Source organism: Mus musculus, chromosome 10 (assembly GCF_000001635.26).
Source record: "Mus musculus strain C57BL/6J chromosome 10, GRCm38.p6 C57BL/6J".
Classification (NCBI taxonomy): Eukaryota; Metazoa; Chordata; class Mammalia; order Rodentia; family Muridae; genus Mus; species Mus musculus.
Window position 1 is genome coordinate 117,989,296 of NC_000076.6, and position 144,179 is coordinate 118,133,474.

The 144,179-nt window shown below is 45.4% G+C and overlaps 1 long non-coding RNA gene across 4 annotated transcripts; it reads left to right on the plus strand.

Annotated features, from left to right (window-relative positions):
- The first annotated feature begins 23,837 nt into the window (after window positions 1–23,837).
- Gm32663 lies at window positions 23,838–81,375 on the plus strand. Of its 4 annotated transcripts, none has more exons than XR_003948954.1 (7): window positions 23,838–23,902; window positions 24,581–24,673; window positions 63,230–63,331; window positions 77,420–77,611; window positions 78,985–79,152; window positions 79,641–79,828; window positions 81,343–81,375. It is a non-coding gene; the product is annotated as a predicted gene, 32663 (long non-coding RNA). The 4 variants fall into 4 exon arrangements; XR_003948953.1 differs by having other exon boundaries at window positions 77,420–77,539; XR_003948955.1 differs by lacking the exon at window positions 24,581–24,673 and having other exon boundaries at window positions 77,420–77,539.
- Window positions 81,376–144,179: the final 62,804 nt, after the last annotated feature.

Consider the following 144,179-nt stretch of genomic DNA (forward strand, 5'->3'; position numbering starts at 1 on the left):
CTTTTCTCATTAAGTGAGCTAGACGGTAGCTGCCGTCCCTCTCTCCCTTAGTTATTGGCTCATTCAGTACATGTTTGCTGATGAACACTAAGGTTCCAGCCTGGAGACGGTGTAGAACGAAGATCTTCATCTTTGATGGTCTTGTTAGCTGCTTTTCTCATTGCTGCGAGAAAACTCTGGGAAAAGCAACTGAAGTAAGAAAGAGAACATTTTGGCTCATGATTCAAGGGTTCCATCGATCACGGTGTGGAAGTATTGTGGGGGACCAGGAAATGGCTGGCTATGTCACATCCATGGCCAGGAAGCAAAGACGGATGAGTGCTGGCACCCCACTTGCTCTTTCCCTTTTGTTTAGTTCAGGACCTTTAGCTTCTCCCACTGTAAGGAGTCGCCCACATTTATGTACACACCCAGAGAAATTTCCATCTACACGGGAATGCACACTTCTCAACACCTATACAAGATCTCCTGAACCCTCTTCTCTTCTCTTGGGGTCTTACTTGGGTAAGGATGTTAACTCTGCTTTCCTACCAAGAGTCTCCCATTTCCTTTACCTTACTTAGTAGGGTGTGAGGGAGTGGCCTTGTTGGAGTAGGTGTGGCCTTGTTGGAGGAAGTGTATCATTGTGGGCGTGGGCTTTAAGACCCTCTTCCTAGCTGCCTGGAAGTGAGTATTCTGCTAGTGGCCTTCAGATGAAGATGGAGAACTCCCAGGTCCTCCTGCACCATGCCTGCCTGGATGCTGCCATGCTCCTGCCTTGATGATAATGGACTGAACCTCTGAACCTGTAAGACAGCCCCATTTGAATGTTGTCCTTATAAGAGTTGCCTTGGTCATGTTGTCTGTTCACAGCAGTAAAACCCTAACTAAGACAGAGATAGGACCAGGACTTGAAGCAAATCTGCCCATCTGACTTCTGAATATCACTGGGCTTTAAGTTCTTAGCTCTTTCCTTCAGGGTGAAGGAGAAAGTTGTTCTGTGAGTCTTGAGCATGCCCGACTCGCCAGCAAGAACGACGCTGCAACAGGATCCTTCTGCACACGTTTATTGGGAGAGCTTGATTGCAGAGGCAAAGAGACCCCAAGGCCAGAACTGGTGCTGTTTATATAGGCCTAGGAGAGGCGTGTCTCACACCCGGATTGGTTATGCTAACCACCTCATTTGCATGCCTCACATCTGATTGGTTAACTTGTCTCTCATCTGATTGGTTAACTTGTCTCTCATCTGATTGGTTAACTTGTCTCTCATCTGATTGGTTAACTTGTCTCTCATCTGATTGGTTAACTTGTCTCTCATCTGATTGGTTAATTCTCAAAACCTCATCTTGCCAAAAAAAAAACTTTACTGCCTATGTATGCGTGGTGGCCAGTGGTAGCCAGCACCACCCTGCAATGGCACATGTGGCTTCCCACATGTGAGGTGATCTGTGATGGCTTTACCATGTGTCTACTTGGTTAGGCTGAACAGCAGCCTCTAGGATTCTCTTTCTGAGGGCAATTTCCTGCTGGAGTGGTTCACAGGGAGAGCTCTCAATTATATAATAAAACACATTGTTAGGTGCTGCTTTGAAAGGGTTCTTGAGGGTATAATGTCCCTGGTCAGATAAATTTAAAGTTAAAAAGACTTAGTATTCTGGCTGGGGATATAGCCCAGTTGGTCCAGTACTTGGTAATACACATAAAGCCCTGGCTTCTGTCCCCAGCGCCACAGATGCCATAGATGGTGATATAAGCCTGTGATCCCAGCATTCAGGAAGTGAAGAAAAATAGCTTCTATTTTTAGCTGGGTTATAGTCATCTAAAATAACCCCTCCCCTTGTTTTTAAATTTTATTTATTTATTTAACTAATTATTTAATTAGTTAGATATAGCATGCTTTTTTTTTTTAATTAAGATAAGATATCTTGTATCTCCAGGGGGCCTCTAACTCACTTTGTAGCTCAGGATAACTTTTGAATTTATGATCATAGGTAGTCTGCAATGTCAGGGTGATCATTAACATTCACAGAATTTGTTAGTTTTTAACTTTGTTCATTAATGGATCTAGATTTTGTAACAGGGAAGCAGATTGTTACACAGTGCTGAGGAGGAGGGTAAGGTTGGCTCTGGGTGGTTAGAAGGAGTGACTGGGAGATGGTGCATATGCTAAGGGGTCAAAAGAAAGACAGGACTGCAGGTAAAGGGGAGAGTCTGGCACGTGAAAGACATTAAAGCTCTCCTGTGGGGTGTTTTGTCTGAGGGTTTTACTGCTGTGAGCAGACACCATGACCAAGGCAACCCTTATAAGGACAACATTTAATTGGGGCTGGTTTACAGGTTCAGAGGTTCAGTCCATTATCATCAAGGTGGGAGCATGGCAGTGGCTAAGCAGGCATGGTGCAGGAGGATCTGAGAGTTCTACATCTTCACCCAAAGGCAGAGAGCAGAAGACTGGCTTCTCATGTAGCTCAGAGGAAGATCTTAAAGCCCACCCAAACAGTGACACACCCACTCCAACAAGGCCATGCCTCTTAATAGTGTCACTCCCTGGGCCAAGCATATTCAAACCACCACAGGATACTCTTGGTGGCGGTTGGGGTGAGAGGGCTTGGGAGAGAAACCCTGTGGGCCCTGGAAGTCAAGGTAAAGATAGATACTTTGTTTTTTTTTTTTAAAAAAACCTTTGGACCCATGTATGTGTATATATTAGAGTGTCCCAATTTGTTTGCATTTTGAGCCTTTAAAGGTCCTGGAGCATCTGTGGCTGAGTTTCGGTGGTTGCTCATATTTCTTCTCAGCTCTCTCTTGCAGCCCTCCTGGGTGCCGTGAACTCTGTATTAAGTGAGCACCAGTTAGCTACTGCCATACTATTCTTAACTCATCCTCTGGCTGTATGCTTGGAGTTCTTACCTGTTGAGAGAAAACAGAACCTGTGCCCTTCACATTAATTTGCCTGACAGTTTCCTGGTCTCAACATTTATTTTTGGTCCTATTAAGATCTGCTGAGAAGGCTTTGGGTTGCTGGGAGGTTCCATAGCCTCATTATTCCTGGCCCTCTGTCACCACCTGAGTTGTGGGAACTCAACCCTTCCTCAGGCTATTAACCCTTCCTGACTGCTCGGCTCCCTGATGCTCTCAGAATTAATTCTTAATTAAGAAAAGGCACCACGTGAGACAGAGGATGCCATCAGTTCTGTGGGCAAGAGAGACAGGAAATGATGGCGGCTGTGGCGGATGTGGAAGACGGAAGAGTTAAGCACGAGACAAAAGCAATGGAGTATAAATTCAGTCTGCATCCTCCTTTGCTTTTTATCCTTTCAAGATCTACCAGTCAGTCCCGTGTAGGTGTTTTGGGGGAAAGCAGACAGCTATAGAGATGGAACTAAATTTGGAAAGCCAAGCTGACTTGGTCGTTGGGAGCGGGACTCTACTATTTATTTGTGGGTAAGATGGGGATGACATTGCCTACCTGTGAGATAATAAGCAGAGCAGCTGGCTTGGTGTGGCAGATGAACTGTGATAAATTTGGGGTACTAAGCCTTGTGATCTTGAGTAAGGTGACTTTTTTTTTTTTTTTTTTTTTTTTTTGCAGCGATTTCCAACCTGTGGGTCTCAGACCCCTTTGGCAAGCATCTATCTCCAAAAGTATTTACATATGATTTATAACAGTAGCAAAACTACAGTTATGAAGTAGCAATGAAAGTAGCTTTATGGTTGGGAGTCACCATAACACGACGAGCTGTATTAAAGGGTCACAGCATTGGGAAGGGTTGAGAACCGACATTGTAGAGGCAGTGTGTGTGTGTGTGTGTGTGTGTGTGTGTGTGTGTGTGTGCGTGTGTGTAACTGTCACTTCTTGGACCCCTCCTCCTTCCATTTTTTCATTCACTGGGTGATAGAAGTATGTATCGGTTGCTGTAAGAACCATAATTCATCTTTTAAGGTACACACACACACATAAAGTCATGATGGTTGTGTCCATGTGCAGCAGTAGTTGGACAGTGTGTTACAAAAAAACCCAAACAAAACAAAACCAAAAACCACACAAATAAACATAAATTCGGAGGCAGATATGGGTGGAAAAATGGGGAGTCAACATGACCATGTTGTGAAAATCTGAAAAAAAAAAAAGAAATAATATATGTTAAAACTCCTTTAGAGCCATGATGATGGGTTGTAAATATTTTTAGCACTTACCCAGACTCATTTAAAAGTAGGAGGGACGCCGAGCAGTGGTGGCACACACCTTTAACCCCCAGCACTTAGAAGGCAGAGGCAGGCGGATTTCTGAGTTCGAGGCCAGCCTGGTCTACAGAGTGAGTTCCAGGATAACCAGAGCTACACAGAGAAACCCTGTCTCATGCCCTCCCCACTAAAAAAAAAGTGGGAGGGAGAATATTTTAGCCACAGACAGTCACATAGGTCATGCATTGTCTTTGAACCATGTGCTGTGTATATTTCCCACAGTAAAGAAACAGCGAGCAGAGAGAGTATGGCCTATTTGGTAACCCTTCCCTGATCCTGAATGTAGGCTGGTCAGTAATAGTGTGACCCACTTAAGAGCTGGGGGGACTCTCACTGTGGATTCCAGAAGATAGGTTAGACATGTCAGGCACCTGTGTCTAACCTTCTTACTTGACAGACCAAGGGTTGGAGACCCTGAGACTTGCTAAGTTACATCATACATGCAAAGAGACAGCAGCCATAGCCCTGTGCCACACTGATGACTAAGGTCTCTGACGCAATCGTGGCTGCCTGAATGCTGAATGGTACTTGGCTTATTTTCTAAGGGTCTAGGTACTCGGTGTTCTCAATCCACACAGGCAGGACCAAGTCACTGGTGCAGACAGTAATGACTCCAGAAAGGACCACAGCCACCTCTGTCCTGTTGTCTAAACTGCACTGCCTACCCTTATTCTGGACATGATGACTGTCATGGTAAGGACCACACCCAGGCTGCCCCTCTGGCTTTATCCCCTTTCCACTTTGATGGTTCCCGGTCATCTCTTGAGGTTTCACATGAAATTTCTCTTTATTCAGAAAGCGCTTCTGTGCTCCCAGCCAGTGGGGGGGATGCTGCTTGGTAACCCGTACTTCCTGTAAGTCTCACATTTGGAAGCACTTGTAACCTCTCTGTGTTCGGTGACAGGGTGTGCCCTGTCTTCTACTTTACTGCTCCTCAAGAACTTGACATCAGAGGAAAGAATACATTAATCTGGTCCTCTCACAAGGTGAGGATGGAGATAATAAACCTCTATTTGTGGTAACAAGCAGGAAAGGCTGGTGGAAGCAGGGCAGACATTGGACTCCATCGACTGACCCAGGCACCGGCTAGAGTTCAGATGAGATGTACAGGTGAGCTATGGCTGTGGAGGTGGAGATGGCGGTGGCAGGGACAACTCCCCACATTTGCTTGGTATGCACGTGAGAGTAAACTGTTAGTCAGCAGCAGTGGGGATAGAGTTTTGGCACACAGGATGCTTTCTGATATGATATTAAAGTTAAACGTTAAAAATGGGTCGGATAACAGAGCATGGTTGTGGAAAGCTTCCCTAGGGGGTATTAAAAAGAGGCCAGAGTTCCATTTCAGCAGGTTATTTTAGGCTTACCCCAGGCAGCGGGGCAGACAAGACATCCTCTTAGGGTCCGATTGTTCCCTTCCTCTGACCCATAATAAATGAAGCCGCACTCCTGTTGCCAAGAAGCAGTCAAGCATGCTCACAAATGCGCACACACACTGTTGGCCAGTCCCGTCCTGTGGCTGTACGTGCCGCTACCAAAGGTTCTGAAGTCACCTTTTGTCTAGAAAATGACTTCTATGGCTTAGCATGGCAAATCTTTTTCTATAAGGGGCTTGTTCTACATCTCAAAGTGAACAGGCAAACCTACCAGGTTATGTCCAGTGTCAACACCCTCTTAACGGAAGGAAGCGGAGAACCCAAGGTGAGGAGGCAAGAGGATTAAGATAATAGGCTGCTGTTCCAATTCTCCATGAACAAACCCAGCCACCTGGACACAGTTGTGTCTCCTAATCCCTTCCAGGCTGAGACACATTCTCTCTAAAAAAAAAAAAAAAGAAGAAGAAGAAGAAAGAAAGGAAAGAAAGAAAGGTCTTGGATATGCAAATGAATCTAACTCAATTAACTTTTATGACCACAGCTTCTTTGAGATAAACATGAGGCCCAATTAGATTCCATTAAAATTCAGTCGTTTCCCTAAGCTTCATGAGAGACCCCTGTTTCCTCCAAAAAATAACCAAATGGGAATGTAAAAGGAGCCAATCAGAAAACAAAGAGTTAGGCTGTTTGTAGCATGATGCCCCAGAAACTGCTTACAGAGTGACTGTTCCAGTTTGTCACCTGAGTCCCCTGGAGCTAGCAACGTGGCAGCGGTGGCCGCAGCAGCAGCAGCAGCAGCAGCAGCAGCAGCAAAACCAAATTGGTCTAGATCAGAATATAACATCTGACCCAGACTTACCATAGGTCCTGGGCATGAAAGATAAAGGCGGGGGTGTTTCAGGTTTTTGAGCAGAAACAGACCTCGGAGGAGGGGGTTCCCTGGGCCTGGGGTCAGGGGTGGGGATGGGGCCAGAGGAACTCAGGCCTCTTATTCTTAGCTGTCCATTTCACAGTTTATGTCCCCTTTTCACCAATCACAAATGTAATGGCTATTTACTATAAAAAGGGAAACAAAGACAAACCACAAAACAACAGCAACAAAATGCCACAACGTGATTGAAAGATATTAACTGTTTCTAGAACGCTCTTCTAGTTTGCTTCCTTCTTTTTTTTCCCTCCCTGACCAAAATTTTAAGGACTTCTCGGATAGTGGTGGTGGGAGTTTTGTATGAGCCTGCGTGGATGCGCACGCATGCTTGCGTGCGTGCACGGATTTGGGCACACAGCTCCGAGACCCAGGAGCATATTACCTTGCTGTCAACCATCATCATTACCCAGCACGATCCATCTTCCCCATTGAAACTCTATTCCCACCAAATACTGACAATGCCCAGCCTTGGCAGCCGCCTGCGTACGTACGTCTATCTGTATCATCTCAACTATTGTAGATACCCCAGTTAAGTGAGGTTAACCCTTCCCTTCCTTTTAAGCCTGAATACTATTCCATAGTGCATTTAGCTCATGTTTGCTGACTCGTTCATTCTTTGGTGGCTGCTACAGCCTATTGCGACTCATACTGTGAGGGTCCATGATTCTCCGAAGAATGATATCCCGGACTCAAATAGTATATAAACACACAGAGTGCTTTATTTCACAGAGGTCTAGCTAGCATGTTCGGGTCTACCATCTACAAAGAAGGAGAGGCTCCAAAGTGAGCTCGCAGACTTGATTTAAAGCACATTAGGGGAATTTCAGGGTAGGTGACCTCTATTTTAATCTGTTGGGTCCATCTCTAGGGACATTCCAGAACCGTTCCTGAGGTGTGGGGACTGGAAACTGTTGATGGGAAAGTCTGGAAACTATTGCTGAGGAAGTCTGGAAACTGCTGCTGACCCTTTGTCCTTGCCTCAGGCCAGGCGGTGGGGCAGTCTCTGAAGCCTGGGGGGTTTTGTTTGTTTGTTTTGTTTTGTTTTGTTTTGTTTTGTTTTGTTTTTCAGTAACTGACTTGCCTGGACCTGGCCAGTTCTTGGAAACAGAGATTTAGGCCTAGTCTCTTGAACTGCCAGTTTGAAGCCTGTCATGGAGTCAGCCTGTCTTACTCTTACTATGAACAAGGCAGTACAAGAATCTCTCCTAGGCACTGTTTCCCATTCTTTTAAGCAGGCACCTAGAACCTTCCTTTTCTGTCTTTTAAAGACCTCTGGCTAAGCTGGGCAGTGGTGGCACACGCTTTTAAACCCAGCACTTGGGAGGCAGAGGCAGTCGGATTTCTGAGTTCGAGGCCAGCCTCATCTAGAGTGAGTTCCAGGACAGCCAGGACTACACAGAGAAACCCTGTCTCGAAAAACAAAAACAAAAAACAAAAACAAAAAAAAACCCCAAAACCTCTGTCTACCACAATTTGTCTCCTGTCCTAACACCATGCAACTCCACAACTGTCAGAGCTTTTGCATCCTGGGCCCTGCGTTGCTGTCTTTGGTTAGGGGCATGTGGGACAGCCTTACTTGTTATCTGATCCACATAGACCATTCAGCAAGGAGTAAAAAAGTGTTGGGTTTCTGTGTTGCCCCTTAGTTATGGGAACATCTAGTACACATGGCTACAATGCTGTGATTAATTTTATTATAACTGTAGGCAGTAATTCTTCTTCACGCTGCTGAACTGTATCTAAAGCAGGCATGCTGGGAAGAGCAGGGTCCAGTGGTCAGCCCCGGTGATCTGGCCCTGCACAGACTGCTCGCTGGGAGGAGGATCACAGCAGGTGGAGCTCTAAGTGAGTAGGTTTAAAAGCAAGTTTTTATTCTTACGGTGAGAATTTTAAAATGATATAATGTGCAATTGAAAACCAATTTTAACCAGGGAAACAGACTTTTGTAATTGTGCAAAAGAGAAGGAATAAACATAATAATAAAAAGCAATGCCAAATCCCAGCATTTTATTGAAGCAGAAGTTTCATCTTCTTTTCAGGCCCTTTAGCTTAACTGGGTCTTTATTCTTCTGCTGTGTTCATGATGAAGCACTTGTGCCTGGATTATGGGAACTTCAACAGCTATCCACACTCCTCCACGCCAGGCTCCAGCAGCTGAAACAATGTTTCCATCATCGGCTCAAACAATCAACGCGAGTGTGCACTTAGCTTTTCTCCAGCTTTGCTTAGCAGAACTCAACTTTCACTCGTGTCAAGATGGTAACACTTCTCCAGCCTCCATGGCTGCTCATGTGGCTTCTATCACAGACAGACAGTTTTTATTCTTCTCCATAACATGAGGTAAACATAGTGTAAAACACCCAACTGGGGAGTGGAGAAGTGGATCAGAAGTTAAGCGTATTGTGCATTGCTCTTGCAAAGGACCCGAGTTTGATTCCCAGCTCACAATTGCCTGTATCTCCAGTTCTAGGAGAACCTATGTACATAGATAGACATACATGTAAAAATTTCAATAAAAAAATCTTAAACAAAACACTCCCTCTCATTTGTCTCTATTTCCTTCTGCCCCTCTAGACACACATGTGAGGGCTGGAGTTGTAGCAACTATCTTGGAAACATGAGGCAAGGAGCCAATATAGAAAAGTAATGCTGAAAGGCAGAAGGAACCTGGGGCCCCAAGGTATCTTTGAGCAACTGACATGCCCCCAGATGCCATGTTTTTCAGTCATGAGGGAAAGCGAAGCTATTTAAGACATTGCTAGATAGAAATTAAGATTTTTTCAGCTAAAAATTTCACCAATCACATTTTTCAGATAAGGGATCTGAAACAGCAGATAAGTTGTCAAATTTCTATACTTCTTCAGGGTGCTCTGGGAATTTGGCCTTTCACAGTCTGACCCAGAATCAACAGCCTTCTCTCTCGGACATGCTAGATTTCTCTCTTGGACATGCTAGATTTCAGTCTAGTCAACTCTCTTTCCCTCTGTTCCAGTCTTGTTTCTGATTACTCTGATAAAATACAATAAAAATAACTTAAGGAGGAAGGGTTTTGGGGGGCTGCCGGAGACCAGGCTACCTTTCATGGTCCACTGCACCAAAGAGTTCATTTTAGCACGCAATTCCAGGATGCTATCAATTATAGCAAGAAAGTTAAGGCAGAGGTCCTAGAAGCAGTCAGTCACCGTACACCTGTAGTGAAGAGCAGACAGAACGAATACATGAATTTTTATTGCTTAGCTCATTTTGGTACTAACCCAAGCCCAAGGATTGGTGCTGCCCATAGTGGGACAGGTTTTCCCACATCAATTGAAGTAATCAAATCAATCCTCACCCCCCCCCCCCCAGACATACCGATAGACCAACTGGAACTAGACAAACCCTTATTGAGGCTCTAGATCTGTGGTTCTCAACATTTCTAATGCTGTGACCCTTTAATACAGTTCAGGAGAGGTGACCTCCAACCATGAAATTATTTTTGTTGCTGCTTCTTAACATGTTTACTATTGTTATGAATCATAATGTAAGTATCTGTGTTTTCCAATGGTCTTAAGAAACCCCTGTGAATGACTCCCCCCACCCCCCGCCCCCGCAAAGTGGTCAGGCTCCACAGGTTGACAACCATTGCTCTACATTGTTTTAGATTTTCAATTAAAAGTAACCCACCACTCCTTCCCACAAATGTCAGTTTGATATGTCAAGAACCAGATCTGAGCTCACATGTCACTTCCTTTCATAAAACCTTCAGTATTCTCCACCCCACATACACACAGGGCATGAAAGTAGGAGGTTGACTTTTTGGGGAGGTGAAGGGAATCTGTGGGGGCAGATAGGGGTTAAGAGGGGATGACATGAGGTACACATGATAGAAATATATATATATATATACTCCCAGAAATAAGACTCAGATTAAGGGGCTGGAGAGATGGCTCAGCGGTTAAGAACACTGACTGCTCTTCCAGAGGTCCCGAGTTCAACTCCCAGCAACCACATGGTGGCTCTCAACCATCTGTAATGGGATCTGATGCCCTCTTCTGGTGTATCTGAAAACAGCAATAGTATAGTCATATACATCAAATAAATAAATACATCTTCACACACACAAAAAAAGACTCAGATTCAAAATATATTTACAAATACCGTGATCATATAGCTATGCTCTCTTTGAATAGGTCATAATTTTCAACAACCCATATATTCCAGTTTATATCCTGTGCGCAGGTACCATGCATCTGTCTCATCACATCCTCCCAGGCAAAATTTCTGCGCCTGGCTCCATCCCAGAATCCTTTCTGCCTCCTGGATGTCTCACCTTCTACTCTAGCCTTTCTCATAGGCATACAGATACATGTGCTTCTGACTCCAGTCTGTGTTGCTGTCTGGGTGATGCTTTTGGTAGTTGTCATGGAGAGCCCAAACTTCGCAAGGGACATGGTCATTTAGTGATGGCCTTCCACAGACAAAGCAGGGGAGAGCAGAGATAGGCACTCCAGTTTGAGAGTGTTCGTGGCGATGGAATCTACTCTCCAGAGTAAGTTTACCTGTTTATATCCCTCTCCCTCTACTCCTCTCTGTCTCTGTCTCCATCTCCCTCTTCCCACCCAGTACCCTTGTGTGCATGTGTATAAATATGGGTGTGCACATACCTCAACAGGCACGAGGAAGTCAGAGAAAAATTTTGGAAGTTGGTTTCTCTTCCATCGTGAGCTGTGGCGATTGACTGGAAGGACGGCTTTTACCTGTTGAGCATCTTGTCGTTCCCAGAACCAGATACTCTCGGAGTGAAGAGGTTGGTATAGGAACAACATTGAGGACATATTGACCAAAAGTTGGGAGAGACTCAGGTGAGCCCCGGAGTCAGGTCTCTATCCACAGAGCTCTCAGGGGCTCCTGCACCCCCTCTTGCCATCTGTTGCTATTCACTCTTTAGCCTCAAAGCTCACACACTCCCACACCCTGATGCCCACATGCCTGCTGTCCCCTGTGTGTCTTGTCTCATTTTATCTCTTTCTCTCTTTCTTCCCGGGCTTCAAGTGCCAGTGTGAGAGTCACTCTCTGCTCTCTTCTCCTCATCTTCTTCCCTCCCCTCCACACTGACAGTCCAACTGCTTCCCCACTTTATACACACCTGTGTGTTGTGTATATATATGTGTGTGTGTGTGTGTGTGTGTAGTGTGTGTGTATGTGTGTGTATGTGTGTTTGGTGTGTGTGTGTATTGTGTGTGTGTATATGTGTGTGTGTATGTGTGTGTGTGTATTGTGTGTGTGTATGTGTGTGTGCATACACATCCTTAATCCAGCATTTGTCTAGCAACCCACAAGCAGGGCTCTCTCTTACTCTCTATGGCCCCCAGTTACTCTCTCTGTCTGTCACAAAACAGGTGCTTGAAGGATCATTTATTGAAATTTTATTTTGAATATTACCTTTTTTCTTTTCCTCTAATAACCCCCTTTGGAAGGTGACAGCCAAGAGTGTAAATACTAGGCAGCCAACAAGGGGGGAAACTCGGGAGCAGGAAGAGGCCTTAAGCTGGATAATCGGTTCTTGAGTAGTGGACCACTGACCTACATAGGGGTCACAGTAATTCAAAACCATTCTCTTCCTTTTCACTTCAAGTGAACAGAGCCTTTCTGTTAAGAATGGGCTTGTGTAGTGATAGAGCGACTATCGCCTCTCCGGCAGAGACTGAGGGTCTGGCAGAGACTGCATGTGGTAGGAGAGACATCACCCTCAGAAGCTCATAACCAACCAGCAAAAGACAATCCTAGGTGTGGTGGATTTGGCCTAAAGCTTGCATAATGTTATTTGGGTTCCCAAAGTTGCATGAGAATCCCTCATGTAAGGCCCCAGTTAGTTCTGATTGGTAAATTAAGTTGCCAGCAGCCAATTGGCTGGTCAAAGAGACAGAGGCGGGACTTTAGGATTTGCAGGCAAGGGGAAGGAGAGAAGGAGGATTTAGAATCGCCAAGTCAGGAAAGGAATGAGATGCAGGCTTGCGACCTTGAGAGCTGCAGAAGGCAGAGTGGTCTAGGGTAACAAGAATGGAATATAGATTTTAGTAATAACTCAGGGGTATCGGAGGGGAGGTGTTAGCAACGTGGAAGTTTGGGAGTGGCTCAACCATTGAGCCGATTAAGGCATATTAAATATAAGGCTGTGTGTGTGTGTGTGTGTGTGTGTGTGTGTGTGTCTTTCATTTGGGAATCCACAACGCTGGGTGAGTAGTGAGGAACTCGCACTGCTGCCCGCCGGGTGACTTGGGTGGCTTTAATCTCCTCCTGCAACACCAATCAGCAGAAGTTACTCCCAGGCACAGACAGGATGTGTAGGAAGGTGCACCCTCTCACTGAGCCCTTCTAATACTTTATGCACTTCCGGGGGAAAGATGGGGACTGCTTGATAACCACGCCCTCAATGAATGCTCAGAAAGGTAACGAAGCTATTGGGCTGACAAGAGGGCTTCAGTGGACCAAGCAACTGCAGCCCAAGCCTTTGCAGGACTCACATAAAGTGGAAGGGGGAAAAAAAAAACTGACTTTAGAAAGCTGAGCAATCACAAGACAGCTGACTTCAGAGAGCTCTCTTGTGACCTTCATACGTACATGATGGCCAATGCGCACTTCTTCCCATCCTACGCATAACGAATCGCAGAAGGATTTGAGCTTAGCCATGCCTCCCTTGATCCATCAAGGAGGATCAGAGAAAGAGCTGAGCAAGAACTGGGTGCAGGTTTTCAAATCTAGGAGCCCACAGGAAAAACACATCAACCAAAAGGCATGATCATTCTCTGCTCTACACTACCTGTTTGATGTTTGTATTAAAATGAATAGTAATTCAGGGGCTGGGAGATAGATGGCTCAGTTGGTACGGTGCTTACATGAGGGGACACAGTTTGACCCGAATTTATGAAGGAGCCATGTGTGGCATGTGCACCTGTAACCATGGTAACCACGGTGTGTGGAGGCAGAGACGGGAGGGTCCCTGGAGCTCAAATCCTTCTGCAAATTGAACTTAGTCTCTCTCTCTCTCTCTCTCTCTCTCTCTCTCTCTCTCTCTCTCTCTCCCTCTCTCCCTCCTTCCCTCCTTTCCTCCCTCTTAGCTTGAGCCATCTCTCAGTTTAAGTTAGCTAACAGTCAGGCATAGTAACACACAGGGAAAAACTCACATAAAGTGGAAGGGAAAAACTCCTCAGGAGGAGTGAGGCAGAAGGAGGATCATGAGCCCAAGGCAAATATTGGTAACTTCCGTAGGAGTTCGTCTCAAAAGTGCTGAGGGGTGCTGCGAAGACCTAGCCCACAAAGTTAGACGACATCTGTGAAAGACTGTGTGGACAGAATGAAGTCTCCAAATAGTAGTTAGGGCTGTTATTGGGACGGTTTTTCAGGCAGGGTGAAGGAGAGAGAGTGAATAGGAGGGAGGAACAGAGAACCTTGTTAACCCACCCCCTCACGCCCCAGTCGTCTTCTGGCTGAAACCCTAGTTTATCCTGTGAACGCAAAGCTAATAATACTATCCAATAAACACGTGTGCTTAGAAATTAGTCTGGGGTAAGGTTGGATCTGCTTGGGAGGTTGGTACTGACATCACACGCTTCCAGCCGGAGGCTGGCAGTCAACTTGATGCTCTATTGTTGCCTGCTTTGGAAAGAGCGGGTCTAAATCTGAGCTTTTCCCTGTTTAAACTACTTCTGCTGAGCCCTGTAGCGTTGATTATAGGCCTCACATTCTCCAACCGATTGTGTCATCCCTGATGCACCTCCAGACACATAAATAGCTCATACAAAACACAGACATTTCAAAAGTCGCCCATGTCTAACCCTGCACCTTCCTGGGTCCTGGTAAGTAGCTGGGGTATTTCCATATCTTTCCTGCTACATGGTCCCCAAACCATCATAAAACCCCTTTAGAGTCTTCCTGAAAAGAGGCAAGCACATTTGGAAGAGCTTCTGTGGGTGACCTTAGCTGTTCTCTGCCGACAGACGACAGAACAAAGGATAATAATAACTGCTCCGGAGGCTGCTGGAGCCAGAGCAGACTCACCAACGAACACCTGGTATGTGGCAAGTAGCCAAGAGGCATAATTGCTCTTAGTGTTTTTTTTTTTTTTTTATTAATAACAACACAAGAAGCACTCGGGGCAAAATGACATTTGAAACAAGTCCTGGAAAGATCTGTTTATACTTAACAGTCAAGAGGCTGCTCATTTGCGTTACCCACGTGTTGATTCAGAAGACGACCTCTGTCTTGGTGGCAGAGGCAAACGTTAGCACTCGACAAGGGCTGATGTATTAGACGGGGGTACTGCTCAGTCAATCAGAAGCTACTGAAGAAGATGACCCGAGCCGAGCTGTGTCTGTGCAGCTGTTAGCATTGCAGTTTAATTGAGCAGATGTTCCGACTGTCACTCCACCCGACAGGGACTGGAAGACTCAGGAGCCATTAAGGATGGACCTCTGCCTCACAGAAGACTCCGGGTTTCACCTCCTAATTCTCTGCTAACCTTAAAAGGGAAAACATCACAAATGTTCCCCTACCCCTGCCCCTTCCCCTAAGCCTCCTGAGTGAAACAAAGCAAAATAGAGCAACAACAAAACCCACTGCCTAGAATGGAGATACCCCATTCTCTTCTGCTCCCAAGAGTAGATCCTGACATGCAATTGTCTCCTCCTGTAAGAGTTAGCCCAGCTGGGCCTGGCAATCACCCGGAGGGAGACCACGCCTCCGGAAATCTGATAGACCTGAAGGAGTGTGAAGGGGACAGGAGGAATAATTATCCCCTTAATGAGATCACGCACTTATACCTCCCAGAAGCCCCTCCCTCAGGGTAGCAGTTTTGTAGATCTTCCCTGCTGAGTCCGCTCCATTTTTGAGTTCTAAATTCAAAGCACGTGCTATTCCTCCTGTTTCTGAATCTTTTCAGTAGCCCTACTGTGTGCTCTCCTGGCCTAGGGCCCTACTGTGTGCTCTCCTGGCCTAGGTCACACCTTCCCTAACACTCTGGGCTTTGACACCTCCTCCCGTCCTGCAGCTGGCCTCCATCACCGAGCATCCTGGTTTTCTTGAGCCCTGTCTCTAAAGGAATACCATTCCCATTTCCATACCTCCCCTTCTTACAGCTTGCCCCCACTGCTGTTTTTCTTTCAAGAGCTAATAAAACGGTCCTTGAGCTCCCTTCTGGGTCTGTTTTTAAAGCCTTTTATTAATGAGACTAAGAACCCCAAAGGGAACGCAATGTTCCCGGTAGCAACGTTGAAAACAGCACTGCCTTATATTGTATCATGGAGCTAATGTTAGGCAAGATACCCTCTGCAGCTTCCGGCTCCGTGTGGCACCTGGGTCCTGGACCGGAAGGCTGCAAATCAGTGGTCAGGAGCTCTTCGGGCTGGTCCATGTATCCTGTCAGTCACAAGGCCTGGAGACCTATTCTTAGACTCTCAGTTCTTATAGACCTTATTAAAATGGTAATATCCTTGCTGGCATCAATCACTGACAAATTATGCACGGGAAACTTGGGCTCCGGTTTGCAGAACAAGCTTTTCTGGAGGGGATGGTTCACAGGGAAGTGCTGGGAAGTGGTAGCCATTCCTCAGGGAGTGAAAGGAATATGTAGAGTTTGAGGGGTGAGCAGGGCAGCCATTCCAAAAGGCTCCAGGAGAGGAAGCTGATGGGACCACGCTTTGTCTCTGTTGCCTGCTCCTCTGCTAGTAGGCGATGGTTGAAACTATCCGAGGTAGAACAGAGACTTGATCCCATATTCTACAGTCACGATATTAAACATTGGAGATAGTTTATGTGAAATATATCACTAAGCAAGCTTGTGTCTGTGAGAATATATGTCATACATCTAGATGGCATGGTCCACTATATCCCTAGGCGTGTGTGTGTGTATGCATGTGTTTGTATGTTGTGTATATGTATGTGTGTGTATGTATGCATGTATGTGTGTGTATATGTATGTGTATGTATGTATGTATATGTGTGTATGTATGTATGTGTGTATGTATGTATGTATGTATGTGTATATGTGTATATGTGTGCGTATATATGTGTACACACTTGTGTATATGTGTATGCATGTGTGTGTGCATGTGTGTATGTGATATTGCCTATTGCCACGGTGGGGGAAAATAGCATGAGATTAAATCAAACACACACACACACACACACACACACACACACACACACACACACACCACACTCAAGAATGACTTGGATCTCAGGCTGGTCTCAAACTTGTTCTGTAGCTGAGGTTGTCATTGAACTCCTGATCTTCCTGCTTCTGCCTCCCAAGTGCTTGGACACCAGGCATGTACTAGCATGCCCAGTGAGTCCTTTATTGATATTATCGAGTATAGTCTGTACATAGCTGTATGTGCTTTGTTTTTATACTAATAGCAGTTCAGTGAGTTTGCTTGGCCAACTTCATCATGGACATGTGTATTCTATGAAGGCCATGATGCTAAACCCCTGAAAATGTTCATCTCTATTATAATCTGTCCCACCCTGACAGAAGTATTACATGGCTGGTGCCTTGTTTGTACTAGAAACTAGAAAGAACAGGTGTTAGATGTACTAGCAAGAAAAGGAGTGTTCATTAGTGGTGAGGAAGGGAGTGCCAGGCTATTTGTAAAGCTTTGTATTTTAAAGTTGTAAATTATTTATAGGACTTTAAATATGTTGATAGAACAAATACCAATCTAATACTTTAATAGGCTATGGTGAGTAATATAGGTTCTTTTAGTGGGAGAAATTAGAATACTGTGTTAAATCATTCTTTATGGAGACACATGACTTTTACCACATTGAGGAAAAAACCCAACCTTATTGTCTTAACAGTAGCTGAAATCGAGAGTTCGTAGATGTTATAAGTGGTTCACGGAGCTGTAATGTGAGATGAGAGTAGATTTATCACTGCCTCTGATCATTGAATTTATTTCTTCTATTTATTTGGTACTTATTGTTGGTCTTCCTCGCTTATTATATTCAGATCTTAAATATTCCTCAGAGGGGCTTTCGTTAAAGGCTTGGCTGCCAGTCATACTGCTTTGGGAATATTGTTGTTATTCGTGGTCGTGGTGGTGGGACCTTTAAGAGGTGGGGACTAGCGGAAGGAAGGTATGTAGTTGGTGGTTTCTCCTTGAAGAGACTGCTGGGCCTCCAGCCTCTTCCTTTTACTCTGCTTCCTGGGCACAGGAGGCAGCAGCTGTACTCCCTGACACGGCGTCTGTCTCACTACGGTGATAGGAGAGTAGACAGTGAGGTCAACACTGGCAGAAATGTGGACCAGAAATCTTGCCTCACAGCAGACGCTATGCAAAGGACTCAGAAAGGTCCCAGCTGTGGGCAGGACACAGGCAGTGCTGGGTCTCTCACTTTCCACAGGGCAGATATTGGAGTCCTGGCAGATAGGTACCAGACTCAATTATTCACTGATCAAACTATAATCCAGAGACCATGAGTCAGCCCCTCCAAACCATGAACACACTAAGTCTTTTGTCTCTATAGGTTGATGTATTTCAGGTGTTTTATCACCAGGAAGGATCTGACGGAAGCAAGCCTGTGGTGAAGGGCGGGCCTGTTTCTCCATCCTCTACTGTCTTTCTGACGTCCCTGCACGGTGCCCAGTAAGATTGGCCTGTATTCATGGAATGAAGATTTATAATCCAGTCTCACCCATTGGCTCGAAATTACTGCCTTCCTAAATTTAACTACTAAAACGAGGTGTCTGGAAATCTTTAAAACAAAGACGAAGGCTTGATCTTGGCATGGTATTCATCATGAGTACATGTGCTGCTGGACAGTGGCTAGTGTAGCTTCATGTTTCCACATCTGTTATTTTAAAATAAATTATTCAGTGCTGCTAGATTACCTCTAAATGGTATCAATCAATTACAACTGGGGTGCTTGAGTCTTGAAGGAATAGACTTTTTTCTTTTTTTTTCTTTCACTTTTGTTTTCTTTCTTTCCATCCTTTCTTTCTGTCTCTGTCTCTCTGTCTCTCTGTCTCTCTGTCTCTTTTTCTTTCGATTAGATTGACTAAGTTCTTATCTCTTCTCCCCCAGGAAATATTAAAACGACTTGGCCTCTTGCCAGACTCTTTCCCTCCCACCTCTATAGAAGATTTAATTAGTGTGCACATTATTTGGGTTGCTCATTCCATTACTGCTGGGCAGGGGGCAGAGGAAGGCCCTTGAATAAGGAAAGTGAGGTAAAGCCCCACCCCCATCCTCAGAGAAGTGAAGTCTCCTGTCCCAGCTTTTCCTGGCAGTGAATAAAGGCTCCTAGGGGATGCTGAAGGCTTGCGTTTCTGTAGAAGTCCCTGCCAGGGCTTTCCATACCGAAATGAACCATTGTTGCCTGTGTCAGGTTTGCTCTTCATTTGCGTGGTGTATTTCTTCTGCGTCGGGGGTGTTACGGAAGCCCTAACCTACTGTGTTCATTGTCACAGATTTAAACGTTGGGTTTTCTGCAAGGCCACAAAAAAATGCTGTTTAAAGACATTAATGGGTAATTAGCATCTTGGGTTGCTGCAACATTTGGTTCTAGGACACATCTTAAAGATTATTAAGAGAAAAAGATTTGCTTTTAAAACTGGATTTGAGCCGGGCATGGTGGTGCACACCTTTAATCTCAGCACTTGGGAGTCAGAGGCAGGCGGATTTCTGAGTTCGAGACCAGCCTGGTCTACAAAGTGAGTTCCAGGACAGCCAGGGCTATACAGAGAAACCCTGTCTCAAAAAACCAAACAAACAAAAAACCAAAACAACAACAAAAAAATGGATTTGATCAGTGCATGCATAGAAATATCACACCAGACATCCATCCATCCATACATCCATACATCCATACATACATAAACAATTAGTACATGATAGTAAAAAACCAGAAACAAATACCATCTTGATATGCCAATAAAGTGCCTGGGATAGGATGACTAGCTTGCTACTAGTTAGCTAGTGACCTTGCAGTTTTAAAGGGGACAGTCCCGTATCTTGGGACCCTTGTCCGTCTGGATAAATAGAGAACCTTGGTCACCCTAATTGTCTCATGTTGCTGAGAGACCTTCTCGGTATCTCTTGATTTTGAGTATCAGTATCAGTTGATTTTGAGTCCAGCGTTGTGTTTTCAAGGGTAAAAAAAATCACAACCACAGCCAAGGAACCGCAGTCAATAGGTAGCTCAAGCAGCAAAGGAGCTGCTTCACGCAGAGTTCTTTGAAGCAGTGTCGTTTGGAAGCAGTTTAGGATTTAGATGTTTGTAAGTTGCTTCTTTTTGGCCCAAGAGACTCAGAATCAAGCTCAGAAGCATTTGGAAGCCAGAGAACTCTGAAGAATTCCAACAGGCTTAGCACAGCTCATATTTCAAGATTGAGTCCAGAGTAGCTGATGATCATACTGTTGGTATCAATTGTTCCAGTGAGGGGCTGGAGTGATGACTCAGTGGTCAGGAGCACTGGCTGCTCTTCCAGAGGACCAGAGTTCAATTCCCAGTACTCCCAACTGGCCATTAATCTAGTTCTGGGGATCCAATGCCCTCTTCTGGCCTCCACAGGCACTGCATGCACGTGGTACACAGATACACACGCAGGCAAAACACCAGTCCAAACAAAACAAAACAAAACAAAACAAAACAAAACAAAACAAAACAAAACAAAACGTTTTTTAAAAAGACACCAGTAAAACCTTTCACAGAGTGGAAGAATCGCTGCTACACAACAGTTCCATAGATGAGAACCAAGTTTCCACTCCACAGAGATCGGACACTAAAAAAAAACATTCCTCCCACCATGCTAGAGACACGAATGCAGAGGGATGGAAGTCAGCCATGCTTGCAACAGTTGACTCCATGTTTTAGGCACCCTCTTCTCTATCGCTGACCCCTTGAATATTTGCTCAGGGACTCTCTCAACTGGTCTGACCCTCTACCCACTTTTGTGACAATGCTTTACATTTTATGTGCTGTGTCCATCAGTGGGACCCACAGGAGTGACCCAGAGAGGCTCAGGGAAATGGCGTGCTATCAGTAAGATGGGTTAGATGGCAGTGTGGGGGCAGAAATGTGGTGTGAGAAGCCGCCAGAACACCACCAGAAGTTCTTTGGTGAGTTTCTCTCTATGGCATCACCACAGCAAAGCTCAGCAATGCAATGTAAGGCGAACCAATACACACATGCTGTTAGCAAAGAATGGCGAGGTGGAGCAAAGCAAACCAATGCTCTATCTCTGTCTGTGGGTCATATCCATATTCCTTCTGAACATCATGTGTCCTTTCACATGTTTGCTATAGTAAAACATCCTCTCACCTGTGTCTGCTTCAGCAAAACATTTGACATACTGGCTTCTCAAAGGAACCAGAAGTTTCCACTTCAGTAGGATATTTGATGTTTGATATTTGATCTGAGAGCCACTGGTATAACGGAATGAGCAAGGGTTTACCATCAGATGGAGTCCTGGCTCTGCCCAGTACTAATACAAGACACAGGTGAATCTCAACTTCTTTAGGAGTCAGCTCTTCATGGTTGTGGTTAGAACAAGCAAGACAATACATGTACAAAGTTCTTAGGAATATTAAAAAGGAAAAACAAACCCACTTGTATGTATGGACCATCTTTGGACACCTACATATTAAAGGTGGTCATAGTTGCTGGTAAGTATTGGCATAAATTAGGAATCAAAGACAATGGTAAACTTTCTTGATGCCATCCATACCTGCAAAGGATCTTTGATCTACACAGGGCTGAATCATAAGACTTGTATCGGATGGTTCCTAGATTCCTTTATCTTAAAAATTCCATGAATCCATTAAATGTGATATGAAAATCTGAGATGTGCCCATGTCTTAGTTAGGGTTTTACTGCTGTGAACAGATACCATGGCCAAGACAACTCTTATAAGGACATTTAATTGGGGGTGGCTTACAGGTTCAGATGTTCAGTCCATTATTTTCAAGGTGGGACCATGGCAACATCTAGGCAGGCATGTTACAGGAAGAGCTGAGAGTTCTACATCTTCATTTGAAGGCTACTAGCAGAATACTGGCTTTCAGGCAGCTAGGATAAGGGATGAGGGTCTGATAGCCCATACCCACAGTGACACACCTACTCTGACAGGGCCACACATACTCCAACAAGGCCACACCCACTCCAACAAGGCCACACCTTCTAGTAGTGCCACTCCCTGGACAGAGCATACACAAACCATCACAGACTGTATTCAAAATCAACTATTGGGCCACTTATCCCGCTATATTCTCCCAAAGCTACCATCTTGTGTAGACTGACTCCTGCATCCCTGTGCCCCTTTGATATAACTTAGGACATCTTTTCCATAGTCCTCAGACATAGCTGGTTGATCGAGGGATAGAATCCCATGTGATAGACTTGCTATATTCTCTTGATGGATAATTTGGGGTTAGAAAATGAAAAATGTCATGAATATGCAGTGATGCTGTACCTGGGAGGTCATGAAGTGGGTGTTTAGAGACTGAGAGTACCAATTTGTGTAAGCCATGATGGATCACTTGAAAGCAGGGTAAAGGAAGGCCCTCCAAGAGAGGGAGAGGAACAAACAAACAAACAAATAGGTAATGATGGAGAAAGTAATCTCTGGTTATTCTGTGCTTCATCTGGCTGCTTTCTACAGCTGAGTTGTGTTCTCTTTAACCTCTGTACCCTGGGGTAGCTTCTTTCTTCCCGGTGTCACCCTAAGGCCCATAGGAGCATAAAATGAGAATCAGTAGGGATTTTATCTAGTTTTATTTTTGGAACAAGAGCATGGCTCAGCATTCTACATCAAGAAAAATACTCAATGACTTTTTATGGACTGCCATGAAAGCCACTTACTTGCATATGCCTGGCGTCACTGATGGCTTTCGTCTAAAAAGGACTAGTTATAATGGATGGTCCATTTCAAGAAGCAATTCCCCGGGTGTACCCATCATCTACAAATAAATCTGAGGGCTATCTTGGCTGTATTTCTAGGTCCAGCACAGAATCTAGTTCGCCACAGGCTTTGACTGAGAATGTATGCTGAACTGAATGGCCCACGATTGCTGCACATACTGTGGGGCTATAAAAAGCAATATGAATTATGGTTGCTCTACATAAGCAGCTCGTAGTGCACTTGAGAAGATTCAGGCAAAAAAAAAAAAAAAAAAAAAAAAAAGAATCCAAGAAGGCACATGGTGATTTGCAGGAAGTTTCAAATAGCCGAGGAACAAAGGGCCAGCGAGGCTTTATTTAGAAAAGCTTCCTGGAGGAACAGGAAGTTGAAGGACAGAGGGTTGGGTGGGACTTGGCAAGGCAGAGAGAAGGAGAGGAAGGAGAAAAAGCATAAGCAGAGGTTTCAGTCAGAAAATGAGTTTGGTAGTGAATGTGAATTACAGTTCAGTGATTTCACATGATGATTCACGGAGCACATGATACAAGGTGCACAGGATACACAGTGCACATGATCCACAGTGTACACGATACATAGTGCATCTCAGTTACAGTTCAGTGATTACACGACACACAGTGCACATGAATTACAGTTCAATGATTATACACAATCCACAGTGCACATGATCCACAGTGCACATGATCCACAGTGTACATGATACACAGTGCACATGATACATAGTGCACATGATACACAGTGCACATGATCCACAGTGCACATGATACACAGTGCACATGATCTACAGTGTACATGATACACAGTGTACATGACACATGGAGCACATGGTACACTGTTCAGTGATTACACATGATACACATTGTACATAAATTATATTTCAGTGATTACACATGATACACAGTGCACATAAGTCGATAACACGATACACAGTGCACATAAATTATATTTCAGTGATTACACATGATATACATTGTATATAAATTATATTTCATTGATTACACATGATAAACAGTGCACATGATTTAGCGCAGGAAGACAGAATGATGGGGAATGGGAAGCCAGAGAGGGCTGGCTCTGGAGTTACATTTTCAGGATTCCAACCCTAGTGCCCCTCACACCTACCCAGTTTCCTCATTAGCTTTGTACTATTGACAGCTTAAGTGTGTTGTAAGAATTAGAAGGTTTTTTTTAAATTAAGTCTTTTAGATCAGCATCTGTAACTTTTGGAGCATACTAACTGTTAACTGTTGTCATGGAAATCTAGTGATACGATCCAATTAAAAGGGCCATACTACTAATTTTGAATTGCCGCATTGGAAGGAACATCTCTTGGTTGTTAAGGATGCCTGTTGCTGTTTGAGTCGCTGCTGAGTTTGTGGAGTTCTGGAAGGGACTGGCTCATAATAGGAAAGAACACTGAGTATGTGGGGCCCAGAGCAAGGTTCCAGTGATGGAGAGGAGCCAGGACTGGGGATCAACTGTCAGGTACTGCCGTGCTTCTTTTCTGTCAAGGGATGATGGGATGAGCCTGAGGGCAAGAGACATGGTCCAGCAAGAAAGGACCTATTGCAATAACCCAGGGTTATGAAAGCCAACGTCAGGACTACAGCTTCCATAGGGGAATGCCATGGGGAGTCTTTGAGAACCTCCAAAGAAAAGGTATCCATACTGGTCCAGGCTGGCATTACCCCAGGCTTTGGTGATCTCCTCCTGGCTTCTTGGCTTTGCTGCTGTTCTTATCTTAACATGGTCATGCCTTGGTCCACACAGGCACAGTCTAATGACAGCTCTTACCTAACTCTGGTCACAAGCTTGTCCTTGCTGGACCCATAAGGCCACTGGAAGACCACTGGCTTCCTTTCCTACTACACACCCACCTGTCCTTGTCATTATACAAGGCTGTGGCTCAGACACATCAGACCTATGTCTGGAATGCCCTGTGTCCATTCCTCCTGTTTAAAAAGAAATATGTGCCTAGGCAATTCCTTCATCTCCTTTGGGGCTCTGTTCAAGTGCCATGTTACTAATGGTCTCTTTTTCAAACACCTTTAAAAAATTCCAGCAACTTCTCTGCACGTTGGCCCCCTGTCCCATCACCCCGCTTTCTTTTGCCCCATGGCCCTTAGTACATCCCAACATATGACCTATTTGTTCATTGTCTAGTGTTTCTACAAGATTGTGAGCCTCAGAAGTACAGATATTTTCTCTTGCTTTGCTCATGACATGTCTCGAGGACACAGAAGAGTCCCTGGTATCGTAAGTGACTGGATGACTATGTGACCAGAATAATCAGGATTATTGTGTCAAACACAGTGCGGTCTCCCTTGCTGTTTAATTTGCTCTTTCCAGTGGCCCTGTCATGTGCTCATTGTTTTATGAACTGTGCCACAGAAACAAAGTGGAGGAGGACACAGAGATGGTGACTGTCAATCCCTCCCAGTTTGTCTGACCGTAGCTCTCATATGGATAGGATGAAGTCAGGGAGAAGGAGAGAGTGAGATGTGAAGGCCTCCAGCCTCTGAGAATTGAAGAACAGCACAAGCTGACAAGGAATGGGGACACTGACAAAGAGTGGGGACACTGACAAGGATTGGGGAACACTGACAAGGATTGAGGACACTGACAGGAGTGGGGACACTGATAGGAGTGGGGACACTGACAAGGCCTGGGGACACTGACAGGAGTGGGGACACTGACAAGGAGTGGGGACACTGACAAGGATTGGGGACACTGACAAGGAGTGGGGACACTGACAAGGATTGGGGACACTGACAAGGATTGGGGACACCGACAGGAGTGGGGACACTGACAAGGATTGGGGACACTGACAGGAGTGGGGACACTGACAAGGATTGGGGACACTGACAAGGATTGGAGACACTGACAAGGCCTGGGGACACTGACAGGAGTGGGGACACTGACAAGGATTGGGGACACTGACAAGGATTGGGGACACTGACAAGGAGTGGGGACACTGACAAGGAGTGGGGACACTGACAGGAGTGGGGACACTGACAAGGAGTGGGGACACTGACAAGGAGTGGGGACTCTGACAAGGAGTGGGGACACTGACAGGAGTGGGGACACTGACAGGAGTGGGGACACTGACAGGAGTGGGGACACTGACAAGGATTGGGGACACTGACAAGGATTGGGGACTCTGACAAAGAGTGGGGACACTGACAGGAGTGGGGACACTGACAAGGACTGGGGACACTGACAAGGAGTGAGGACACTGACAGGAGTGGGGACACTGAGAGGGAGTGGGGACACTGACAAGGAGTGGGGACACTGACAGGGATTGGGGACACTGACAGGGATTGGGGACACTGACAAGGATTGGGGACACTGACAGGAGTGGGGACACTGACAAGGATTGGGGAACACTGACAAGGATTGGGGACACTGACAGGAGTGGGGACACTGACAGGAGTGGGGACACTGGCAAGGAGTGGGGACACTGACAAGGATTGGGGACACTGACAAGGAGTGGGGACACTGACAAGGATTGGGGACACTGACAGGAGTGGGGACACTGACAAGGAGTGGGGACACTGACAAGGATTGGGGACACTGACAAGGAGTGGGGACACTGACAAAGAGTGGGGACACTGACAGGAGTGGGGACACTGACAAGGAGTGGGGACACTGACAAGGATTGGGGACACTGACAAGGATTGGGGACACTGACAGGGAGTGGGGACACTGACAGGAGTGGGGACACTGACAAGGATTGGGGAACACTGACAAGGATTGGGGACACTAACAAGGAGTGGGGACACTGACAGGAGTGGGGACACTGACAGGAGTGGGGACACTGGCAAGGATTGGGGACACTGACAAGGATTGGGGACACTGACAAGGAGTGGGGACACTGACAGGAGTGGGGACACTGACAAGGATTGGGGAAAACTGACAAGGATTGGGGACACTGACAAGGAGTGGGGACACTGACAAGGAGTGGGGACACTGACAGGAGTGGGGACACTGGCAAGGAGTGGGGACACTGGCAAGGAGTGGGGACACTGACAAGGATTGGGGACACTGACAAGGAGTGGGGACACTGACAAGGAGTGGGGACACTGACAGGAGTGGGGACACTGACAAGGAGTGGGGACACTGACAAGGAGTGGGGACACTGACAAGGATTGGGGACACTGACAAGGAGTGGGGACACTGACAAGGATTGGGGACACTGACAAGGATTGGGGACACTGACAGGAGTGGGGACACTGACAAGAATTGGGGACACTGACAAGGAGTGGGGACACTGACAAGGAGTGGGGACACTGACAGGACTGGGGACACTGACAGGAGTGGGGACACTGACAAGGAGTGGGGACACTGACAAGGAATGGGGACTCTGGAGTGGGGACACTGACAGGAGTGGGGACACTGACAGGAGTGGGGACACTGACAGGAGTGGGGACACTGACAAGGAGTGGGGACTCTGACAAGGAGTGGGGACACTGACAGGAGTGGGGACACTGACAAGGAGTGGGGACACTGACAAGGAGTGGTGACACTGACAGGAGTGGGGACACTGAAAAGGAGTGGGGACAATGACAAGGATTGGGGAACACTGACAAGGATTGGGGACACTGACAAGGATTGGGGACACTGACAAGGAGTGGGAACACTGACAAGGCATGGGGACACTGACAGGAGTGGGGACACTGACAAGGATTGGGGACACTGACAAGGAGTGGGGACACTGACAGGAGTGGGGACACTGACAAGGATTGGGGACACTGACAAGGATTGGGGACTCTGACAAGGAGTGGGGACACTGACAGGAGTGGGGACACTGACAAGGAGTGGGGACAGTGACAAGGATTGGGGAACACTGACAAGGATTGGGGACACTGACAAGGAGTGGGGACACTGACAAGGAGTGGGGACACTGACAGGAGTGGGGACACTGACAAGGATTGGGGACACTGACAAGGAGTGGGGACACTGACAAGGATTGGGGAACACTGAAAAGGATTGGGGACACTGGCAAGGAGTGGGGACACTGACAGAGTAGGGGCACTGACAGGAGTGGGGACACTGACAGGAGTGGGGACACTGACAGGAGTGGGGACACTGACAAGGAGTAAGGACACCGAGAAAGCCGGGGTTTCAGAGAAAAAATTCCAGCCAGGAAATAGGCATGTTGAGGGCATTGACAGCTCTTAGGATAACACCATCTGAGACTGCCTTAGAGTGGGGTTGGACACTGTTCCTAAAGAAGCTGGAGCTACAAGGGTATGGGGCAGCAGCTGCCCCAGCAGAAGGAGGCAGGCTGAGTGGTTTCTGGATGTAAGAGTTGATAAAAAGCCCTGGCTGGAGATTAGCATGATTTCTTTCTAGACAGGCGCTGGGGAGCCCTGAGGATGAGCCAGCCCGTGGTCAGGAGAAGGATGAAGAAGGCTGACCTTGAGTCTGCAAAGATGACAGGAAGAGCTGCCAATGGCAGAGGAGACAGGGTGACAAGAAGCACAGGGGTCAGGAGAGTGGTAGACCTTGGGGAGGCCACATTTTACCCAGAAACTTAGAAGTAGACCACAGGAAGCTGGTGAGAGGGGCCAGGGAGACACTTGGTTTTCCATTTTCGTAAAGAAACTCATTTATCTCAACAAAGTGCTAAAAGGGATTTAATTAGAGGATATTAGAATTAAATCTGAGAATATTTTCTTCTGCTCTCCCCTTGCTAATATCTTGACACTCTTTGGGGAGCTCCCCAAGGCTGAATCAAGAATTCAGGTTTGGTGTCCTGGTCTGAGGTTTCTGTTTCCCTCCATATGGCCCAAGGCATTGAGAGGTCCTACATCGAGCATCATTGGCACAGATAGAATCTGGGCCCTCATCAGAATATAGAAAGCAAAGGGGAGTTAAAGGTGATTTCTTTGGGGTTGAGGAGATTAAAATGTGAGTTTCTGGGCCAACACAGGTAGCAGTGATTGAAGTGAGACTTAAGGGGTGTATTAGTCAGGGTTCTCTAGAGTCACAGAACTTATGGATAGTCTCTAGATAGTAAAGGAATTTATTGATGACTTACAGTCCGCAGCCCAATTCCTTACATTGTTCAGTCGCAGCTGTGAATGGAAGTCCAAGGATCTAGCAGTTACTCAGTCTCACACAGCAAGCAGGCGAAGGAGCAAGAGCAAGAGCTAGACTCCCTTCTTCCAATGTCCTTATATTGTCTCCAGCAGAAGGTGTAGCCCAGATTAAAGGTGTGTTCCGCCACACCTTTAATCCCAGATGAAAGGCGTATCCCAGATTAAAGGTGTGTTCCTTAAACTCGGAGATTCAATCTTCTGGAATCCATAGCCACTATGGCTCAAGATCTTCAAACCAAGATCCAGATAAGGATCTCCAAGCCTCCAGATGAGGGTCACTGGTGAGCCTTCCAATTCCGGATTGTAGTTCATTTCAAATATTTTCAAGTTGACAACCAGGAATAGCCACTACAATCCACCCCTTGTCAACTTGACATAAATAATATCTCATGTTCACATGAAACAATAACAAGGTTGTAAATATGCCTAACATGATATAACTATCCCTCGTACAATCGCAAACGCATTAGTAAATTTACAATGGGCATTCATATTACTTTATAATCCTCGTTTCTGCAACTGGTTACGTGGCCTTAATTGGTATTTATAACTACCTTCCTCTACTACCCATTCTGTATTTCCTTCACCTTCAGCCAGCACCTCAGCAGGTCTTGGCTCTTTTCCTGGAGGATTGACCCATACCTTCATTCTTGATGGGTCTGCATCCTTGGTCATCCTGCTTGGATTAGGCTGTTGTAGTTTCCCATTGACTTTAATCACAGGACATGGTAGTACTAAGAGACGCCCTAAGGGATCTCCTACACTCCAGACATAATCTTGCTTACCACCATTGTGAAGAGGTAATCCAATTTCCCCATGGTAATCTGGATCTATCACCCCTCCTAACACTGTTATTCCTTTTTTAGCCTGTTGGTTTAAGGGCATTAGAAGCCCAAAATGACCAGGGGGAAGTCTGAGCTTCCAGTTCAATGGAATGTTTGTTGTAGCTCCTGGTAGGAGCACTCCCCTCTCTGGAGCCAAAACTTCTAGGCCAGCAGAACCTAGAGTTATGGGGACAGGAAGCAAAAATTTTCCTAGAGGGTCACTAGGAGTGATAGTAAGTGGAACTATTCCTTTTTCCACCCCTTGATTCCTGGACCCATGAATCCTGGCTATGGGTGAAACTGTACCATATATCGAGCGCTGATTCAAAGCATATACTGCCTTCTGAAGAACTCTGCCCCAGCCTTCCAAGCTGTTACCACCTAATTGGCGCTGTAACTGCGTCTTCAAAAGGCCATTCCATCTTTCTATCAGACCAGCTGCTTCAGGATGATGGGGAATGTGGTAAGACCAGTGAATTCCATGATCGTGGGCCCACTGTCGTACTTCTCTGGCTGTGAATGAGTTCCTTGATCAGAAGCAATACTGTGTGGAATACCATGACGATAGATAAGGCATTCTGTCAATCCGTGAATGGTGGTTTTAGCAGAGGCATTACGTGCGGGAAAGGCAAATCCATAACCAGAATAAGTATCTACTCCAGTAAGAACAAAACGCTGTCCTTTCCATGAAGGAAGTGGTCCAATGTAGTCAACCTGCCACCAGGTTGCTGGCTGGTCACCTCGAGGAATGGTGCCATATCTGGGGCTCAGTGTTGGTTTCTGCTGTTGGCAGATCTGGCAATCAGCAGCAGCTGTAGCCAGGTCAGCTTTGGTGAGTGGAAGCCCGTGTTGCTGAGCCCAAGCATAACCTCCATCTCGACCACCATGGCCACTTTGTTCATGTGCCCATTGAGCAATGACAGGGATGGCTGGGGAGAGAGGCTGACTGTCCACAGAACGGGTCATCTTATCCACTTGATTATTGAACTCCTCCTCGGCTGAAGTCACCTTTTGGTGAGCATTTACATGGGACACAAATATCTTCACATCCATTGCCCATTTGGAGAGATCTATCCACATACTTCTTCCCCAGACGTCTTTCTCACCAATTTTCCAATTGTGATCTTTCCAAGTCCCTGACCATCCAGCCAATCCATTGGCTACAGCCCATGAGTCAGTAAATAATCGTACATCTGGCCATTTCTTCTTGCAAACAAACTGTAATACCATGTGTACTGCCCGAAGTTCTGCCCACTGTGAAGATTTCCCTTCACCTGTGTCTTTCAGGGTTGTCCCAGAAAGGGGTTGTAATGCTGCAGCTGTCCACTTCTGGGTGGTGCCTGCATAACGTGCAGAGCCATCAGTAAACCAGGCTCTAGTCTTCTCCTCTTCGGTCAGTTGATCATAGGGAACACCCCATGAGGCTATGGGCACATGTTTGGCAGCAGATGGCATTGTAACAGGAGTAGAAACCATAGGCATTTGAGCAACTTCTTCATGTAACTTGCTTGTGCCTTCAGGACCTGCTCTGGCCCGATCACGTATATACCACTTCCATTTGATAATAGACTGCTGCTGTGCACGTCCCACTTTATGACTTGCAGGGTCTGATAGTACCCAGCTCATGATGGGTAGTTCAGGTCGCATAGTAACTTGGTGTCCTATTGTCAAACGTTCAGTTTCCACTAAGGCCCAATAGCAGGCCAAGAGCTGTTTTTCAAAGGGAGAATAGTTGTCTGCAGATGATGGTAGAGCTTTGTTCCAAAATCCCAAAGGTCTTTTCTGTGATTCACCTACAGGGGCCTGCCAGAGGCTCCAAACAGCATCTCTATCAGCCACAGACACCTCAAGTACCATCGGGTCTGCTGGGTCATATGGTCCAAGTGGTAGAGCAGCCTGCACAGCAGCCTGGACCTGTTGAAGGGCCTTCTCCTGTTCCAGGCCCCACACAAAGCTAGCAGCTTTCCGAGTCACTTGGTAAATAGGCCTAAGTAACACACCCAAGTGAGGGATGTGTTGTCTCCAGAATCCAAATAGACCCACTAAACGTTGTGCTTCTTTCTTGGTTGTAGGAGGGGCCAGGTGCAATAACTTATCTTTCACCTTAGAAGGAATATCTCTGCATGCCCCACACCACTGGACTCCTAAGAATTTCACTGAGGTAGATGGTCCTTGAATTTTGGTTGGGTTTATTTCCCATCCTCTGATACGCATATGTGTTACCAATGAGCCCAAAGTGGTTGCTACTTCCTGCTCACTTGGTCCAATCAGCATAATGTCATCAATATAATGCACCAATGTGATATTTTGTGGAAGATCCAAACAATCAAGATCCCTTCTAACTAAATTATGACACAGGGCAGGAGAGTTAATATATCCTTGAGGCAAAACTGTGAAGGTATACTGTTGGCCTTGCCAACTGAAAGCAAATTGCTTCTGGTGGTCCTTATGGACAGGTACTGAGAAGAAGGCATTTGCCAGATCAATAGCCGCATACCAGGTTCCAGGAGATGTGTTAATTTGCTCAAGTAACGAAACTACATCTGGTACAGCAGCTGCAATTGGAGTTACTACCTGATTTAGTTTTCGATAATCGACTGTCATTCTCCATGATCCATCTGTTTTCTGCACTGGCCAGATAGGAGAGTTAAACGGAGATGTGGTGGGAACCACCACCCCTGCATCTTTCAAGTCCTTGATAGTGGCAGTAATTTCTGCAGTGCCTCCAGGAATACGATACTGTTTTTGATTCACTATTTTCTTTGGCAGAGGCAACTCTAAAGGCTTCCATTTGGCCTTTCCAACCATAATAGCCCTCACTCTACAGTTCAGGGAACCAATATGAGAATTCTGCCAATTTCTGAGTATATCTATCCCAATTATACATTCTGGAACTGGGGAAATCACCACAGGATGTGTCCGGGGACCTACTGGACCTACTGTGAGTCGGACATCAGTCAAAACTCCATTAATCACCTGCCCTCCATAAGCCCCTACTTTAACTGGAGGGCCACAATGTTTCTTGGGATCCCCTGGGATCAGTGTCAACTCAGAACCAGTATCCAGCAGACCCCGAAAAGTCTGATTATTTCCTTTTCCCCAGTGTACAGTTACCCTTGTAAAAGGCCGTAGGTCCCTCTGGGGAAGAACTGGAGAAAGGGTAACAGCAAAACCTTTGAGTGTCTTATCAAGATCCTTCCTCAGTGGAACCTGGCCACCCCTTCATTCAAGGGGTTCTGGATCTGCAAACTGTCTCAAGTCTGGAAATTGATTCACTGGCCGAGATTGCTGTTTACCACGATCTAATGTAGCCTTTCTTTCATTTGGCTGTTTACCACGATCTAATGTAGCCTTTCTTTCATTTGTTTGAGAATTTTTCTGCTTATACAGATCAAACAAATATGCAGTAGGCTTCCTATGTATTTCATTCCTGGAAACACCATGATTGGTTAGCCAGTACCAAAGGTCCAACCGAGTCATGCCATTATAAATTTCACCTCTCCTGTGCTGACCATTACTGGGTATGTTATTATAAACATTCTTTTGTCTACGCTGTCCATTATAATAACTAGAATCACCTTGTCTCCGACGATTCAATGCTGCCACCTGGCCCTTGTTACCTCGGAATCCAACTAAACCCAGTGAATTTAATTCATCTAATTGAGCAGAAGCATCTCCAATGCTAAGATCTGGCACAAGGAAAAGGGAAAGAACAAAACCCTTCAAATGTGCTGGTGCCCCTCTCACCAATTTGCGTCTTATAGAGCTGGTGAAAGGCATATCTTCTGGACCTTCCCATTGTGGACAATTATGCTTTACACAATATATCCACACTAGCATTGCAATTTCCCTAAGTCTTAAAATCCCTTCATCAACACTAAGCCACGGAATATCAGGCATCTCCAAGTCATTTCCAGTAGGCCATCTTTTGATAAACACCTCAGCCAACCATTCAAACAAACTTTTGACACCTTTTTAAACTATGCGAGCTTCTGTATTAAACCTAGAATCTCTACTCAGAGGACCCATGTCAATAAACTCAGCCTGCTCTAGTCTTATGTTCCTTCCACCCTTATCCCACACCCTTAAAATCCATTCCCACACATATTCACCAGGTTTCTGCTTGAATGAATTAGCAAACTCGTTAAGCTCCTTAGTAGTGTAGCGAATTTCCTCATGGACTACACTTTCTACCTCTCCTCTTGGAGCCTGTTTTGCTTTGAGTCTGGTTACAGGTCTAGAAGAAACTATTGGTGGGCCTTGAGAAACATCAGTAGTGAAAGTCATTGCTGGTCTATCAGACTCTGCAAAATTAATTTCCTCATGTGGGGAAGGCATTATTTCAAGGGGTGGGGCTGAGGGTACTACTTCCTCAGGTGGGGCAAACCCTTGAGAATCTGAAGATTCAAAATTCTCAGTTTCAACATGGTCTTCCCACACATCCCCGTCCCATGTTGTAGGATCCCATTCTTTGCCAATTAGAGCCCTTACTTTAACTGTCGACACACTCTGAGGCTGAGACTTGAATTTTTGCTGTAGTTCAGCCAACCTTACAATGAGAGTTTCTGTTTGATTTTCTGCAACTTGAGCTCTATTGCTACAAGAGAGAAGATTCTCCTCAAGGACACACTTAGCAACTTTTAGATCATTTACTTGTGTCTGGAGCCTTTCGATTTTATCACACAACTCCTTCCTTTCATTCATCATTTTTTCCACAGATACTAAGAGCAGCCAGCCAGTAAAATCATTTTCCGATTTTTTCCCCATCTTGTAGAAAGCTTTGTGCACTGAATCACCTAATTCATTAAGAAAATCAAGGTCATTAGCTTCTTTAAGTTCGGAATATAGTTTCAACCATGGGTCTTCAAAATTCTCTGAGCTCCCAGGAGGGAGAGAATCTGGAGAGGTTTCAATAGTTGAAAGTGCTGGTGGATCAACAAGCCAATTCCAGTATTTTAAAAGATTCATCCTTGTACTTCTGTTACTCTAGAACCACTCCTGGTACCAACTTCTGTATTAGTCAGGGTTCTCTAGAGTCACAGAACTTATGGATAGTCTCTAGATAGTAAAGGAATTTATTGATGACTTACAGTCGGCAGCCCAATTCCTTACAATTGTTCAGTCGCAGCTGTGAATGGAAGTCCAAGGATCTAGCAGTTACTCAGTCTCACACGGCAAGCAGGCGAAGGAGCAAGAGCAAGAGCTAGACTCCCTTCTTCCAATGTCCTTATATTGTCTCCAGCAGAAGGTGTAGCCCAGATTAAAGGTGTGTTCCGCCACACCTTTAATCCCAGATGAAAGGCGTATCCCAGATTAAAGGTGTGTTCCTTAAACTCGGAGATTCAATCTTCTGGAATCCATAGCCACTATGGCTCAAGATCTTCAAACTAAGATCCAGATAAGGATCTCCAAGCCTCCAGATGAGGGTCACTGGTGAGCCTTCCAATTCCGGATTGTAGTTCATTTCAAATATTGTCAAGTTGACAACCAGGAATAGCCACTACAAGGGGTCTTGGGATAGTCAGGAGTGTTGGATGGTGTTTTGCTGGGGCTGACACGTGAAGGAGTGTTTCTTGAAGTGCACACAGATGAAAGGCTAAGGCTGACTCGTGAAGGGACATTCCATCAAAGCAGACACAGGAGAAAGGGCGTCCTGCTAAAGCAAGTACGTGAAAAGACACGTGATGAAGGGTTCTCTGCTAAAGACGCAGGTATTGGTCCGCCTTGCATTGTGTAGTTGAGCTGCACTTGTTGGGATTCCATAGAGAGAAACTCACCAAAAACCTTCTGGCGCTGTGCTGCAGTTTGCAGTTTCTTGTTGCTTCTGAGGATTCAGACTGATTGGCTGAGTGATGTCAGCTGAGACAGACGCACAAGCTGAGGCAAGACGCATGGAGGATACGTGATGTTTGGAGGCTGAACTAGGCTTGCTTATAGAGCTGGCTGTGCAATGCTTGCTGGTCTCGAGTCTTTGCTGATATTCGCTTCCCTGAGAGAGGCATGGCTGAGAACTTCCCCTGGCATTCCTCCTGGTTCTTCCTGCTGACTCGAGCTGAGGCTGAGGCCTGGCTGTCTCTGCTAGGTAGTACCACCACTGCTGATTTGTGTCTCCTATCCCAACTCTATAGAACTGGACTGCTGGTGCATCTGTGAAGTGTTTGCCAGTGGAGTGAGCTGCAGCTGCCTGCTTTACCTGTGAACTGAACTGATTTCCAGATGACACAGTTGCTCCAAAGAACCTTTCTAAGGGGGCCCACTTCCCCCTTATCCTTTCTTTTCCACTACCTCTGATGGCTGATGGGCTACAAGGGTAGTTAAAGTGTTTAAGAACCATCATTAAAAATAGGCTCCAGGAGACCAGTGGAATCCAAGGATGCAGGAACCCAGCCTGACCAGTGGCACCGGTTCCTTCCAGTCTGGGCCAGAGCCCTGAGAAGACATTGGGCATGAACTCAACAGCCAGTCCCACAACACCCAGAGGAAGCTCTACTCCCAGGTACTCTAAAACGCCCAGGATTACAAGATCCCAGGGGCTTGGCCACACCAGAATCTCAGGGTCCCAGAGACAGCTTTACTCCCAGGAGCTCTGGCGTACCTCGGATCTCAGGATCCCAGGATCCCAGGATCACAGAGACAGCTGGACTCTGAGGAGTTCTGACACAACCAGGATCACAGGAAGGACAGGCTCCAGTCAGATATAGCAAGGACAGGTATCACTAGCAAGAACCAGATGGTGGGAGGCAAGCGTAAGAACATAAGCAACAGAAACCAAGGTTACTGGGCATCATCAGAACCCAATTCTCCTACCATACCAAGTCCTGGATATCCCAACACACCAGAAAGGCAAGATTCTGATCTAAAATCACTTCTCACGATGATGATAGAGGACTTTAAGAAGGATATAAATAACTCCCTTAAAGAAATACAGGAGAACACAGGTAAACAGCTAGAAGCCCTTAAAGAGAAAACACAAAAATCCCTTAAAGAATTACAAGAAATCACAATCAAACAGGTGAAGGAAATGAACAAAATCATCCAAGGTCTAAAAATGGAAATAGAAACAATAAAGAAATCACAAAGGGAGACAACCCTGGAGTTAGAAAACCTAGGAAAGAGATCAGGAGTCATAGATGCAAGCATCACCAACAGATACAAGAGATAGAAGAGAGAATCTCAAGTGCAGAAGATTCCATAGAAAACATTGACACAACAGTGAAAGAAAATGCAAAAAGCAAAAAACTCCTAACCCAAAACATCCAGGAAATCCAGGACACAATGAGAAGACCAAACCTAAGGATAATAGGTATAGAAGAGAGTGAAGATTCCCAACTTAATGGGACAAAAAAATATCATCAACAAAATTACAGAAGAAAACTTCCCTAACCTAAAGAAAGAGATGCCCATGAACATACAAGAAGCCTACAGAACTCCAGAAAAGAAATTCCTCCCAACACATAATAATCAGAACAACAAATGCACTAAATAAAGATAGAATATTAAAAGCAGTAAGGGGAAAAGGTCAAGTAACATATAAAGGAAGGCCTATCAGAATTACACCAGACTTCTCACCAGAGACTATGAAAGCCAGAAGAGCCTGGACAGATGTCATACAGGCCCTAAGAGAACATGAATGCCAGCCCAGGCTACTATATCCAGCAAAACTCTCAATCATCATAGACAGAGAAAACAAGATATTCTATGGCAAAACCAAATTTACACAGTATCTTCCCACAAATCCAGCCCTACAAAGGATAATAGATGGAAAACACCAGCACAAGGAGGGAAACTACACTCTAGAAAAAGCAAGAAAGTAGTCTTTCAACAAACCCGAAAGGGGATAGCCACACAAACATAATTTTACCTCTAACAACAAAAATAACAGGAAGTAACAGTCACTTTTCCTTAATATCTCTTAACATCAATGGACTCAACTCCCCAGTAAAAAGACAGAGACTAACAGACTGGATACATAAACAGGACCCAGCATTTTGCTGCATACAGGAAATGCACTTCAGTGACAAAGAAAGACACCATTTCAGAGTAAAAGGTAGGAAAACAATTTTCCAAACAAATGGTCTCAAGAAACAGGCTGGAGTAGCCATTCTAATATGGAACAAAATCGACTCAATAGAAATAGATGTATAAAAGTTGGTGTCATAGGCAGAGGCACTTAGCATTTAAAATGAGTAGAATGCATAGAAACAAACACTTATCTAGGACTAATTGGCTATTCTGGGTACATATCAGATTGTGGATTTTCTTTCTGTTTATGTGAAGAATGAGATGAAGATGTTGATTGTGATTTCATTGAATCAGTAAATTGTTTTGGTGGGAAGGTCTTTCACAATGTTAATTCCACCAAGCTATAATATGCTTGATAGGTCTTCAAATTCGAGTATGTTTCTTAATCTCTTTCTTCACACATTTAAAGTTTTCATTGTAGAGGATTTTTTTTACTTCCTTTGTTATGTATATTCTAAATATTTTATTTTACCCGAGAAGCTGAGAAGAGGAGCCTGTCCATGATCTCTTTCTCAGCATGCTTGTGACTCATACATATTAAGACTGGTAAATTTTGTAAGTCAATTATGTATCATAACACTTTGCTGAAATTATTGATAATTTCTACAAGTTTTTCTAGTTAAATTTTGGGAACATTGGGTATAAGATAATATAATCTTCAATTGAAAATAATTTGACTTAATATTTTCCCATTCGTATCCCTTCTCTTGCCTTATTGCTCCAGCTAATGCTTCAATCACATTATGGATGAGCAGTAGAGACAGTGGGCACTCCTCTCCCATTCCTGACTTTAATGGGGCTTATTAATGGTTTTCTTCATTTAGGATGATACTGACCATGAGTTTGTCATACGTAAACTTTATTATGTTGGAATATGTTTTTACAGACCTACTTGTTCTAGGGCTTTTATTAAGAATGCACGTTGAATCTTATCAAAGACTTTTTCTTTCTTTTTTTTTCTGCTTCCATTGAGATGATCATATGATTCTTGTATTTTTTTTTGTCCATATATTTGGTTTATTACATTTATTTCTTATATATGTTTTAAAAACTAAAAATAAAATCAACAAAACAAACAAAGCAAAACAAAACAAAAAAACCCCAAACCATTATCTGGCATGAACAGGTGGTGGACTTGACCTTAAAGTATACTTCCTTATGGTAGCTCAATTTAAAATCAGGAATTAGATATGAAAAACCTTTCTAAAATTATCCGTTTTGCAATAAATAAAATGTACTGTGGCTTGAAAAACATTAAATTTACAAGTGCTAGCAATTGGTTTTCCCTGGTGAAGCAACGATTTTAGTGATATAGTCAATACAAGCAGCCATATTCCTGTTATGGCCTCTTAGCTCAATGAGGAAGGTGGTGTGTGGGAAAGGAAGGTGAGCAGGCTGTTCTTCAAAACAAAACGGAAATGTAAGGTTTTTTTTTGTGATGTCCATCTCACAAAGGACTTCTTTATGGTTTTATGTTCTTGGCTTGCTAGGCAAAAAAGCAGTGGTTCTCAACCTTCCTGTTGCTGCAGCCCTTTTTTGTTTGTCTATTTTTCTTTGTTTTGTTTTGTTTTTCAAGACAGGGTTTTTCGGTGTAGCCCTGGCTGTCCTGGAACTCACTTTGTAGACCAGGCTGGCCTCAAACTCAGAAATCCGCCTGTCTCTGCCTCCTGAGTGCTGGGACTAAAGGCGTGCGCCACAACGCCCGGCACTGTGACCCTTTAATACAGTTCCTCATGTTGTGGTGACCCCCCCCCCCCCATCCATAACATTATTTTTTATTGCTACTTCATAACTATAATTTTGCTACAATTATGAATCATAGTGTAAATATCTGATGTACAGGATATCTGATACGTGACCCCTGTTCGACCCCCAAAGGAATCTCGCGACCCCACAGGTTGAGAACGGCTGCTATCAAGTGTCATGACCAGAGCCCTGGAGGTGGAATCTCCCTTATGTTCCCTGACCGCAGCGTCTGGCAGAGCGCAAGTTGCGGACCTTCTGGTGTGTTCTGTCCCAGCAGAAACTTTACTGGGCTGAAGTTACATTCATGCAACAGACTTCTGGAAGTCAAAAGGACTAAAGTCTCATAGAGACTCAAAACTCGGAATTACTGATGAGTTTTTAAATTTTACTGATGAGTTTTAAAATTTTTAAATTCCTTTACTTGAAGTTCTTTCGGGATGATTACCTGACTACAGACCTAACCCTGGAAAAAGCCAGTGCTTCAGGTTGATCTTCCGGCGGCTTCTATCGCAGCCTCTTCGAGACTCTAGACTGCCCCTGCCCCGCTGCTCCTCAAGGCCTGGGTGCCACAGAGGAGGCCCTGTGAAGCTGGTTCCCAGCCTCTAGGACGAAGCTGTGTCCTGAGTCACCAAGGCTGACCTTGAGAAGGAGGAGGAAGCTTGAGTTTGTGTTGGCACAGATACCCCTCTGCCTTTCACAACTGTTCCCCAAACAGATTTCTTAAAACAGTCTTCCCGAAGGTTCCAGACTGGGAATGAGAGCCCTCAGCGTTGTCAGAACTCCCTTCCTTTCTTGCTTGTTCTTCCCTCCTCTTCTTTTGTTCCCATTGATCTATTCCTACGGATTTCTCCCGCCCCCACTTTTTTTTTCTTGACTGTTCTTTCTTTCCTGACATACAAAATAAGGGTCAGGGGAGGAAGGGAAAGGGGGGCAGAGCCAGAGAGGGAGGGAGGGAGAGGAAAAAGGGGGGGGGAAGAGGGGGGAGGGGGAGAGGTGGAGGAAGAGGGAGAGAGGAGAGAGGGGAGAGGGAGGGGAGGGGGAGAGGGGAGAGGGAGGGGAGGAGGAGAGGGAGGGGAGAGGGAGAAGGAGAGAGGGGAGAGGGGGAGGGGGAGAGAGAGAGGGGAGAGGGAAGGGAGGGGGAGGGGGTGAGAGAGAGAGGGGAGGGGGAGAGGGAGGGGGAGAGGGAGAGGGAGAGGGGAAGACAGGGAAGTGTCCATCTCTGTCTTCTGTGGGTTGTTAATCTATACTCCTGGTATTTTCAGGTTTTGTTGTACTGTTGATGTTTCTGCATCTTGTGGAGTAAGGATCACATGTGGAGTATTTATCTCAGTGCCTGGCTCCCAGTGAGGGATCAGGACATACTAGTTACCTATCAGGACTGAAGAGTTTGTCCTGCGAATGAGCAACTTTAAATTTAGACTATTTCCGTTAAGTGATTCCCCCCCACTCCTATCTTTTTTTTTTTAATTCCTTTACTTGAAGTTCTTTCGGGGTGATTACCTGACTACAGACCTAACCCTGGGAAAAGCCAGTGCTTCAGGTTGATCTAGGGGAGCAGAAAACGTTGATGCAGCTGTCACCGCTCCCCCCCCATCAATATGAAATGAAAGTAAATTTTCAATAAACACTGCTTGCCTTCAAGACTTGTAATTTGTGTTGTGTTCTACTCTTTTTTTAATTAAAAAAAAAGGTGCTGATGTCACACACTTAATTAATCCATGACCTAAAAAATGGATTTGCTGTTGTTAAAAAGTATATGGAACTTGGTCAGACTTTTCTTCCAACTTGAGTCTGCTCCTTGTCCTTCTGTCTCAAACCCTGACACATTTGCCGTGGTCTCAGCTCTTCCAGTTCCCCCTAAGGAAAAAGCAGAGTTCAGCCACATCTTTTCTTCCTTTCTCCATATTTTCTCTTATTGAAAAGAATTTTATATATTTTGATCATGCTGTTCTCCCTCCTCAATTCCTTCCAGGACCCCACCCTGTGGGGAGCGGGTGTGGCGGCAGTCCCAAAGGCACCAGGGACTGCAGCTAAGTCGTATGATTTGCACCTGACTTCCTCATATAAGACACAAACATCTTGAGTGCTGCGCAGGTGTACCAGGATACAGGTGAATCCAATTTGGTGGAGATTTGCCCCTGCTGCCCTGATTAGCTGAAGCTGCGTGCCTGGTGAGGTGGCATGGCCTGCTGTGCGTGGATGGGAACTGAGAGTATAAAAGAGTGAGAGGCCCAGGGTTCGGGGGAGATATAAAAACAGGGGAGATATAAACAGGGGAGATATAAACAAGGGAGATATAAACAAGAGACTATGTCAAAAGAAGAAACAGGACTGAATAAACGTGTGCAGAAGGATCCTGTAGCAGCGTCGTTCTTCCTGGCCTGTTGAGCGCGCGCAACAAGTGGTGCCGAAACCCGGGAAAAGAAACATCTTCAGGCATGAGCGAAGACCCCCTGCTACAGGGAGGATTCAGAACTGCATCACAGGGAAGAAGGGGTTAATAAAGTGTTCCCGTGAAACAGACTGTTGAGAAGGATCCGGCGTGGATTCAGAACTCTTCAGCTGGGGAACGGTACTGATGAAGAGAAAGAAGAAAGATGAAGACTGAATAAACTGCTGTTAGAAGGACTGGTGGTCGCGTCGTTCTTGCTGGTCGAGAGCAGGCGCGACAATTGGTGGCCCGTACGGGGAACCGACTCCCCCACCGAGTTCAGAACTTTCAGCAGTCAGTGGTTGCCAGCAGGGTAAGTTCACGGTGAGTGAAACTTGCGACCCCAGGAGTTTAGGAAGGACCTCGGATAAAATAGAGGTGAGCATAAAGTTGCCAGGAAGTAGGCACAAAGTAACCCAGGAGTTTGGGAAGGACCTCGGATAAAATAGAGGTGAACATAAAGTTGCCAGGAAGCAGGCACAAGGTAACGAAAGGTTCATGGCTTTGGGACAAGTTAAGGTTCACGGTTTCAGGATAGATTAAGGAAGTATGATAACCTCAGTGTAGTGATCAAGAGATCCTCGCTGTGTAGTTATGCTTTTTTCTCCCATTGACCCTTTGTGGGTAGGTCTGATAGTTTTGGTATTGCTTGTTCTGATATATGGACTCTGTTACTGTTTGAAACTGTGTGTAGAGGCAGTCAAGACAGGTCAGAAAATCCTTACAGAGCAACAAGAAAGTATGTCGGAAGAGGAGAAGGGCTTAAAAAGAAAAAGGAAAAAGAAAGGAGACACAGTGTTATCAGGTGGACAGAAAGGACAAAACAAAAGAGCCAAGGCGGAGGAGGAAGGCGAATTAGCTTCTGCGCCTCCTCCCTATGCCTCCTCAGCAGTGAAAACTTGACTCTCGTATTGACTCCCCAGATGGACACACAGGTGATTGACGTTATGGTCTCATCACCACGAGGTATTGTGTCCATCCCCCCTGGGGATCGACCAGATCCAGTGTTGACGTGGGCGAGAGGGTCTGTTTGTGTGTTTCCACAGGACCAAACAGAACCTCTTTGGGTGCCGGAGAGGTTGGTGAGACGCTGCAAGAATGAGGCTCCTGATCCAGTTCCCCCTGTGGATGTGGTGGATGATCCCACAAGCACAAAGGATGGAGCCGAGATGAGAGATCCTTTCGGTATTCCAGAAGCCGATACCAGCTCGACATGATATTCTTTCCACGCTTTTTGATCCCTGAATTCCCCTTAAAGAGATAGCCCCGCTGGCCATCTATCCCTTGCTTCAGGGAAGATGAGCGGGGATGAGAGCCCTGGGATGTGTGCTTGTTATAGTGTGTGTGTGTTTTGTGTTTGGCACATGTGTTAGGTGCAGAGTGTGCGGCCCGCACTTTCGCCATGGTAGCATAGGCTTTTGCTGCAGTGGAGGCGGGACAATCTCCTCAGATTCGGTTTGCCGCTCTAAAAGAAATTATGCTGCATTATGCCGTGGGGTGCAAGGCTAAGCACTGCACAGAGGATAGCTTGCTGTTGGCATCCTGTGGAAGGCACGTCTGATTGCATGAAGGTTCAGTGTCCTAGTTCCCTTCCCCCAGGAAAAATGACACGGGAGCTGGCCAAGACCTCTCTGGGTGATGAGCCTAAGGGATGGTTTTGTGTAGGGCCCCTATGCTTGCACACTGGGGATCAGACCTCTACCTTCACCCATGAGGCTTGCTTGCAGCAATTAAGATCTGGCCATAGATTATCAACATCCTGGCCTTTTGATGCACCTGCCACAAGCAAAACACAATCTCCCCAGGTGTGGCTTGGCATGATAGAGAGGTAGTCAGTGATAAGACTCCCTGGGCATGTCACCAACCTAAGACAGGGATCAAACCAATGCTGTTTGTCACCCAAGGACGGGTAAGGGGCATGGCTGCGGGGGGCTATCTACAGACATTCTCTCTGCCAAAAAAGAAAAAAGGGGGAATTGTGGGGAGCGGGTGTGGCGGCAGTCCCAAAGGCACCAGGGACTGCAGCTAAGTCGTATGATTTGCACCTGACTTCCTCATATAAGACACAAACATCTTGAGTGCTGCGCAGGTGTACCAGGATACAGGTGAATCCAATTTGGTGGAGATTTGCCCCTGCTGCCCTGATTAGCTGAAGCTGCGTGCCTGGTGAGGTGGCGTGGCCTGCTGTGCGTGGATGGGAACTGAGAGTATAAAAGAGTGAGAGGCCCAGGGTTCGGGGGAGATATAAAAACAAGGGAGATATAAACAGGGGAGATATAAACAGGGGAGATATAAACAAGAGACTATGTCAAAAGAAGAAACAGGACTGAATAAACGTGTGCAGAAGGATCCTGTAGCAGCGTCGTTCTTCCTGGCCTGTTGAGCGCGCGCAACACCACCCCACCCCACCCCCAACCTTAATTTTTTTTTTTTATTACTTTTCTTTTTTGTATATGGGTGCTTTGTCTGCGTGTATGTCTCTGCACAGTGTGCATTGCTGGTGCCTGTGTAGTCAGAAGAGGGCATCAGATCCCTTGGGGATGAGTTACTGATGTTGGTGAGCTACCATGTAGGTGCACGGAGTGGATTCTGGGATCTAGTGCACGGAGTGGATTCTGGGATCTCTGGAAAAACAACAAATGCACTAACCACCGAGCAGCTCTCTAGCCCCGTCCATTTTTCTCTATTCTTTCGCCCTCTCTCTTCCATAAGCAAGACCTGATCTCCCTTAAATGCTGCTTCCCATGTAGTAAGAAAGAGACCGGTAATAATGGCTAGCACCTCTGGTGTCCTGAATGAATAGGGAGAAGCATTCTTGGAGGCGTGGCCTTGCTGGAGAAAGTGTGTGCTGGAGGTGAGATGGAGTGGGCCTTGAGAGTTCAGATGCTCAAGCCAGGCCTAGTGGCTGACTCTCTCTTCCTGTTGCTGCAGACCCGATGTAGAACTCTCAGTTCCTTTTCCAGCACCATGCCTACCTGCAATGCTGCCATGCTTCCCACCAAGATGACAATGGACTAAACCTCTGAACTGTGAGCCAGCCCCAATTTAATGCTTTTCTTTATGAGTTGCCACGGCAGTCATGAGGACTCTTCACAGCAATAGAAACCCTAACTAAGACACACCCATTTTGTGTCTCCCCTGTGCCAAGCATCTATGGTGCTTAGAAAGTTTAGTTCCCTCACTTCTCAGAGCCACTCCCACAACAGGATCTCCTGACAGTACTCCGCAGGTAGCATTGCCTGCTCCTTATTCATCTAGCCAATAGATTCTGGCCTAAACACGTAAGCAGAAATGATAATATCCTGGAACAATCTATTACCAATCCTGTTGTGGAAACGAGACCTTGATAGTGACCAACCTAGACTCAATACACCTGAGACTTTGCATATGCTGTAGTTAGCATGCAGGCAGAAGAACTCTAATTGGAGAATATAAAAGTCTTGTCGCGAGTTAACATCTGCCCAGACACAATTCCTGGAGCATTTGTTGTTTTGATCCTTATTCGAATGCCGTGTTCAGTTAATTCACTTCAAAATATTTAACGAGAAGCATTCGGCTTGTTTTCTGATCGTGAAGCGATGGCATATTCGTTGTTAAAAGTTCTGGAACCCAGAGGCAAATATAAAAGTGAAGTTCAGAATGAGCCTAAACCTGCGGCAGCTATTCACATTTGGTGCGGTTCGGCGTGTTTAGTACTTCATACTGTTCTCTTCTGCCAACAGCCTCTCCTGGAAGCATGCTAGGAGCTGAGCATGCTGGGAGGTAACAGCTGTTGGGCTGCGCAGCAGCTGCTTCGCCCTGGCAAGGCAGGGCGTGGCGGGGGCGTGGCCAGGGCAGGGCAGGGCAGGGCAGGGCGGGGCCGGCAGGGCAGAGTGGGACAGGGCAGGGCGGGGTGGGGCGGATCAGGTGTATTACTGCCGCCTCAGCCCTCCTCTCCACCCTTCTACACTTTTCAACTTTACTTTGTTCCTATTCTCAAGTCCAGGCGGGTGACTGAGTTTTCGCTCTGCAATTAACACACAATTCTTCATCGAACACTTCAGAGGCTAGTCTATTCTTTTTGGGAAGTGATGACAATGGTTACAGTCCCTCTGACTCCTCGGCGTAGAGCTAGAGTCGAAGAACTCAGCTCTTCATTCCTGCCATCTGTTTTTCCTTCCTAGGTGATCTAAAATTTCAACAAGCTCTGCATCTTGAAGATGTATTTCTTTAAGCACACCCCAAACCTACCCTGTACATTACTTATTCAATTGTGGGCAGGTTTCTACGAAACAGTAAAACTGAGTTTACTAAGAAAAGATTTCCTAGGGGCTGGAGAGAAGGCTCAGCTGTTAAAGGTGCGCGCTGCTCATTCTGAAGACTGCAATTCTGTTCCCAAAAAAACGATGTCTGATGGCTTTCAACTGCCGGTCATTTGAGCTACGGGGATCTAGTGCCCTCTTCTGGCCTCTGTGGGTACTTACACACGCACGCACGCGCGCGCACACACACGCACATACAAACATACACATTCACATATACACAAGTGTGTGTATGGACACACATAAAGAAAAGAAAAAAAGAAAAGAAGATAACTCTCCTATGTTGTCAACTGTTTCACAGTGAAGAAAGCCTTTCTCATCCCAGATGACATTTTCTAGATCCCTTGGCTTTTTGTCTTTTATTTTGTTTTTTCTTTTTGTTTTCTTTTGGACTAGGATTCTATATTTGGCACAACCATAACTGCATTATAAATACTTCCCCATGAAAACTGAGCCAAGGTCAATGTTAGTGGCTACTCAGTGTTTCATGACTACAAAGGCTCTCAGTTGTCTGATTTTTCTCACAGGGGAAGGTTCACTGAGAAGTGTCGCGCCCAACAGGAGGACAAGTTGTTGAGATCATCTTCTCGGGTGCTGCGTGAAAGTTGCCTTTCTATTATTTCAAATGTTGATTTCTGTACCAGCAGAGTGCCGAGTGCCATCTGGACTTTGGTTTTGTTAACCCTGGGAAAGACTCAGGTGCAGGAGATTCACCAGCGGAACACAGAGGAAGAAACAGGTTCTGGGACTCAAGGAGAGGTAGCGGGCCACGTGGATGAACTGAGATTAGAACAAATGGATTAACAAAGTTATATGAGCTAGTTGGGAAACAGCCTAAACAGCTATAAGCTTTCATAAATAAATGTAAGTCTCTATGTCATTACTCAGGAGCTGGCAGGTCAGAGACAGTCCGGAGGTAACAAGCCAGTGAACGGATGGAGGGAAGACAAGGAGGGGTAGATACAGGGTACCAATAAGAAGATTCTAGAAGTGGTTATTTGAAAAGGCAGAAGTCTAACGAAACATTCCACATAGTGATACAATGTTATAAAAATCTCTCTCACATTCTAAGAGACTGGAGCTTTTGCCGGGCCTCACAGCCAAGTTAAAATTACACCTTGAGGCCAATGAAGACTTAACCTACTATCCTGCTATGCGTCTATTTAAATTCAACCTGACTTGAAGAGAAGAATGTAACCTTGCTTGACTTGGATTTCCTACCCAACCAGCTCTTATAACCTAAACTAAATGTATATCTATAAGCTCTTCCGTGCCCTTGACCCAGAATGGTGTATGTGTGTACGCTGTGGTGATCACTGGCTGAAAGTATACTTCTATCAGTATACAACAAATGTCCACCGTAAACGTTGACCGCCATCTGTGGCTCTTCCGTGCTTGGGGATCCCAGGGTCAGTAAAGTTTCTTCCCTTGTAAAACTGTGAAAAAATTTCATAAAGATCCCTTATCCCTTTCCTGTGCCATGTTTTCTGTACTATTTGATAAAGAGCAAAGCCCTTTGTTGGGGGCAGACAGACATAGGGATAGTTAGACATAAGACATCATTCAAGCAGGCTCAGAGACATACAATAGACAGGTAAGACAGAAACCACGCACTGCAGACAGACGGAACACACAGGGAGAAAAGTGCAGGATTCAAACTGGGCTCACACTTGGTCAAACTACACCCGAGATTTCACTGCTTAATGCGACACAAACACATTGGTGACTCTGAAGTCACCTTTAATGTGTTTGCTGAAGCGGCTCCCAAACTACAGTTCTATAATCAGTGGTTTAGGCAAAAGTGGAGACTGAGATACTTGGTCAGGGATCTCCCAGGTTTGATAGCAAGAAGCAAGCAGAGAAGTGGAACTTGTGGCTAGGGACCGTAGACCCATTGCTATCCTTGTGTGTGTGTTCCTGGGAACAGAATCCAGTATCTCCTGTATGCTAACAAGTGCTCCTTCATTGGCCACACCCCAGCCTCCATCAGAGCTTCTGATCATGGATGTGGTTTCTTTTTAAGTGAGATTTCCATTCTTACTTGGCAAGTTTAAAGCTAGTGGAGACTGTACGATATTTATCCATTCCCTTAAAACAGAACACTTAGGTCTTTCTATCTTCCTACTTTCAAAAATAAAGCCAGGATGTGAATCTTTATACCAGAAGGTGTGCAAAGATGGAAGTATTCAGTATGTCTTTTGAAAGTTATTGAGATGGATTGGCAAATTGTCTCTATAAAGGCTGTTCACACACTTTCTTTAGCGCATTCCTGTGTTCTGCTTCCGCACCTTCCAGTTCACATGGCCCACCCACAATGATCTTATTTTGTTATTTTAACTTATTTTGTTTTTATGTATATGAACATTTTGCCCACATGCTTTTCTGTGCATCACATGCATGCCAGAAAAAGACACCGAATCCCCTGGGACTGGAGTTCCAGACATTTGTGAGCACCATGTGTTTGTTGAGAATTGTGCCTGAATCCTTTGCCAGGGCAGTCAGTGCTCTTAACTGCTGAGCCATCCCACCAGCCCCTCACACTAATCTCTCAATGAAAATCTTTCAACTGTCTGGAAGTTTTCTGAGCCATGGGCGTGTTTGTTTGTTTTTGTTTTGGCTGTCACTTCAACGACAAAAATGTTTTACGAAACAATTCAACCTATGTCTGTTTACTGTTGACACCAAGTTCCCACAACAAATCACTCCACCATTCTCCATGTGCTAATCCCAGCAAGTCCGTTCTCTGTTAATATAGTTCCTACAATAAGCTGACCATGACACACTACACTGATGTAATAACTCTGTTTTAAAAACTCCATTCCCGGACAAGTTCTGATCTCCAACCTGACTCCAAGGTCTTTCATTTCTCTCTTCTCCTGTCTTAAGCTCCAGAATCTCCCCCTGTTTTGGTCAGTTAACTCGATGTCCTGTTTAAGATTTGCTTGTGTGCATTTCTCCCATTGCCATCCTACATGACTTCAAGGCCCACCTTCAAGTGGGCATCCAGACCCTGCAGGACCCCATCCGGCTCCTGGCCTAACATGGTCAATCCACAGTTCCCACCTGACAGGGACGGGAGATTTCACACAGCATGAAAATTGTCCTCATGTTCCATCAGCACTGAAGACTAGCATTTAAAAAGGAAGACCTTGCTTTAAGCCGTGGTTCTCATCCTATGGGTTGTGACCCCTTGGTGGGGAGGGTCACATGTCAGATATCCTGCATATCAGATATTTATATTGTGATTCATAACAGTAGCAAAATTACAGCTATGAAATAGCAACGAAAATAATTTTATGGTTGGGGGTCACCACTACACAAGGAACTGCGTTAAATGGTCACAGCGTTAAGAAGGCCGAGAACCACTGCTCTAAGCATAACCGGGTAAAGCAGCCATAGTTGACGCCTTCGCTTCCCCCAGTCTCTGCTCTCCTTTCCACTCTCAAGAAGAGAAAGTCTCTGCCTTCCCCAGTGATTGCACCTCAGATAGAACTGTGGTGTCCATGCTCTGGTTTAACGTTTCTTATCTCTTACTGGGGATCTCATCTGCTTTGCTTGACGTTATAGAACATAAAAGCCGGGGGTGATTTAGAGATCAGATATGGTGTAATGTTTTCATTTTATAGGGAGAAAATTCATGCCAAGGAGACAATTAAATATTCTACGATGACCTACATCATCTGTAACAAAGCTGGACTGGAAACCAGATCCACACACTTGACCATTCCTCTTGGTTTATGGTACCTTTCTCATCTATATCTTATGATAAAGCTCCCCCGGAGGACCTTTGTGTTATGATGATGTTTTGTGACTAGCTCCAGTGAAGTGATTATCTTAGCTAGGGTTCTATTGTTACAAAGAAATGCCATGACCACAGTGACTCATACAAAGGAAAACATTAAATTGGGGCTGGCTTACAGGTCAGAGGTTTAGTCCATTATCGTAATATCAAAGAGGCATAGTGGCATACAGGCAGATATGGTGCTGGAGAGTTCTACATCTAGATCCACAAGTATCATGAAGGGAGAGTGGCTCTGGGCCTGGCTTCTGAAACCTCAAAGTCCATGCCCTGTGACTCACTTCCTCCAACAACGCCACACCTACGCCAATAAAGCCACACCCACTCCAACAAAGCCACACCTCCAAGAATGCCTAAGCCTACGAGGCCATTTTCATTCAAACCATCACACTCTTGGAGATAGTCTGAAGAGGATGAGGAAGCTCAGACTGTTACAGGGCTTGGGAGACTCCTTTCCAAAGTTGTAATAACAGTAAACATTTGCTAGGAGTGAGGAGAGTTTTGGCATAGCCTCCTGCAAAGATGGTCCAGGATCTCCAGGGATGCAACTTTGGGCATCCTCATGAGTGTTCTGTGGTCTTTGGATGAAGCAGCAACCTGCAATCATCCATGATCCTGGACACAATCCTTCAGTCCTGTAAGAAACCTCAGTAAGGCCCAGTGTGGTGGCAAATACCTTTAATCTTAACACTAATGAGGCAGAGGCAGAGGCAGAGGCAGAAAGATCTCTGTGAGTTTAAGTCCAGCCTGATCTACAGAGTGAGTTCCAGGTCAGTCAAGAATCCATAGTGAAAATTTGTCTCACTAAAAATAAAATAAAATTAAAAACAACAACAATAAAAAACAAAGATAAATAAATAAATAAATAAATAATCCCCCCTCCCCCCACCCCCCCCCAAAAAAAAACCCAAAACCTCCTTGGTTGACAAACACTGACTTAGATGAACAGTTTTTTTGGTCTGCTATTGGGACCCTAACTGGGGTAAAGAGGCATTTGTTCATGTCTCCCATAGGAAAAGTCACAATTGGTGCCTGAAAAGGGACAGAACCAAAGATGTGTGAGGGGCAGCTACATGGCCCTGAGATGGCGATAAAGAGTTAAAATAAGGCTGATACATCTGAGGGCGAGCACACCCAGGGGCATATCCAATGTGGCTACCTCTCTCTGTTCCATATGGGATTGGATGCCTCTTTGCAGCAGTAGCAGTTGTGTGCACCCTGATGTTGTTGATCAATCATGTGATCAAGGTTGAGTCATCTTAGGGTTGAGCTGTAAGACTCTGACGAACTTTAGCTACCGGGGACCCCCTCCCCCTCCCCACCCCCGATGAGCCGGGAATCGATGCAAAAGCAAGAGGAATGTATTATTCCAGTGCGCTGGGGTCGGAGAGGCAGCGACCCTGGGCAGTACATCCATTCGGCCAGTTTTTATACAGTTTTCAGGAGTGGAATAGAGCAATAGCCACTAGGAACAGTGTGATTGGCAGAACAGTGAGACTTTAAAACTGATTAGTCCTTAGGGAATGAGGTAGCCAGGGGTTCCTTTATCTGCGGGTGGCCAACAGTTGTTCCGCCCTGTGTCTACATGCTCCCCTCATCGGCAGGTGGCCGATGGTTGGTCCACCCTGTGCTCTTTCTGAGGAATGTAATTAGCTTCTCCCTTCTGGAGGGGAGGAGTACCTACAGACTCCATGACCTCTCTCTTCCAGGAGGGGAGGGGTCTGGTGGAATTTTCCAAAGGTCCTGAGCTGACCTCTTCCGAGAATCTTCATGGTAATACCAGGGTGGGCATTTTCCTCTATGTGGCACATGACAGCATGTACCCTTGATGAACGTGGTCTAGTGTTTGAGCATGGAGATGCACCCGGGGACTGATGGACTCCAGGATGTACTACATTTGTTGAAAGTAGTCTCATCTAGAACGGAGTCAGAAGTAGCTGTGGTCACAGTTGTGTGGCCTTCGCTGTGGGTAGCAAGGCCATATCCAAGAACATAGAACCGAGGCTCGGCTCGGCTCGGCTGTCTGCTCAGAAAGAACTCACTCTTGTAAGTTGTAGTAAAAGGAAGTACAAGGGAAAGATGGACGGGTGGCAGCCTTTGGCTCATCATTTTGCTTGACAGGAAAAAGCAGCAACAAGAGGATGAGGTAAAGGCACAGGTGGCTTTCCTTGGAGCGTGTAGCACGTTCAAGAGAAAGAGAACCCAAGCTGAGTGTATGCTAAAAGCCCTTCTGGGGACCTCCCCCAAACTTGGATTCTATGAGAAGGATCAGGCAGCAAGGAGGAAAACAGAGAGAGGCAGAAATAATAGCGGATACCCACAGGCCTGACATTTACCACAGAGGAAGAGAAAACTGAGACTCAGCAGGCAGGTAGGAGGTTTGCTAGTGATTCAGAACAGGAAACTTGATAATCAGGGCCTGTTTTGTTGTTGTTGTTGTTGTTTTTTGTTTTCTGGGCCTGACTCTTTAGTCTTCTTTGAGGGTTCTGAGCCCTCCCAAATCCTTCTAGTAAATTTCTTTTTCATCAACTTAGTCAATGTAGACTTGCAACCTTATATTTTCTTCTCCTGCTGCGTGATAAAACCCCCTGACCAGAGCAGCTGAGGGAAAGAGAGGGTGTAATTATGTTCACAGTTCTGGGAGAAGCATTTCACAGTAGTGAAGAAACCTAAGGTTGAATGGTCACATTGTATCTGCAGACAGGAAGCAGAGAGCTACAAAAGTTCCTGCTCAACTCTTTTTATGCCATCTGGGATCCCGGACATGAGTGGTGCCACCCACATTCAAGGAGGATCTTCTTAGTTCAATTAACCCAGTTTCAGTAATGCTTCACGAACTTGCTCAGGGGCCACCCTGATCCAGATGGCCTCTCATAGGCATGCCCAGAGACTTGTGTCCTAGATAGTCTAGGACTTGTCGAATCGATAATATTAATCACCAACCTTAATTGACATGATGGGCAGTCTTACCTGGGAGTTTCAATCAATAATTTTCATAAAGACTATAACAAGGATCACACCAGTAAATATTCATTCATCAGTGCCAGGCGCGATGGAGGCAGAGATGGGCAGTTTGAGGCCAGCCTGGCCTACAGAGTGACCAGGACAGCCAGGGCTATACAGAAAAACCCTATCTTGAAAAACCAATATGAATCAATATATATTCATATATACACATATACATCATATATATATGTATACACACATATATATACACAACATATGCAACATATACAACATATATTACATATACATGTACATATTCATATACATATATCATACACATATTCATATACATATATATCTTATACATATATATCATATACATCTTCATATACATCATTTACATAATATACATATACATCATATATATATACATGCTAATATATATTCACATATATATGTGAATAAATAAACTCATCACAGGGTACCAAGTAAGATACCAGGGACTGTCCTGCAGGCTATTGACTCTTCACACCTATACAAGTAGAGATGGACAGCTGATTTATTTTGGATTGAAACACCAGGCACTTCAGTCTTTCCAGGCATCTATAACAGCATGCCACAGATATCAGAAAGTCACTCCTTACCCTCTGAAGCCTAGAAGTTCCAAGATGAAGGACTTCACGGACCCTGATCTGCTGCAGCCCTAGTCTCTGGCCGCCGTCTGCTTCAGCTCTCCAGGGTTGTGTTTCTCAGGTACTAATACATTCAAGGTGTCCCTGCTCTCAGGAACTGTTTCTGCTTCTGAACTGCCTGGACCAGGAAAGGCTTTAAATAAGTGGCGGAGTCCCTTATAGTCTAGCTCATTAGGGTGTGGAATGTGAGGAAGTGGAGGAGAGGGGTCCCAGTGTTGGAGAAGTAGAGATGTTGAGTAATATAAGTACTCGCCCATGCTCAAGACAAGGGCGGCACAAAGCGAGGTGACATGAGGGAACAAGTTATGTGCATACTGGCTCATATGAGCCACTGGCTCAGGTCCCTGTGCATATCAGTGACTAGAAGACAACAGAGCAGTGGTTCTTAACCTTCCTGATGCCGCAACCCTTTAATACAGTTCCTCTTACTTCATAACTGAGACTTTGCTACTGTTATGAACCGTAATGTAAATATCTGTGATTTCTGATGGTTTTAGGCGACCCCTATGAAAAATCAACAAGGGGTCGCGACCCACAGATTGAGAAGTACCGCGATAATAATGGCTGGTATTCCTGGGAGCATCGGGAGTTTAAAGGCAAGTGTTTGAGACCCAGTAAACCAGGCCTGACAGATAGGACTTGGTTCACAGGAAAGTTAAAAAGCTGGGCCCTTAGATATGGCATAGGGGTTTGCAGAGCACTGTGGGATGTGATCTTTATGAAGTCGGGGGGTCTGGATGATCTGGGTGATGTAGACCGCCTATAAGTCATGCTCATAAGGGGGGGGCACCAAGATGGAAAAAGCAGACAAAGGGGCCTATCTGGGTCACTCAAAAGCGAATGGGACAAGATTTGTATGGGACCCAAGAATCCAGGTTGGAAAAAAAAAAAGGACATAAAATCAGTCAGTGCTTGTGAGACTCTGGAGAGCAACAGTTCACCAAAGCGGTGAAACAAAGAGCGAACGACGGAGAAAGATGCAGAGGACTAAGTTTGGCTCACAGGTGTGCAATGATCCCTAGAGGATGCTATGTTCATGATCTACCTGGGAGCAGAGACTGTTCATGCAGAAGAGGAAGGCCCTTTGGGCAGCCGGGTGTGGCCAATGAAAATTTAGCAGCTTAGCCAGCCTCAGAGCTGCTGGGATCGAAGCCCACGCCTCCTTAGTCCCAGGCCTGTCCTGCGTCTACCTGCCGAGAACTGAAACTGCAGGCACGCGCAGTGCGTTTAAAGCTTTCCGCACATACTTTCATCTCTCAAACCTTTCCTCGATGCCAAAATACAAAAAGCACGGGGTGTTTAGTGGAAAATTTTGTTGTGATTTTTGGCAGTCCTCTATCTGTTCAGTATCTTTTGGCAGCGACAGGAATATTTATTTTCCTTTGGGGGAATTGCTTGCCACTCTGTTCCATTCTAGCCGGGCGGGTAACAGAGAGGCCTCGCTCACCCCAGCCACACTGCAGGCCAAATTGAATACAGGACTCACCGAAATGGGTGCCACCCTGGAACTTGATCTCACTTGGCTACACAGAGACTAAAGAGAGCTCACTTATTCCAGTAATAAAGCCAGAGACTGTGACACTTCTGGTGACACAGGCCTTCTAGGGATCATGGTTGTTTTGGTTTGTTTGTTCGTTCTCAGGAACTTGTCACCTTCCAGAGACCCCCACTTTCAAACACCACCACACACTGGGCAGCCTTCGACTGGTAAGGTCTGGCATCAGAGACATTCTGCCTATTGTGCTAAGGGTAGGTAAATTGACCAACTTCATACAGTTTGTAGTTGGCAGAACTAGGAATTGAATCCACTGAAAATTTCAGTATGTCTGGTAGTTCCCCCCCCCTGCAACCCCCCCTGCAACCCCCCCCCCCCGCTGTAATATTTTTGTTGGGAATCTAAAGGTATTGAATAAAGCTAAACATGTTCTTTAGATAACAAATTATCTTTCGCTCAGATTTAGGGTATGTACATATCATATATGTAAATATCATATATATGATATTTATTTACATATGTTATATGTATTTATATGCATTTACATATAATATATATTTAGGATATTTTCAGTCAGTATCATAGGAAGTATATCTGATCCATTATAGAGTCCCAAAAGATTTATGGAGTTAGAGTGCTTGGTAACTATAGATATTAATCAATTCAGCTTTCTAGTCTTACTGACAAGAAAATGCAGTCCAACAGATGTCTATATTGCCAAGCCATACTGAAGTTCCTATGTGTGGATAATGAGGTTTAGATGCAAACCAATTTAGCTTAGTCACAAGACAGGTGGGACTGGTAAATTTACATAGCTCAATTAAGATCTTCCAGCCAAAGGGAGCCTCCAGGTTTTATATAACAATGTATCCATTTGCCTCTGGCTGGGACAGGGAGGGGGGCTGAGAGTCTCAGTACACCTCAGTCTTTTTTCTTTACAGCCCACAGAGAAGGTTTTTCAATCACTTCCTTTGTGAAGCACTGAGCATCACTCTCACTTCAACCTAATGACACTTTTACATGCAAATGCCGAACACTTTAGATGCCCGGTTTAAAAACTAATCTATTCTATTTAAAGGCAAATTGTTATTTGGAAATCAGAAGCCACCTTCCAAGCAAGCTGAAACATTGCAGGGTGATTGAAGTGGTTGTATTATATGACCCCGGGTATGTTTTCATAGTTAGAAATAATGCAAGCCCCAGGCTTCCAAAAAGAATACATTGTGTGAAAGATGGCTGAGTGACTGAATGTCTTCTTTAACTAGGAGGGGAATGGCTGGGGGCCTGGTGGGGGACTTTCTGAAACAGTGAGAGCTTGTTAGGTTCAGCTTGGGGATCTTCCACAGAGGAGCTCAATACAGCATATTTTTATTTATTTGTCTGTTTGTTTATTTATTTATGTGGACAGTGCTTCTCTGTGTAGCTCTGTCTTGGAACTTGCTCTAAAGACCAGAGGCTGTCCTGGAACTCACAGAGCTCTGCCTGCCTCTGTCTGCCCCTGCCTGCCTCTGACTGCCTCTGCCTGCCCCTGCCTGCCCCTGCTTGCCTCTGCCTGCCCCTGCCTGCCTCTGCCTGCCTCTGCCTCTGTCTGCCTCTGCGTGCCTCTGCCTGCCCCTGCCTCTGTCTGCCTCTGCCTCTGCCTGCCTCTGCGTGCCTCTGCCTTAAGCATGCTGGGATTAAAGGTGTGGACCACCCCACCTGCTAACACAGCAAATATTTATTGGATGTTTCTTGTATGTGACCTTTGAACTAAGATCTTGGAGAATGAAGCTGCCTTCGGCATTTGTAAGGAATAGTCCCAGGACTCCTTATGATCTTCCAAACCTATGCATGCTCAAAACTCTTATATAAACCGATGTTTCCGTATAGTGCCTGCACATTCTCATGTATAGTTTAAATCGTCCCCTAATTAAGTATAATAGGGAGCACACTGTAAATTGTTGTTATGCAGATAGTTTGGGGGAGTGATATAAAGGAAAAAATTATGCTGAACCTGGTCAGTATAATTTCTTTCAAATATTTCCATTCCACGGTTGTTTGTATCTTATAAGCATCCTAGGCCAAAATGTTTGAGCTGTGTGTTTTCCTCCATTTACCCTTATCAACACATTGGTGTCTGTCTTGGTTTAGCCCTGGATGCTGTAGACTTTCCCTATCAACTATGGTCTTGTGTGTGTGTGTGTGTGTGTGTGTGTGTGTGTGTGTGTGTGTGTATGTGTGTGTGTAGGGGGTTTGCCCAGGGTAGAGGAGTGGTATGGTGTCTAGGCTCCACTGCCTTACACTCTCCCTATGTGCACGCTAGGCAATGGCTGCTGTGTTACTTTTAGATTGGGGATTCACTGTGGGGATCTCTTTCAAAACTACAACTCCCATAGAGCTTTATTCATCAGCTCAGTCCTGAGGACAGGGACGCAGACAGCCCCCATGGGTGTTACTCCCTATGCCCGCCCACACATCTGGAAAACAGCCTCTTCATTTAACTTCCTTCTATTAAACTCTTTCAATGGGCTATATGCTTTCACTCAGGGCTCCTGACAAACTCAGCCTGAGTCTAATCAGGCTTGTCTTTTAACCGCACACTCAAACTAGAAAAACAGGTTAAATGATGCCTTGGGGTAAAAACCAAATGGTCCAGAATTGAGGATTTCTTTTTACTGGTGTGTTGTTTTCAAAGATTGTCATGATTAAAAATAAATAAATAAATAAATAAATAAATAAATAAATAAATAAATAAAATGTCAGAAAATTCTTCTAGATTAAAATAAGCTAAGAGGACCACATTGTCACTTGAGGGGGTGTACAGTCACCTTGGAAACACATGAAGGTGTTTTCAGGAAGTTTTAACAGAGTAAGGAAGACTTGCCCCAAATGTGGATGTCACTGTCCCATAGGCTGGGGTCCCAGACTGAGGGAAAGAAGGACCACTGGGTGTCAGCCCCCACCTCTCTGACTTCTGACTGAAGACCCAGTGTGACCAGTGGCCTCAGCCACCGCTGTGACCTCCTTCCCACAATGCACTCTACCCTCAAACTATGAGCCAAAGTAAACCCATCCTTCCTTAAGTTGATTTTGGCAAGGATTTTATTACATCTAGCAGAAAACTAAGCAATACAAATTTATATAAAGCTTGTGTAAAAAAAACCCAGATAAATATTATAGAAATTGAAATATATACATTTGCATGTACATATTAATATATTATATAATACATATATGTTATATATATATGTGCATATATAATATATACCAAACTATATATATATACTATATATCAAACTATATATATATACACACTATATATCTACTATATATATGTATATACAACACATATATACTATATATATACAACATATATAGTTATATACACACACATTTTATATATATACAACACACACACACACATATATATATATGTGGAATAATAGACAATTTTGAGCTGCTATGTGGATGCTGGGAATTGAATCAGGACCTCTGGAAGAGCAGTCAGTGCTCTTAACCACTGAGCCATCTCTCCAGCCCCAAAGGTTTGTTTTTGTTAATCGAAGAGAGAAGCTTAGGAAACTAGATGGGGCTCAGAGAAGGGCCATTTAGATGCCATGTTGACATGATCAGAGCTGTCTTCAGGTTCCTTCTTACAAGCAAGCTGGTGTAGACAGCCGCACAGGGACGGACAAGTCACCATATCCTGATAACTTTGCAACCTCAGTTCAGAGTGCAGAGCAGTGCCTCCGGAAAAACCCGAGATGCATTTTAGCTCACAGGCTGCATCCTTGCTGGAGAGAGGAGCAGGTTAAGCCTGGCTGGAGAATACTAATTCTGATCCAACTGCTTCATTGTTTATGGAAGTCCAGGCTTCCATATAAAGAAAAGAGCAGTTCTCTTCCTAGATAACATTTGATCCATTATGATTTATCATTTGATGAATGGTGAGAAAAAAATCTGTATGCATTTCATAGAGATTACTTCTTTGGAATATTTTTAAATTTACATTTTTGGGGCTAATTTTCATACTTGGATACCATATTATGCCATTTTCCCCCTTCCTTGCTCTCTACCTCTAACGCTGTTTCTCTTGTCTTTTATTCTTTAGGTACAGTCACAGTCACGTTACAAATGAGCTCAGTGGCATAGCCTACTCAGTTCAGAAACACACTGAATCCTCCAGAGAGGTCCAAGCAGAAAGACTAGTGTCTTAGTCAGGGTTTCTGTTCCTGCACAAACATCACAACCAAGAAGCAAGTTGGGGAGGAAAGGGTTTATTTGGCTTACACTTCCATACTGCTGTTCATCACCAAAGGAAGTCAGGACTGGAACTCAAGCAGGTCAGAAAGCAGGAACTGATGCAGAGACCATGGAGGGATGTTACTTACTGGCTTGCTTCCTCTGGCTTGCTCAGCTTGCTTTCTTATAGAACCCAAGACTATCATCCTGGGGATGGCACCACCCACAATGGACGCTCCCCCCCCCCCCCTTGATCACCAACTGAGAAAATGCCTTACAGCTGGATCTCATGAAGGCATTTCCTCTTTTCTCTGTGATAATGCCAGCTTGTGTCAAGCTGACACACAAAACCAGCCAGTACAGCTATCTCCCACCTAAAAGAACACACAACAAACAGTGAGGCAGCAGTTGTTCATGTTCTTCAGGGGACCTGTCATTCTATCCATTTGGCAGTCTTGGCTAGAACATTAACACCGGGACACAACCAGGACAAGATGGCAGGGGGATGTGGTGGGCTGTGATGCTTCTAGAAAAATCTCAATCTCTCTCTCTCTCTCTCTCTCTCTCTCTCTCTCTCTCTCTCTCTCTCTCTCTCTCTCTCTCTCTCTCTCCAAAACAGACGTTCCAAGAAATGTCTTTCTGTCTCTAGATATTATACTGCCAGGATGCTAGTCAAAATTCCCTCACACCATGAGTAGCTCAGCAGCTGGCTGGCCAGTATCTCCTAGTGGATGAATCGATTGTTCCTAGGGTGCCGGGGAGACTTTCCCAACCCAATCAGGTCCGCTGCTATGCAGCTCTCTGAAAAGTAGGCAGCACATTTAGCAGAGCCAAGAGAGAAGTCTCAGATCCTTCATGACAACCGCGGGCTGCAGGATTAATCAAACCTGGAGTTTTTGGACCTCCGATTTTCTTGTTTTTAATAAACACACTTACGGTTGAAAGTGGGTGGAGTTGGTGTGTGATGAATCGGGACTTGATTTTGCTGACACAGGTATCTGTGAGTTCCCACGTAGGAGAGGGAGGGAGATCTATACTAGGACCGGATGGAACAATGGCAAATGGAAATATTCAGTTGGTGCTCAGGAAGAGAAGAGTGACCATAGAGGAGCCTGGAGTACCATCCGGGTTGGAAAAGAACTCTGTCCTGTCTCCGAGAGGAACAGGATGCTGGCAGGGCTGCTGGTGCCCTTGCCAAGGAGGCTGAAGTTCAGGGCAGTGTTCCAGGAGGAACAGGCGCCCGAACGTGGGTCAGGAAGCCAAGGCATGGGGAAGATTGCTCTGCCAGGTTTTGGGACTGCGCTGCCAGGGTCCAGCGCAAAAGTTATATATAGAGAGGCCAGTCGGAGAAAAAGGAAGCACACAGAGAGCCGATAGACTGTAGAGGACTGGACTAGGTGGTGAACAAGGGTAAGGCTCCCAGGATCCTACAAGGCAGGAGCAGAATTGGTTCAGATGAGACAGAATGCTGGTGGCTTTCCGAAACCGCCACAGATCGGGCTGAGAAATGCAGGAAACATTCTTTTTGCAAACAGTCTTGGCCCATTTTCTTGGTATTGTTATAGAACTGCTTAGTTTTCTTCCTAAACCCTTAAAAGAAGTATCGTGGGGCTGGAGAGATGGCTCAGCAGTTAAGAGCACTAACTACTCTTCCAAAGGTCCTGAGTTCAAATCCCAGCAACCACGTGGTGGCTCACAACCATCCGTAATGAGATCTGACGCCCTCTTCTGGTGCGTCTGAAGACAGCTACAGTGTACTTACATGTAATAATAAACAAATGTTAACAACAACAACAACAACAATAACAACAGAAGTATCATCCCTCCCACCACTGCCTCTGTATTGCGTTTGATATGTGATCCTCTGAAAAGGGCTCCCTCCTCCCTCATTCGAGAAAGGTTCCAAGGTTACTTGCTTATCTGCTGCCGGCAATTTGGGTCCTGTGTGGCACACCCCTTGCTTGCAGTGTGATTTCCATTAGTCATTTCCCCCCTTCTTTCTTTTCTTTGCTCATTCAGTTACCAAGTCATCTGCAGGCTGATTCTTTGGACTCTTATAATTGGATGGTCTGAGGAGGTAGCTTCAGAATAAGGAAATCTGTTGTGGTCACTGCATTCTTTGGAGACCTCAGAGCATCAATTTCTCTCTGATTCAGCCAGGAAGTCTGTCTTCCTTTGGACTGTGGTGGCTGATGTCATGAGAGATGATTTTTGTCTAGTCAGCGGGCTGAGCTCTGTGGCAGCATTAGTACCAGAACGTAGTGATGGTGTCGAATGAAAGAAGAAACCATGAAGGGTGTGGTTCCTCCTTGGCTGTGCCCCATTCCTCATTTCTAATAAGGTTCAGCTTCTTTCACCTCAATTCAGTGTGATGCTTCAGAAAGTGAGCAGAGGATACGGTTTCCTGCAATGCAGGAAGCTACATAGGGGCTGGAGAGATGGCTCAGCAGTTCAGTATTTGCCTGCTCTTGCAGAGGTCCAGCATCCACATCAGTGGGCTTACAACCTCCTGTACTTCAATTGCAGGGGATCTGACAACCTCTTCTGGCTTCTGTGGACACTTGCAGGCATCCACATAAACATACCAACACACACACACACACACACACACACACACACACACACACACACACACACACACACAGAGAGAGAGAGAGAGAGAGAGAGAGAGAGAGAGAGAGAACACCTTTTTTTAAAGTACCATTACAAAGTCATAAATTAAATATGAAGTCGGAAAACATTTGCAGTTTAGTGAACAAGGTCTCATCTTCTTTATGTATAGAACTTTCTCATAAGTTAATAGGAAAAAGGCCACAAGTCCAATGCGAAAAATGTGTAAAATAAAATAAAATCCACAGAAAAGAGGATGTCCTTGTTAAACACATTAAGAGATAGCTAGCTTTATACGGCTGTAGTTAGGAATCAAATTGCTCCAGATAGTCATTTTTACTGTTGCAGGGTAGCAGTTCTCAACCTTCCTGATGCTGTGACCCTTTAATACGGTTCCTCAGGTTGTAGTGACCCCAGCCATAAAATTATTTCTGTTGCTGTTTCATAATTGTAATTTTGCCACTTTTATGAATTGTGGTATAGATCTCATAGTGTAAATATTCTGGTGTCTAGGGTGAACCCTGTGAAAGGGTCATTTGACTCCCAAAGAGTTGGGACCCTGAAGTCGGGCACCACTGTTGCATGGTGAGAAGGAAGTCAAATGTGAACAGATATGAGGAGATTGGTGTTCTCAGACATTACCAGTGGGGTAATAAACTTGTATAACTTCACGAACAGTTATTTGGAATCAGCCTTTAAAATTGTGTATATCTTGAATACTTCACCTCATGAACGCCATTGTCAGAATTTATTCTATAGACTTATTTATCTAGAGTGATTGAAATGCTCACAGTGTTACAGTAAGAGCAGAAGATTTGAAACAATGCAAATATTTGTCAACAGGGAAGTAGTTAAGTAAATTATGGGCATCCTATACAATGAAATATGCTGTCGCCATAAAATGGCAATACTCTTTATGAATACACGTCAAAAGATTACCAAGATATTTTATTTAAAAAAAAACAGGGTAATTTTAAAAATTAGGTAACAAAATTAAAGAATGTATTTGTTTCTCTATGAAATATTCAAGCAAGATGGCCAAGAAATTGATACTCTTTAGGATGTTGGCGGAGAGGAAATTGGTGTCCGGAATTTAGGATAGGAGAGAGGAATCTAACCCCACTGAAAGAAGGCATTGCCAATTCAAATTAGTCAGCATTAAAAAAGAAAGATAGAAATGTTCTGACACATTTTGTCTGAAAGGATCCGAATTCATCCTATCTGCACGATGTCCTCTGCTTCCCTTTCTGCCTGTTTTACTGCTGTTTAGTGGCTGCGTTTCCTCTTTCTCCAGGCTGCATGTTCCCCCCAGGCCGCGGTTCCTCTTTCTCCAGGCTGCATGTTCCCCCCAGGCTGAATGTTTGACATTTCTAACCTTGTTTGCCTTCTACACCCTTCTGTAATCTTTCAGTAGCATCTAAGCGTGGCCGCCCAGATCGCTCCTATGGGTCAGGTTGGAGGTGGTCGCCCTTTCATCCCTGACCCAGCACCTCAGCCCTACGTGTAGAAAAGGGTCACGGATGAGGGGTCAGCAGAAAGCTTGTTAGCTGTTTGCAGGATATGAGCAGGCGTCTGCAACCTCTGACACGCATGCTGACAAAGGTGTCTGACGTCATTTTAGGCTCTGGAATTGTGAGAAAGGCTGACACATACATGGAGCGGCAAGAAGAATCGATGAATTGGCTTCAACCCTTGCTCTACAACCCACAGGCATAGGATCACGGTGCGTTTTTCCTAGTGTCGCGTCCCTATAGGTGGGCTCTCTGACAGTAGGCGTGGCTAAGTCTGATGGCAATCCTCCCACTTTCCCCTGGTGGTACTAGGTAAGCAGCTGAGCACATGGCCGCTGACATTTCCAAGTCATTCCAGCTGATGCGTGTTGCCAGATGTGAGCGGAAGTCTTGTGTCACATTTGGCTCTGGGACATGAGACTCTTCCATGGCCTTTCATTTCACCACAAGTTAGGTAGGACCGAGGGCAGCACACGTTCGACCACGGAGACCAAGGCGGGACTGCTGGGCTAGCACAGCAATTCTCCAGAAGAATTGGGTGTCTACATAAAATCAAGGATCTGAGCAACATACCTGAACACATACCGGCCCTTCTGCAATTATTGTTGGACGTCACTGTGGCAGTCCAGCCTTACCAGAGCCCAGAAGGTTTGGTTAATAAAACATTACTGCAATTTAGATGTTTGTGTGCGAGCCAATGGAACCTTTAAGAGGTGGAGCCTTCTGTGAGGTTGTTCATTCCTTCATGCATGTGTCCTTGGAAGGGAATAATGGTTCTCATGAGATCCCAAGTGTCTCTTTCACTTCCCTTTCCCCCAAGTGACCTCTGCCTCATGCTTATGCCACTGTGATGCCATCTGTCATGAGGATCCACGGGAGCTGAGCCGAGGTCAGAACGGCACATGCTGATGAACTTTCCAAACAATGAACTAAATTAAACCTTTTTTCTTTATAAGCCTCTCAGCCTCGGGTGTGCTGTTACAGTAACAGAAAATGGGTTTACCATAGACCAAACTCATAATGAGTGCACTGATGAACAACATTACTTTTAGCTCCCACGTAAGAGAAAACCTGAGGATCAAGGAAACAGCCATAGGGTCCTATGATTCAATGTTTAACGACATCTTCGAAGAATCAGTTTCTCCTTATGCTATTGCTTTGTCATTCCTGAAGGTAGCTTCAACCTAAACCTTCTTCAACCCTAATTGTGAAAAAAAAAATGACTTTGGCATTTCCAGGAGGAAGAATTACTTCCGTTACCCCTAGAAAACTTATTGGCCCTATTTTGTAGACATTGCTTCCTTTGTGACCAAAAAGGGCCTTAGACTGAGCAGTTTAACCCAAGGCATTTAACCTACTCCTAGCACAAAAAATGAGGGCAGCTCTTAAACATTAATTATGTCTGGTTGCAGACATTTTAATAAAAATTGGAATGAATGTCAGGAAAGTATATCATATCCAAGGGATGAAGGGATTTAAAAAAAAATTAGGTATTTTCTTCATTTACATTTCAAGTACTATCCCAAAAGTCCCCGATACCCTACCACACACACTCCCCTACCCACCCACTCCCACTTCTTGGCCCTGGCGTTCCCCTGTACTGGGGCATATAAAGTTTGCAAGACCAATGGGCGTCTCTTTCCAGTGATGGCTGACTAAGCCATCTTCTGCTACATATGCAGCTAGAGTCAAGATCTCTGGGGTACTGGTTAGTTCATAATGTTGTTCCACCTATAGGGTTACAGACTCCTTTAGCTCCTTGGGTACTTTCTCTAGCTCCTCCACTGGGGGCCCTGTGATCTATCCAATAGCTGACTGTGAGCATCCACTTCTGTGTTTGCTAGGCCCTGGCATAGCCTCACAAGAAAGAGACAGCTATATTAGGGTCCTTTCAGCAAAATTTTGCTAGTGTATCCAATGGTGTCAGCGTTTGGAGGCTGATTATGTGATGGCTCCCCAGGTATGGCAGTCTCTAGATGGTCCATCCTTTCGTCTCAGCTCCAAACTTTGTCTTTGTAACTCCTTCCATGGGTGTTTTTTTCCCAATTTTAAGAAGGGGCAAAGTGTCCGCACTTTGGTCTTCTTTCTTCTTGAGTTTCATGTGTTTTGCAAATTGTATCTTGGGTATTCTAAGTTTCTGGGCTAATATCCACTTATCAGTGAGTACATATCATGTGAGTTCTTTTGTGATTGGGTTACCTCACTCAGGATGATGCCCTCCAGGTTCATCCATTTGCCTAGGAATTTCATAAATTCATTCTTTTTAATAGCTGAGTAGTACTCCATTGTGTAAATGTACCACATTTTCTGTATCCATTCCTCTATTGAGGGACATCTGGGTTCTTTCCAGCTTCTGGCTATTATAAGTAAGGCTGCTATGAACATAGTGGAGCATGTGTCCTTCTTACCAGTTGGAACATTTTCTGGATGTATGCCCAGGAGAGGTATTGCAGGATCCTCCAGTAGTACTATGTCCAATTTTCTGAGGAACCACCAGACTGATTTCCAGAGTGGTTGTACAAGCTTTCAATCCCACCAACAATGGAGGAGTGTTCCTCTTTCTCCACATCCTTGCCAGCATCTGCTGTCACCTGATTTTTTTTATCTTAGCCATTCTGACTGGTGTGAGGTGGAATCTCAGCGTTGTTTTGATTTGCATTTCCCTGATGATTAAGGATGTTGAACATTTTTTCAGGTGCTTCGCTGCCATTCGGCATTCCTCAGGTGAGAATTCTTTTTTTAGCTCTGAGCCCCATTTTTTAATGGGGTTATTTGATTTTCTGGAGTCCAGCTTCTTGAGCTCTTTATATATATTGGATATTAGTCCCCTATCTGATTTAGGATAGGTAAAGATCCTTTCCCAATCTGTTGGTGGCCTTTTTGTCTTATTGACGGTGTCTTTTGCCTAACAGAAGCTTTGCAATTTTATGAGGTCCCATTTGTCGATTCTCGATCTTATAGCACAAGCCGTTGCTGGTCTATTCAGAAATTTTTCAAAGGGATTGTTTTAAGGATGAAATTAATGTAATAATACATAAATGGGCTCTGCACAATGCTGGCGCGTAGCAATAACAATCATTGTTAATTTGTTCCTCCTTGTTGGATTTAGTCAGCTGAGCTCGGACGCTATGTCCTGGCTGTAGAGATTTCTCCTCTGGGACTTTCAAGGCTGCCATTTGTGGGGTGAATAAAACAGATTGAGATGTGAACGCAGCTGTCACCTCTCAGGACCAGGATTCCTCTCACCCACAGCAACATGTGTGTGTGGCTCACAGAGGACATGGGCACCTTATACCCAGCTTCCAAGAGAACAGATAAAAGATGGGTTAGCCCCAGCTTCTCAAGGGCCCTCCCTCTCCCCTAGTCACAAAGCACTGTGGGATAGGCACTCCAAAGTTTGTAAGTCCAGAAGGGGTGGCCTGCAAAGAATCTCATTTTTCCCAGGCAGCTTCACATACTATATATGTAGTTAAGAGATGTGTTTGGGCTGGCATTTGCCAAACACCAGTCTCAGCTTGGAGAGGGGTTCCTGAGAGAAAGGGTGTCTGGGAGCTGCTCAACAAACGAAGCTGACGGCCTATGCCTTGCTCAAGACAGCTTGTTTGAGGTGTTTTCCTCTATGACTTTCCACCTTAGATTTTGAGACAAGGTCTCCCCTGAGGTCAGAGCACACTGGTTGGCTAGGGAGCTCTGAGGATCCACCTGTCTCTGTGACAGCGCCTCCCCCCCACCCCCACAGCATTCCTGGCTTTTCACATGGGAGCTGCTATCTGAACTCCTATTCTCAGCTTGCATGGCAGATACTTTACCACTGCACCCTTCTTCCAGCCCCAGCAATTTAATTACTTATGCATAAGTAAAATGGGTCTTGAGTCTTCTATCAACCACTTACACATCGTGAGGATCTCAAAGATAGACCTTTGAGAGCACTTTGGGAACGGAAAAATTAAATTTCAGTAAAAGGGGTTAGGCAACAGAAGAATACAAGTGAGTTGTATTCTTGAGTTTCTCCTCACTTAGCTTGGGGTGTCTGAGTCAAGCCTGATGAAGGGAGAGCCGAGAGAACACATGGATGCCTTTTTTGTTTATGGTAGCAGACAGCTCTAGCTTTACCAAGCAATTATGTACTGATTGCCCATGTGTGTTAGTTACTGGTACTAACGATTTGGGGTAGCTCATTCGAGCCTTTTTAATAAGCCTATAAAAGCTATGGTGCTGGCTTTACAAAGAGGACCTGAGCAGGAGAATGGTTAAGTAGCTGGATCAATGTCACGCATCGAGGAAGTGATTAGCCAGGATTTTCATATCCGTGCATCTTCAAGACAAGACCAACTAGGTGATTCAGTAAAGCAGGGACCACCCAGGATGGACCAGCTCTTAAGACAAGGAAACCCTCGTCCAGGGACTTGTAATAACTTTCATTTGCCTGTTTATCTTCTAATCCACACACATCCACAGCGCCCCTCTCATGTGACTGGAAACTATGCTCGATTTAGAATAGAACAATAAATAAAGCAGAGTCCCCGATGGACTCAGGAAATAACGGTACAGCAGAGTGGCTTGTCAGACATCTCATTTATCCTCAGCCTGATCCTGTTAGGAAAACTGCTCCCACTGCATGGCCACTGTTAAGGTTTTAAACATCATTGTTCTGCAGAAGCGATCTGCTTACACAGCTTCCTGCCAGAGAACGGCACACAGGTCCATAATAACCAAAGATCATCTACCCAATGATTCCATTTCAGCGGCAGCCACACAGTGGCTCTGCAATGGGCAATAATTGCCAATTGCTCTGGGGATTTTCCTATTGTCTGGCAACCGCTATGGAGACAGTGGGCTTTAAGAGGCCATTCAGTAAGAGTGGCAGACGAACTAATTTTTATTTTTCTCTGAATGGCTCTCAAAGTGAGCATCTAATTCAGAGCCCATAAAGGTCTGAAAGAACTTAGGAGATGGAGTTATAGAGCAATTTAGAAAGCCAAAGGTGGGGCACCTTTTTAAGTGGGATGTGTGTGCTTTTAGGGGATAAGTGTTATGAGACGTAGAACGTAAAACAGCCTCTAACACCATGCCTGCATCCAAATTTAAACAAGCTACATCTCTTTACCTTGCCAAGTATTGTGAAAATAAGTATCTGGAAATTACACTCTTATCTGCTATACCCATTGTTGTTTGATCTAAGTCTCTCCTGAGGGGAGGGAACACACTTTGTTAAGAAGGTGCTAAAGATCAGACAAACTGTCTGCTTTGTTCATTTAACACACGCCACAGTCTTTTCTGGGTGAAGCTGGGTTTTCATCACTTTGCAAAGCTCTCCTCCAATACAGACTCATCAACCCTTTTCAAAGGCGCTACTCTATGCCAGGTGTGCTTCTAGTGCCAAGATACAGCAATGAACAAACATGCAAATGCCACTGACCTGTGGAAACCCTGTGTGTGTGTGTGTGTGTGTGTGTGTGCGTGCCTGTGTGTGATTGTGAGTGTGTGAGTGTGTGCATATTTATGAGTGTGCACACGTGTGAATGTATGTTAATGTAAGTGTGTATGTGCATGTGTGAGTATGAGTGTGTATATGTGTGTGTATGTGTGAGTGTACATGTGAGTGTGTGCGAGAGTCTGTGTGAGTGTGTGTGTGTGTGTGTGTGAGTGTTCATGTCTGTATGTGTGCATGTGTGTGTTTGTGTGCTGGCTAGCGTTATCTTGGTTTAGAATCATTGGGGAGGTGTGTATCCCTTTGGCTATCCCTGTGAGAGACTGTCTCAACGAGGATGACTATGAGAAGTGAGAAGACCATCTTAATTACTGGTGAGATCATTCCTGGGATGGAAGAGCCTGGACCTGATGATGCAGAGTGAGCAGCTTCTCTGACTGTGGATACAGTGTGACCAGCTTCCCTGACTGTGACTGTGGATGCAGAGTGACCAGCTTCCCTGACTGTGACTGTGGATACAGAGTGACCAGCTTCCCTGACTGTGACTGTGGATACAGAGTGACCACCTTCCTTGAGTGTGACTGGATACAGTGTGACCAGCTTCTCTGACTGTGACTGTGGATACAGTGTGACCAGCTTCTCTGACTGTGACTGTGGATACAGTGTGACCAGCTTCCCTGACTGTGACTGTGGATACAGAGTGACCAGCTTCCCTGACTGTGACTGTGGATGCAGAGTGACCAGCTTCTCTGACTGTGACTGTGGATACAGTGTGACCAGCTTCTCTGACTGTGACTGTGGATGCAGAGTGACCAGCTTCCCTGACTGTGACTGTGGATGCAGAGTGACCAGCTTCCCTGACTGTGACTGTGGATACAGTGTGACCAGCTTCCCTGACTGTGACTGTGGATACAGTGTGACCAGCTTCCCTGACTGTGACTGTGGATGCAGAGTGACCAGCTTCCCTGACTGTGACTGTGGATACAGAGTGACCAGCTTCTCTGACTGTGACTGTGGATGCAGAGTGACCAGCTTCCCTGACTGTGACTGTGGATGCAGAGTGACCAGCTTCTCTGACTGTGACTGGATACAGTGTGACCAGCTTCTCTGACTGTGACTGTGGATACAGAGTGACCACCTTCCTTGAGTGTGACTGGATACAGTGTGACCAGCTTCCCTGACTGTGACTGTGGATACAGTGTGACCAGCTTCTCTGACTGTGACTGTGGATGCAGAGTGACCAGCTTCCCTGACTGTGACTGTGGATGCAGAGTGACCAGCTTCCCTGACTGTGACTGTGGATACAGTGTGACCAGCTTCTCTGACTGTGACTGTGGATACAGTGTGACCAGCTTCCCTGACTGTGACTGTGGATACAGTGTGACCAGCTTCCCTGACTGTGACTGTGGATGCAGAGTGACCAGCTTCCCTGACTGTGACTGTGGATACAGTGTGACCAGCTTCCTTGAGTGTGACTGGATACAGTGTGACCAGCTTCTCTGACTGTGACTGTGGATACAGTGTGATCTGCTGCTACTTCTTGGGTTTGCTGTGGTTTTCTCACCATAAAGGTCTGTACCATGAACTGCAAAGTAAAACACCCCCCCCCCCCATGATGTTTTTCTCAGGGAATTTTTTTTTAATCATAGCAATAGAAAAGGGACCGAGCCAGGTTGAGATGATTGAGCTAAACCACCAGCCCCAGCATGGGATAGTATGGAGACAGGGCTGGGGACAGTTATGGGTGAAAAAGGGATGAGCCCACATACATTTGGTAACACAAATTACTCTAAAACTCAGAGGTGTAAAACAAAACATATTTATTTATGGGATATTTTCCGTGTGCCAGGAATGTGGTGGGGCTTAACTAGTGCCCCTGATTCAGATCTTCTCAGGAAGTTCTATTTTCTGTGGAACAGTTGGCAGGAGCCAGCCTGAGGCTGCCTGTTGGGCAAAGAGAACTCAGTGCCTTGCAGCAGGGTGGTTTCTACCATCCCTTGGCGCTTTGAGTTCTATACAATCACAGATGGTGTGATAGTCGGTATTTCTCAGAGTCAGAAAGGGAGGAAAGAAATCAAGGTGAAATCTAAGATGAAAGGCAGAACATTCTTGGAGCCTAACTTGCAAAGTGGCATTCCATCATGGTTGCCTACTTTATTCACTAGAAGCAGTTCGCTGGATCTCATTGTCAAGAGTTAGGGGCTGCATGATGGCGTGAGAACCAGAGAGTGGGGGTTGTCAGGGATCATCTGAGATGAAGCCCTGCTATAGTCAGTAAGCCTTTAATGAGATGACGTTTAACCCTAAAGAGGAAAGGAGCATGAATGTTGGCTGTCTGGGAGTAGAACATGTCCAGTCATGGATGCAGCCAGTCCAAAGATTAAGGAGAGGCCAGTCCAAGAGGCGGCCATAGAGGCAGCACTGAATTAGGTAAGGGAGAAGTGGATGCAGGTTACCGTGAGCAGTGTGGACATTTTGCATCCAGTGAGATGTGGGGGCTTTGGCAGATTCTTAGAGGAAGGATGGTCTAACTTGGCCGTTGCTTTGGGCAGAGAATGGATTGGAGGAGTGCAAGCTAGCAGAAACGAAGGGGAATTGGGATCTCTGAAGCAATCCATTTGAGGGGTGATAAGAAAGGTAGAGACATGAAGTGGGCAGACTTTGAAAATAGTTCTTTAAAGAATTGACAGGACGTGCAATGTGAAGACACCAATTAGTCAGTGATGATTGCTGGGTTTGGGGACTTAACAAGCAAAACAGCACAGTTTCCCTCTATTACACTGGGAAATACCAGTGGAGGACAACACTTTGAGGAGATACGGGTGAGAGGCTTTGTATGTGAGCAAGTCTTCCTAGTAGATGCTCAATAGAGATGTTGCTGGTTGTGAAGTCTTACTTCCCTAACCAAGCCTTTTAGCTCTTGGAGATGGTAGGTCTGCCTTTCCCTACCTATCTGGGTGTGTCAGGTCAGCTGGCTGTCTATGCCCTGAAGCAGAAGTATCTGGAGACTGCTTGCTCCTTTTCAGTCCACAGCTTTAGTTCTCAAGACAGAAGATCATCACAGAGTAGGAGAAATAGAAACATCAGAAATGTGAATCTACTGTACCCGAGAAATGCGCAGAAGGCAGACCACACAGGGCTCAGGGGGCAGCTGTCTCTCTTTCCTTGGTTCTCTTTGATTTTCTTCCATATCCCTCATAAGATGCACATGTTGATGCTGGGGTCTTCTCTGCTGAAAGAGCCACCATCTCTCTCACCCTGTGGGGCTTTACTGTGTCTTGCAACCTCCAGGAACCTGATGTCAATGGAGATTCTCTCTGCTTAGGGATTTTGGTGTGATCAGGGAGTGAGATGGGGTAAGATCTAGTCTCTTTAACAAATGTTACAATTCTAACCTTCTGAGTCTGTATCTGAGTCTGGCTACCACCTCTTCCCTAGTGTACTTAAGTAGCAAGAGAAATTGACTATTCTTTCCTAGATAGACTAACAAAGATGGCTGTCAGCCAAGAGTGGCTAACAAGAATGAATTGAGGCTACACATCAATTACTCTTGTGTGTGTGTGTGTGTGTGTGTGTGTGTGTGTGTGTGTGTGTGCAATAACCAGTTGTGGCTAAGGAATGTAAAATATGGAAGAGTCTAATGAAACATATCATGAAAATATTGCCTCTTACCCTCCTTGTGGGTGTATGTCTAAATACAAATTCCCCAAAATGACCTCAATGGGCTAAAGCTATATTGTAACCGGATAATAAGCAAGCAAGCAAACAAGCAAACAAGCAAGCAACCAAAACGAAATGAAAATATAAGCTGGAAAATCCCGCAAGCCCAGCAGTTCCCAGACAAACATTAGCAATTGTTCACCATCCTAAAATTGGATCTAGGAAAAACGGGCTGGAGAGTTTGTTTATTTTGTGTTCAGGGAAGAGAGACAAGTGTCAGGGAAGTTCAAGGACAAGAAGGTATGGGATATAGACAAGAGCAGGATGCTTCGTGGATGTGGCCAGGTGAACAGAGCCACTGAAGTCATCCAGTTGGGTGTGAGAACTGGGGGGCCGGGGGAGGGGGAGGGGGAGCATGCAGGCAACAGATGATAACATTGAACTGGGAGGGGCTGTCACTTGTGGGCAGGTGTGCATTGTTGCTCAGAGAAGGTGTTTGTGTGGACTGAAATGTAGTTTGTAATTCATCACAACTTTCTAAGACTTTGGGAAATTTCGTTTCCCCATAATGCTTGTTCCTCCTTTGGGAAAATTTCCCGGAAGATCTATGAGCTCTGGAGTTGATCTTAGAATACCATTTAAACATTCCTACACATAAACCCTGCTTCTAAAAACAGCAATGACAATCTCTTACCATATAGCCCAGGTTGGCGTTGAACTCATGATCTTCCTACCTCACCTTCCTAAGTGCTGGAATTATAGGCATGAGTCACCATTTTTAGCTTTTGTTTGCAATATCAACTGTGTATTTTCTTTACTTTCTGTAGTTTAGATCTGAAATATCTTTCAAAGGTGTATGTATATAAAGGCTGTTTTCAGCTTGGTGTTTTTGGTAGGTGGAGAACTTTTAAGAGACTGTAAGACCCCCGAAGCTGGGCCTCTGCTCAAGTCCCGGGATGAGCTGGCCAGCACCCAATGACTCGAGAGAAAACCACACCTGATGCAAACAGCAAGAGGTTTTATTATCAGCTAGCTGAGGATGAACTCCTTCCACCATGCAGGGCAGGGGAGTTCGACCCCGAGCAGTGACAGTAGGGGGCTTTTAACAGCTAGCTGAGGAATTGGGAGGAGTTGGGAGGAGGGTTGGGAGGAGTTGGGAGGAGCTGGGAGGAGCTGGGAGGAATTCTTCTCTTCCAGGTGTCCTTGGTGAAATTTACAAGGCAGGAGGATTGGGGAGTGAGTTCTTTCTGAATTTTTATCTCCATGTCCTCAGCACAGGAAGCCAGGCAAGTGCCTGGCTGGGTCTTTTACAATTATCACATCTCTGGTTGTAAAGTATAGAAACAAAAAGGCTTTTTGCTGGCTATAGAGAACAAAGAGCTTCTTTCTGGGTGTATTTTTAGAGATCAGGGAAACAAGCTTGGGGAACGTCCAGGGGCTTTACCTTCCAGGGAGAAACGCTCTAAGTCGGGGTCTCACAAGACAAGGCCTAAGGGGAGTTTTTCAAGATGTTGTGTGTACTTGAAGGAGATTGTGGGAATCCTCACCCTCTCTTTCTCTTTATCTCAGAGGATCTTGCTATGTGGCCCAGGCTGGCCTAGAACTCAGTTTCCTCTGCTCTGCAAGCACCATGTTCAGTTTCCCTCTCCTTCCCATTTGCTTGCTGCTTGGGACTTCTGCCACATGGTCCTGCCATGATGGCCTGCCTCCACATAGGCAAAGGAGCAACGGGGCCAATCTGCCATGGACTGGAACATCCAAAACTATAAAAGCAACCTTTCTCTTGATTTGTTGATCACCTCAGGTCTTTGTTACAGCAATGGCAAGCTGGCTAGCACTGTGTTTGAGGCAACAGACACTTTGACACAAAATGCAAAGTCATGTAAACAATGTAACATTTAACATTACCTGAGTACTTAAAAACAATAGGAAGGCGGGAATAAGATGTGGTTCTAGCCAATGAAAAAGCTTTGAGATCTTGAGTGATTTCTTTGCTGGACAATTATTCAGTACCGGTGCTTATATGCAGTGGGTTCAACTTGGCTGCTTTTAATAGAGAAGTGATTAAGAAACACAATCTTGGCCAACCTATGGCACAGAGGGAAAACGAGCTTTCTGTGTGAAACTGACTACCGGAGTTCAGTCCCAGTATCTCTGGTAGGAGATAAGATCTGACTCCTTAAAGTCCTCTGATCCACACAGATGCACTGTGGCACGCCCCTCCCACTCCATCATCATACACATATCCCTCTATATTTTATCATCGTCATCAGCAGCAGCAGCAGCAAATCAATAATAATAATAATAATAATAATAATAATAATAATAATAATAAGGAAGAGCAAAACAAAATGCCCCACAAATTCAGCCAGATGTGATGATTTACATTTGCTAATTATAAACTTAGCTTTTGGGAGTGTGATGCAGGGGAATCAACACACATTCAAGGCCAGCCTGCTCTACCAGTCAAGTTCCTGGCCAGCCTGGGCTACAGAGTGGGACCATGTCCCCAAATCCCACAAAACTGGGGCTGGAGAAATGACTCAGCAGTTTAGAGCATTTATTGTTCCTGCAGGCGTCCTGGGTTCTGTTCCCAGCACCCACATGGCAGCTTACAATCACATGGAACTCCAGTTTGGAGGGATCCATTCCCCTCTTCTGGCCTCCTTGAACACTAGGCATGAGTGAGGTTGGGCAACTATTCCACAAACAGACACTATTTCTCTTAAAAGATGCAGCCTTGGCAGTGAGCTGACAGTAATGGTCTGATGAGTTCCTAACAGGTGGACCCAGAATTCAGTTTGGAGTTCCTGCTCCTTAATCCTCAACTGCCAAACCCCATCACAGTCCCACCTCCCACATTTCCCACTGCCTGAGAACCTCCCCTGGCTCTCATAAATAACATGTAACACATGGACACAGGTTGATTTGTCCTTAAGGGCATGCACTTAAATATAGGGCAGAGACAAACAGTCAGGCACCCTTGGCTAAATGTGTGTCCCCTACATGCACACACACATACACACACACACACACACACATACACACACAAAGACAAACACACAGACACACACACAGACACACATAGACACACACAGACACACACACAGACACACACAGACATATAGACACACACACATACCACATAATACACACACAAAGATACACACACAGACACATAGACAGACACACACAGACAGACACACACAGACACACAGACACAGACACACAGACACACAGACACAGACACACACACACACACACACACACACACACACACACACACACACACACACACTATTCTCTCCTAAACCTCATCCTCTAAGCCTTTTCCCTCCACAGCCCAAGACTTTCGATTCTGCACCCGCCTGACACCTGCTGTGTGTTTCATTCAACTTTGAACTAGTTTTCTCGTAAGCGCAGCACCCTTTTCAAAGGATATCAAAGCCTTCCCCCTCTCTCTGATCCTTCCCTGGCACTATCTCACACTTACCACATGCTTTCCAAGATATGGGCGGGCGGGTGTCACTTTTTGAGGACTTCTCTCCCGTATCTCCCTGGTTCAGGGTTTCCTTTGTTTGCCACAGACAATGCCACAGGGTAGGGACAAGATGATAGGACTGAGTATCTGACAGCAACACTTCCTGCTTCCCAGGAAGGGCCCCCCACTCAGCTTACTGATGCTGATAGGGGTGCAGGCCACAGCTGCCTTTTCCATCAAGTGACACCTTGGCTTGGAGGGCTTCCTGGTGGTGTCCCCACTTCTTACACTCCTTATGTATTTTTCCATCTCACAAGCAACATCTTTTTTTTTTTTTTTTAAGATTGCAAGTAAATTATTCGCCTATAACTAGCTAAAAATTCATCCAGGCAACTCCCAGAATACAACAATGCTCGCCCCTCATTTGTTACAGAGTTATAAAGATAGGCTCTCAGGATATAGCCCCAGACTTACAACCCTTTGGGCTCTCAGGATATAGCCCCAGACTCACAACACTCCCTTCTACCTCAGCCTCCAGAGTGCTGGGACTCTAGGCATGTGCCACGCCTGGCTCTAGATTAAGCAAATGTCAGCGTTCCATTTAGCATTGAAGAAAGAGGATAAAGTGGTTTAGAAGATGGATCTGGGTGGACGCCATGTATTTGTTTAGAAGAAGGATCTGGGTGGACGCCATGTATTGTTTTTGCCCAGCGGTACATTGAAATGAATGCCTACTTTACAGAGCCACTGACTTCTGAGTACCTACCGTATACATGGGCCTTCTGTTGGATGTTTCTATATGTATGGTTTGCTTTCATTCCCAGAGCAATTCCAGGAGTTAGACATTATGGTTATTACTAATTTATAGAGGAGGATGCTATGGTTTTGGTTCTGGGCTTCTTACTATCAGTGTTTCTCAACTTGTAGGTCAAGACCCTTTGGGAATCCAATGACTCTTTCACAGGGGTCATCTAAGACCATCAAAATATCGGACATATTTACATTGCAATTCATAACGGTAGCCAGAATTACAGTTATGAAGCTGCAACAAAATTAATTGTATGCTACTGTCCCTACTGCTGCTGCGTCGTTTGCTATTGCTGGTTTGTATTGAGCACCTTAAACATTAAGGACTTTCTGACTACAGATTAGCAGGCATCTTCTCTAGAGAGCTTGTGAAGTTCCTGATCCCACTGGCTTTTTTGAGCCCAGTCAGTGAGGCACAGTAGCATCTGTCAGCCCAGGAGCAGATTTGTCTATCCCTGTTCTTCGTGTCTGTCCACCCTTCACCCAGGGCATCAGCAGCCGCTTCTGTGGCCATATGCATCTCATAGAAAGTACGAGGTCTGCCTCAGGGTCCACTCTGGTGAGTTCCTGACAGCCAGTGCCTGGAGAGGAGACAGCCATCTTCATCCCAATGCAGCTGACCACCTAGGAGGTGCCAGGGCACAGAGAGGCTCTGCCCCTTATTCACGACTTGGGAGAATTGCTTTATCTTCTCTTCACTTAACTCCTCATCTACAAAGGAAGAGAATAAGTAGCTGTTGCGTGCACGGTTATTGTGTAGGCGCCAGAAATTATAAAAAATAAAGTATCACTAACAGTGATGAGCGGCCCTTGTCACTGGAATAGAAATTACCCGGATTCCACATTGTGTTGTGATTCTTAAGCAACATAAATTCCATATGAATTATTAATGCTAATCTCATCCCTGTGCGGTTGCTGTAGGTCCGTTGGAGAACCAGCTCAGCTTCTCTGAAGCCCCAGCCATCACTGCAGTCACGCAACGGGCAAGGTGCCCCTGCCATCGGATTCCCAGTCCCACGTGGAAGTTTGCAGAGTGTGCAGGTCTTTTATGTTGTCCCGCCCCTACCATAACTCTGGATGACATTCTGATCTTCTCAAGATGGGGCTCTGCTGGTGTGTGCCATTCTGTAGGGGTACAGAGGTCTTGCCTAGGCCACCTGTTACCTATCGTCACGATGCTGAGCCTGTGTCTGCCTCTCCTCATTGTCCACATTGCTTTTGCCCTGGACGTGTTTACTGAGTTCCTAGCTGTTGTGATGTGCAGTTTTAGAAGGGTCTACCTTGAGACAACCTTAGAATAACTTTATAAGCCTTTGTTCACGCAAAGTCAGTAGGAATGCCTGTACACTTCAGATGGGGCGGAGCTCAAACTCCTCTACATTATTTTGGTAATAGCTTTATTAAGATATAATCCACGTCACTCATGTGGAATGTAACTGACTTATACAGTTGTACTACTGACATTATAGTCAAGTCTAGACCATTCCCACACCACCTTTCCCCCAAATATTTTCTAGCAGTTGACTGTAGTAAGAATTTTGGTTTCTTTAAAAATCCAGTTATGGAGGCTGGGGAGGTGGCTCTGTGGTTAAGAGCACTGACTGCTCTTCCAGAGGTCCTGAGTTCAATTCCCAGCAACCACATGGTGGCTCACAATGGGATCCAATGGCCTCTTCTGGTGTGTCTGAAGACAGCTACAATGTACTCATATAAATACATCTTTTTTAAAAATCCAGTTATAGTTTTATTTTGACTCCAGGTGTGGGATATGAGGCTGCTTTAGTTTGTCCATAGCCATTAACTATGACTGTCTTGTGCTCTGGGTGGGTGAGTAGTGGGTGTATGATTTTTGCCAGCGGTAGACAGTGTAATTCTAGAGAGGGTATAAATGAGAGCAACCCGAGAGGGCTTGTGGTGGTGGCCGCTCCCTGCTGCTGCTGCTGCTGCTGCTGCTGCTGCTGCTGCTGCCCCTGCTGCTGTGCTGTTTGCTATTGCTGGTTTGCTGGACTGCTGGATATCCTGTTGACAAAGATTGATTGCACTTGCCCAGAGGAACCCAATGACCCTAATCAGAAGCAAGTAGCCTATAGGTTCTATGCCCCCTTCCCACTTTGACCTTCTTTCTCTCCTACCTAGTGTTGAGGGGTTAGCAGAAATCAGGGTGGCATAAGGGTTGGAAGGGAGGTAAAGGGGTAAGAACCCAATAAAATAATAAAACAGAAACACCAACAGTTGACTCTCCTTCCTCCTAGCTCCATGCCCCTACAAATCTATGATCTACCTGTAGATTTGCCTACTCAGGACATCTCCTGCATGTGGACGCTATGTGGCCTTTTGGAATGAGGGTTTCATTAGCAGGATTTTAAGGCTTATCCATGTCCCAGTCCGTGTCAGCACCTCATTTTTTTCCCAACGCCAAGCCATTTTTACCCCTTTCTACTTCTACGCGAATAATTGAATCAGCTTCTTGTTCCCCGATATCTCAGAGCTGCCGAGGAAATCAGCTTCAGTCATTCGTCTACTTCTCCCGCATGTGGTATCAAGTGTTTGGGCTCCCAGGCACAGCTGCAGTGTCAGAGATCCAGAAAGCCATTAGTGTGATGACAACATGGGTGATGAGATGTCTCTGCCCCCTTCCTGAGGTTCTTTAGTTGGTAACCTTTGGCTTTTTTGCTCATCTTTGGAATATGGGGACTATGGTGGTTGGAGCTAATATTCTACTTAAAAAAAAAAAAAGCTAGGAGGTGGTGGTGCACGTCTTTAATCCCAGCAGCAGGGAGGCAGAGGCAGGTGGATCTCTGAGTTCAAGGCCAGTGTGGTCTACAGAGTGAGTTCCAGGACAGCCAGGGCTTCACAGAGAAACTTTGACTTAGGAAAAAAAAAAATGTGTGGGTGTGTGGATGCACATGGAACCCAAAGGCAACCTTGAATAATATCCACCTTGTTTTCTGAGACAGGGCTGCTCACTGGAGCCGGAAGCCTGCTGACAATGAGGCTGTGCTGGTTCATCAGCGAGCGCCAGGGATCCTCCTGCCTTTGCCTCCCCATTACTGAGATTATAAGCACACAGCACATGTCACCATATCCAGCTTTTATGTGGGTGCTGGTGACTAAAGTCAGGTTCTTACGCTTGTTGGTAAAGGCTCTTCTGACCGAGCATCGCTGGAGCTCCTGATGTTTCACCCCATGAAGCAGCAGTGTCCAGCATCATGTGAAATGTGCTGTGTTCTCAGAGACGATGGATTACATCACAGTGTCCTACAAGAGAATGCCCGAGACCTTGGATTCTGATTCTTCCAGTCACTCAGAGGGAATCTCGTCGTAGACAAGGTGTGACTGAACTAGCTTCTACTGTTAATTTGGATTCCTGGAAACGAAAAGCAGGAATTTCATTCTTAAGTTTTCCCAGAGTGAGAAGAACATATCTTTTTTTTTTTTTGAATGAAAATAATGCAAGAACAATTTATTTAATATTCTTTAGCATTTGAAATGCATTAAAATTCAGGACAAACATGACTACATGTTGATAAGATACTTAAGTATTTCAACATAGCAAACTGTATATAAAATAAGTCTAGAAATTTTAATTCACCGTGAAATGTATTGAACTATTTAAACATGTTACAAAGTAGTATATAGATTAATATATTAGAATATTTACACTAGATAAATACAGGCATTTAAACTATAGACATTATTATAATAATGACCATCAGAATCTTAGGAGTCAAAGAGACTTGCTTCATATCAGTGAGTTTTCTTTTCCAATTAACACTGCCCTGGAGAAAACAGAAAAACAATAAGAAGAACATTGCAAATGAAATCATGAGGTTTGAAGTCAACTTGATGCCTGAGGATTACCTTCAGGGATTTTCCTTATTAGTTAGGATCGAGAAGAACATATCTTAAGAAGGAAAAAAGATGAGAAATTATGTTAATGCAAAAAATTACCTTGCTTCAGAGTTCACTTATCATTTAAATCTCAGTGTAGTTTAATAATGTATTTGAACATTTTCATACAATATGGCTTTAAAAGAAAATCTAAGCCAGTGACTGAGACTCTTTCCAGAGTCACAAATACCTGTCACTTTTCTCTGATGGCTTAAAAATTCTTGAAAATCATCCATTCCTATGATAACAGGCTAGTCAGCAACTGGATTTTTTCTTCTGCTTAAACTTTTCATGACACTGAAATGATCTCATCTACCTACTGTGTGTTTATTTCTGCATATATTACACAATCTGTGTCAATTATTTATTTTTATTTTGGTTACACGATTCTATTGTAACTATTTTTCAAGTTTTAGTCTCAGGATACTTCTATATTCTTTTTTATTTTCTTTTATTTTTTTAAGATTTGCTTTTCTTTATGTGTGTGAGTATTCGCCCTGCATGAATTATGTGCAGAATGTGTGTGCCTGGTGCTGGTGGAGGTCAGGTCCCCTGGAACTAGAGTTACAGATTTTTGTGAGCTGCCCCGTGGTTCTGGGAACTGAACCAGGGTCCTCTACTAGGAGCAGGGAGTGCTCTCCATTGCTGAGCCATCATTTCTGCTCCTCCTTTATATACTGAGAAATATCTGAATTTCCCAAAAGGCCTTTGCTTATTTGGGCTGTATCTACTTACACGGTAGAAACATTTATGAAATAATTATTAACTTATTTTAAAACAACAGCGAATTCATTGGATGTAACACAGACAACATACTGTTGATGAAAAATTAAGACAAGAAAAATCTGTGCCTTGTTTTATTTTATATTTCTGCCTCTGAATTTTGTTAATGAGTGGCTGAGGTGGTATCCAGTTTCTTGTGTTTCCTCTTTCCCTCCCTCTTCTTCTCCTAGCCTGTTGGGAGCCGCGCCCACATTCGCCGTTACAAGATGGCGCTGACAGCTGTGTTCTAAGTGGTAAACAAATAATCTGCGCATATGCCGAGGGTGGTTCTCTACTCCATGTGCTCTGCCTTCCCCGTGACGTCAACTCGGCCGATGGGCTGCAGCCAATCAGGGAGTGACACGTCCTAGGCGAAGGAGAATTCTCCTTAATAGGGACGGGGTTTCGTTTTCGCTCTCTCTTGCTTCTTGCACTCTGGCTCCTGAAGATGTAAGCAATAAAGCTTTGCCGCAGAAGATTCTGGTCTGTGGTGTTCTTCCTGGCCGGGCGTGAGAACGCGTCTAATAACAATTGGTGCCGAATTCCGGGACGAGAAAAAACTCGGGACTGGCGCAAGGAAGATCCCTCATTCCAGAACCAGAACTGCGGGTCGCGGTAATAAAGGTTCCCGTAAAGCAGACTGTTAAGAAGGATTCAACTGTATGAATTCAGAACTTTTCAGCTGGGGAACGAGAGTACCAGTGAGTACAGCTTTACGAGGTAAGTCTGATCTTGAACTTTCTAAGGAAATTCAAGACAGTCTATCAGAAGTAAAGTGGAAAATGTTTGGCCTTGAATTTTTTCTAGTGTTAGAAGCCCTTTTGTCCCTTTTCACATGTTATCAAGTGGTTAAGGCAGGGCGGATTCTGGATGAAATTCAGGGCAATCTATCAGAAGTAAAGCGGGGAGAGAGAGAAGGAGCAAAGAGAAAATATGGTACACAAAATAAGCGTACAGGCCTTTCCACGGGTCTTGAACCTGAGGAAAAGTTAAGGTTAGGTAGGAATACCTGGAGAGAGATTAGAAGAAAAAGAGGAAAAAGGGAAAAGAAGAAAGATCAATTAGCGGAGGTCTCTAGGAAAAGGAGCCTGTGCTCATCGCTGGATGGGCTCGGGGAGCCAGCTCTTAGTAGCTCTGAAGCAGATGAAGAATTCTCCTCTGAAGAAACAGACTGGGAGGAAGAAGCAGCTCATTATGAGAAAAAAGGGTACCAGCCAGGTAAAGTGCTAGCTAATCAGTTAAGGAAGCCAAAAGCGGCTGGCGAAGGCCAGTTTGCTGATTGGCCTCAGGGCAGTCGGCTTCAAGGTCCGCCCTATGCGGAGCCCCCGCCCTGCGTAGTGCGTCAGCAATGCGCAGAGAGGCAATGCGCAGAGAGATGCGCAGAGAGGCAGTGCGCAGAGAGGCAGTGCGCAGACTCATTCATTCCCAGAGAGGAACAAAGGAAAATACAACAGGCATTTCCAGTCTTTGAAGGAGCCGAGGGTGGGCGTGTCCACGCTCCGGTAGAATACTTACAAATTAAAGAACTCGCCGAGTCGGTCCGTAAATACGGAACCAATGCTAATTTTACCTTGGTGCAGTTAGACAGGCTCGCCGGCATGGCACTAACTCCTGCTGACTGGCAAACGGTTGTAAAAGCCGCTCTCCCTAGTATGGGCAAATATATGGAATGGAGAGCGCTTTGGCACGAAGCTGCACAAGCGCAGGCCCGAGCAAACGCAGCTGCTTTGACTCCAGAGCAGAGAGATTGGACTTTTGACTTGTTAACGGGTCAGGGAGCTTATTCTGCTGATCAGACAAACTACCATTGGGGAGCTTATGCCCAGATTTCTTCCACGGCTATTAGGGCCTGGAAGGCGCTCTCTCGAGCAGGTGAAACCACTGGGCAGTTAACAAAGATAATCCAGGGACCTCAGGAATCCTTCTCAGATTTTGTGGCCAGAATGACAGAGGCAGCAGAGCGTATTTTTGGAGATTCAGAGCAAGCTGCGCCTCTGATAGAACAGCTAATCTATGAGCAAGCCACAAAGGAGTGCCGAGCGGCCATAGCCCCAAGAAAGAACAAAGGCTTACAAGACTGGCTCAGGGTCTGTCGAGAGCTTGGGGGACCTCTCACCAATGCAGGCTTAGCGGCCGCCATCCTTCAATCTCAGAACCGCTCCATGGGCAGAAATAATCAGAGGACATGTTTTAACTGCGGAAAGCCTGGGCATTTTAAGAAAGATTGCAGAGCTCCAGATAAACAGGGAGGGACTCTCACTCTTTGCTCTAAGTGTGGCAAAGGTTATCATAGAGCTGACCAGTGTCGCTCTGTGAGGGATATAAAGGGCAGAATTCTTCCCCCACCTGATAGTCAATCAACTGATGTGCCAAAAAACGGGTCATCGGGCCCTCGGTCCCAGGGCCCTCAAAGATATGGGAACCGGTTTGTCAGGACCCAGGAAGCAGTCAGAGAGGCGACCCAGGAAGACCCACAAGGGTGGACCTGCGTGCCGCCTCCGACTTCCTATTAATGCCTCAAATGAGTATTCAGCCGGTGCCAGTGGAGCCTATACCATCCTTGCCCCCGGGAACCATGGGCCTTATTCTCGGCCGGGGTTCACTCACCTTGCAGGGCTTAGTAGTCCACCCTGGAGTTATGGATTGTCAACATTCCCCTGAAATACAGGTCCTGTGCTCAAGCCCTAAAGGCGTTTTTTCTATTAGTAAAGGAGATAGGATAGCTCAGCTGCTGCTCCTCCCTGATAATACCAGGGAGAAATCTGCAGGACCTGAGATAAAGAAAATGGGCTCCTCAGGAAATGATTCTGCCTATTTGGTTGTATCTTTAAATGATAGACCTAAGCTCCGCCTTAAGATTAATGGAAAAGAGTTTGAAGGCATCCTTGATACCGGAGCAGATAAAAGTATAATCTCTACACATTGGTGGCCCAAAGCATGGCCCACCACAGAGTCATCTCATTCATTACAGGGCCTAGGATATCAATCATGTCCCACTATAAGCTCCGTTGCCTTGACGTGGGAATCCTCTGAAGGGCAGCAAGGGAAATTCATACCTTATGTGCTCCCACTCCCGGTTAACCTCTGGGGAAGGGATATTATGCAGCATTTGGGCCTTATTTTGTCCAATGAAAACGCCCCATCCGGAGGGTATTCAACTAAAGCAAAAAATATCATGGCAAAGATGGGTTATAAAGAAGGAAAAGGGTTAGGACATCAAGAACAGAGAAGGATAGAGCCCATCTCACCTAATGGAAACCAAGACAGACAGGGTCTGGGTTTTTCCTTAGCGGCCATTGGGGCAGCACAGCCCATACCATGGAAAACAGGGGACCCAGTGTGGGTTCCTCAATGGCACCTATCCTCTGAAAAACTAGAAGCTGTGATTCAACTGGTAGAGGAACAATTAAAACTAGGCCATATTGAACCCTCTACCTCACCTTGGAATACTCCAATTTTTGTAATTAAGAAAAAGTCAGGAAAGTGGAGACTGCTCCATGACCTCAGAGCCATTAATGAGCAAATGAACTTATTTGGCCCAGTACAGAGGGGTCTCCCTGTACTTTCCGCCTTACCACGTGGCTGGAATTTAATTATTATAGATATTAAAGATTGTTTCTTTTCTATACCTTTGTGTCCAAGGGATAGGCCCAGATTTGCCTTTACCATCCCCTCTATTAATCACATGGAACCTGATAAGAGGTATCAATGGAAGGTCTTACCACAGGGAATGTCCAATAGTCCTACTATGTGTCAACTTTATGTGCAAGAAGCTCTTTTGCCAGTGAGGGAACAATTCCCCTCTTTAATTTTGCTCCTTTACATGGATGACATCCTCCTGTGCCATAAAGACCTTACCATGCTACAAAAGGCATATCCTTTTCTACTTAAAACTTTAAGTCAGTGGGGTTTACAGATAGCCACAGAAAAGGTCCAAATTTCTGATACAGGACAATTCTTGGGCTCTGTGGTGTCCCCAGATAAGATTGTGCCCCAAAAGGTAGAGATAAGAAGAGATCACCTCCATACCTTAAATGATTTTCAAAAGCTGTTGGGAGATATTAATTGGCTCAGACCTTTTTTAAAGATTCCTTCCACTGAGTTAAGGCCTTTGTTTAGTATTTTAGAAGGAGATCCTCATATCTCCTCCCCTAGGACTCTTACTCTAGCTGCTAACCAGGCCTTACAAAAAGTGGAAAAAGCCTTACAGAATGCACAATTACAACGTATTGAGGATTCGCAGCCTTTCAGTTTGTGTGTCTTTAAGACAGCACAATTGCCAACTGCAGTTTTGTGGCAGAATGGGCCATTGTTATGGATCCATCCAAATGTATCCCCAGCTAAAATAATAGATTGGTATCCTGATGCAATTGCACAGCTTGCCCTTAAAGGCCTAAAAGCAGCAATCACCCACTTTGGGCAAAGTCCATATCTTTTAATTGTACCTTATACCGCTGCACAGGTTCAAACCTTGGCAGCCACATCTAATGATTGGGCAGTTTTAGTTACCTCCTTTTCAGGAAAAATAGATAACCATTATCCAAAGCATCCAATCTTACAGTTTGCCCAAAATCAATCTGTTGTTTTTCCACAAATAACAGTAAGAAACCCACTTAAAAATGGGATTGTGGTATATACTGATGGATCAAAAACTGGCATAGGTGCCTATGTGGCTAATGGTAAAGTGGTATCCAAACAATATAATGAAAATTCACCTCAAGTGGTAGAATGTTTAGTGGTTTTAGAAGTTTTAAAAACCTTTTTAGAACCCCTTAATATTGTGTCAGATTCCTGTTATGTGGTTAATGCAGTAAATCTTTTAGAAGTGGCTGGAGTGATTAAGCCTTCCAGTAGAGTTGCCAATATTTTTCAGCAAATACAATTAGTTTTGTTATGGCAAATAGCTCAGCTGGGATGTAAACAAAAGTTTCCGAGATTGTGTGTTACTTCCATTCAGTATGAGAAATTTACTAGGGCAGCTAAATTGTCAAAAAGTCTTTTTCAGTATATGTTACAGAATTGGATGGCTGAATTTGAACAGATCCTTCGGGAATTGAGACTTCAGGTCAACTCCACGCGCTTGGACCTGTCGCTGACCAAAGGATTACCCAATTGGATCTCCTCAGCATTTTCTTTCTTTAAAAAATGGGTGGGATTAATATTATTTGGAGATACACTTTGCTGTGGATTAGTGTTGCTTCTTTGATTGGTCTGTAAGCTTAAGGCCCAAACTAGGAGAGACAAGGTGGTTATTGCCCAGGCGCTTGCAGGACTAGAACATGGAGCTCCCCCTGATATATGGTTATCTATGCTTAGGCAATAGGTCGCTGGCCACTCAGCTCTTACATCTCACGAGGCTAGACTCATTGCACGGGATAGAGTGAGTGTGCTTCAGCAGCCCGAGAGAGTTGCACGGCTAAGCACTGCAATGGAAAGGCTCTGCGGCATATATGAGCCTATTCTAGGGAGACATGTCATCTTTCATGAAGGTTCAGTGTCCTAGTTCCCTTCCCCCAGGCAAAACGACACGGGAGCAGGTCAGGGTTGCTCTGGGTAAAAGCCTGTGAGCCTAAGAGCTAATCCTGTACATGGCTCCTTTACCTACACACTGGGGATTTGACCTCTATCTCCACTCTCATTAATATGGGTGGCCTATTTGCTCTTATTAAAAGGAAAGGGGGAGATGTTGGGAGCCGCGCCCACATTCGCCGTTACAAGATGGCGCTGACAGCTGTGTTCTAAGTGGTAAACAAATAATCTGCGCATATGCCGAGGGTGGTTCTCTACTCCATGTGCTCTGCCTTCCCCGTGACGTCAACTCGGCCGATGGGCTGCAGCCAATCAGGGAGTGACACGTCCTAGGCGAAGGAGAATTCTCCTTAATAGGGACGGGGTTTCGTTTTCGCTCTCTCTTGCTTCTTGCACTCTGGCTCCTGAAGATGTAAGCAATAAAGCTTTGCCGCAGAAGATTCTGGTCTGTGGTGTTCTTCCTGGCCGGGCGTGAGAACGCGTCTAATAACACTAGCCCCTCCCCCTGGGCTCCTCCCCTCTTCCCCAGATCCAATCCTCTTCTGTTTCCCTTTAGTAAAGGGCGGGCTTCCCAGGGAAATGAAGCACTCAGGGCATGTCAAATTACAAGACTAGGCGCCTCCCCTCATATTTCCCGTAGAGGAAAAGAGACTCAAAAGCTGGCAAAAGAGTCAGAGACAGCTCCCCTCCACCACCCTCTCCCCACTCCCACTGTTAGGAATCCCGTAAGAACACCAAGCTACAACTATAGCATACACTCAGCTGCCAGATTCTTATAGACAGATTTTCATTTGGTACAGTGTGATATGTTGGTTTTGCTGAAATATATGGGGGGAAATCTGGCACTACAGGGGTGATTTGGAAAGGGCATACTATGTTAATGACCCGCTTGAGTAATTCCACCCAGTATCCAAACCTCAGCAAGAAATAGAGTCACAAACACGAGTCTACCTTTTTTTTTGTAATGACAAACTCAGCTTTTTTTTTTTTTTTTAATTTTCAAGCAAATGCCTGATAAATTGGAACAAGATTTCTTTAAAGCAAAAGTAACATTTCATGCTTGCAACATAAATCGCAACACAATGATTTCCCCCGGTAACAACTGTAATACTTCTTTATGCAGAAGAAGTGCCTTAGACATATTTCCTAGCTTGTCACATAGGATGCGGTATAGAGCCATACTTGCAAGGTGAGATTTAGTGAACCTGGTAATTTAATGCTTCGTCGGGGAAGGTGCTTCAGTAAATCTGCGTGTAGGAAAACGTTGACGAACGCAGTCCTTGTGAGCCCCCTTCCCTTCTCTATATCAGCAGGGACTGGCTATGTAACCCAGGCAGACCTCAAATTCATGATCTTCCTGCCTCAGCTTCCTGAGGGCTGGGATCATAGAAGTGTGATAATAAATACTGCCCCCTCCCGCCCTCTCCTCCCTTCCTCCCTTTCGCCCTCTTTCCTTCATTCACTTCTTGTGAACAAAACAATGGTAGGGAACACATTGCTGTCCGGGTACAGTTTGGGGGGGGGGGTCATTGCATTACCTTGCCTTACTGGGATTATGTGTCACGGTGACTGTAACTGTCCATACAGCAAATGTTTTAATAGTATTGTGAATGCTTTTGCTCTCACAGATTCCCAAAACTGTTCCCAGGACACTGCAGACCACTTTCAGGATGGGGAAAAGAGGGGAAAGGAAGGTTTCGAATGATGAGAGTGAGTCATGCTGGCACATTCCTAAGACGATGTGTCCTACAAGTTTCCTGGCATGTGCCTGCTGCCCTACTCTCGGTCCTGACTGTCCATGGTGTGGCCAAAGAATGTCTCTGGGAACCCCAGACACTAAGCAGGCACCTTTCCTTGCTCTGCCACCAGCTCCTGCCTTTTTTTTTTTTTTAAAGGTTTATTTATTTTATATGAGCACACTGTCGCTATCTTCAGACGCACCAGAAGAGGGCATCAGATCCCATTACAGATGGTTGTGAGCCACCATGTGGTTGCTGAGAATTGAACTCAGGACCTCTGGCAGAGCAGTCAGTGCTCTTAACCGCTGAGCCATCTCTCCAGCCCCTGGCTTTTACACACCTGTAGAGATTTGGCGATGAGATGAAAGCCCTGTCACACGCTTCGGAATGCTGAGCAAACCCATTTGAAAGATGGGTGACTGGAAGTGGATATCCCGCGGTTCACGGTATGAAAGCATTTGTTCCTTAACTGAGGGCTGGATTAGTAACTTTGAACATTTTTCCTTCACTTCGTTTTTTTCTGGCTTAGAACTGGGAGGTTGAGGGAAAGTTTCTGACCTTCTAGGGTAGTCATGGTAACTGTGTTCAGGACTGGCCCTGCCTAGAGCAAACCTTTGATCTATGAACCTATGGGGCTCCCTTGCAAACTCCTGAGGGCTTGTGTGTATAAAAATATGGCGCTTGACAGCCTGAATCGAGGGTCCAGTTCCTTGCCATGTCCCCCTATTGAGGCCAAAGAGTCTTTGAGAACAGGAAACTAATGGGACTAAGCGTCTGGGGAGTTCTGAGTTAACTATGCTAGAAAAAGCTTTTATTCACATCTGAAATTCTTTCTGTTCGTATTTTATAAATTTTAGTAGAATTGGTTCAGAACCATAAGTTTTGGCAGACTCTAAGAGTCCTAAACAAAAAACAAGAAAACAAAAACAAAAGTCGGGTGGTGGCGGCGCACGCCTTTAATCCCAGCACTTGGGAGGCAGAGGCAGACAGATTTCTGAGTTCAAGGCCAGCCTGGTCTACAGTGTGAGTTCCAGGACAGCCAGGGCTACACAGAGAAACCCTGTCTCGAAAAACAAAACAAAACAAAAACAACAAAAAACGATTCCTAGACTGGTTGTTCTTTTCAAAACCTCATCTGTTTATTGAAACCACTAATTACCAGGGGCCTCCAGTGTGCCAGAGCTGTGACAGACCTGCAAGTGGAGCAGTGAATAAAATAGACGCAGCTCCTGTGTTCATGAAGCTTCTAGTCTAAAAGAAAGAAAAAGAGAAAAACCCAATAAAAACATAATGAAAATCCAAGCATAAACGCTAACGTTAGCCAGCAGAATGTTTGAAGGAGACAGCACAGCACAATGAGGCCATGTTTGAGAAGGAGCCAGAAGGACTGGGCAGAAGAGAATCTGAAGCACCGGTGTAGGAAGCCCAGGGTCCATGGGGCAAACACTTGGAGCAGTTTTGAAGAACAGAAAGGGTGGCTTGGCTTGAGTGCAGTGAGCAAGAGAAAGGGAAGGCAAATGCTGGTAAGATCAGAAACTTTGGAGATCAGAGGAGAAAGAGGAGGGGAGGAGGGGGGAGAGTACAGGAGGGGGAGGAGGGAAGGGAGGATGGAGGGGAGAGCATAGGAGGGGGAGGAGGGAAGGGTGGGAGAGAAACCATTGAGAGGCTATGGTGATGGGCTGGCTAGGTGACAAGATGATAGAAATGGGGGAGGGGAAGAAACATTTGAAGACACGGTTCAGACGTAGAGACAAAATTGAGGCACTGAAGACAAGATCCGCTTTCCCTTTGTGCTACCGAATAGATGAGAAGCAGAATGTAGGCTATCTGCAACTAGAGAGGAACAGGACCGAGGGAGGAAGAACAGGCAGTCATCAGACACTCTTTGATCGTGGAAATCGAAACTGTTGTTTTGTATGTTGTATCATGGACAACTGTGTTCGGCTGCAGGGAACCAAAACCTAACAAGCCAGTTGTCTAATTAACCAAGTCATCTTGTACCTAGTAGCACCCCAAAGATAGACCTAGCTAGGACGGCAGCCTGCGAACGGCACCGAGATCTCGGGCGTATGATCTCTTCTCCATGGCCATCCTTCTTCTGCCTCTCACCCTCTTCAATGTGATCTGGATGCAGCAGCCCTGGGCATCAACAGTATCAGCCCTCAAGGTTAAAGACGGGATAGGTTAAAAAAAGGAAATGGGTGCGAAGTGGAAATTTGTGGATTCTTTGGAGACTCAGTTGTGTCATGTGATGGTTTTAGGAAATAATGTTTTGCTGAAGCGGACGTGTGGGAAGATGTTTTGCTGAGAACACACGGGGAGTTTTTCTGGAAGCAGACTGGCAAAAGGGCACGTGATATTTTACTGGAGCGGATGCTTGAGAGCACATGTGATGCTTGGAAAGGGTATAAGTATAGCCCAAAGAACGGCCGGCGTCACTCCTGCCACTCATTGCTGGTCTTCGTTGGGCTTGGCTGATGACTCTCTGGAACTGGGTTGCCTTTCCTTCCTCATTGAAACGTATCACAGAACTTCTAGGGGTACTCTGGCAGCCTCTTGCTGCTTCTGCAGACTTGAGACAATCGGCAGAGTCTCTCTGTTTCTTCTGGATCAAACTGCTGTTGCTGATTCGTGAATGGTGTTTGCTAGTGGATCGAGCTACCGCTGCTCATTTGTGTGAACTGAACTGCTGACACCCTGACAATGAAGATTGGAATCGCCCCAAAGAACTATCTCTATACAAGTCCACATCCTCCTTTGCCCTATTCACCTTTCAGTTCTACTATCTCTGGTGGGTGGTGAGTTAGAAGGGAGGTTAAAGTGTTTAAGAACCCTTATAAGAGTAGGTTTTGAAAAAATCTAAACCTATAGGGAAATATATGTCTTAGGAAAGTAAAAGCTTTTCCAGAAACTCCCAGCAGAATTGTAAAAATCCCACTGGTCAGAATTACATGTGAATAACTGTAGACCAAGGAGGCTGAGGTTTAGGTTGGATACACTGGCCCACTGGACACAATTAGGGCACTTTCCTCAAAAGGGAGTGGATGGACATTGTGGATCCAGGCAGCGAGCATCATCATCAAGGACATGTTATATGTCCTGGTGAACCTTCCCATGGAAAGTCATGTGAGGTTGGAAAAACAAGCCAAGAGTTTGGAGAGAGAGAGAGGAAGTGACGGTGTGAATCAGTTATTCTCCTCATGTCTGACGACACATGCTTGCACGCATGCATGTACACACACACACACACACACACACACACACACACACACACACGGCAACAACAATGTAAGGAATTGTGGATGCTTCCACTTCAAGCACCAGAATTCATTTCTCTCTGCTTCCCAATTGTGGATGCTGTGTGACAGGCTGTCTCATGCTCCGGCTGCTGCCCCTTCCCTGCCATGATAGACTATACATTCAAATTCTGGGCCTAAATAATCCCCTCATTTCTTAACTGCTTTTTCAGTGACTAGAACCACTTCAATGAAGCCAATCTAGAAACTCCCTTACAGACATTCCAAGATGTTTGTTTCCTATGCCATTTCTAGATTCTGCCACATAGACAACTTATAGTAACCATCACAGGAAGTTATTAGGGTGTGGCTATATTATAACCCAAGAGGGAATATAACATAAATTAGGAAGAGACTATGGTCTGGAACTTGTCAATTTTGGATTTATTACTGTGATTTGACTCAATTAATTTTATCACCTTAATAAAAACTTAACATATACTTTCCCTACATCAGAAACTGTTTTAGACTCTCAAAGTTCCCAAAGATCTCTCTCTCTGTCTCTGTCTCTCTCGCTCTGTCTGTCTGTCTCTGTCTCTGTCTCTCTCTCTCTCTCTCTGTGTCTCTCTTGTAAGAGGCTTACAGATGTGAAGAAGGCACTTATTTTTATGCAGTGGTTTTGGTTTTTTTATAACATGTCCTAAAGTTAACTCACTGTTGTAGTTTCATTTCTGTTGTTGTGATAAACACCCTGAGTAAAAGCAGCTTTGGGAAGGAGAGGTTTATTTTCGCTTGTAGTTCCACGTTACAGTCTATCATTGAAAGAAGTCAAGGTAAGGACCCAAGGGAGAAACTTGAAGTCAGGCCTGATTGCCATTTCACACAGCACTGCCTTCAACCAAGGAGTTAATTGCATAGCCAAGAAGTATAGCAATAATGAAGGATGTCGTTTGCTTGAGAGCCGGCAGACAGGCTTATACTCAAACCAGCCCTGGTTTATAGTTCAGGAACACCAGCCTAGGAATTGTGCCACCCACAGTGGGCTGGGGCCTTCTATGTCAATTAACAATCAAGATACTCCCCCACAAACACGCCCACCAGCCAATCTGAGACAGGTAATTCCTCAGTGTAGCCTCCCTCTCAGATGGGTCTTGGACCATGTGAGGTTGAGAGTTAAAACTAAGGGGGACTCATTTACATAGACCTGTTACAATGCATCTGACTAACTGTGATAGCTTTACAGCAGATTCGCTTTTTAAATAGAGAATATAAGTAATTTTACTGTGAGCGATGTACTGCCTATGTATGAAGGTAGGCACATTTCAATTTGAAAAAAATTTAAAAGAAAAGTCCAGGTTTTAAAATATAATTAATAATAAATCTTAATAGTAAGATGACCATTAAAATTAGTATAATGCATTATAGAATGTTAAATTAATTTTGGGGGGCAAAAGAGCTGAAAATTACTTGTCATGTGACTGATTTAGACTGGGGCTGAAGAGTCCTTTCTGGACTTAATTTCTATCTCTTATTTCTCTCGGGAGTCCCAAGGATGCTGTGTCATCATGTTGTGAATGAAGTCTTTCATCTTTCCACTGAGTCATGTTTTACTGGATTCGTTTTACCTTTGGAATGAGTTACCTTCTTACCGTTTTGGCCCATGCAAGAACGCAAGGTGCCATGCTAGAGGATCGCCTCCTTCGCTTTGCTTGTTATCAGTGACACCCCGTGACCTCTCCTTTTGAGTCTACTCTGTCTCCTCTCTGCTGGACCACTAGCATCTCACCTCTGCTCTTCAGCATCCTCGTTAAAAAGCCATCTCTGTGGCTGGAGTGAGAGAGTCTCCTAAGCCAAACTGTCCAGCTTGCAATTTGGACGAAGACCTAGCCAACTCTCCTCCAGACTCCCAGTCAATCCCAATGATGCTCTACAGTCGACTCTAAGTCTCTCAGGCTGAGCCAACACGCACAAGACTCTATATGCAGAGATTCACAGAGCCTACAGAATATAAACACGCACACACAGAGCATTAAGAAAGGATGAGATTTAAGATATTTCTAAACCCAACCCAGAAGGAAGCTGCTATTTTGAGGTCCATCAAGGAACACCTCATGACATACAACTATAAAGTACTTTATAGACCTGGTTTATGAAATTTGACTTACAGAAACTAGTTGCATCACCATGACCTACTGGGCCTCCCATGACCCAGTCCCCACCTTCTTCAGAAGCCTCGGATGACCTCTCCCCATCGTGAACTTCATGCCTCATAACAGAAAACCACATCCTGTCCCTGTGTACAGTGTGCCCCTCCCTGTGACCCTGGTAGAACAGTTTCCTCTTTAACATGGCTCTGTTTGGCTACAGCTTGATACTCAACTCTGGGCTTAAGGAATTCCATGTTGAGCTAAATGTGTGTCTTCTGAGGTCCAGATACCAAAGCATTAACTACTTTACCTGTGGGAAAAAAGTTTGAGTGACCCTGTTATGATGGTGGTGGTGGAGGTGATTGCTTAGCTACTGTAGAAGAGGCAGGTAGGGCTGAGGGAGCTGAGGAACCCGTTGGATCTTTCTGCAGTAGGGGATGGGCTGGGGTGTGAATTCAGACAGCTCGCTAATGTCGGGCGGTGGTGACGCACGCTTTTAATTCCAGCACTTGGGAGGCAGGGGCAGGCGGATTTCTGAGTTCGAGGCCAGCCTGGTCTACAAAGTGAGTTCCAGGACAGCCAGGGCTATACAGAGAAACCCTGTCTCGAAAAAACGAACGAACCAACCAACCAACCAAAAAAAAAAACCCCAAAACAACAGAAAAAACGAACGAACCAACCAAAAAAACCCAGACAGCTCGCTCCTAAGGCTGCACCTGTACATCTGACAGCAGCATGAGAGCTGGCGACGGGCCCCTTGGCAAGTGCTCACTGATGGAAACTCAGTGTGTGCTCACCGCATCTCACCCTGTTAGCATTATGGAAGTTGAACATGATACAGCAAAGAGAATCATTCTGACATTACATTTTACCTCTGGCAAAGCCGGTGACAGAAAGATGGGAGTGCTGAGGGATGACCAGCTAACTTACCAGATTAACATCAGCTTCCTTGTTCTCTCAGACATGTTCTCCTCGTATGGACAACCCTTGGTGTTAGCCTGGGTAGAGGGAAAACAACCTGGTGTTTGATGGCAGCTCTCTGTCTTGTCACCCATCCTTCCATTCGGAGCCCAGTGGGAGTCTCTTGTTGAAAGTGAATGTGGAGTGTTTTCTATCTCAAAGATACTTCCATGTACAAGAAGTACTTTAAGTTTGCAAGCCGTGTTAGCGGTTCGGATAAAGCACCCTACGAGCCGACCGCTGCCTCTTCTCGTCTGGAAGCCGTTTTTCAGAGCCACAGATAAATCTGTGATCGTTTCTGTGCTGTGGAATATTGCTAGGTGACTTGGGAATAACTGAAGTGTCTTCAGGTGGGTCCCTGAATTAGTATTTTTTAATTTAAAAAGTTCAAATGTATTATTTTTGTTATGGTCTGTTGAAGATCAGAAGTCCCCACGGACTGATTACGCTTTTGAATTATAAATGAGAAGTGAGGGGTCGTGTTCTCCATAAGCCTTTTCTCTGCTTCTTCATTAAAATTCTCAGATGAAAGAAAACATTGAAAGCAGAATATTGGCTTATAAATAATGATAATAATAATAATAATAATAAAGATGGTAACTTCCACATATACACTTTATGACGTTGTTAATAGAGTCTATTTTGCATTAGATCAAATAATCCATTGTTTAGAATAAAGACCTGTGTAACTTTCTTTCTCATTTTTTCTTTTTTTGTTTTTGTTTTTTTGTTTTTTTCAAGACAGGGTTTCTCTGTGTAGCCTTGGCTGTCCTGGAACTCACTCTGTAGACCAGGCTAGCCTCGAACTCAGAACTCCGTCTGCCTCTGCCTCCTAAGTGCTGGAATGAAAGGCATGAAGCCATCACTGCCCGGCCCTGTGTAACTTTCTGTCCCAGACTAAACCAACACTGGGAATAATTGCAAGGGCCTTGATGTTTGCTTGGTTGTTTATGATGAGCTGTGTCGCTGGGAATCATTCATTTAATCCCCTCCCCCCCAGTTACAACTCTTTCATCTTAAAGGGACAGGCTTACCAGTTCCCATCTTTCTCCTGGGTGAGGTTTAGAGGGTAACCCCCTCCATGTCACCCCCGTCTTACTGAACCCAGGGTGACCTGCTTTAACTATTTCCTCTGAAGTCAGTGGTCTGGCTTCAGGCCCTCCCTGTCTTGTGGGCATAAGTATGTGGCAAGCCAATTCTGCTTTCTGTTTAAACTATGCGAAGGGGTCATCCCGTTCCAAATGCAGCTCTTGCAAAGACACGGGCCGAAGACAGTCTCCTCCTCAACGTGTGCCCATTCTCATCTGCGGACCATATTGGGTCATCTCTTTGACCTGGGCTGAGCAAGAGAAGCTACGTTTTGAGGTTCCACTTAACCCCGGAGTGTGTGGGTCTGATGGACCAGGGTGTGGAGCATGTGGGACTTTGGGGAGGTGGAAGTACGTGCCCTAGCTGTTTGCTGACCTTCGCGATACCAAATGGGGAAGCTGAGCACTCCGGGTTCCCGTCTCTCCTGAAGCAGAGAGTAACTTTGCAACAGCTTTTTGCCCAATGGGCAAATGCCAGGTTCTGCTGTGGAGGGCTTAGGGGGCCTTTTTATTTCCTGATAGAAGAGGCAGGAAGCAGTTGGCACTGCCCCCTCAGCCCTTTTAGTCTCAGACATAGCTAGGACATCTGCAGCTACTGTGCTCATTCTGCAACTTTGAGACAATAAAGTCTAAAATTGGTAGTGCAAACCACGTGATAGCTTATGCCTGAAACCCCAGTACTGAAAAGACTGAGGCAGGAGGATCTCAAGTTCCAGGTCCAGCTGGGCTACATAAGGAGACATTTTTCTTAAAATAAAACAAAGCAACCCCACCTCCCCAAACCAAACAACAGATAATTATAGAAGACTGCCCTCCCTGTATCATGGAGTCCTACACGCCACAGGACCACTTCCCCCTTTGTGTCTTGCATGGGAAGCAAATCTACCCTGTAGCTTCGTTGTACTGCCACAAATTATTTGGTCCTCACCCATGAAAAATTACAGCTCAAGTCTCCTGTCTAGAATCCAGACCAGCTCCCATGACTTTCTTCTAGCAAACAGAACCCAGGAGAAGAGACAATGAATGAATCCCAGCCCTGCACCTCACAGGGAGATACAGTTTCTACCTCATTATTTACTTTGACCTGTGTCCTGGGATCCTATAGCTGATGTGCTAAAATTATACTACACGGAAGCTGAGAGTTAGAGAAGCCGTGACAGAGAAACCCCAGCTACCAGAGAGAAAGCACTGACAGAAAATCCCAGTATCCAGCTCTCTGAGGCTTCCCGGTGAGCACTGCCAAGCTGAAGTGTGCCAGCCTGCACAAGATGCCAACCCCCAGTCTTCAAGGTACCTTCAGGGATGCGAAGAGGAACAGAAAAGCTGTCAGCTAAGTCAGTGATTCTCAACCTGTGAGTCATGACCCCCTTTGGGGGCTTGACCGCTAGGTATTTCTGTGATTCATAAAGGTAGCAAAATTAGTTATGAAGTAGCAATGAAAATAATTTTATGGTGGGGGGTCACCACAACATGAGGAACTGCACTGAAGGGTTACAGCGTTGGGAAGGGTGAGAACCACTGGTCTAGGCCCTTTCGAAATAACAGATTCATGAACAAAATAAACATTACTAGCCGTAAGTTTCTGGCGTGGTTTGTAATACAAGAAAAGACTCGAACTTCTTACCTTTTATGCCACAACCCATTGGATGTTTTTGTGGCTTGCAGTCTGAAGCATACCTGGATCATGGATGTTTTTGCAACTTGCAGCATACCTAGCTGAACCATTTAGCAGAGATTAAAAGAGATAGCTTCAACGGTCTGAGTCCTGTGTGCTGATTGTCTATCCTGTCCCCCCATCCCTGGTTGTGTTCATCAACTTTGCCAGAGGGCTGTGTTACAATTGGCCACTGATGGTGATACTGATTTAGTGGCATACATGTTTTGTTTATAATGGCTGAGTCTGGGGTGGGCCTTCCTTTCAGCGATCTGGAGGCAGAGGCAGGCAGGTCCCTGATTTCAAAGCCAACTTGGTCTACACAGGGAGTCTCAGGCTAGCCAGGGCAGAGTGATGAGATCTCTCCCAAAATAAAGTAAAATAAATAAGAATAAAGGATACCATGGACACCATGCTCTTTCTTGCCCCTTTGGTATTTTAATAATAACAGCCAGCAGTGATCACCCAAGTGCCAAAGCCTGTGTGACTGCTTCCTCTGCTTCACCTTGGGGTTTCAATGTTTTCTTCACAGAACCTTCCTAGCATTTGACAGCTTTGTTCTCTCCCTGACATTTGCAGCTTTTTAAATAGATGAATCTTTAATGTCATGTTCCATAGGCCAGATTCTTTGAAGCGAAATACCAGGAGTTAGTTCTCACTTTTTAAAGAACCAATGGTCACTCATTACTGGCGGGATTGATCCGCAGCCTTCACGTGTGATTTTAATAATAAATGTATTGATAAGTCTAGCATTCATACACTAAATACTAAAATGCATTATTTTATTATTATTTGGTGACAGAGATCCCCAAGACAGGTGTGTGGTACAGTTTTGGCAGTTCTCCCATAGCACTGAAGTTTTAAGCATGAAGAACTGTTATACCCAAGAGCCGGTTTCCTGGAGGCTAACTGCATTGTAGGGTGTCTATTCACTCAACGCCCACATCCTTAAATACACACTGGGGTGGAGCAGGGCAAGCATCTGAGGTACCGAGGAGGCATGGGTGTGTGGAGGCGAGGTTGGGGCAGAGAGGGTTCTTGCAAAGAGACCCCCGCACAAATGACATCACATGCAGAAGCAGCTGCTGGGATTGGAAAAATGGCTGGGCGGAGAACTTCAGCCTCTCTTGGATCTGACTGTCTGATTTAGTGCCTTTCAGGGTCACACTTACCTCCCTGGGTGGGCTGGAAAATCTCTTTGAGTTTGCACTAATACTTAATAGAAGCCCTGCATGGTAATTTAAAGAGCCTGGGAATGCCTTTTTTGGTGATAAGCAGGAAGGTGCCGTATGCAAAGCTGAGCTAGTATCTCTCGCTGTGACGCCAAAGCAGGGCAGATGTTCCTTGCTGGGTCTCAAATGAGGTTGCTTCCAGCATGATTTCCTTCAGTGAACAGGAATCAGCAAGAAAGGAAGGAGACAATTGCCTTTCCACAGCAGCCTCTACAGTGGAGGAAAACAAGCACTCATTTCCCAGCCGGTCCTTCTACTGAATTAGGGATGCACGAGGCAGCGCTTTGTATAGAGGCTACCTGATGTTTTAATTTTTGTAACCTGTGAAAAACACACTGTACCCGAATCTCCACCTCACGTTCCTTGGGATTGGTGTCATCCTTTAACTTGGCTCCAAGACCCCTTTAATTCTAGTGCGACTGTGTGTGTGTGTGTGTGTGTGTGTGTGTGTGTGTGTGTGTGTGTGTGTGTGTATGTGTGTGTGTGTGAATATATATGCCAGTCACATAAGATTGTAGTGGTAGTGGAAGTCCAGAAACAACAGCCACCATCCTCGAGACCTTCTTTTAATTAGAATTAGAATGTCACGGGCTCTGGATCTTACTTTGGATTTTGTTTGAATTAGAGCCCCTTAGTCTTACTCTGAACCTTCCTGCTGTGTGTTCTTTCTCTGTCTCTCTCTTACACTCTTGCTCTCTTGCTCTCTGTCTCTCTTGCTCTCTCCCTCTCCCTCCCCCTCCCCTCCCCTTCTCCTCCCCTCCCCCCTCCTTCCTCCCTTTCCCCCTCCCTCCTCCCTCCTCCCTCTCTGGGGATGCCCTTCTCCTGTTATTCTTGAAAATGCCAGCTGCCCCTATTCACTTTTCTCCTCCCTCCCTCCCTCCTTCCCTCCCTCCCTCCCTCCCTCCCTCCCTCTTTCTTTCTTTCTTTCTTTCTTTCTTTCTTTCTTTCTTTCTTTCTTTCTTTCTTTCTTTCCCAAGACAGGGTTTCTCTGTGTAGGTCTGGCTGTCCTGGAGCTCACTTTGTAGACCAGGCTGGCCTCGAACTCAGAAATCCGCCTGCCTCTGCCTCCCGAGTGCTGGGATTAAAGGTGTGCGCCACCACACCTGGCTGAATTGCAGTGTTTTTATTGCACATAAAAATTTTTCTTTCTATAAAAATATATTGCTTTAACTACGGAAAACAAAGACCTTAGTGTTTTTCTACCTTCATTCTTTACCATTAGTGTATATCTGGATTGTTTTGATTTTAAAAAATTGTGTGTGAGTTGCTGATCTGAGTTTTATTTAAAACGTGTTAAATGAAAAAAATTGGCTTTGGGATTAAGACAGATTTTCAATAATTTTGAATCTTCCCCAAATGTGTCTGTGTCACTTTTCACTACATATTTATGTGACACAACAGCAATCTCAATACTGATAAAATACAAACATTGATCAACCCAGAAAAACATTGATGAGGACCTGTGTTCTGCAATATTAAATATTCAAGCAATACATAATTATCTATGTAAAAATAAACAGTCCATTTTGTTTGTATGCACATTTGTTTTCTACTGTAAGCAAAATAAGTGACAAAGTTATGTATACCAAAGAAGTATTCTAAATACATCAAGATGGCTTAGAAGGTAAAGGTACCCTACAGTTATCCATTTATGGGTAGATGGAGAGAGCCAACTCCACAAAGTTGTCCTCTGACCACCAGACACACTCTCTGGCCTGTGGACCCACTCACATATATACTGTACTTCCAGACATGTATAAACACACACATACACACACACACACACACACACACACACACACACACACACACACACACACACACATTGAAACATTTAAAAAAATCCTTATGATTGTTATCAATTAATGTTTGACATATGATATGTGTGCGTGTGGTGTAGAACTTTCTCAAAAAAAGAAAGAGCTCACGAATAGAAAAAGTTGAAGAAACCCTGATGTAGCAGACACTAAACCCCTTTGTGGGGGTGGATGGCTTGTTGCTTTGACGTGGGCCTGACTTTGTAGTGCAAATGCAACCACAGATAATTACTGAGCGCACCAATGAGTGTGTTTGCATAATACTTTATGCACATTGAAATGTGAGTTTCACGTAATTTTTGCACATCACCAAAGAGTGTTGTTTTATTGGAAAATGTCTAGCCCTTTAAAAATTCAAAGCCATTCCTATCTTTTAGGCCAATCGAAAATATGGGATGGATTGGATTTGGCTCCTGGGTTGTGTGGTTTGTGGGCTCTTGGTGGGAACTGGTGCTCTCTAACTTAATGGATGTGTCAAGTAAAGATGATGACACCTTTACTAAGAAGTCATCAGCCAGGTGTGGTGGCACAAATCTGTCATCCTAGCACTTGGGAAGCTGAGGCTAGAGTGTGAGTTCAGGGCTAGCCTGGGCTACAGAGTAAGATCCTGCATGTGACCCCTGAAAAAAGAGTAACCGAATTAAAAAAGATACAGGTTAACTTAGGGTAGATGGGATGGAGAGCTCGCATCCTGAAGGTGATTCCAGCAGTCTGGGCGAGTGTTCCTGTGAGCCTGAGTAGGAAGCGCTGCAGTGATGGAGACATGAAAGGTAGGTTAATGACATAGGGTGATGCTCAGCATGTGGAGAGCCAGGCAGGGGGAGAAGCAAGGTAGCAAGCCAAGTAAACTCTTTCTTTGCAGCAATGTGAATCTGGGCACGTTCCTTAACCCTTTTCAGTTTCTGTCTATTTAGCTGTAAAACAAGGTAAAGATCTCTGCCTCAGACGGGTGGTATTGGAGCTTAACACAGAAACGGGAGCCTTAGCAGGCGCTCAACCTGAGCTTCCACTTTTAAATTAAGAGGCGAGACATGAACCCGTGTATAACAAATTAGGGTGAACTTTAATTTTGAGTGCGTCAGGGGATTTCTGTTTCTTCTTTCTTAGCTCCCATCTGCAAGGGTCGTGGTCATCCATCCATCCATTCATTCAGGAAATATTTGCTGAGCTCTCTGCTTCTGTAGGGTAACCTGCTTTGCTGGATCTGCTAAATTGAGTGAAATGTAAGCATGGAGTGAGCTTGGGGGGGGGGGGTGGTGGAAGCAAAAGCCCCAACTCAGCGGAGAAAGAGCTGGGCCAGGCTGCTGGAGGCTGGGGCCTTCACTCTGCTGTGAGCAGAGGCAGAGGGGTGCCTCTGCTGAGTGGGGAAGGAAGGAGGGAGGGGGAGGGGGAGGGGGAGGGGAGAGGGAGAGGGAGAGGGGAAGAGAGAGAGAGAGAGAGAGAGAGAGAGAGAGAGAGAGAATATCTCTCTGCTTGGCTCATCTGTTGCCTCCTCAAGTGCCTGATGCTCAGGCTACTGAGATAAACCCTGGCGATTGCTATATTTATTTACATTCCAGGCCCCCAGGCACTGAACCACATGGTAAAGGCAGGCATCCACAGTCCTATGGAACTCTATAGGAAGGTAGAACAGTGCTCATGAAGTTTGTATTCTGCGATAGAATGTCCGGAAGAGGTTTGCAGTGGGACTGGCCTAGTGCAGAGAAGGGTGAGAATAGACCCTCCATTGGCCGGGCTAATGACAGGGTGTGTGGGAGATGCTTCGGCTTACGCGCTACTCCACTAGGCTACTTTTAGCTTATTTATCACCTGCCGCCATCATCTGCCAGATGCTCGCCACCCCAATTCTCTCTCTGTGTCCCCACATGTTCCTGGCTGATATCCCCCTCTTCCCCTTTCTGTCCTTCGCTGTCCGCGTTCTCTACCCTCATGGCTCTGCTCCCATCTGTCTGTCGTAACTTTCCTCCCTCCTCCCAGATAAGCCTCCTTTATACCAGATCTGTTGCATGGTGTGATTTCTCAGGGGGATACCTTGGAGTGGGCCTGCCAGGTACTCCCTCGCCGCATTATATTTCAGAACAGGAGGTGTACCTCATCTGTGCCCTCGCCGCGGGAAACTGAGCCCACTTCTCTCTTGTCTGTGTATTTCTTCTTTCTCAATGGCATAGGGTGGATTTTCCCATGTCTCATCTTTTGTTGTTGTTGTTGTTGCTGTTATTTTATGTGGTGTTTTGCCTGCCTATATGTCTGTGTACAGTGTGCCTGCCTAATACCCATGGAGCTCAGAAGAACGTGTTGGATTCATTGGAACCAGAGTTACAGATGGTTGTGAGCCACCATGCTGCCGGAAACAGAACCTGGGTCCTCTGGAAGAGCAGCAAGTGCTCTTAACCATTGGCCCGCCTCTCTAGTCCCATGCCCCTTCTTCTTTAAGTGACCTTCTTCATTTCACCACCTCGCTTGGCCACTTTCCTCATCCTGCGTCCCATGACCCCACAGAGCTCCTTTGAGGTTCTTGGTCCCCTGCAGAGACTGATGCTCTGAGGCTTGGAGCTGATTGGAGGACGCAGAGGAAGCAAGATGGCCACAGGCTGTTTCTAGCCAAGCTGGAAGCCTAGCTTGGGGCTCTGCGGAGCATCAGCAGACAGAAGCACAATGAGACTGGGGATCATTTGTCTGTGTTATGTGGATGCTTTTTGTTCCCCTTACAAGAAACTCTCAGAGACAAAGATCTCAAAGCAAAGCTGCTTCAGGCCCCACGTGAGGAAGTGCTCCTCAGAGTGAACCCGCATTGTTAATCACTTCCAGAACCTCCTGCTACAGCTTCCAGAATATTCCATCTGAATCGGCCCAGCTCAGATCTGCCCACGGGGAGAGGGTCATTTTTCTTCATACAAAGAGTTTTGCCTTCTCAATTGTTGCAGTTTAGGGATCTTTCCATCTTCACCCCAAGAAAGGAAATGGAATTCTCACAGGGTTGAATAAGATGGCTCTATTAGTTCTGCAGAGAAGATCTATAGCTGCTGGGGGTGGGGGGTGGGGCGCGGAGCGAGCAGGGCAAGCACTTAAGCAGCTTGTGTGGGGAAGACACAAATGTCCTTGGATGCTGCCAAATGTGGATCGTTGTGGTCTTCTCGAGTGGTTTGGGGGTTCTGGGAAAAGCTGAGTTGCATTTGGGAAAGTGGATGTGTTCACATGAAATTGATACTGCAAAGTCCTATTCTGATCAGGGTATTTGCAGGACTCTGAGATCAAGTTTTAGTTCACATGCGATACAGCAAACCTGCAATCATTTCTCCTTGTCTTCTGAACAACCCATATCGTTAAATAATGCAACATCGCACAGTTTTCTTTTACCAAACAGGGGAACATGGGTAGCTGGACCTGAATTTGCTTTTGTTTTGTGAGTGTGCAGATACGTGTGTGTGTGTGTGTGTGTGTGTGTGTGTGTGTGTGTGTGTGTGTGTTTGGGTGCATGTGTGTATATGTGTGTTTGCATATGTATACTGTGAGTGCATATGCACATCTATACAAGTCGGGGAGGCAGGGGTTGATGTCTGGCATCTTCCTCAGTTGCTCTCCTCCTTGAGTCTTTGGCCTGTGGAAAACACATCTTCTAAGTGTGGGCTGTGGGCGGCCTTGGGGCCTTTTGGGTCAGCATGTGGGTGTGACTTTTCTTTCAGACACAGGCTTAGCGAACACTCCTGAAAGGGTCTGAGCGACTTTCAGGCAGAATGCTGTTAAAGTCCGTGCTACCTTTTGTCCTATTACGAAAATAACACTGACTTGTTAAAATTGGGAAGCTAGGAATATACAAAGCTGAAAAATGACCCATTACCCCAAACCAGATTCATCCATTTCTCTCCTGGATTATCAGACGACTCTTCCGCCTGCCTCCCTCTGCACCAGATGCAGAGCCGGGAGAGACCTTCCTAAAGTACAGGTCTCTTCCAAGTTTCAAAGACTTCCTGTTGCTTCAAGTCCAAACAGGGTTGGCTCTGCTTGTCTCTTCAGTTTCCTGTCCCTCCGAGTCTCGTCCCATCTCTCCTTTGCCAAACGAATGTCCTTTGAGTCTTTACACAGGCTGCATCTTCTCATGTTCCTTTGATTCAGAGCTGGCTCTGTCTTGGTCTGGTCTTTCAGTTTCATGGTGCATGACCCTCCCCCTCCCCCACTCCCGTTACCCACCTCTCATTTCCTCGTTTCCCACTTCAGCGTATAGAGACGGTTCTTTCATTAAAATGGTGTCCCTTGCTGCCCCCTTTCCCAAGGGATCTGATGCTGGAGGTCCTCCCGGGTGCCTTGCAGGCTTCTCCCATTGTGAGACTCATCAGGCACTCTCTTCAGTGGTTCTTGGAGAAGACCCTTCTCCACCTTCTGCACTCAGCCCCTCGGTTCGTGTCACACTAGAAGATGTTTGTCGGTCATGTTAGAGTGAACTCTTATTTGTGTTTTAAAAACAATCACTCAGCGTTTGTTTCAATCATGCTGTGGTTTCAGTATTTCAATGACTATTGATCATCTATCTATATGTTACAGATCGGTGTCATATGAAATCTGAACCTTACCTAGTCTTTGTAAGTCTTATTTTTGGTGAGTGAGCACTTTTTCATCTTGTGGATTGACTTCAGTTTATTTAACTCCTATTGTAGCTGGGCAGTGGTGGCTCACGCCTTTAATCCCAGCACTTGGGAGGCAGAGGCAGGTGGATTTCTGAGTTTGAGGCCAGCCTGGTCTACAGAGTGAGTTCCAGGACAGCCAGGGCTACACAGAGAAACCCTGTCGCAAAAAACAAAACAAAACAAACAAACAAACACTCCTTTTTATATTTAGAGAGTTTTTTGTTGTTGTGAATGATGGTTTTATCTCTGAGTCTCTATCTCCGAGTGTCTTTGGGCATTCCTATTTTAAATTACTGTCTTAAAATAGTAGATTAGTAAGATTAATAGTAGAATAGTAAGATTCTTCAAGTAGAATCTTAAGCATTTGAAGTTCCCAGTACACACTGCTCAGTTGTCTTCCCAAAGTGGTATTTCTATTCCGCCACCAGGTCTGTTCACTCACCCTCAACCGAAGTCACTTTCTTCTCAGCCACTAACTCCCCTTTCAGAGCATAGGCCTCTCCTGGGCAGCATTCCCAGCGCCCAGGCAAACCTCTACCCCACTGACTCCCCTCTGAGGGCGGTGTCTCAGCTGTTTGAGGTTCTTACCCTGCCACAAGAGGGACAACCAGACTGGGATGCTGAGTCACTTAGAGCAACTGTTTCTTCCCTGGAGGGGTCAAGGCTGCTCTAAGCATGCAGTGTTAATTCTATTTCAAATGCTTGGTGTGAACCAGGCACCTCCTTCCTTGATTCCCAGTCTCAGATCCACACACCCATTCACATGAGTGTGTGTGCAATGCCCCGCAAGGCTGACATCCCCCTCTTCTGACTCCTCCATCTTCTCACTCACCATGACTGTTCCAGGCTCCATGATTCCTTTGCTCTTCCCTCTAGCGACTTGGTCTTTACATGCTTGTCCCCTTTCTTCCTTCCTTCCTTTCTCCCTCCCTCCTTCATTTCCTTCCTTCCCTTCCTCCTTTCTTCCTCCCCTTTCCTGCCTCCCTCCCTTCCTTTCCCCTTTCTTCTGCTCTCCTTCCCCTCCCTCCTTTATCTCTTCCTTCCTCTCCTTCCTCCTTCATTTCTTCCTTCCTTCCCTTCCTCCTTCATTTCTTCCTTCCCTCCCTCCTTTCTTCCCCCTCTCCGTCCTTCCCTCCCTCCCATTCTCCCTCCCCTCCCTCATTCCCTCCCTCCTTTCTTCCATCCTTTTCTCCCTCCTTCCCTCTGCCCCTTCCCCTCCCTTCCCGCTCTCCCTTCCTCCTTTTCCTTCCTCCTCCCCTGATTCCTGGCTCCCATCCTTCTTTCCTTGCTTCCCCCCTCTTCCATGGAACCATTTATTTAAGAAAGTTATCCAGCACTTGCTAGTAGAGACAAACAATACACTGAAATGTGACAGTTCCTGCCTTTGTGGCCTTAACATTCAAGCCGAGAAGACAGATTTGAAAGAAATGCAAATTCAGACAAATTTTTGGGTCATGATGGATATTTCAGAGCAAAAGAGCAACCTCCAGGAAGTTTTGGCTAGGGTGACTGCCCCTTTCCTATTTGCCCCTCTTATGCCTGTCAGACAGGCCTTCTAGTTCCTGGTGTCTATGGTTATTCCTCACACTGGAAGATGAGCTCCACCATTGCAGGGTCCTGCTCCTCCTGCTGTGCCCTGCTGTGCCTGGCCCGCGAGTTCAGCAAGCAGTACTCCTCAGGAAGCCATTGTTGTCCGGATGTATGAACGGAGGCTCATGGGAGGTGTATGTGTGAAAATGTGCAGACAGAAGAAGTGCAAAGGAGCCTGGGTCAGGGATATGGGCAGAGGAGAATGTGCACCGCATTTCACAAGTATGCAGATGATCAGAAAAGGCCAAATTGGCAGAAGTGAGAGGAACAGGAACAGTGACATCAGGGGAGGTCACAGGCCACAGAAGAGTTTGGATTTCATGATGCGAAACTTTGTCGTTCTTGCAAGCTTTTGTTCTTGCTTAAAACTTTGTCTTGATTAGGCATGAACATGTGGCTTCCTGTAGTGGCAGAGGTGAAAACTGTATCGTACAGAGGTGCGTGGGCTGAGGAATCCCTACTCTGAGTTCTTGATTTGTCTTTACCCTGTGACCTATGACCTCTCTTGCAAGCTCAGGGACCGAGCTCCTCCCAAGCCTGTTGTCTTAAGAACTGATCAGGAAGCACTGCTCTTGGCTGCCTACTAGAACTTGACAGTAAGACCCTGTGGATGAACACACCACCTAACGCATTAGTCACTGTCTTAGTTAGGGTTTTACTGCTATGAACAGACACCATGACCGAGGCAAGTCTTATAAAAACAGCATTTAATTGGGGCTGGCTTACAGGTTCAGAGGTTCAGTCCATTATCATCAAGGTGGAAGCATGGCAGCATCCAGGCAGGCATGCATGGCACAGGCAGAGCTGAGAGTTCCAAGTCTTCATCCAAAGGCTGCTAGTGGAAGACTGACTTCCAGGCAACTAGGGTGAGGGTCTTAAGCCCACACCCACAGTGACATGCCTATTCCAACCAGGTCACACCTATTCCTCCAAATGGTGTCACTCCCTGGTCCGAGAATATACAAATCATGACAGTCACCAGCCATGGAGAAACCAGTTTGGTGCTGAGCAGGGGTTTTCTTCTTGTTAGCCAGCTTTCATAGTACTGGGAGATGCTGTGAAGGCTTCTAAGGGAAAAGGTCATGGAGTGATCCAGCTGTGCACAGGGTTACCCAGCTTTGCACTCTGTTAAGTGCAGTGATGATCAGCACGGATAGTCAGGCCTAGGAGGGTAATAGTGGCATAAATGCTATGGGGCAACCAACTTCTTTCTGATTGGATTCAAGGCCCATTCTATAGGAGGAAACATATATGCCTGGTATTAAGAATCCATGGACACTCACAGACCCTGCTGGTGGGGAGACTTATTACTGTCATTCTAATAACTGGACATAGTAAATATTATATTATTCTGATGAATGGGTATAGTATGGAACTATCCTCTAAATTCATCTCTCACTGTCCACAGATTAACACATTTCTCAGACCTCATCAAAGAAGTTTGTTTGTGCGGTGGATGGTGATTAATATAAAAAACTCACAACTGATCAGAATTCAGAGAATAAGTCAATGTAGTGTTAAAAACAAGGCTTAATTGAACCCTGCCCCCCCCAAAAGACTCAGTGACCACGGTGGAATAAGGGAAAGAAAGACTACAAGCAGAAAGCAAGTATGTGGCACAGCACACCCCTGTGATACCTCCCCGGTTCGTATGTGCAACTTCCTCTGGCCGACCAGATGGGGACTCATTCCTGAAGGGGTCCAGAGTTGCTGCTTCAGATCATAGTGGACTCAACTCAGACTTGGCAGATTGGAATCTTAACCTCAAATGTAAAATTGGGGATTCCCTAGAGCTCTGCTTTTGGCCTACTGATGTGGATTTATTGTATCCTGGATTATTTTTTTCTCAGCTCCTTCATGAGTCCAGGGGAGAGGCTCAGTATGGGGATTTAGCCTCCGAGGAGCAGCAGAAACCTTTCACAAGGGATATTTATGGGTCACTGGCTGATGAAAGGCATGCGGTTAGGTCCTTGAGACTTAGAGGTCAGATCTGGGGAGTTGTCTTCCTTCTGGCTTCTGACCCTAGCAGTTTCAGTGCATTGGTCAGCAGCCCCGCAAGTGACCACAGCTTCCTCTCACCCCACAGCTGGCTCTTCTGGGTTCTGACTATTTCATTACAGACAGCTTCCTTCTTGTTCCCCAACCTGGACCCTCCCATTGGCCTTGGCTTCCCCACTAGTCAGGATACTAACATTTGTAAATTCCCCTTGGGTTCAGAAACTTACTATCTGATCTGGAGGAGGCCATTTCCTTCCTTCTGATCCTGGGCCCAGAGCAAACTGGGAAATTCACAGGATCCGTAGAGCCAGAAGGTATGGAAGTAACATAGGAGGGCTGGCTACCTTTATGTCAACCTGACACAAACTAGAATCATTTGCAAGATGTAACCTAAACTGAGAAAATGTCCCCTACTGTAATGGCCTGTTGACAAGTTGGAAGGCCCAACTCATTGTGAGCAGTGTAACCTCTGAGGAGAGCAAGCCGGTAAGCAGCACTGCTCTGTGGCCTCTGCATCAGCTCCTGCCTATGGGATCCTGCCCTGACTTCTCTGGATGATGGACTGTGATATGGGACTATAAGCAAAAAATAAAACCTTTCCTCCACAGTTGTGTAAGCATATATACTTTAATACTTACTTTAATAAGGTTCAACCCCTCCCTCTAGCCCACCACCCACCAGAGGTAGTGGAAAAGAAAGGTTATTAGAATATGGGGGAAGTGGACCTGTTTAGAAACAGTTCTTTGGGGGGTAATTCCAATCTTTATTGCTCTCAGTCAGTCCACGAGCAAACACCAAACATGAATCAGCAGCTGCCATCCAGTCCACTCGGCAGACACCACACACGAATCAGCAAGGGCAGTTCAATCCAGGAAACCTCAAGGCTCACCAGTCAACCAGAGTCCGTGAAAGCATGGAAACGATAAAAAAAAATTGAGGGAATCTCACAAGAAATTCTTTGGCGCTTTTACTTCTATGATGTCACCACACGCGAAGCTCAGCAACTCAGAGTAAGGTGAACCAATACATGGATGTGGTCAGTGAAGACAAGTGAGACGGAGCAAGGTGAACCAATGATCGAGCTTCCACTGTCTGTGGGGTCACATTTATATTCTTTCTAAACATCATGTATCCTTTCATGTGTTTTCTAAAGCAAAATATCATTTCACCTGTGTCTGCTTCAGCAAACTATCATTATAACCAGAAATTTCCACTTTAAGTTGCTTTTGGCCATGGTGTTTTATCACAGAAATAGAAGCCCCGCTTAAGACAACAGAGCAGACCCAAGAGTGAAAATAGAAGGTAGCGACTCAGGAAGACGACATTGATCCTCTCTTCCTGAGCCAGTGATCCTGATCTTACATAGCTTCCAGCACTGTGCTAAAGCAACAGTAGACTTAATCGGGCACATGTTTAATAGAACCCTGGATTGTTGCAGAGTTACATGGCAATTAGGCTGCTTCCACGAGTGATTTGCTTATTGATTGATGTTGTTCATAGGTGCCTCGGTAGAGAGAGAAGCTCACCAAGATGCTAAGCCTTCATTTTCTGAAGGAGCAGAGGGGTACAGTCTCTCTGGGAAGACTGACACCCAGCTAGCTCACTCCAGTTACTTTATTCAAACATCATACAAGGTTAATTGGAGCTGAGAAAGACTCCATCTACCAAAGTTATCATGCCCTTTTCTGCTCACGATGGCAAGCAACCCACACAAATCTCAGTCCCTTTTGACCATGGTTAGCTATAATCAGAGGTAAGAACTCCAGGTTTGTAAAGAGCGTCTTAGGACCGAGATCAGTACAGCTGCAACCTCCCATAAAGCATCGAGTGCGGACCTACCAGAGAAACAACATTTCTCCAAGGTTAAAAAAATCTCATAACAATTTTCCAGCCTGTAATTGTTGACCCAAAGATATTAAAGGCTTTGCTGGAACATTTCAAAGTCAGACACAAAGGCTTTACTATACATTTCATTGTGTTTGCCAATATACCAGTTCTTTGAATCAGTTAAACCATACTTTGCTCCTCTCTGCCTACTTTGCTTCTCTAGTTGGGATCACTGGCCCTCACTGGTAATGTTGTCTTTATGCCACACAGGCACAGTGGACTCTACAATGACTCTTGCTCCAAAGAGGAAAATGGGCAGAGCCCATACATGTAATTAAGAAGGGTAAGGTTCAGCACTGTGTTCCCATCCTGGTGTTTGGCGTACCATTTGTTCAAGAATAATAGGCACCATCCCTTAATTACTCCCACTGAACGCATGGGAGGTCTTAGACGCTCACCTGCCCACAGGGAGGCATGGCTGTGCATTCTTAAAGCAGAGTAGAACAGAACTCTGAGTCCAAGGCTTGGTGGTCTTAAGACTGGGGTAGTGATGTCAGTGGCGAGAGGATGCATGTTACAGAAAGGACCATCTTCCGGCTTAATGTGTAAAGTGGCACACTGATTCGTCTGAGAATATGGGGACATTCCCAGACTAATAGAATCCCTGACTAAGTCAGTATCAGAACCTCTGAGTGACCTGTGGAAAGGCGGCTTACTTCAGGAAGAGGGAGTAGCAGTGGGGACACACACCCTCTTTATGGCAGTTAGGTGAATAGTTTCTGTTTGCTGGACACTGAACCTATGTGCAACTGCAGATGAAGCAACAGGAAAGTGGGAGATGCTAAAGCCAGCCGAGCGATCTGTTCTTCAGTCTTGAAAGTCCCTGATGAAAGCTATTTCAGAATGAGAAGATGTTCACAGTTGTTATGGCAACCAGCAAATCTGCTTGGCCACCGGAAACCCTTCCCCTAAAGACCACAATAGCTTTTGTTATGAAACGTGGGGACTTTATTTCATTTCCCCTATTATCTATTTTCAAAGTTGTCAACAGTAACAAATTCCTTAGTACCTGTGGCCCAAGTTCTGGGACAACCCTGAGCCCCACTACTTCCATCTGCACTGTAGTGTGTAACTTCAATCTTTGCTCCATTTATAGGGGGATAAAAATACCCATCATGCGTATTGAAAAGAGAATAGAGTCATTTACCTTTGCAGCCTTTTCATGGCATATTTGCTGTAGAGGACAAATACGTTTTCTTTGAAGTATTAATTCTAATTGAATGATGTTGGCCTTGCCTCTGTCAAGAAGGTTCTGAGACTGTGTTCCAACTCAGTGGTTGGGGATGAGGCAGAAGTGGCTTTAAAGTTCTATGTATTTGCTTCCTTGGTTTGGGGCATTACCTCATTGTTCCCTGTAATGACTTTTGGGGGTTTAGATGTCCAAAATTAGCTTGTTGGATGCTACTTGACTGGTGCTGACTCATGGAAGAAAAAGTTCTTATGTTCAAGGCTAAAAAGTATACCTTGATTCTTTTAAAACATCTCTCCCTCTCTCTCCCTTCTTTCCTTCTTTCCTTCCTTCCTTTTTACTGGCAGAAATGAGGGGTGTTCGTTGTTAAACGTTTGGCAAATCACACAGAAGTATCTGGAATAAAACAAGAGCACTCCACATCTCATAATGCCTACATAAATTAACATGGTGGCTGGAGGTTTCAAGCCTTTGATCTGATTTATTCATCTACTTATATTTTAAAATGGTTACTAGCTGCTGTGTGGAATGGGTTATGGACAGACACTGTGGATTCAGGGGGATCATTCTGGAAGCTCATGAAGAAGTCAAGTGAGGGGAGGCTGACCTAAAGGCAAATTCTGTGGCTATTTTGAAGGTGGAGACCACAGGACTTGTTAATGGACTGACTGTAAACTATGAGGGAAGGAAGACATGAAGAGATGGCTGTCCTGTCTTCTGGCCCTCTGCCTGGTGAAATGGTAGCCCCTTTACTGAGGTTGGGTGTGATGAGGAAGAAGCAGGGGTGTGGTGTTTGTGCGTGTTGGGGCAGGGGAGGTAGAGGAAGTTAGATTCTGTTATGAGAGGCTAAGTAAAGGTATCATACCGGGGTGAGCATTTCTAGGAGATACTTGGATATACACTAAAGGCCTGGGGGAGGAGAATGGAGACAGATATTTTATCAAAGGACCATCAGCACAGTAAAGCCACACAGGAGATGAGGTAAATGTAGTGAGTTAAGGGTGGACGAGGAGATGCCTCAAGGACAGAGACTATTTGAGGAGAGGAAGTTACAGCCTGGGAACCAAGAGTAGCCAGGAGCCAGGCTGAGACCCAAGGACAGTGCTCGAAGTAGCAGACAAGAGAAGAGTGTCCCCCTCCCATGAGAAAGGAAGTGCTTCCCCCTATCTTTGTACACATATACACATAGTATATTTTATGTATGCACACATACATATTTTATGTGAGGATATATAGATATATCCTCACATAAATATATATATTAATATTACAGATGATGCAACGGGCCTTACCAGGAATACTGTTTTTGGGGGTGGGTACTGAGAATCAAAGCTAGAGCCTTGCACATGGTAGACGAGTGATCTATTATTGAGCTATCTCCTAAATTTTTATTCTGAGGCAGTGTCTCTGCTGTTCAGCTAGTCTTGGGCTCATGCAGTAGCCCAAGTCTGGCTCTTTTGAAAAAAATGTCCTTCTGAGATACTATTCTGAATGACAACCAAGTATTCATTCTCTCTCTCTCTCTCTCTCTCTCTCTCTCTCAGTGTTTTCGAGACAGGGTTTCTCTGTATAGCCCTGGCCGTCCTGGAACTCACTTTGTAGACCAGGCTAGCCTTGAACTCAGAAATCTACCTGCCTCTACCTCCCGAGTGCTGGTATTAAAGGCGTGTGCCACCACAAGTATTCTATCTTTATAAATGACCATGAGAACAACATTCTATAGACACACCTGGTGTTTCTTCAGGCTAAATTCCCCAAGTGTAGACAAGACAACCTTTAAGGCTTTTGATACATGCTTTTAAATTGCCTCAGAAGGAGAAGTTTCTGGCAGGATGGTACCCCCCCCCCCGCACCCCGCACCACCCCCCCCCCCCCCCCCCGCCAGCAATCAGTTGAAACCATGTATCTGGTTTTATCTGGTTGTCACTATCACCATTCAAAATTGTGCGGGGGTTGGGGGGAGGATATGCCGTCTCGTTTCTACTTTATTTCCACTTGCATGACTTGATTACATTATGGAACCATGTCAGTCGTCTGTGTAAGCAGGGGGGTTGCTGAGGAGGGAGAAAGGCATGGTCTGAGCCAGTCTCCAGGGTGAGGGGTGGAGCAGATCTTTGTCAGCCCACACGCTGAGGTTCCCACAGCTCAAAGCTTCCTCCCTCTCGGTCGGCTTCCTGCGCCGCCCAGCCTAAGAAAGGGCGTGGTCACAGAGAAGCGGAGCATCTCTCCTCCGCCAGCCAGGCGCTCTGCTCACTTGCTAGGGGTGGAGGCTGTGTTGCCTTGTGAACCGCTGTCCACATTGCCCAATAGAACAACAAACACGGGCCAGGGCACAGGGGCGGCAGGCCCTGCATCCTGCGTCCTTTCCTCACAGGGCGGAGTCATTTCAGCTCCTGAGATTCCTTCATACAGCCTTGCTGGGCGTGAGCCCAGCAGAAGGGGAAAGACTGTTGTGAAATTGTGGGAGGACACAGCATCTCTGTTGGTGACAAGGGACAATTGCATCATGCTGTTAGGCTGCGATGTGGAAATCACAGATGCCCAGGAGATAGGAATCTTAAGAATGTGTGGGACATACAGATAGATGCCCCCCAAATGGGGACTGTGACCGTCTTTTATGAGCTATTTCTTATTTCACAACTTATTTCATAACCATCAGTTGGAACAACAACAACAACGACAAAAACCTTAAAAATGCAATTCAAGAGTTGTCTAAACAGCACACACGTCTGAGACGGGTTCTGTGAGAACCAAGAATGATTCTCGAGAAGAAAAGACCCTCAGACGACCCAGGTTCCAAATCCAAAGGAAAGCATTCTGTGAGGAGTGAAACGAAAATGGAAAAAGTTCAGTAGAGAACACGCTGTTGTCCAGTTTTTCGTTTGTTCGTTCATTTTGTTTTTCTGATAAGGTCTTGTGCCCTAGCACTGACTGTCCTGGAACTCACTACGCAGATGAGGCTGGCCTTGAATTCTGCCTCTTCCTGCTCTGCTGGGATTAAAGGCATAACACCACCAGGCCTGGTGCTTTTTAAATCATAAAGCAATGTACTGTTGTTATAAATGTGTCCCATTTAGCGGACTGAAAACGCTGAGTCACGGGAAGTAAAAGTTAGCTTCCTCCCGTCCTGTCAGGTCACTACCACCCTCCAATAACTTGGTGTCTATTTTCTAGAGACTTTATAATGCAACTTAAAATATTTATAATTATAATGTATGTACATTATAAGTTATTATATGTGTGATGTAGGTAATTATAGCATTTACGATGTTAGAGCATAGATGGTATTCATTAATCAAAGTATACTTTTGCTTTGATTATTTTTTCCATTAATTATTGTGTTTGTGAGAAAGAGAGTGGGTGTCACAGACCCTGTGTGGTGATCAGAAGACAACTTGTAGGAGTCACTTCTCTCCTACCATACACGGTGCTCCAGCTATCTAACTCCGGTCACCAGGTTTGGTGGCAATACCTGCCAAGCCATCTCCCTGCCCCAACATATTTTAAGAAAATGAGTTAATAATATTGAAATTCTGCAGCTTATTTTAATGTTTTTCTCTTAGCAGGTAGCTTTGCTTCATCTGTCTGAAATAAAGATCAAAACCAAAGCAAACCAAAAAACCAACAACAGCAGCAAAAACCCCAACAAACTAACAAGAAAAAAGAAAGAAAGAAAGAAAGAAAGAAAGAAAGAAAGAAAGAAAGAAAGAAAGAAAGAAAGAAAGAAAGAAATGAAAGAAATTGCTTTGAGCCACAGATACCAGATAGATTTACTCATCCCTTTTCCTCCTTCTTCTGTGTTCCCCCTTTCCCCCGGGGAACCACTTGAGGTGCTGGAGTGAAGGAACCACAATCCCTGCCCTCATATAAAGGCCATTTCCATGGAAAGAGGAGGGCAGTAAACAATGTAACACACAGTACAGGTGGCTGGCAGGGCAGGAAGGGCGCACCACAGGGTTAGGAAGAGCCTCCTTGGAAGGAAGCACTTGAGCTGAGACCTGGAAGGGAGAGAGGGCTAGAATCACATGACTATCTGGGGGAGGGCACCCCAGGGAAAGGGCATAGGAAGCCCAATCAACCTGGGAGGAGGAGGAGGAGGAGGAAGAAGAAGAGGAGGAGGAGGAGGGGGAGGGGAAGAGGGAGGGGGAGGAGGAGAAAAGAAGGAGAAGGAAGAGGAGGAAGATAAGAAAGAGCAGGAGGAAGAGAAGGAGGCAGAGAGGAAGAGGAAGAGAAAAGGGAGGAGAAGTTGTGGGAGGAGGAAGAGAGGAGAGAAAGAGGAGGAAGAAGAGGAGGAAGAGGAAGCACAGGAGGAAGAAAAGAAGAAGGAGGAGGATGGAGGAGAAAAAGAAGGAGGAAGAGGAGGAAAAGGCAAAGGAGGAGATGGTGGTGGATGGAGGAGGATGGAGGAGGATGGAGGAGGAAGAGAAGGAGGAGGAAAAGGAGGAGGAGGAAGAAGAGGAGAAAAGGGTGAAAAGGAGATGGAGGAGGATGGAGGAGGAAGAGAAGGAGGAGGAAAAGGAGGAGGAGGAAGAAGAGGAGAAAAGGGTGAAAAGGAGATGGAGGAGGATGGAGGAGGAGGAAGAGGAGGATGGAGGAGGTGCCATATGTAGAAAAGGAAATGAGTGTGGCTGGGAATGGTGAGAGCAAGGGATGGTAGGAAAGATCTGTAGGCTCCATGGGACATTTAGTGACACTGAGTAAGAGAGGATTTCTCTGAGGGCGTGAAGGGCACTCTGGATTCTGTTGAAAATAGAGTCTAGGAGGCTCTACAGAGCAGAGAAGAGGGCTCCGGTGAAGGGGTCACGGTAACACCACGGGGACATGGTGGGGTTATTATTGCCGTGGGGGCAGGGGCATGGTTGGATTCTGTGTACGTTTCCTGGGTAGAGACAAGAGGATCTGCTAATGGGTCAGGTGTGGGATGTGGGGCAAAGAATGAAGCTGCTGGTGACTTCTCAACATAAGGCAACATAGGAGGTTCTCTCTGAGAGATTGAGTAGTCAGTGGGAAACACAGGAGATGGCTGACTACCAGAATCAGAGCCAGAGGGCCAGCATGGGCTCCTTGTCCAACACATACGTGTCTCTGCTGGTCCTCAAGTCATACCCTGAGCCATCCATCTATCTTCCACCCAACCTGATTGCTTGTAACTGACTTTGATGATGAATCTGACAAACCCCAAGACTTGCTAAGGAGCTATGTAAGGTTTTGGGATACTCAGGCCTGTGCCAGTCTCGTCCTAGGGATAGCTGCTTCCCAGGAAGGGCTCACTAATTCATAGCTGGCTAGTCCCCGAAACATTTCTTTACTTCAAGGATCATGCTGCATGAGGGTTGGACACAGCACGAGTCACTCTTCACGCTGTGAGCTTTTGTATCTCTTCATCCACCATCATGCAGACACTTGGTGAGTAGAGGGAACACACCTGCTTCCTCCCTCCCACCGCACAGCGCTCCTCCTGTCCTGATCCGTTCAACCTTTTCTAATGTTTCTCAAAGTCTGCATTCCATGCGTGGATGTTTGGGGTTATCTCTCCGCAGTAAGACTTTTCAGATAATTCTTAGGACATTAATTTTCTATACAAGTGGTATATCCTGAGAAAGGCTACCCTTCAGAGTCAGTAGAGCAGAGCCTTGAAATCGGACGGATGGAAGCTTTAATGGCTCTGCCATTACCTGCCCACGTGATTGTGTGCAGCCTCCTTAATGTCTGAGTCTATAAAATGGAGTTAGGAGCGGGGCTGGCAGGATGATGGAGTGACACGGGGATGGAGAGGCATCCCCGCCCCACGCACAGGCGCTTGATGAACGTTCGTCCCCTTCCGCCTCCACTTCTGAATTGTCACTTTCAATATCTCACCTTGTATAATCCCACGTTTTGAGTTGTTACGAATTCCATCTCTCCAACTAGACAATAAACTCTTATGGGCTAGAAGCCACCTCTTCAATTTCTTGGCATGCTGCGAAGGATTTATCGTGGTAGCCTGATTGTGGGAGATGATTAATAGGTACTTGCTGATAGACTGATGGATTCCTTCCTTGCAAGGTGAGAGCTGAAGGGCGGATTGCTCTCTGGAGTCCGGCCCCTAGCCACAGCTTCAGAGAGGGAAGGGCAACCCAGTGTTCACAGAGGAAGGTTGTCACTTAGTGAGAGACGCTTCTAACGGATGAGGATGCTGGGCCACTCTGCTACCTGGCTGCTCTTCTGTTCGCCAGCTTTGGGGATGGTTACTCAGCCTGATGCTGAGCTCCTGTAACCCCTCCACAATCACATTCATTCGGCAAAGCGTTTCAACAGGGCATCGCCATGGCACGTGGGTTGTCTGATTGATCGTACAGCTGTAATTGTGTATGTATGAGGGAGATTAGGAGTGAGGGATGGCTGGGGATCGATAACCCTCCTATACTGAAGTGAATGATTTAATTTTCCTTCCTGAGTGAAGAGGTGAGTATAAAGATTTCACGTAGTTATTACGTAGATCGGAACAAACCACACTATTTCTTGATTTACAGGAAGGTTTGATTTTTAGCTCCTACTTACTTGTTTCAAAGGTCATGCATGTAATGTTGACCCAAACAGTGCAAAAGATTAAAATAATGGTGTGTTTTAGAGGCAATCATGATTGCCAGTAGGTTTGATGTTTTTTTCTGGAGATATTTGATTTTTCTCTGCCTTTTTCCTTTCATCCTTCTCCCTTTCTCTGTCTCTTCTGTCTCTGTGTCTGTCTGTCTGTCTCTTTCTCTCCTCCTCCTTCCCCCTCTCTGTCTGCCTGTCTGTCTCTCCCCACCTCTCTCTCTCTCTCTCTGTCAGTGTCTGTCTATTCCTCTTTCTTTCCTTCTGTCTGTCTCTCCCTCCCTCTCCTCTGTCCCTGCCTGCCTGCCTGCCTGCCTCTGTCTCTCTTTGTCTCTTTGCCCCCCCCCCCCTCAATATGCACACACACACATATGTTTGCATCCAGGAGCTGGAAGTCATTTTAAGAATCCAAGCACTGTCTGTCTACTTGCTGTATCTATGTGGCTTACCCCTGTATCTCTGGTAGGTAAACCCAACCCTAGAGATCTCAGACTGATGGGCAACAATTATTTGATTGATTGAATGGATCTATTTTAGCCTCTGACTAACGGATGAGAACTGTTCAAACAGTCTTAAGAAGTGACTGTATTACCCTCATACATTGTTTTTGTAAATTAACAGAAGACATACAATTTTCACAAGTCCAGAGAGCAAAGTACCTGAATTAATTTTTTTTTACTGTATGGGTACAGTGACTTAGAATGATCGATGCAGAAACTCTGAGTATCTGCACAGCTCGGAGAAGCTTTTTGGAAAACATATGTCAGCCACATTAGATAAGAGCTAGTTAGTAAGCAGCTAAGAAGATAGAGCATTATCCCGAGCTTTTGTCCCCACCGGAAAGAACACGATCAGGACAACCGGAATCTTCTGCGGCAAAAGCTTTATTGCTTACTTCTTCAGGAGCAAGAGAGAGAATGGCAAAACCCCGTCCCTTTTAAGGAGAATTATCCTCCACCTAGGACGTGTCGCTTCCTGATTGGCTGCAGCCCATTGGCCGAGTTGTCGTCACGGGGAAGGCAGAGCACATGGAGTGGAAAACTACCCCGGCACATGTGCAGATTATTTGTTTACTACTTAGAACACAGGATGTCAGCGCCATCTTGTAATGGCGAATGTGAGGGCGGCTCCCCACAGAGCATATCAGAAGACACATGCAGGTTAACAAAAGTCGGCACCTTAGTGAGGTTACGTGCGGCTAGAATAGTCCTTCTGAGTTCATAAGTTGCATATTACTGTGGCTATTATGAATCTATGATTGCTGACATTGTGCCTGCTACTGCTGTCTACCAGTACCACCATATATACCTCGCGGACATTACCTCATGTAATGGTATAGCATCATTGCTGGGTAGGCATTGTTATCACCTGTAGGGGGTTCAACAGCCCTCTCACAGAGGGTGTATATCAGATGTCATGCATGCCACATTTACATCACAATTCATAACAGCAAAATGACAGTTGCAGAGTAGCAATGAAATAATTTTATGGTTGGGGGTCACCACAACATGAGGGACCATATTAAAGGGTTGCAGCATTAGGAAGGTTGAACCACTGGTCTAAAGACTGAAGTTACAGAGGTGCCTCACTATGCCTGGGCCAAAACCTCATTTTTCCTTAACAGAAAAATATTTATTTATTTATTTATTTATTTATCTAATGTATGTGAGTACACTGCTGCTGTCTTCAGACACACCAGAAGAGGGCATTGGATCCCACTAGAGAGTGTTGTGAGCTACCATGCAGTTGACAGGAATAGAACTCAACACCTCTGGAAGAGCCATCCAATGCTCTTAACCGCTGTGCCATCTTTCTAGACCGCCCCCCCCCCCCCGTGCCTCAAACCCATTTTTAATAGGATGGCCCAAACTATGGAACTTTAGGTAAAAAAAGAAGAAGAAAGAAAGAGAGAGAGAGAGAGAGAGAGAGAGAGAGAGAGAGAGAGAGAGAGAGAGAAATCCATATAAGGTTTAAATCACAGCTTAATACAAATATCCTAAAGGTTGTAGTGATGCTTAGAAGAGACGCCAAGATCAGTACTGACTTTTTGGTCTGGGAACCAATTCTTGTTCTTCAAATATAATAGACCCTAGACAGGGGTCCCTCTCATTATCTTCCAATCAACACAAGTCTCACATCTGTGACCGGATGACTTTGATGACATCAAAGATCTACTTTTGCTTTGGGGGAGGGGGGGTGTTAAAGGAGACTTTTATTTGGGGGAGGGGGGTGTTAAAGGAGACTTTTATTTTGATTAGCAAAAGAGATTGTTGATTATGCGCACTGAGACGAAGACAAAGGTCTCTTGATGAGACTCTCCAAGGTGCCTTGAAGAAGTACACTGACTTTCTCTCTCATGCATGCAGAGAGAGGAGTATTTGCTGGGTCAGAGCAGGGTGTAGGGTGGTGATGGTGTGGCTTTCCTGGATGCCCTTTATCTTTAACAGGAAGAAACTGGAGACGTCAACAGTCCTCTGGCCTCCCCTTACCTTACCATGCTTTGGATGCAGGGGTTATTGAAGGTTTTCCAGCCAACTTTTCTGCCAGTTTCAAAGTTAAATAGTATTTGGGGAATGCCACCTAGTGGTTGACAGCTCTTGGTTTGTTGCTCACTGGAAGAAGAAAGTAAATCAAACTCAGGCCAATCAAAGTCTCCTTGAAAGTCACTGGAGAGAGAGAGGCCAGCTAGGTCATCCTTTAGCTTGCATAAGCAAGCTCGTTAATCAACCTTCCTGGGGCTCTGAGGCAGAAAGGGCAGGATGGTTCAATGCGTCCTGAGTTCAGAAGCCCATCAGCTTCCCCGTGGACTTTGATTGCCTGTGGCCTGCCATGGCCCCATGCCTTTCAGTCCCAGCAATGCGTGCTTGGGAGAGGACAGGCTCCTTGCCGGGACTCCCAGCTCTGACTTAAAGTCTGTCCTTTCACTGACCCCATCTCTCCACTCCTCCTCCTGACTGACCCTTAGTGAGTGCTTGTCCCCCCCGCTGTGCTGAGAGCTTGCAGGCTTTTATTCACTCAAGGCTCGCCACATCATACTTTTTATTACTACAGTTGTCTTTAAATTTTTATATTTTCTGACCCTTCATAGAAAATGACTCATGTTTAAAGCAGACTATGGAAACTAGAGGATGTCTCTCCTCTCACAGGGCCAAAAGTGACAGATAATCACCATGAACATTTTGCTGAAATCCTAGCAGACCTTTTCCTGTTGTTACGAGCATGCATAGCTTAAAAATCAGCAGCACAGATGTAAAATACTTTCTGCCAAAAAAAAAAAAAAAAAGAAAGAAAGACTAGAAACATTATGTCATGTCAATAAATATTCTATCCCATGATTTTATTAAGTGGCATCATAAAACATACCAATAATTCAGTTGCTATTAAACTCGAGGAAAGTGGGGCTGGCAGGCAATGTTTAACTCAAGCTGCTGTTGTTTTGCTGACGCTTTCCTGAGCATGTACGCTGCACTGTACTCACACTCAAACGGTTTTTACAAACACCAGCGGCTTAGTGAACACAGGTCCCTGTGAAGTGGGGTATTTGCAATGACATTTTACAGAAGAGAAACTGAAGATCTGAACTCAACAACATCGCCCAAGTTTGACCGGTCTGTACTGAGGGGACACCAGCGCAACCCACGGGTCTTGAATTTGTAGACTTGAGGGTCTTTCTCGTTCCCAAGGACCTCACCAATGCTGGGCTTGACCGAACATCCCGAATGAACATTCTCTTGTTATCCTCACGACGGGAGCAGAGAGAACTGCCTACCTATACCAAAATTTGGGATCTAGAGTAGAAACTATGGATTGGGGGGGGGGAGCTGAGAGAGGGGCTTGCGGATTTTCACAGTCTTAGCAAGAACTCTCTCCGATTGCTTGACGTATATAGCACTTTGTCTTATCCTCCCAAGAGCCCCAAGAAAGTAATACTAATATAATCTCATTTTACAGATGAAGAAAATTAAGATTAGGGAAATGGTTGGTGTCAGGTCAGCTTTCTGGATGGCGGGAGGGAGGCAGGCTTAAAGTCCACTGTGTCTGATCCCTGAGTCTCCACAGTGGCCGATTTCTTCACGGCAGTTAGTGTCCTGCTGTGGTTTGTACAGTGACAGTCACGGGTCCTCCCCCTGGCCGTGAGGGTGTGTTTGAAGGAGAGGTGTGGGAGAGATGAAAGAATAGGGATGATGAAAGAGACTAGGGTAGCAAAAGAGTCCTGCAGAGTGTCTTCTGCGATAAAAACAACACACGAGGAAGACAAACCCACAGTTTTTGAGGCAAAAAGTTGGGAAAGCAGTCTTGAGCTGTTGATAAAATGGAATTTTGTTGTTGTTGCTGCTGCTGCTTTCTTTCATGTAGGCAAAGAGGAAACAGAAGTCACTGTGTTAGAAACAAGGGTTTTTTTGTTTTTCCCCTCCAGTGCTCCAATAGAGAACGAAAATAAATTTTCTAAAAAGAATTTGCTCACAATTCTTTTCATGTGATCATGAACACCAATAAAACAGCATTCCTGTAGATTATCCTTCAAATTTGTACTTTTAGAATAAAACAGTCTTTTGGGTACGATGTCTGTTTAAATGGGTCCCATTTTGGTTTTTAAGTCTCAAATGAAATATACTCCACACTTCACACGAGTTACGAAAAATGAGTGTGTAAACACCAAGAGCAGGGGGTGGGGGGTGGGGGAAGTGACTGGAAAGCTGACGTTAGCAGATATCTCAACTATATACTCTCCATCACTCTCTGACAGTGCTTGCGTAGTTATCACCATGGAAACCAATGTCCTAGGCCAGACTCTTTTTCTGGGTCCTCCTTTCCCTCCAGACAGCCCTGTGGGCTGCCACCAAGGTGACTAACTCCTGCCCTGGCCACCTTTAGCTTTCTTCACTGCTTGGTTGATGTTGGCGCCACTAGGCATTTCCAGGAACGCACGCCTGGCACAGCTCCCAAGGTAATTCTTCCACACTATCCTCTTCATCCTCGTAGCTGCAGTTCCAGATGGCATGGCCCCTGCGCCTTTGCTCTCTCTGACCTGGGTCTCCTTTCCACATCGAAGGTAGGTGGAGTCTGTGCTGCTTGAAGGTGGGTGACCTCTGTGCTGCTCCAACCTGCTGTTCCTCATCCATATTAATTCCTGCGCAGAGAAGCCAAGCCCACTTAATGTTATTAGCTCACTGTTACTAATTACCCAGGCCTCTATGTTTCTATCTCAATTATTACGAGACGGCCATAAGTACATTGTTCTAAGTATAATTCCTGAAGACACGTGACATCAAACATCTGCCAAGACTTAGATGGATATTATACCAAGTTTCTTCTTAGTGCTTGCTCGCTTGTTTGTTGAAACACAGGCTCCCATGTAGCCCAGGCTGGTCTTGAACTTGCCATCCACCACGTGAGCGACAAGAGTACGTGTATGCACTATCCTATGTGGATCTAGGTTATTTCTAGAATAAACAACTTGTATATGAATTGAATTTGAAGAAGCAATCTGTTATCCTTTGTTCTCTTGAGAGAGAGTTGGCATGTTAAGGACCAAGTGTCCTCTGCACAGCAGTTAGTCTGGAGCCGTGGGGCATATTAATTAGCTAATGAGTATTTTAAGTGAACTTTCCTGTGTTATATCAAGTAGTGTACGGTTAATTTGCGGAGACCTGCCCTGCAGCGATGGAAAACTGTTACATTGCCAGAGGGACATCCGGAACTGGCTCTCTGGTAGCTGTTAGTGCTTATTATGTTAGTGTTGAGTTATCGCCATCCTTTCTCTGCATACCCCTTCTGAGTCACTTCACCAGAGAGGCAGGACAAGGGTAAGTGATTTAATGGCTTTTCCCATCCTTCGAATAATCCTCTTGTAAAACGTTTGCTGTCACTTCAGCTCCTCACTCCTAGTGGGAGGCTGTACCACTAAGTGCCTGCCAGCTCCTTAGGAGCCTGGGAGTGCTCAAGGAGCAGAAGGAAACTGTAGAAGCCACCGGGAGCTTCTTTAACAAAGGAAGAGCTGGAAGGAGGCTGTGAAGTGGGTCTCCGAGGACAAGTGCCCTTGTCTCAATTGGGGTGGTTTAAACTGGATTTTTAAGCCCCAGCATGAGTGAGTCTGGAGACAGCCTGAAAGTCAGCTGGCCCCAGCTCACCAGCCGGGGGCTTCTGCCGGGTGCCACTGCTCATCTTCTGCTCTGGGGTGGGACGTAGAGGCCTTAAGATGACATCTGTCTCTATGGAAGCTCCTGGTGTTCTCTCTCTCTCTCTCTCTCTCTCTCTCTCTCTCTCTCTCCCCACCCACCCAGTCCCTGTGGAGCCCCCTCTCTTGGTTATTACTGTGGGGACCCAGCTGGAGCTAAAACAAGTCACTAGGATCTTCTGTATTCAGCTTTTGTAGGGCACAGATGACCAAAATCAGGCTGGATGACACTTTATTAAGTCCTTGAGGTTTTATAGAAGCAAAAGAACTAGACGGAGATGAATCCAAAGCTAAAACTATCCGGGTGTTGTGGCACACACCTGGAATCTAGCACCCCGGAGGCTGAGGCAGGAGAATTGCTTTGAGCTTGAGTCTAGACTGTGCTGCATAGAGAACCTGTCTTAAACAAAACAAAAGACAAAACAAGACAAAACAAGAAAGAACACCACCAAAACTAATCAGCCGAAGAAAAAATTAACTGAGTTACAGTAAACCATCTATCTACTTGGTGGCTTCTGTGATGATCTCATTTTAAAGAACAAAGGACAGAGGGGTGGGAGTGGCTACCAGGCCTATCAGTTGCTCAGCTTCCTTCAGCTTTGCCTACATTTCTCCCAGCTGCTTCTCTCAGAGACACAGACCTTGCAAACTTCCAAGCTAACCTGTCATCAGGAACTCTACATGGAAAAATTGAGATGACTGTTCTCTGTTTATGCTGTGAGCTCATTGGTTCTTTTTGCATGTGCCTACATGACATTTACTCCTTCCAGGTAAGGAAGGTTAAGAAAGGAGGTCAGGCCGGGTGTGGTAGCACACGCCTTTAATCCCAGCACCTGTGAGGCAGAGGCAGGCGGATTTCTGAGTTCAAGGCCAGCCTGGTCTACAAAGTGAATTCCAGGACAGCCAGGGCTATACAGAGAAACCCTCTCTCGAAAAACAAAACAAAACAAAACAAAACAAAAAAACCAAAAACAAACAAAAAAAAAAAAAAAAGAAAGAAAGAAAGAAAGGAGGTCAGAACAGATTGGGAAAGGATTTTTACCAATAAGGATTTTTACCAATCCTAAATCTGATAGGGGACTAATATCCAATATATACAAAGAGCTCAAGAAGCTGGACTCCAGAAAATCAAATAACCCTGTTAAAAAATTGGGAACAAAGCTAAGCAAAGAATTCTCAACTGAGGAATGCCAAATGGTTGAGAAGCACCTGAAAAAATGTTCAGCATCCTTAATCATCAGGGAAATGCAAAACAAAACAACCTGAGATTCCATCTCACACCAGTCAGAATGGCTAAGATAAAAAAATTCAGGTGACAGCAGATGCTGGCGAGGATGTGGAGAAAGAGGAACACTCCTCCATTCTTGGTGGAATTGCAAGCTTGTACAACGACTCTGGAAATCAGTCTGGAGGTTCCTCAGAAAATTGAACATAATACTACCGGAAGATCCAGCAATAACTCTCCTGGGCATATACCCAGAAGAAATTCCAACTGGTAAGAAGGACACATGCTCCACTATGTTCATAGCAGCCTTATTTATAATAGTCAGAAACTGGAAAGAACCCAGATGTCCTTCAACAGAAGAATGGATACAGAAAATGTGGTGCATTTACACAATGAAGTACTACTCAGCTATTAAAAACAATGAATTTATGAAATTCTTGGACAAATGGATGTATCTGGAGGATATCATACTTAGTGAGGTAACCCAATCATAAAAGAAGTCATTAGATATGCACTCACTGATAAGTGGATATTAGCCCAGAAACATAGAACACCCAAGATACAATTTGCAAAACACAAGAAAATCAAGAAGAGGAAAGACCAATGGGTGGATAGTTTGTTCCTCCTTAGAATAGGGAACAAAATACCCATGAAACAAAGACAAAGTTTGGAGCTAAGATGAAAGGATGGGCTATCCAGAGACTACCCCACCTGGGGATCCATCCCATAATCAGTCACCAAACCCAGACACTATTGCATATGCCAGCAAGATTTTGCTGAAGGGACCCTGGTATAGCTGTCTCGTATGAGGCTATGCCAGTGCCTGGCAAATACAGAAGTGGATGCTCACAGTCATCTATAAGACGGAACACAGGGCCCCCAATGGAGAAGCTAGAGAAAGCACCCAAGGAGCTGAAGGGGTCTAAAACCCTAAAGGTGGAACAACAATATGAACTAACCAGTACCCCCAGAGCTCGTGTCTCTAGCTGCATATGTAGCAGAAGATGGCCTAGTCGGCCATCACTGGGAAGAGAGGCCCCTTGGTATTGTAAGCTTTATATGCCCCAGTATAGGGGAATGCCAGGGCCAAGAAGCAGAAGTGGGTAGGTAGGGGAGCAGGGCGGAGGGAGGGTATAGGGAGCTTTAGGGATAGCATTTGAAATTTGAAATGTATATAAAGAAAATATCTAATAAAAATGTGCAAAAAAAAGAAAGAAAGAAAGAAAGAAAGGAAGGAAGGAAGAAAGAGAGAAAGAATAAGAAAGTAGGTCAGAGGCTACAGAGACGGCTCAGTGGTTGTGAGTGTTTGCTGTAAACTGCGTTCACCTGAGCGCAGATGCCAGCACTCGTGTAACAAGTCAGGTCTCATGTGTGCGTGTGACCCCAACACTGTAGGGAGAGAGGGTGTGGAAAGAGGAGCATCAGAGGGGCTTGCTGGATGTCAGCCCAGCCAGAAAGCAGGAGCTCCAGACTCAGGGAGAGACCTTGCCTCAAAGGAATAAGACAGAGAGTGACAAAGGGGGACCACTGTTGGCCACCACAAGTGCACACACAAGTATGTACACTCACATACAATTTGCATGTGAGTGCACACACACATACACACACACACACACACACACACACACACACATTGAGAGACAGACAGACAGACAGTGTCACTTAAGGATGGAAGATTTACAAATTGGCCTGGATAAAGTCCCAGAAGCAAGCTGGATGAATGGCAGCTCCATCTGGATTACAGAGGTGTTCCTCACGTTCTTGCTCAGCTGCAAGGGACAGCAATACCTATCACTACCACATTGCTGTCATTGTGTTTTTTTGCACACGACTCAACATAATTCCATGGTTACTTTTGCAGATCTGGTGCTATGCTTGGGGCTTGATAAATACATATCATGGCTTATCTATTGATCCGGAACTTGACAGTCTAAAGAGTTAGTCCCAGCTTGGTGGGAACTCTACGCTGAGGAGAAAGCGAGTGTTTTCATTTCTGATTAAAAAAAAAAAAAAGAAATGCCTTTTAATTTTCCTTTGGAAGTTTCATAAATAGAAGCAATCCGAAGCTCAGAGAGCACAGTTAAGCCATTGCACTGCTTCTTGTGTAAAACCTAATCCTCCACAGTGGGAAGGCCCGGAAGGAATGCCCTTCACCAGCCTTATAAGACGCAAACTGGTGAGAGAGGCAGCAGCACATTTGAAGGGTTTTGTTCTTGCCCTTTTCCTTGTGCCAGACCTTAGCATTGGAGATGCTGCTGTTCAATTAGATGAATCAAATTCAATGGGTTTAATTGGGCCCCGAGGTAACAAGGGCCAGGTGGCAGCATTGAATTGCCAGAGACAAGGTGATCGTAGTTATTATAATGGACAGACAAAACAATGTTTATGATAACATACCCAGTAATGGTCAGCACAGGAGAGGTGAAATTTATAATGGCATGACTCGGTTGGACCTTTGGTACTGGCTAACCAATCATGGTGTTTCCAGGCACGAAATACATAGGAAGCTTATTGCATATCTGTTTGATCTGTATAAGCAGAAAAATTCTCAAACAAATGTAAGAAAGGCTACATTAGATCATGGCAAAAGGCAATCTCAGCCAGTGAATCAATTTCCAGACTTGAGCCAGTTTGCAGATCCAGAACCCCTTGAATGAAGGGGTGGCCAGGTTCCCCTGAAGAAGGATCTTGATAAGACACTTAAAAGTTTTGCTGTTACCCTTTCTCCAGTTCCTCCCCAGAGGGACCTACGGCCTTTTACAAGGGTAGCTGTACACTAGGGAAAGGAAAAATCAGACTTTCTGGGGTCTATTGCATACTGGTACTGAATTGACACTGATCCCAGGACATCCCAAGAAACACTATGGCCCTCCAGTTGAAGTTGGGGCTTATGGAGGACAGGTAATTAATGGAGTTTTGACTGATGCCCGACTCACAGTAGGTCCAGTAGGTCCTTGAACACATCCTGTGGTCAGCTTGCCAGTTCCAGAATATATAATTGGGATAGATATACTCAGAAATTGGCAGAATTCTCCTATTGGTGAGACATTTCTTGCAAACAGTAGTCAAATGCTTGGTAGAACTTAGGAAAAAGACAGTTTAACATAGATGAGGCCATATTTGAAGTCAGTGCAGAAGGATGGTCTACAACACACCAAGGGGACAAGGTTATCAGGGTAAGGAAAGATCCCTGGGAAAAAAAGGTCGGGTCCTGCTGTGTTCTGTGTTCCATGGTGTAGATAACTGCTAGCTTCCTGGGTTTGAAAACCATATCAGTGTGAGGTCTTGTCTTGTCTTGTCTTGTCTTGTCTTGTCTTTTCTTTTCTTTTCTTTTCTTTCCTTTCCTTTTCTTTTCTTTTCTCTTTTCTTTTCTTTCCTTCCCTTTCTTTTCTTGTTTTCTTTTCTTTTCTTTCTTTTTTTTTTGGTTTTTCGAGACAGGGTTTCTCTGTATAGCCCTGACTGTCCTGGAACTCACTATGTAGACCAGGCTGGCCTTGAACTCAGAAATCCACCTGCCTCTGCCTCCCGAGTGCTGGGATTAAAGGTGTGCGCCGCCACGCCTGGCTCTTTTTCTTTTTAAAGAGTTAATTTAAAAAAAATTTATTTATTTTATGCATATGAGTACACACCAGAAGAGGGTGTCAGATTCTATTACAGATGGTTGTGAGCCACCATGTGGTGGCTGGGAACTGAACTCAGGACCTCTGGAAGAGCAGTTAGTGCTCTTAACCTCTGAGCCATCTCTCCAGCCTGTGTGAAGTATTTTTAGTCTTACTTAATCGTAGTCTTTGGTTTCCTTGGAAACATCTTTTGAACCTAATAATGTTCTGTAGAATATAATAATAAAAATAGTAATGATAATTTACTTACAGTAGTTAAATGAATTCTTGGACTTATCTCACAAGGTAGGTTCTCTCTGTCTCTCTCTCTCTGTGCATGTGTGTGTGCGCGTGCGAGAGTTTGTGTGTGTGTGTGTGTGTGTATGTGTGTGTGCGTGCACATTTCTGGGTAGACCAGAGGATGACATTAGGTGCCTTTCTCGATAATCAAAGTACAATTGGTTCTGTTATAATTAATTTTGTGTGGGGTGTGTGTATTAACGTGAGTGCATGTGCAGACTTCAGGATGCGGAAGTCACCTTCATGTGTCTTCCTCAGTCACTGTCTACCTTACTGTTTTGAATCTGAGTCTCTCATTGAATTTGGAACCTATCAATTTGTTTAGGCTGACTGGCCAACGAGTTTTAGGGGCCTGCCTGTTTCTGCTCCCCTTAGCTGGTATTGTTGGGGTTGTAGATAACAGAACACAAAACTTGGCTTTCACACAGGTTCTAGGGACTTGAGCTCAAGCCCCCATGCTTGTGTGACAGTCACCTTACTGACTGAGCATCCTCCCAGCCCGTGTGTACTGTTTTTATGCCCATACTACAGATGAGAAGACAGGGGCTGGTGGAGACCAGTGATCATACGGGTAGCATAGCACAACCAGGATTCCGGGTCAGGCCCATGGCTCTGTCATATGGTTCTTCACTGCTAAAGCCCACAGCTCAGCAAACACTGTTTCAACTACAGATCAGTGGAGGCAGAACACCACTGATCTGACTCCCAGCTAAAGATCTGAGAGAATGCCACAACCCTCTTGCCCCTTGAAAGACTCAGCAGGAATCTATGAGAAAAAGGGAAGCTCTCTCCACCCCTACTTCATTATGGTGATGCATTATTGCTTCCCATGTGGCTAAATGATTTCTACTCCCTTCAGGTTATGAAGCATAAGAAAGGAGGATACTTAAGAGAGGAAGACCAAGCATTTTGGTTTTGAGGGTAGTGGTGGAAGAGGGGATTTTTATAAGCTACTTAGGATTTTTCACTTGTCTACACCTGCCCGCCTAAATGCTGAGTTACTGGGGTCGATGCTCTCCGTTCCTGTTCCAAGCACCTGGTGCCAGCGTTGAACCTGGAAGTCCTACTTCTGTGATCTCACACTGGGCTCCCATCACCCACCCCTCTTCATGGTGGGCTTTGGGACAGCTTCTAACACTACCTCCCTGAAGGGCTTTACCAATGAAAGAGTTATGCTTAGTGAAGTGTAGTAGCGCACACTTATAATTCTAGCACTCTGAAGGGTCACCCAGAGTTCTGGGCTAGCTTGGGCTACAAAGTGTGGGGCCTGTCTCAAATCAAAAAAATAAAAACAATAACTAGGGCATGGTGGTGCACACCAGTAATCCCAACGCTCTGGAGATAGAGGCTGGAGAATCATTATGCTCAATATTACCCTCTGTCATTCTCAGCTAATTGAGATCTTGAGAGAGAGAGAGAGACAGAGACAGAGAGAGACAGAGAGAGACAGAAACAGAGAGATAGACAGACAGACACACACAGAGAGACACAGAAAGAGACAGAGACACAGAGACACACACAGAGAGACAGAGACACACAGAGACAGAGGCAGACAGACAGACAGACAGACACACACACACACACACACACACATGGGGGTGGGGGAGAGGGAGGAAGACTAGGACCTTATATGTTTAACCTGAAATGAGCTGGATAAATACCAGCTCAATTTAGGTCTTATTAGAATGTTCTGGAAGCCCTGTTGCCTTATAGTTGACACCTTCCGTGAATGGGAAGCTAATGGATTCTTTCATAAATCGAGGGTGATAGACATAGAAATGAGACTGACTCATGCTTGTCTTACCATCTTTTGTTTTGCTATTCCAGGTGAGATAGATTTCAGTGAACCAGATGGACCCATTGAGAGAGGTAACAGCCACCGATTAGCTCACTCCCTAGGGAAGAAGCAGGTGACAGGATTTAGGTAGGAAAAAGAGCCCGAGAACAAAAGGTGGTGTCATTACTTGGAACCACGGTGCTGTTTGGGTTCCATCAGCTCCAGTTTCCCAGGCAGGTCCCTCATGAGGATAATTCTGCCCACTTCACTTCCTTAAGAGGTTCTGAGCTCTACATGGGGGCAGCTCTGTATGTTGGTTGCTTTCTGAGACTTGTTCAATCCCCCTGAGCTACGCCCGCTCTGTAAAATCCGAGAGTAGAAACACAGTTGTGCCGTACGGTAATTTAATGAAAGGCTACACTTCAGGAGACGAAATGTTGCTGGGTCCCTTTGTGTCTGTGTTGGTTGTGTAACAAAGGAAGATGACTCACACGCAGTTCGGTCCTCTGGGACCAGCCAGAGTCTTGATTACATCTTGGTTCCTGCCTGTCTTGTGGAGCAAACACTTGGACAGTCAAAGACCCAGGAGGACGGCAATGATTACCTTTAACAATTCCTGGTCCCTGGGTTGAACTTGACTATTGGTTTTTATGACAGAGACCACACCAGTGTCAGACCAGAGGTAGACAGCGTCTTTCCGATTTCTCTAAGATAAATAAAAGATAGGATTCCGCCTCAGCGTGGGAAAGCCGTTCCAAAGAAATCAGGCAGGGATGGTTATCTTGACGGCAGCCATCGAAAGGAAATGGTTGCTGTGTTGCTAATCCCCAGGACTGAGAGAAAAGAAATACGCGAAGCTTTCAGAGTGTTAAACAAACAAACACGCCATCCCTGTACCATGGCCAGTCCGGGTGTCCATTACGACGTAAATGATTGATAGTAATATTTCACAAGGTTCATGATGCTGCGTGTATCAAGTTCCTAGGCTTAAACATCAGGTACACTCTGTTCTGGAGAGCTAGCCAGTCCAGGTTTAGAGTATGACGTAAATGATTGGTAGCGGTATTTGATGAGGTTCATTATGGGATGTATAAATCAAGCTGACACATCAGCTTCACTCTATTCTGGAAAGCTGCAAAGTCAAAGCTACGTGATAAGAAAGCGCCAGAGAGGGACCATCTGTTGGCTATTAGCGCGTTTCTTTTGAACGTACTGTACAAGCTGCGCGCAGGTACAGAGAGTGCATTTGCAGAGATTAAAAACCATGGTTACACTAGCGCACACCTGTCTCTGGGGAGCCTCTTTTGTAATGCGCGTCTGTTTCCTGTGGCTGTTGGGCTTACCCTGACATCTGCCTGCAGAGTGTGTGTGCCGTTTTGAGTCTCTTCTGGGGCGATGGAGACTGTAGGGTCTGTTGAGGCAGTATAAATGCTAGAGGCCGGTCTAGAATGTGCGAGTCAGCTCCAACATCCCTTCACAGGGAGATGTTGTAGCATGATACATAGTTGCCTCCTGTTTAAAGCATCCTGTTTGCCTTTCAAAATCAAGTCTCCAGCCTTCCACCCATATGGAATCTATCCGAACCTACAAAAACATTCAAATACCGATGACTCAGGAATAATATTTTTAAAGTAACAATGTTTCTTAATTTCTCCCTTCATTTTAAGAGAATCCCTACAGTTAGCAAAGATAACCATTGTTCAAGACTTTGAAACTAGGGTTTCCAGGCCTCCATGAAGCAAGAAGCAAGCAAGGCAGACTCCCAGAGGGCTGGTCTTCCCCTGGGCACGGTTTTCTAAGATAGGGAGTCTCTGCTTTCCCATCTTGCCTAGCAAAAGTCAGGAGATACTAATTCCTACTTGGGTGACAGGAAAATGACAGAGCTGTGTGACTCACTGACAGGGCCTATAGTCTCTGTTTCACAGGCAGGAGGTGACGAGTGTGAGGAGTCCAGCCTTTGGGCTGTAACCTTGGGTTCCAAAATGGGCAGCTCAGGCAGCAATGCAGGAGTTAGATCCCCACATTTGCTACCGATGAGTGAGGACTCGGGGTTCAGGTAGGTGTGGACGGGCTGCCACTTGGTGGTGGGGGGGGTGACATCTGACTCAATAAGGACATTGGTTACCATGGAGACTGATTTGTACATATTCCAAACTGTTCCTGATGAGCAATGAAGCAATGAGGATATGAACACTGCAGAGTGAGACACATCTCACGCGTGCCTTCTCGGGCAGGATGGTTGCCAATTCGAAGGGTTACTAATCTCATCGCAGCCTGGCTGGCTCAGAGTAATCCCAATGACTTCATTTACAAGCTGGGGACAAGGGTGTGTGTGGGTGATTTGTTTAGCATCGGAGATATACAGGAAGGACAAATTGCATCTTAATGCAATCTCTGTCTTAGGGTTTCTCTGCTGTGACCAAGGCAACTCTTATAAGGACAACATTTAATTGGGGCAGCTTATAGGTTCAGAGGTTCAATCCTATTATCAAAGTGGGAGCATGGCAGCATCCAGGCAGGCATGGTGAAGTTCTACATCTTCGTCTGAAGGCTGCTAGTGGAAGACTGACTTCCAGGCAGCTAGGATGAGGGTCTTAAAACCCCTCAGTGACTTTGACACATCTACTCCAAAAAGGCCAAACCTCCTAATAGTGCCACTCCCTGGGCCAAGTATATTCAAGCCTTGATATTCTCCTTATTCCTTTCAGTTTACAATACGGAAACACAGCTACTTTACGCTGCTGGGAGAGCAGGAGTCCTTGGATTTTTTTTTTTTTTTCATGCTTTAGCCTTTCTGGACTCTATCTGGCTACACCCCTCCCTCCCGGCCCCCGCTCCGCCCCATGTCTCAGTCTGTGAGGATCACTTATGGTTGGTGGTTAATCACGGGCAGCTGATGTGACCTCTCCAGGCCTCAGTTTTCTCAGCTGTAAAATGCAGATAGTAGTGTTTCTACTTCCTGGAATTATTGTGAGAACAAAGCAAATTAATAGATATAAAATTCTTTGCAACAGATTTCAGTAGGTGCTGTGCTGTAATATTATCATTATTGAGCTGGAGAGATGGCTCAGTGGTTGAAAGTACCGATTTCTCTTCCAGACATCCTGAGTTCAATTCCCAGCAACGCTCACAACCATCTGCCATGAGATCGAATGGCTTCTTCTGGTGTGTCTGAAGACAGCGACAGTGTACTCACATATATAAAATAAATCTTAAAAAAAAAAGACTTCTTTAAGAAATATTATCATTATTACCATCAAAGTATGCTGAGTTTATTCCCAATCTTTTTAATTAAAAATTTTATTATTATCTTATGTGTTTGGGTGTTTTATCTGCATGTATGTCTATACCACATAGGTGCTTGGTGCCCAAGGAAGCCAGAAAGGGTGAAGACTCCCTGGAACTGGAGTTATAGACAGTTGTGAACCATCATATGGGCACTGAGAATTGGATCTGCACCCTTTCAAAGAGCAGTCAGTGCTCTTAGTCACGGAGCCACCTCTCGGGACCCTCTTTCCTAATATTCGTGACTTTTCCAGGTGCGCTACAGTGGGGGTTGAAGAGAGGCTATGAAGTGTAGACCGCTTCCCAAGCTTCCAGGAGCCTATGATATGCACAATAGCACCTCCACAGAGGGACTCTGAGCAGCTACGACGTGTAAGCAGGGCAGAGGTTGGGTAATGTTGTGGAAAGAATGAGGTCAAGTGGGTTTTTGCACCTTAGGCGACAATGGAAGTTGACACGAACTGAAAACCAGGTAGACTGAGATAGGAGGAAGAATGAAGATGTTGATTCGGATTTCAACATGTAAGAAACAGGTAGGTCAGAAAGTGAGAATGGTATTGGGGCAGAGGATAACAGGGTGGGAAAGGGGGAGTTGGGTATTATTATTATTAATTATTTTATTATTACTATTGGGGATAAAACACAGAGTCTCACACACACTTAGCAAGCACAATAACACTAACCTATACCCCAAACCCCCTTTTTAAAAAAAAGATTTATTTATTTTATGTATGTGATTACACTGTAGCTGCCTTCAGACACACCAGAAGAGGGCGTCAGATCCCATTACAGATGGTTGTGAGCCACCACGTGGTTGCTGGGAATTGAACTCAGGACTTCTGGAAGAGCAGTCAGTGCTCTTAACTGCTGAGCCATCTCTCCAGCCCATCCCAAAGCTTTTAAAGATATTTTACTTTTTAGTCTACGGCAATGGCCAGTTAGGTTGATGAGGCTGGCCTGGGATTCGCCCAGGTGTGTCTAGAACTTGAGTCGTTCCTGCCACAGCCGTTGTCTGGAACAACTGGGAACTCAGACCTTGCCTGGAGGATTCCCCACCTGACGCAATGAAACAGGGATAGTGAAGATTTTTGAGGGAATGAAAGGACAGTTACCAGGATCGAAGGATTTCCTGTGTTGGGAGTGGAGATCTGAGCCTAAGGAGCCAGCCTGTCTGCCTGCCTCACTCTCCTAAAGCAGCTACACATTACTGCTCTGGTTATCCTAGGAGACTCACTCAGCCACAGCAGAGTGCAAAATGAAGGGACAAGGGAGGGGGGACCAGTAGCACGGAGCAAGGACTATCTGCCAACCGATTGGATAATGGACTTGAGGTCAAAGGTAACTGCGCATGTTCAGTGCTGTGGATTTGGATTTGGGGATTAGAGACAATGGGAGGTGGGCTGAGCACTGACCGAAGGGAAAGACTCAAATGAGGCCTTGCTTTTGTAGAAATTGAGTTTGTGGCAGTGCGTGTGCGCGCAACTCCTGTAACAATGCCAAGGTGTTATTTAATGGGTCCCAGACATAGTTTTTCAGGAGCTAATTTCCTCCTCTTGGAACCCTCTGGCAACAGATACTACGATTGATCACCTCTATTTTGGTGGCAAAGAGTAAGAAGTTCAGCACAGCTCCAAGATTACAGTTAGATGGGTTGAAACTCAAGCCACTTGAATCCAGACCTTATGCGAAATTAGGCTTCGCGCATCAGACTCTGGCCAAAAGTAATATTGAAGGTTACACACAGTAACTTGCAGCCCGCGGGGTTCGTGGTAGCTGTTGGAAGGCAGGAGCTTTTTGAGGGAGGAAGGCACAGAGGGGAGAGATGCAGTGAGAAGTCAAAGGTTGGAAGACAAAAGGCAAAACGTTTGGTTTGACTGGTTTGTTATGCAGATGGAGAAAGACGTCCCACCGAGGAAGGAAAGCTTCCTCCAGGACGGCAGGGGGCAGTGACTGTCTAGCCATCAAAATGAAGATGAAACAACCGGTTGTCTAAATGCAGGGTTGCTTCGCCACCTCTCCCATCACCTAAATAAGACCGACCTTCGTGCCAGCATAGCGCCATGAACTTGCTCTGTAGCTGAGGACGACTGAACTCTTCCTGCATCTCCTGCCTCCCAAGCGCTGGGGTTACAGGCGTGTACCACTACTGTGTCTGGTTTCTGCTGGCGTTTGGGATCGAACCCGGGGCCTCCTGCATGCTAGGCAAGCACTCCATCTATTGAGCATTGTCCCCAGCACGTGTTCTCATTCCCGAACAAGCCAAGGGTGCGCTCATCTCAAGACGACCTCGCCCCCATGTGCTGTTCTACATCTTGAGTCACTCCTCCCATAAGTGTTTGCGGAGTGCTCACTATGCAGCCGGGATGGTGCCTAGGCAGTGGCTACATATTAGCCAAGTCAATGGACAAAGAAATGTGGCCTTTCTGTTTCTAAATTAGTATCTTATCCGCATCTCTTAACTTCTCTCTACTCAAACACCATTTTATTAGAAAGGCTTTTTGTGACTACCTCGCTTAAAACGCTGATCCTTGCCGCTCACCTCGCTGTCCTGCATCAATTTCACTTGGGTTATTAAATGTAGTAGAACAGCTGTTCTCAATCTGTGTGTGTGTGTGTGTGTGTGTGTGTGTGTGTGTGTGTGTGTGTGTTGGGGAGGGGGGATCCAACAACCCTTTCACAGGGGTTATGTAAGACCATTGGAAACCACAGATATTTACACTAAGATTCATGACAAAAGCACACTTACAGTTATGGAGTAGTAATGAAAATAAGTTTATGGTTGGGAGTCACCATGATATGAGGAACTGTATTAAAGGGTCTCAGCGTTAGGAAGGCTGAGAGCCGCTGTAGTAGAACCGTCTGACACTTCCTATTATTCCGTTTTCTTTGTGACCTCCCTAGCCCCAATGCAACTCAAGCTCTATAAGACAGACTTCGTTTTAGTCTCTGTTGTAGTTCAGTAACAGGACTCAGCACATAGTAGGAGATTTCAAATGCTGAAGGAATAAATTAATGCATGCGTCCAGTGGGCGATTTAAATTTGAAAACTTGTGTTTTTATTCTAGGTTGGTTGCTTGTATTGTTTCTTCTGTAGTTTCCTCTGTATCTGTTCTCTTTTCAAACTCCTATCACGGTATCAGAGCCTGGACACTATCAAGTGCCTGGTGGCGTTTAGTAAGCCCACACTTTAAAAAAATTATTTTATGTATATGAATATACTGTAGCTGTCTTCAGACACACCAGAAGAAGGCATCAGATCTCATGACAGATGGTTGTGAGCCACCATGTAATTGCTGGGAATTGAACTCATGACCTCTGGAAGAGCAATCAGTGCTCTTAACCTCTGACCCATCTCTCCAACCCCCACAGGTTTGTTTGTTTGTTTGTTTGTTTTTTTAATGGTAAACTCTTGCTAGGTTTTTCTGGGCTGGTCCCAAACTTCTGGGCTCAAACAATCCTCCTGCCTCAGTTTCCCAAGAAGTCGGGACTGCGTGCAAAAACCCTTACCCACTAATTTTAAGTTCCAGTAACATGTATTTGGTTTCTAAGAGTGCTTCTGTGTTCTATCTTACACTGATACAGCCATTTTACAAGCTAGACTGAGCAAGGTAATGCAGATGCAGGATGCTCTCTGCCCTTCCCCATCTCTCCCTGTTAAATCCCATCCCTGGCTGTGAGCCCCACTGTCTCATCTATATCTCGGACATGTTAGTCTTATAAGGGAAAAAAAAAGCTATTGGTCACTTTTAGGGACAAGGCAGTGATCTTTAAAGTTCCCAGATAACAAGACTTGTCAATCTTTCCTTCCCAAACTGAGTCCTGACAGCAATGCTCAATCAGGGCTCTGGTCCCTGAAGCTGAGAGACTTTGAGTAGCACACCTGGCTTCTCTATACCCCTGCTTTCCCGTACCATTGTTGTTTGTTTGTTTTTCTTTTTCTTTTTTTTCTTTAGCTGCTTTTAAAATCAAGTTCTTAAAAAAAATAAAATAAAATAAAATCAAGTTCTTAAACTTTTCCACTTATGACTTCTTTTTGACTGAGAAAGTTTTACACAACTCTGGGTATATAGGTATGTAAGAAAGGTATACAAATCAAACTGATAGTAAGTCATAATGAAATTTGCTTTTGAACAATCCTCTGGCATGCACAGATCTTACTGTTCATTAAAAAGAAAAGAAAATTTGCATACAGCATATATATATATATGTATATATTATCTTGGCTGAATACTTGATCTTGCAGGGGCATAGAGCATCTTCAGTGGTTTCAGAGTTGATTGACATGTTCATTCTGTAATCCCCAGTGCAGAGAATGTCATTTTGCATAAATAAGTAGTTCAAAATGACAGTGTGTTTAGGGTCATTCCAAAATTGTTGGAAATTATGTCCTAACCACAAGACAAAATTTACTTAACTTAAAAAAAACTTCAAGTCAACAATTGAAACAGAAAATTTTAAAGTCAAACACTCTGACACAATTCAATCTAAAGACACTAATTTGATAATTATCTGCTAAGAAATGTAGGCAGGATAACAAATTAAAAGGTCTTTTTGTAATCAAACCATGGTGTTCCTACAAGAGCAGAAAACGTTCCACATACAGTTAAAGCTCTGCAGCTCATAACATAGAGTAGCCTTGACCCTGAGCTGAGGTTTTTCAGGCACCAACGCACACAGTATGACAGCTTGTAAATGCCAAGTGCACATGCTGTGTATTCAGAACGGAGGCCACAGTGAGGTCCTGGGGTGCAGCTGAGCCAGCTCTGCCCCAAACACCTCGCGGTCGGTCAGATGCTTTGTTTATGAATTCCTCTTTTTTCCTATCATTTTTTGTTCACAAATCTTTCATCGTTGTCAAGTTTTTTCCTGATGTCCACATTCAGTCATGAGTCCATGGTTTAAGAAGCTTGGTTCTAGATGCCAGTTTCCACGCTATTGGGTCATCGTTCTTCCCCACACATTTTAAGGTGCTGAGTTAAGCCAGTCTGTTGCATTTCCAGAACCAGGGAGAAAGAGGTCTTTTGTGGCTCCGGCCGGGCGACTGCTTGTAACCTGATGATTTCCTTTCAGGTGTCAGCTACACAACTGCTGGCCTATCCCCTGGCATGACACTTTGGAGGTCTGCCCACTGGGCACCCCTGCCTGCAGCAACTTAGGTGTGGGTAGGATCGCACCTCAGGACTGTACCCTGCCCTCGGCCCTGGACTCTGGCAATATACTCTGGATCAGAGTTCCCAAGCCGGCAATACTATTACCTAGACTCAAACGTGACCCCAGGCTCTCTCCCACTGTCTGATTCGGCACATAGAGAAGCAGCGTTTGCTGTTTTGTGGGCTTAAGAGTGTCTGCTCCTAATGCCGCACCTCCGCCTTTGGCCAGTAAAGCCCGATACCTCAGCCGCAGCCTTTGCACACTGCGTTCCCCACAGCAGACCTGGATTGCTACACTGTTTCAAAAGTCCAGCCTGTGCAGATAAAACTTTCCTCAGGGTTCCCTTGGTGCGCTTCCCGCTCAGCTTTTGTAATGGAAAGTGTATCTATCCTCGCTTCTCTTCAAAGGAGGCTGAGAGAGGGCGGTGGAGGACACAGCCCTGGCAAACCTAGAGAATCCAGAACTGCAAACATTGCTTTTCTCTACTTAGAGGAAGATGGGGAATTTTATGATAACCGATTCCCGTGAATTGCCTGATAATTCTCTTGCTATGGAGGGAAGCAGAGATGCCCTAGTTGGGCGTTGATCCCAAAGGAGGCATTGTCCCTAATGGATATCATTTTAGCCTGCAGATCAGTATCCCTTAAAATGTTCTAGAAGAGTAGAAGTGTGCGCCTCAGAAGCTCACCGAGATACTGGCATTATGTTAAAGAGAACTACTGTGACAGGCACTAAGTACTTCTATCGATTTTGAAGAGTCGTTCAAAGTATGACCCTGGTCACCAAACAGGTTTGGGTTTGATGGTCACCTCTGCAACCACCAGCATGTATTAATCCTAGGCAATGTATTTAACATATGAGATTTTTCTCTGTCCAAAAAAAGTTGCTGGGAGTGCCTACCTTTTATATAGTAGTCTCTGTGCTGGGTGGCTCTTTGCCTCCAGTATCTGTGCAGTCTGAGTCTGGAACTACATTTCCCAGAATCCCCTTTACATTTGGTTCTGGGTTTGTGTTTGTTATTAAGACTTTGAGTCTGTGACTCGTGCAAGACTTGGAAGACAGAAGTAAAGGGAGATGAGGTTCTTGGGATATCCATTGCTGAGGTTCATCAGTTAGGGTTTCCATGAGCCTGGAAGCTCACAGCCCTTCTTATTCTCTCACTGGATGGTGAGGGGAGGGTTCCCAGACTCCGCCCATGAGCTACATTCTCAGTGCACAGTCTAGGCTTCAGGCAGAAGCCTTCAGTGGCTTTTTCTCTTGTCCATTGTCACCTTCTAGACTTTCTCTCCTTTAACACCCCTACATACTAATGTAACCGTGTATTTGAAATATGAAGCCCCAATTCCTCTGTCCCCAGTTCTGATGCAGTGCCAACTGTCTCAGGGTGAGCAGCAATTACTTCACAAATAGTAATAAGCCTAAAAGCTATTCTTCAGAATAAATTTGGTGCTAACAGACTAGTGAGGTTCGACTCTAGGAGTCTCATTTCTTAGCAAGAGTGAAGATGAGGGACAGAGCCAAAGGGGACTTGTCAAGGGTGTGTGTGTGCTAATATTAAGAATGATTCACATGGAAGGCTCTATGCCCCACTATAGGGGAATGCCAGGACCAGGAATGGGAGTGGGTGGGTTGGGGAGCAGGGGCAGGGGGAGGGGATGGGGATTTTTGGAGGGGAAACTAGGAAAGGGGATAACATTTGAAATGTAAATAATGAAAATATCTAATAATAAAATGAATGATTCACATGGAGGCTGGAGAAATGGCTCAGTGGTTAAGAGCACTGGAGTTCAATTCCCAGAAACCACATGGTGGCTCACACTCATCTGTAATAGGATCTAACACCCTCTTCTGGTGTGTCTGGTGATAGCTACAGTGTACTCCTCTACATAAAATAAATAATGTTAAGAATGATTCACATTTTATATCACTCTTCTATTCATACTTGCTCACTGGTTATTCACATAGTTGTAGAGTTTAGCTCTCTGATCAGTGGACTGGACATACACTTTATATATGCATTTGTTATTGATCTGTGTGCTCATTGGGCAAAAGTGGTACTAGCTGGTTTATAAATTCTTGCCAGGGGGATTAATTTTAAGGAATCTAAACTACTTTTCTTGGTTCACCAATATCAGCAATTCTTGTTTTTGTTTTTGTTTTTGCTTTTGTTTTTGTTTTTTTCGAGACAGGGTTTCTCTGTATAGCCCTGGCCGTCTTGGAACTCACTTTGTAGACCAGGCTGGCCTCAAACTCAGAAATCCACCTGCCTCTGCCTCCCGAGTGCTGGGATTAAAGGCATGCGCCACCACGCTCGGCCAATTCTTCTTTACACTGTATCTTTGTTCATCCCTATGGGTGAACAACAGACTGGAAGTGGCACTTCCAAACTAATCCCTTTTTGACTTGACTTCTAGAATCATGTATGGTTCTTTTGATTTTAATGTCCAGTTTCCACCCTTCTTTTGCCCATGGAGATCTTAAACAGAATGTCCTGCTGTTCCTTGGATCTGTTGTTCTTAGCTTGAATGGCTCCAACACCTCTAGATTCTCTGCTGCAGGCCAGGCTGTGGACCAACTGTCCCAGATCCAGGAGCAGAGTGGAGACACAGGGTAAACCTAGGGAAGGGGAGGGGTGGAATTCGGAGCGAGTGCTTGGTCACTGGGAGCTTTGAACTAGAGCTACAGAGGCTTTGAGAAGACAGGGACTCTGTCTTAGATCCCAGTGGTACTGGGAGTTAGTTCTTTGCTAAGTCAGGATGAGGTGGTACTTAATTGAAGTCTCGGTAGAGTAGCAAAAAGAACCAGTGCTGACAGGACTGCTCATTACTCCTGAGGACGTTGGGACTAAGACTCTAACTGGTGCTTCCTGGGGACCAAGAAGTAAAACTCTTAGCTACCTCTCTAGCACCATGTCTGCATGGATGTGACCATGATGAAACTGTAAGCCAACCCCAATGAAATGTTTTCCTTTGTAAGAGTTACTTGGTCATGGTGTCTCTTCAGAGCAATGGAAACCCTAAGACCCTATGTTGAGTTTTCTGTGTCGTCAGCCCCCCGTGAAGGATGACCTCCTCAGAGAAGAGAGACACTTGGCCCAAGGCTGTGGCCTTCTCTGAGACATCCAGGAAAGGCAGTTCTGAATAGCCACCTTATTTCAGAATTCCTCCTCTGGTTGGACGAGGCTGGCACTAGCCTGGCTTGTGGCTTGCTTTGTGTGCAACCTTCTCCTCCTCTGCCCTCCCTTCTACGGTGTTGATCTCAAGGGTAGAGATGGCTAGCATCCAGCATTCCATCTTAGTTAGGGTTTCCATTACTGTGAACAGACTCCATGAGCATGACAACTCTTATAAAGGAAAACATTTCATTGGGTCTGACTTACAGTTTCAGAGGTTCATTCCATTACCATCATGGTGCTGGAGGAACCCAGAGTTCTACTTCTTGATCTACAGACAGCAGAAAGGGATGGTGTCACACTGGCCAGATTTGAGCATATATATGAGGCCTCAAAGCCCTGCCTCCACAGTGACACACTTCCTCTAACAAGGCCACACCTCCTCCAATAAGTTTACACCTCCTAATAGTGCTGCTTCGCGTGGGCTAACCATATTCAAACTATAACACATACCATCCCTTCTCTGAGAACTCAGCCTACAGCAGGCTCTGCTCTCCAACAGTTGCTGCTATTTCTATTTTATCAGTGTCTCCTCTAACATTCTCCGAGACTTTTCCTAGTTTATACTTGATTTATTAACGTATCATCACTTTGTGGAGTTTCAAGAGGGAACGGAGAGAAGTGCATATATCTGGCCTGACGTTATATCTGCTAGAAATAAATTGAAGAGGAAATCATTTATTCTAGCTTTTGCAAGGGTTATAGCTCTAAGGAGAAAGGTGGGTGGCTGCCTCTGCTCTAGAGAGAAGCGGCAGGGAGCTGAATAGCATAGGACTTCTTGGGGGAGGAGTTTTCCAGGGTAGAGATTTCCAGGGTGGGGATTGGTGGGATTTCAAGATAAGCCCAGTGATTGGTGGGATTTTGAGTTCAGGGATTGGTAGGTTTTCAACCCCGGAAGTGGTATGGGCCCTTTTCGGTACAGCATTCTCACCAAAGAACGCTTGTGCAGGAAACTCAGAATGAGATGAGCTCTTGCTGTCAGAAGATGAGGGCTCAGGTAGCACGTGAGCATAAACCTTACTAAGGCCAGCTGGGACCAGACAGTCCAGATACCCCCATCAGCTGACCACAAATTCACGA